Source organism: Euleptes europaea, chromosome 21, assembly GCF_029931775.1.
Source record: "Euleptes europaea isolate rEulEur1 chromosome 21, rEulEur1.hap1, whole genome shotgun sequence".
Classification (NCBI taxonomy): domain Eukaryota; kingdom Metazoa; phylum Chordata; class Lepidosauria; order Squamata; family Sphaerodactylidae; genus Euleptes; species Euleptes europaea.
Window position 1 is genome coordinate 12,843,389 of NC_079332.1, and position 142,120 is coordinate 12,985,508.

The 142,120-nt window shown below is 49.5% G+C and overlaps 3 protein-coding genes across 3 annotated transcripts in view; 2 read left to right on the forward strand and 1 right to left on the reverse strand.

Moving 5' to 3' along the window:
- The first annotated feature begins 45,809 nt into the window (after nucleotides 1-45,809).
- Nucleotides 45,810-97,313, forward strand: BAIAP2L1 (BAR/IMD domain containing adaptor protein 2 like 1). The gene is made up of 14 exons (XM_056866412.1): nucleotides 45,810-45,862; nucleotides 58,874-58,949; nucleotides 62,837-62,923; nucleotides 85,059-85,120; nucleotides 85,216-85,287; nucleotides 86,843-86,980; nucleotides 87,474-87,626; nucleotides 88,581-88,748; nucleotides 89,350-89,500; nucleotides 90,933-91,140; nucleotides 92,290-92,367; nucleotides 93,199-93,379; nucleotides 95,113-95,150; nucleotides 97,238-97,313. The coding sequence occupies exons 1-14, from the start codon at nucleotides 45,812-45,814 to the stop codon at nucleotides 97,311-97,313; spliced, it is 1,539 nt and encodes a 512-aa protein (XP_056722390.1). The 5' UTR covers nucleotides 45,810-45,811.
- Nucleotides 97,314-99,175: 1,862 nt separating this feature from the next.
- Nucleotides 99,176-114,162, reverse strand: BRI3 (brain protein I3). Its single transcript, XM_056866418.1, has 3 exons — nucleotides 114,012-114,162; nucleotides 106,895-107,009; nucleotides 99,176-99,308 (listed from the first exon to the last, which is right to left on the reverse strand). The coding sequence occupies exons 1-3, from the start codon at nucleotides 114,160-114,162 to the stop codon at nucleotides 99,176-99,178; spliced, it is 399 nt and encodes a 132-aa protein (XP_056722396.1).
- Nucleotides 114,163-120,666: 6,504 nt separating this feature from the next.
- TECPR1 (tectonin beta-propeller repeat containing 1) overlaps nucleotides 120,667-142,120 on the forward strand; it is a 25,961-nt gene continuing 4,507 nt past the window's right edge. Inside the window, exons 1-18 of the mRNA XM_056866410.1 lie at nucleotides 120,667-120,897; nucleotides 122,113-122,295; nucleotides 125,381-125,503; nucleotides 126,312-126,437; nucleotides 128,023-128,197; nucleotides 128,283-128,383; nucleotides 129,771-129,872; nucleotides 130,557-130,702; nucleotides 132,332-132,846; nucleotides 133,120-133,265; nucleotides 134,906-135,061; nucleotides 135,763-135,912; nucleotides 137,032-137,189; nucleotides 137,715-137,842; nucleotides 138,852-138,954; nucleotides 140,125-140,221; nucleotides 140,951-141,030; nucleotides 142,038-142,094. Of these exons, the coding sequence (XP_056722388.1) occupies nucleotides 120,667-120,897; nucleotides 122,113-122,295; nucleotides 125,381-125,503; nucleotides 126,312-126,437; nucleotides 128,023-128,197; nucleotides 128,283-128,383; nucleotides 129,771-129,872; nucleotides 130,557-130,702; nucleotides 132,332-132,846; nucleotides 133,120-133,265; nucleotides 134,906-135,061; nucleotides 135,763-135,912; nucleotides 137,032-137,189; nucleotides 137,715-137,842; nucleotides 138,852-138,954; nucleotides 140,125-140,221; nucleotides 140,951-141,030; nucleotides 142,038-142,094 (2,777 nt within the window). The remainder of the gene's footprint in view (nucleotides 120,898-122,112; nucleotides 122,296-125,380; nucleotides 125,504-126,311; nucleotides 126,438-128,022; nucleotides 128,198-128,282; nucleotides 128,384-129,770; nucleotides 129,873-130,556; nucleotides 130,703-132,331; nucleotides 132,847-133,119; nucleotides 133,266-134,905; nucleotides 135,062-135,762; nucleotides 135,913-137,031; nucleotides 137,190-137,714; nucleotides 137,843-138,851; nucleotides 138,955-140,124; nucleotides 140,222-140,950; nucleotides 141,031-142,037; nucleotides 142,095-142,120) is intronic.

The window sequence follows — 142,120 nt, forward strand, 5'->3', positions numbered from 1 at the left end:
GTTTGGGGGAAAATAGAAGATCTTCGAAGATGGACTAGATTACAAATTTCATGGCTGGGCCGTACAGCGGTACTAAAAATGAATGTTATGCCTAGATTAAATTTCCTGTTCCAAACAATTCCAATCTATATAAACTCAACGACTATGTCTAAGTGGGTGCTTATTGTTATGTGCGCATGTGTGCACGTGTGACTGAATCAAGAAGAAAGCTCCGTGTAATTGCATCAGGGGAAACCCTGGGCAGCTTGGAGTTCCCCGAGGCTCCTGAACTATATGCTCCCATTGGTTACTGGGGTTCCCCCAAAATCAAGGTCGTGGGGGGAATGGCCGCAGGTGGCCAGGTGGCCATATAAGCAGGGGTCTGGGCACTGTATTTTAGTTCGGTTCCTGTCCACCTAATAAAGCGGTTGCTGTTGGAACCCCGCCTCCGACCTCGTGTGTCTTCCCCATGCTCACTTAACACTTATGAGTATTTCATTTCATTTCATTAACCTTTATTGGCATGCCAAAAGACAGAGAGAGAAAAAAAAAACAATATACCTCCAAAGGGCAATACATATAAGTTACAAGTCGGGTTAATAAAACTTTTCCTGTTCTTTAAGAACTCCTGTAAGAAATTCAGCCACGGTAGCCGTAATTTTAGGATCATGGTCACTCAAAAGAAATTTGCATTTCACTTCATTACTCCTGTATGTCTTGTACTGGAGCAAAGTAGAACACTTATGAGTATATAAATCTTAATTTTCTGCAAGTAGCATGCATCAATTGTTTATTGGACTGGGGAGGGCGAGGGGGGGAATCCCTAAAAACAAACAGAGCCTTTGACACCCGTCGAAAAGGAGGTGGTAAAAGCACCAGAATTGTCTTCCAGCCCGTTTCATTATTACTTATTTGGGCTGTTTTAATAGCGGCGCCCGACAAGAAAACCAGCCCTTCGCTCGCAATAGGGAAGGGGAGCAGGTTCGTGAAAGCCCGCCATCTATTTCACGATGCAATAAACAGATTCTAAAAAGAGAGTTTTTGTAGAGGCGGTCGAGGGAGGATTTGACAGTTTCCTCCCCCAAAGGGCTGGCTGGCAGATTCCCTGCTTCTCTGGGGTTTTTTTAATTTTTAATTTCAGGCTGACAATTTCGGCTGCCTTCAAAAGGACGCCGCTCTCTTTGGAAGCGGCGTCGGCGGGCGAGGGGATGTCATTTGTCTGTCTCTGATGCACCTTTCATAAGGCCTAGTGCCGGTTCTTAGCCGCACGGCTGTAAAGTTGTGGATGCTCCCCTGATACTATTAGTAAATGTACTAACAACTAGAGCCAGCGGGGTGTAGTGGGTAAGAGCGGTGGTTTGGAGCGGCGGACTTTAATCTGGAGAACTGGATGTGTTTCCCCGCGCCTACACATGAAGCCAGCTGGGTGACCTTGGGCAAGTCACAGCTCTGTTAGAGCTCTCTCAGCCCCACCTACCTCACCGAGTGTTTGTTGTGGGGAAGGGAAGGTGATAGTAAGCCGGTTTGAGTCTCCCTTAAGTGGTAGAGAAAGTTGGCATATAAAAACCAACTCTTCTTCTTAGTTCTACTACCTTCACACTCCTCTACATGAAGCCAGCTGGGTGACCTTGGGCTAGTCACAGCTCTCTCCGAACTCTCTCAGCCCCACCTACCTCACAAAGTGCCTGTTGTGGGGAGAGGAAGGGAAGGGGATTGTTGGATTCTCCTTCAAAGGTGGAGAAAGTCGGCGTATGAAAACCAACTCCCCCCAGTCCCGACCTTGGCTGGCAAGGCATGGCCCAACCAAGTGACATTTATGTCATCTCCGGCCCTTGTAACAAATGAGTTCGACACCCCTGGTTTACAGTCTGTAAACAGACATTTTGAGCAATGCAAAAGGGGAAATGTTAGCAATCTGGTTCTCGCTGGAGTCGAGTCCCTCTCCAGGAAAGAAAGGGGGGGGAACCACTTCTTCACGATTTAAGTCAGGAACATTATTTCCACCACCACCCCTGCAAAGGGCACTTATTTTGCATGAACCACAAGCAATGCTTCATCCTTTACCAAGTATATCTCATTGTTACCACAAAACCAATGTGGCTTTGGGGCCTGAAACCCGGCTTCAGGCCTTGCCGTTCATAATGTACTCATCGAAAAGGGGAGAGATCTCATCTACCATGCACTTGGTTAAGCGTGGTGTAGTGGTGACGAGCGACGGACTCTAATCTGGAGAACCGGGTTCGATTCCCCCCTCCTCCACAGGAGCGGCGGACTCTCATCTGGACAAACGGGTCGGTTTCCCCCCTCCTCCCCATGAAGCCTGCTTGGGTGACTTTGGGCCAGTCACAGTTCTCTTTGAGCTCTCTCAGCCCCACCTACCTCACAAGGTGCGGGGAGGGGAAAGCCATTGTAAGCCGGCAGGATTCGCCTTTAAAAGGTATCCATCTTGGGGGCATGGGGTAGGGGTCACTGGGGTGTGTGGAGGGGAGGTAGTTGTGAAATTCCTGCATTGTGCAGGGGGTTGGACTAGATGACCCTGGCGGTCCCTTCCAACTCTGTGATTCTACGTAGAGGAAATCGGCATATAAAAACCAACACTTCTTGCTTTTCTTAAAAACAGCTATTTTAAAATAATGTTGGACGCCAATCCTGCTGCTACCATGTTTGATCTGGGCCCGAGAAAAGGTTAAAATCTCTACCCAATAGGGAACAGACATCTAACTAAAATAATTTTGTCCAACTCGGGGGGGGGGGGAGTACATCAAAATGGGGTGGGGAGAGAACTTTCCACGGTTGGCTGTTATTTTTCCCAATTTAAGACCTTGCTGTTTCATTCTTGAAATTGTCTTTGGGCAAGGGGAGGGGGAACCCACACACAGAACCACGCAGAACCCCATGCTATTACAAAACAGCGCGTCCGTGGCTTGTTCAGTCTGGACAGGGGTCTAAATGAATTTGTGAGGCGTGCGAAAATATGGCTGATTGTTTGAGCGGCTCTCTGGGAGGCAAGAGAAATCCTGCTTGTTGGTTTTGATTGAAACCCCCAGTTGACTGCCGGAGCCCGCGCCAACCGGGGTGGGGGAGAGAGAAGATGCCAGGCAAGGAAGAGATTCGCTGCCGATATGTCGTGCATTTCATTTGGCTGATGATTTTCACACTTCCCAGGTTTAGCCCAGGCAGCTTCTGGCAAAACCGCGCCCTTTGTCAACAGGATTGTCACAAACCCGTGAAAGCTGGAACGGACATGGGAACACGGGAACGTGGATTTTTAAGGCCCGAGTGTGAAATTTAACTAATAGATAGCTGAGTGTTACAATCTGAAATCCTCACTAAGCCAGCCTGCAATGAACTGGTGGCAGCAGCAGCAGCAGCAGCAGCAGCAGCAGCAGCAACAGAAGAAGAAGAAGAAGAAGAAGAAGAAGAAGAAGAAGAAGAAGAAGAAGGAGGAGAAGAAGAAGGAGGAGGAGGAGGAGGAGGAGGAGGAGGAGGAGGAGGAGGAGGAGATGGTTTTTATATGCCGACTTTCTCTACCACTTAAGGGAGAATCAAACCAGCTCACAGTCACCTTCCCCTCCCCACAACAGACACCCTGTGAGGTAGGCGTGGCTGAGAGAGCTGTGACTAGCCCAAGGTCGCCCAGCTGGCTTCGGGTGTAGGAGTGGGGAAACAAATCCAGTTCTCCAGATTAGAGTCCACTGCTCCAAACCACCGCTCTTAACCACTACGCCACACTGGCAAGCGGCAACCCCCTTCCTTTACAACCCTTGACAGCAGTGGTCTTCTTCTTTTAATCAGACCCAACTAGCACCATCTTCTCTCTTCTGTGTCTAACTGGCCATGGTAGCCCTTCCCTTTAAAAATTACTATATGATGCAATCCCTGACCTGAATGGTCGGATCTGGTCAGATCTCAGAAGCTAAGCAGGGTCAGCCCTGATTAGTTTATAGGATGGGCGGCCACTAAAGAAGTCCAGGGTCACTACGCAGAGGAAGGCAATGGCAAACCACCTTTGTTTGTCTGTGCCCTGATCTGAATGGCCCAGGCTAGCCTGATCTTGTCAGTTCTCAGAAGATAAGCAGGGTCAACCCTGGTTAGTACTTGGATGGGAAACAACCAAGGAAGGCCAGGGTTGCTACTTAGAGACAGGCAATGGCAAACCACCTCTGTTCATCTCTGCCCTGACCTGTTTGGCATGTGCTTTGGGATCTGTCCATGGTGCTGTCCCATGATGTAATTTCAGAGGCCCACCGTCTGTGGACTCCTGACCCGGATGGCCCAGGCCAGCCCGATCTCATCAGATCTGGGAAGCTAAGCAGTTTCAGCCCTCATTGGTACTTGGATGGGAGACCACCAAGGAAGTCCAGGGTGGCTGTGAAGAGGCAGGCAATGGCCAACCACCTCTGTTCATCTCTTTCCATGACTTGGATGGCCTATGCTGGCCCCAGCTCAACAGATCTTGGAAGCTAAGCAAGGTCAGCCGAGGTTAGTACTAGGATGGGAGACCACCAAGGAAGTCCAGAGTCACTATGCAGAGGCAGGCAATGGCCAACCATCTCTGTTTGCCTCTGCCATGACCTAGATGGCCCAGGCTAGCCCAGTCTCATCAGATCTCAGAAGCTAAGCAGGGTCAACCCTGGTTCGTACTTGGATAGGAGACCACCAGGGATGTCCAGGGTCACCACACAGAGGAAGGAAATGGCAAACCACCTCTGATTGCCTGTTGCTTTGACCTGGATTATTTAGGCTAGCTCGATCCTGCCAGATGTCAGAAGCTAATCAGGGTCAGCCATGGTTAATACTTAGATGGGAGACCACCAAGGAAGTCCATGATAGCTACACAGAGAAAGGATGTGGCAAACCAGTTGCCAATCAGAAGCCCTGCTGGGCAAGAGCCCCGCTCGGCCCCACCCGCTCTCTAAACATGCTTGGCGGCACTGTGTTGGGGACCCCTGGGAGAGACGCTGCTCCAGATCAACTCAAAAATGGCTTTCCTCCACCACTGCTCTAAGCTGCTGCTGGACTTTGTTCCTGGGGCCATCCCCAGAAAACTTTCCCTCCAGGCCATGCTCAGGTTGGCCATGGGATGCTTGATTCGAATCGCTGGCGATTTGGTCCACAACGGGCGCAATAAACTGCTTTTGCCACCTGCCTGGGCTTGTCCCCCCAAAAGGGGATTGGTCCAGCACCAGCCAGCGTGGTGTAGTGGTTAAGAGCGGTGGTTTGGAGCAGTGGATTCTGATCTGGAGAACCGGGTTCTTCTTCCTCTTCCTCTTCCTCTTCCTCTTCCTCATCTTCTTGTTCCTCATCTTCTTGTTCCTCATCTTCTTCTTCTTCTTCTTCTTCTTCTTCTTCTTCTTCTTCTCCTTCTCCTTCTGTGAATTAAACCGAGTTGACTTCATGGGCTTGGGCAGATGTCACTCTGCTTTGGACAGCCCTGTTAGCTCTAACAGTGGAGACAACAGAGGAAGGCGTGGGGCAGTTGGCTAGGCATTTGTTCCGTCACGATTGCACGAGCTGCCAGTTCATTGAAGAAGGACGCCCAGTCATTGCTTCCCCCCATTCGTCCCCCTCCAGAATGACAGATCCATCGCTCTGCGTGAATGGAGCACGCTGGACAGAGTAAATAATAAATGCACAGAGCGGAGAGGCACAGCGCTTTCCTGGAGCCGAGCCATCCCTCTGTCTTTCCGATGAATGGCACAGCTGCATCGCCCGGCGTTCCCTGCCAAAATCTGCAAAGGCCAACGTTTATCACCGCTGGTACGCGCAACGGCTTTATTAGCCAAGAAAGGCCCAAACTGCATTTGGCCAAGTTTTGATTCAAAAGTTTCACCAAATGCACGTTTTAATCTCAGCCAGTTGGGTCGGAGGGCTTCCCGAAGCAGTTTTGTGCCGTCAATCTTGGCCTTGAGTAGCGTGGTCGTGAAGAGTGGGGGACTCTAATCTGGAGAACCGGGTTTGATTCCCAACTCCTTCACATGAGCTGCAGACTCTAATCTGCCAGATTAAATATTGTCTATTCAGACTAGTGGGGGCTCTCCAGGGTCCCAGATTGAGGTCTTTCACGTCACTGGAGATGTCGGGGATCGAACCAGGGACTTTCTGCATGCCAAGCAAAGATTGTCCCATGCCGCCAAAGCCCCTCCCCAAAGGGTACACACATGTACTGAATCAGACCCGCTGTCTGTCGAGATCAGTATTGCCTATTCAGACGGGCAGCGGCTCTCCAGGGTCTCAGGCAGAGATCTTTCACTTCACCTATGGTGTGATCCTTTGACTGGAAATGCCAGGGATTGAACCTGGGACCTTTGCCAAGCAGATGCTTGACCCCTGAGCCATGGTCCCTCCCCTAAAGAAAGCATTGATTACTGGACATATGAAGACCTTCTTGCTCTACAGGATCTCATGCCAAGGTCTTTATCATCACCTCCTCCTTTTAACTGGAGATGCTGGGGAACTAACAGAGGACCTTCTGAAGGCCAAGCAAAGGTTGTCCCACAGTGCCGAAGCCCCTCCCCCAAGGGTACACACATGGACTGAATCAGACTGGCTGTCCGTCGAGATCAGTCTAGTCTATTCAGACCGGCAGTGGCTCTCCAGGGTCTCAGGCTGAGGTCTTTCACATCACCAACTTGCCTAGTCCCTTTAAGTGGAGATGCCGGGGATTGAATCTGCTCCATGGCTCTCCAGGGTCTCAGGCTGAGGTCTTTCACACCTACCCCAGGGCCTACAACATATATCACAATGAAACAAGCTGGAATGTGTCCAGAGGAGGGCAACAAAGATGGTGAGGGGTCTGGAGACCAAGTCCTATAAGGAAAGATTGAAGGAACTGGGTATGTTTAGCCTGGAGAGGAGAAGACTGAAAGGTGATATGGTAACCGTCTTCAAGTACTTGAAGAGCTGTCATAGAGAGGATGGTGCCGAGTTCTTTTCTGTTGCCCCAGAAGGTCGGACCAGAACCAATGGGTTGAAATTTAGAGTTCCCGTCTAAAAATTAGGCAGAACTGTGTAACAGAGCGGTTCCTCAGTGGAACAGGCTTCCTCGGGAGGTGGTGAGCCCTCCTCCCTGGAGGTTTTTAAGCAGAGGCTAGATGGCCACCTGTCAGCAATGCTGATTCTGTGACCTTAGGCAGATCATGAGAGGGAGGGCCTCTTGGCCATCTTCTGGGCATGGAGTAGGGGTCACTGGGGATGTGGGGGGAAGGTAATTGTGAATTTCCTGCATTGGGCAGCGGGTTGGACTAGATGACCCTGGTGGTCCCTTCCAACTCTATGATTCTATGAAAGCAAAGAGACCAGAGGAAGAACCATTGAATGTTCAGATTATCTCAACCTGTTGCTAATGAATGATGCCTGCTCATTAGACCCGCCAAACCCATTTCTCAGCAGTTGCTGGTTGAGTCAAATTACCTTTCACTTTACGATGAGCCATATGGATCAAACCTTTCCTTTGTCTCACTCTTGACAATCTCAGAGCGACGTTCAAGTACAGATAAGGCCACGCCACGGCTCCCTTTTCATTAGCAGGAGCCGGAGAAGGGGTCCTGCTGGGCCACAAGCCTAATTAACGGGCCTCGCACTGAATCGGCATTTGGGACGGCCCTCGTCCCTCTTCGCCGTCGCCATCCTCTGCCTTTTTCAAAACCCAGCGCATGAAATAAAGCCGTTGCTACCCCTGGTAAAATGACTCGCCGCAAGGGGGGAAAGAGCCCCACCAAGCAACGTGTGGCTATTTTGGTCTTTGAGGGCGCCCAGATGCTCTTACTAAGAGAACCGTTTCGTTTGGGATTTTGACACCCCGCTGGCGTTGGTTGCTTGCCTCCCCATTTACCGTCTGCCATCTTTCGCCCAACCTCACCTATGGAGAATAGTTCATCTATGTGAGGTGGTGGCTGGAGATCTCCCGCTGTTACAACTGATCGCCAGGAGACAGCGATCAGTTCCCCTCGAGAAAATGGCTGCTTTGGCAGTCGGACTCTATGGCATTGAAGTCCCTCCCTTTCTCCAAACCCCTCCCTCCTCAGGCTCCACCCCAAAACCTCCAGGTATTTCCCAACCCAGAGCTGGCAACCCTAGGTGGTCAGGCTGAAGAGGAGAAGACTGAGAGGGGATGTGATAACCATCTTCAAGTTCATCAAGGGCTGTCATATAGAGGATGGTGCCGAGTTGTTTTCTGTCGCCCCAAAAGTTCAGACCAGAACCAACGGGTTGAAATTAAATTTAAAGAGTTTCCCTCTAGACATTAGGAAAAACTTTCTAACAGTTAGAGCAGTTCCTCAGTGGAACAGGCTTCCTCGGGAGGTGGTGAGCTCTCCTTTCCTGGAGGTTTTGAAGCAGAGGCTAGATGGCCATCTGTCAGCAAGGCTGATTCAATTATCTTAGGCAGTTCATGGGAGGGAGGGTCTCTTGGCCACCTTCTGGGCATGGAGGGGGCGTCACTGGGGTGTGGGGGGCTGGTTGTGAATTTCCTGCACTGTGCAGGGGGTTGGACTAGATGACCCTGGTGGTCCCTTCCAACTCTATGATTCCATGTAGCATAGGGCGTCATCTTATAACTTGTAAATTCAAAATTTTATAAATTTAGGCTGGGATTTGTGGTTTTAAGACTGATATTAGACTGCGTGTTATTTATTGTTGGAAGCCGACCGGCTTTGCTGGGAAAGGTGTGGGACAGAAATAAATAAATAGGGTGGTTTTTTAAAAATGCAAAACGTACCCTCCGTTTCAGCTCCAACTTACGACGAACCAGCTTCTCCATACCTTTAGAGCCCAGTGCCGCAAAGGTTACTTTAGGAAGAATTTTCTAACAGTCAGAGCGGTTCCTTGGTGGAACAGGCTTCCTCGGGAGGTGGTGACTTCTCCTTCCCTGGAGGTTTTGAAGCAGGGGATAGATGGCCATCTGTCAGCAATGCTGATTCTATGACCTTAGGCAGATGATGAGAGGGAGGGCATCTTGGCCATCTATATATATAAAGCGGACACAATGTCCTTCCTCAGTTATTCACATTTTGCCGTGCGCATGTTTCAAATCGCACACATCCTCCTTGCAAACCCATCAGCACCGCATTGTCAACCTCTGGTGACTAAACCCTCCCGCATCGTTCAGCACGCAAGCTCTCAGCGAGAGGAGAAAAAGAGAAAGAAGCGTGGATTCTGGCAACCGCCGTCATTCAATTTCTCTCTTAACTTGTTGCAAGAACTGGCGGGGGGGGGAGGCTGGGATTATTCACTCTCTTTCGTAAGGGGGAGCCGGACAAAAAAACCGGAACGGACAATCAAATACTGGTGGGAGATTATGAGCCAACTGTAGGGCGATAGAACAGGACGAGCTGAAGAACGGGATGTAAATATGTAGGGTTGCCAGCTCTGGGTTGGGAAACGTCTGGATATTTGGGGGTTGTAATCATAGAATCATACAGTTGGAAGGGACCACCAGGGTCATCTAGTCCAACCCTCTGTAAAATGCAGGAAAATCACAACTATCTCCCACACACACACACACAGTGACCCCTACTCCATGCCCAGAAGATGGCCAAGATGCCCTCCCTCTCATGATCAGCCTAAGGTTGTAGAATCAGCATTGCTGACAGATGGCCATCTAGCCTCTGCTTCAAAACCTCCAGGGAAGGAGAGCTTACCACCTCTCGAGGAAGCCTGTTCCACTGAGGAACCGCTCTAACTGTTAGAAAATTCTTCCTAATGTCTAGAGGGAAACTCATTTGATTTAATTTCAACCCGTTGGTTCTGGGGCAACAGAAAACAACTCTGCACCCTCCTCCATATGACAGCCTTACAAGTACTTGAAGATGGTTATCATGTCCCCTCTCAGTCTTCTCCTCTCCAGGCCAAACATACCCAGCTCCTTCAACCTTTTCTCCTAGGACTTGGTCTCCAGACCCCTCACCATCTTTGTTGCCCTCCTCTGGACACGTCCCAGCTCGTCTACATACTTCTTGAATTGCAGTGCCAGAACTGAACACAATACTTTAGGTGAGGTCTAACCAGAGCAGAGTAAAGGGATACCATCACCTTGCGTGACCTGGACACTATACTTCAGTTGATACAGCCCAAGATCACATTTGCCTTTTTAGCTGCCGCATCACACTGCTGACTCATGTTGCCTGAGGAGGGTGGGGTTTGGGGAGGGGCAGGACTTCCATTGGGGTATAATGCCGTAGAGCCTGGTTTCGGCTGGGGAGGGCAGGCTGGAAATATAATAAATGATAAAAATATAATACATAATAATAATAGAGTCCACACTATGACCCTGGTGGTCCCTTCCAACTCTATGATTCTATGATCCCATTAGGAAGTGCCGTTTAAACTTTTGCTAGAGCGCATCAAAGGATTGTTGCTCTCTCGCGAGCAAACTGTACTGACTTGTCCTTGGCTGCCGCACTGGACCGCGGCTTAATATTCCCGTACAAATCACAAAAACAGGTTTTCAAGCGGCCGCCGAGTCCCCTTTTAGTATCAATTATCGTTCGGACTGAAAACGCCGGAGAATGGGTCTTCATCAGAGCACGTCGCTAGGAAAGAGCGAGGCTTCTGGCCCGACGGAGGGCGGCCCGAAACCACGTTTCCTACCGCTGTGGATTTCTTGGAAACTCACCTTTATCATTCAAACGGCAGGTTAATCCAAGGAAGCAGCCGTTGCGATTGCGAACTCAAACAATAGGCAATAGAAATGAAGCCATTCAGTGACTGGCTAGACCTGGGTTATTCTTTCTCTGTACACCCACGCAGCCTCCCGCAAGGGTAGTGTGGGTCGCCAATTGTTGCTTGGGTTATAGAGAAACACCGTGCCTGGCTTTTTCTAGGCAATGGGGTCTCTCTCGCACGAGGAAAAAACAACCGCCCAGTGTATTAGTATATAGCAGTGGTTCCCAACCTTTTTTTGACCAGGGACCACTAGGACTTTTTTGATCGGTGCAGGGACCCCAAGGTTCAAAATAAAAATTCTGAGAATTTGAAAATAAACTTTAATCATAACTGTTAGTTAAACATTAAACTTAGAATAACATCTGAATATATATATTTTATAATAGAGAACTTTTAATTGAAAATATTAATTTATTATGGGTTCATAACTTTGTTTCGCGGACCTTAATTTAGTTCTCGCGGACCCCTGGGGGGTCCCAATGGTGTATAGTGTCCAGATCACGCGAAGTCCTGGTATCACTCTGCTCTGGTTAGACCTCACCTAGAGTACTGTGTTCAGTTTGGGGCACTGCAATTTAAGAAGGACGTAGACAAGCTGGAACGTGTCCAGAGAAGGGAAACAAAGATGGGGAGGGGTCTGGAGACCAAGTCCTATGAGGAAAGGTTGAAGGAGCTGGGGATGTTTAGCCTGAAGAGGAGAAGACCGAGAGGGGATATGATCACCATCTTCAAGGACTTGAAGGGCTATCATAGAGGAGGGTGCCAAGTTGTTTTCTGTTGCTCCAGAAGGTGGGACCACAACCAACGGGTTGAAATTAAATCGAAAGAGTTTCCGTCTAGACATCAGGAAGAATTTTCTAACAGAGCGGTTCCTCGGCGGAACAGGCTTCCTCGGGAGGTGGTGAGCTCTCCTTCCCTGGAGGTTTTGAAGAAGAGGCTCGATGGCCATCTGTCAGCAACGCTGATTCTATGACCTTAGGCAGATGATGAGAGGGAGGGCATCGTGGCCATCTCCTGGGCATGGAGTAGGGGTCACTGGGGGTGTGGGGGGAGGGAGGGAGTTGCAAAATTCCTGCATTGTGCAGGGGATTGGATTAGATGACCCGGTGGTCCCTTCCAACTCTATGATTCTGATTTCAGGGGCCGCACCAAATCATGACTTCATCTACGAACTTGAAAACTGTCTGTGGTTCGTTCAGGCCAGCATTCCTGTAGCAACCAGCCGGGTGCCCCCCCCAAAAAAAATCTATATCACAGGCACAGAGAATAAAGTCTACCTGTCTTGCTGCTATGGTTGCCAACCTCCAGGTGGGGCCCGAAGATCTCCCAGAATTACAACGGAGCGCTAGATGACAGGGATCAGATCCCTGGAGAAATTGGCATCCGTGGAGGGGGGATAGTGTGGCGTTATACCTTCCGAGAAGCTTTTCTCCTTCATAAAATCATAGACCTTTTATGCATGGCTGTTTCCCTCGCGGTCACCTCTCTGACGACATCGGGTCTTTGTGTTGATTATGTACTCTTTGGATTTAATTTCAACCCATTGGTTCTGGTCCGACCTTCTGGAGCAACAGAAAACAACTCGGCACCCTCCTCTCTAGGACAGCCCTTCAAGTACTTTCTGAACGTCAGAGGTCACCTCGCTCTCCCCCTGCCTTTCCCCGCGTTTTGCCCGTGTTTTCAAATTTGAGGTAAAACAGATCCCTGAAAAGATGGGCAAAATGCTGCGAGACGCTGCTGGAGAGCGAGGCAACCTCTGATGGTCAGAAATGGCATGCATAAAAGACCATCGATCATAGTCTTTGTATTAGCCGATCTCCAGTTCCAATGTATTCCAGGTGCCGGTACAGGAAAAAGAAGAAGACGAATTGGATTTTATATGCCAACTTTCTCTACCACTTAAGGAAGAATCAAACCGGCTTGCAATCACCTTCCCTTCCCCACGACAGACACCCTGTGAGGTAGGTGGGGCTGAGAGAGCTCTCGGAGAACTGCGACTGGCCCAAGGTCACCCAGCTTCGTGTGCAGGAGCGGGGAAACCAACCTGGTTACCAGATCAGCCTCCGCCGCTCACGTGGAGGAGTGGGGGATCGAACCCGGTTCTCCAGATCGGAGCCCGCCACTCCAAACCACCGCTCTCCGCCACTACACCACGCTGGCTCTCCATCCTCTTTGCATCAGTTGCTGGAGGACACAAGCTGGAGGATGCTGTTGCAGTTGCTGCATTTGGTGGACCCTTGGCCTGATCCATAGAGTTGCAAGATCCCTCTTTGCCATTGGCGGGAGGTTGTTGGGATGGAGCCTGAGGGTGGGGTTTGGGGAGGGATTTCAACGCCCTAGAGTCCAATTGCCGAAGCGGCCATGTTCTCCAGGTGAACTGATCTCTATCAGCCGGAGGTCAGTTGGAATAGCAGGAGATCTCCAGCTAGTACCTGGAGGTTGGGAACCCTACTGATCCAGCAGGGCTCATCTTATGTTCTTCCGTTCCCAGCACAAAAGCCGGGCCTTGGTTTTGTCCCCACCCCGCAGCACTTCTGTCTCATCTGGATCAAGTTCCAATTTATTCACCCTCCTCCGGGCCTTTATTCTCTCCAGGCGCCGGGCTTAACATTTCCGCTGCCTCTCTGGATTTAGATGGAGAACAGAAAGAGAGTGGGTCTCTGTTGTGCCCTTGCTGTGTATCATCAGCATATAGATGACGCCACGCTCCAAATCTCCGGATCATCCCTCCGAGCGGCTTCAGGCAGCTGTTCGAGGGCCTGCGGGATAAGACCTTGACTGGAGGCCCCGTCTGAAATGAGCCTGTCTGCTAAGAAACATGCCGGAGGTCAAAGACGGGATGGTTTGAATCCCTCGCCCAGCTGTAGAGGAATCATAAGAACGTAAGAACATCCTGCTGGTTCAGACCAAGGCCCATCAAGTCCAGCGGTCTGTTCACACAGTGGCCGACCAGGTGCCTCCAGGAAGCCCACAAGCAAGACGACTAGAGCAGCACCATCCTGCCTGTGTTCCACCGCACCCAAAATAATAGGCATGCTCCTCTGGGACTGTACGGAAGGAAGGAAGGAAGGAAGGAAGGAAGGAAGGAAGGAAGGAAGGAAGGAAGGAAGGAAGGAAGGAAGGAAGGAAGGAAGGAAGGAAGGAAGGAAGGAAGGAAGGAAGGAAGGAAGGATAAGAAAAGCCCTGCTGGATCAGACCAAGGTCCATCAAGTCCAGCAGTCTTTTCACACAGCGGCCAACCAGGTGCCTCCCAGAAGCCCCCAAACAAGGCAACTACAGCAGCATTATCCTGCCTGTGTTCCTCAGCACCTCGTATAACAGGCATGCTCCTCTGAGATGGTAGAGAATAGGTATGCATCATGACTAGTATCTATTTTGACTAGTAGCCATGGATAGCCCTCTCCTCCATGAACATGTCCACTCCCCTCTTCAAGCCTTCCAAGATGGTAGCCATCACCACATAAGAACATAAGAAAGGCCCTGCTGGATCAGACCGAGGTCCATCAAGTCCAGCAGGAGGAGGAGGAGGAGGAGGAGGAGGAGGAAGAGGAGGAGGAGGAGATGGTTTTTATATGCCGACTTTCTCTACCACTTAGGGAAGAATCAAAGCAGCTTACAATCACCTTCCCTTCCCCTCACCACAACAGGCATCCTGTGAGGTAGGTGGGGCTGAGAGAGCTGTGACTAGCCCAAGGTCACCCAGCTGGCTTCATGTGGAGGAGTGGGGGAACCAACCCGGTTCACCCGATTCGCCTCCGACGCTCGTGTGGAGGAGCGGGGAATCAAACCCAGTTCTCCACCGCTCCAAACCACCGCTCTTGACCACGACACCACACGGAAGTGTTGGGGGGGGGGACTGTGCAAGACTTCTGGGGGGAGTCGGTGGTGAGGGGGAACCTGGCCACCCTACATAATCCAAATGTATCCCTTGCGGAGAAAGGATTTCTGTAAGCCCTACGCGGAAAAGCGACTATTTTCTGATTCCACCCCCACCCCCAGAAATGGATCAGAGTTTCATAAAGCTGAAACCGGACCGCAGGGCAAGGGGGGAAACAGAGGGGAGAGGAGGAGTGGAAATCTGGTTAGAATTAATTTAAATTCGAGTATCTGATCTAAATAATGCCACCGCGAGTCCTTTATGCGGCATTACGTAAACGTCTTCCCACTGGTCTGGCAAATCAGATTAAATGTTTTTTAAGCACTTCCCTGATTTGGGGAGGGGGGAGATTATTCCCCCGAGTCAAGCGAATGCTGCATTCCAATAAGTCTTAGGTAATGCCGTGTGGGTGTGAATAAGGGAACGGATTTACTAATGCAGGATTAAAATATTAATGTGGGGACGGGTGGGGATTCCAGGTTTCCAACAACCCCTTGCCGCTAAGCAGGGCTCCACGCCCTCCGGAGTACCTTCAGCCTCAAGGGGATTGTCACGTTTGAGGGTTCACTGCATCCCGGAAGCTGAACCTAAGAAGAGTCCTGCTGGATCAGACCAGGGGTCCACCTGGTTAGGATTCTCAGGTCCCTCTTCGCCCCCAATGGGGTTTTTTTTGGAGCGGAGCTTGAGGAAGGCGGGGTTTGGGGAGGGGAGAGACTTCAATGTCATAGAGTCCAATGGCCAAAGCAGCCATTTTCTCCAGGGGAACTGATCTCTATCAGCTGGAGATCAGGCGTGATAGCAGGAGATCTGCAGCTACTACCTGGAGGTTGGCAACCCTACACCTAGTCCCTACACTGGAAGCTATGGGGTTTAGGATTTGGGTTGTCCATTCTTTTTCACAGTGCTGGTGTTTTTTTTTTTCAGTTGTAAGCTCTGCAGTTCTTCTCCTTCTTCTCCTTCTTTTTTCTTCTTGTAGTGGTGTCGAGATTAAGAGCGGCGGAGTCTAATCTGGAGGACCAGGTTCGATCCCCCACTCCTCCACATGAGCGGCGGACTCTAGACCGGCGGACCAGGTTGGTTTCCCCATTTCTCCACATGAAGCCTGCTGGGTGACCTTGAGCTAGTCACAGTTCTCTCCAAACTCTCTCAGCCCCACCTACCTCACAAGATTTGTGTAGCGGGGAGGGGAAAGGAAGGTGATTGTAAGCCACTTTGAGACTACTTAACGGCAGAGAAAAGTGGGGTCTAAAAACCAATTCTTCTTCTTCCTCCTCTTCTTCTTCTTCTTCTCATGGGCTACCAGGTGTCATTGGGCTGATCAGTAGATTAGCAAAGTAAAGCTTTATTGAATGGCCAATCCAAATCCTAAATCCTGTGGCTTCCAGTGTATGGACTTCCAATGTATGGACTAGATGGACCACTGGTCTGATCCAGCAGGGCTCTTCTGATGTTCTTATCAGGGGCAGGACTCAGTCTCTGTGCCCTGTTGTTGGCCCTCCAGAGAAACTGGTTGGCCACTGTGTGAGACTGGATGCTGGACTAGATGGACCCTCAGTGGTCTGATCCAGCAGGGCTCTTCCTATGTTCTTATCAGGGGAAAGTTTCGGTCTCCATCCCCTGTTATTGGATATCCAGAGGAACTGGTTAACCACTGTGAGAGTCAGGAAGCTGGACTAGATGGACTACTGGTTCTGATCCAGCAGGGCTCTTCTGATGTTCTTATGAAGGCCTCGGTTTCTATCCTCTGCTGTTGGACCTCCAGAGGAACTTATTGGCCACTGTGTGAGACAGGATGCTGGACTAGATGGACCACTGGTCTGATCCAGCAGGGCTCTTCTGATGTTCTTACCAAGGGAAGGCTTCAGCTTCTATCCTCTGTTGTTGGACCTCCAGAGGAACTTATTGGCCACTGTGTGAGACAGGATGCTGGACTAGATGGACCACCGGTCTGATCCAGCAGGGCTCTTCTGATGTTCTCTTTGTGTTCAAGCTAGTAAGTATCTGAGCATACAGTAAGAAGCTGCCGATGCTGAAATTCCTTCTCTGTCTCAACCTCCTAGAAATAACGACGATGAAAAACAGAAAGCTGCTCCTTAGTAGAAGACCTTAATGGAATGACCTTGTCATCTCCAGTGGAAGTCAAAAGTTCTCATGGACTTGGTGATGGGTTCCTCCAAACTTTTAAAAATTAAGCTCCGTTGGCTTCTAAGTGAGCTATTTGTCACTTGATCACCAACCATAATGGGGAAAAAACTTTGCTAACATAACCCTGGTAGTAGCTGGAGAGCTCCTGCAGTTACAACTGATCTCCAACCGATAGAGATCAGTTCACCTGGAGAAAATGGCTGCTTTGGCAATTGGACTCTATAGCATTGAAGTCCCTCTTCTCCTCAAACCCTGCCCTCCTCAGGCTCTGCCCTAAAAATCTCCAGGTATTTCCCAAGCCAGTGCTGGCAACCCTAACTGAGACCGAGTCCATTGCTGATGCATTCGTTTTGCTCAGATTCCCTGTAAGGAACTTGTCCTGGGATGTGTTTATACACCAACTTTCATAAGCAAACATTTCTATCGGCCTTGTCATACCAGATGGCTCCTTATAGCGTTCAAATAAAAGCTGTTTTAATTATCATAATGAGAAGGAGCCGGAGTGAGTCACAGGCTGAAGAATAATGTTACTCATTAAACCTTTCGTGAATAATTAGTTAATGTTTATGAATGTATACGGCTCGTGAAGGGGAGAAACCGGTTTTTGTATTGCCGCTCCCAGGATCGTCTGCAAGGGAAGGGTTTATTGTTCAACAGAGGTTAGAGGAACACCGTTATGCGACTCAGAAACCAAATAGTTTGAAAGGTTTGGTTTTGTATTTTAATTAAGCCAAGGCAATTGCCGGGAAAAGCTCACGAAGCCGTCTTACACTTTATCAAACCATTGGTCCATCAAGGTTAGTATTGCCTACTCAGACTAGCGGTGTCTCTCCAAGGTCTCGGGTGGAGGTCTTTCACATCACCTCCTGCCTGGTCCTTGTGGTCGGAGATGCTGGGGATTGGACCTGGGACCTTCTGCATGTTAAGCAGGTGCTCGTCCGCTGAGCCGCAACCCCTCCCTAAATGAAACTGCCTTCTTCTGGGTCGCACCCTTGGGTGTATCATAAGAACATAAGAACATAAGAAAAGCCATGCTGGGTCAGACCAAAGCCCATCCAGTCCAGCCATTGCGGCCGTGCCCAAGGGTCACGTATGCAACTATTTTGCATGTTTAACTGCTTTCGATTTCTTTGTTAGAAGAGAACGCAGTTGCACACTTTTGCTTCGACTGCTAACCAGGCAGCAGGAGAGGCTCTCCTTTCGCTAAGGATGCCTACTCATAAGTAAGCTTAGGGCCTTGCCAAAGGCTTTTGGCAAGTATAGGAAACATAGAATGTAGACAGGATTATTTGTCTTGTATCCCAGTGATATTTTACCCTACCCTGAGTTCGAGTAAAGATTGTTTAACACAAAGACAAACGCTTTTGTGTCTTTTGTGCGTGTGTGTGATCTCCAGTTCTCTATAGTTCAAGAGGAACGATCCAATCCCTCTGAACTGGCAGCAGAAAGTTAAGTATCGGGGATCCCTTTACAGGAACTGGACCCCAAACTCTAATAATGGCATCGTTCCCCACTGAAATCTCTGCCCCCCAAAGGCTCTGCCCCCAACTCTGCAGGAGTTTCCCAGCCTGGATGTTGCAACCCTGGTTCCTCCAAGTTCAAACTACGCCATGCTGAAAACCTATGGGACTGGCTCTTTTTCTAATCACGGTTTGCCCCATAACTGAAAATAAATCATGCTTGGTTGGAGGATGCTTTGACCCTTAATGTTTCTCTTCCCCCCAGTACGCAGAGTTTCATACTTAGGTACGTTAATATCCTTTCAGTAATGAGATAGACCCCCCCTTCCTTTCCTGAGAGCCAGTGTGGTGTAGTGGTTAAGAGCAATGGTTTAGGGCGGTGGACTCTAATCCGGAGAACCGGGTTCGATTCCCCACTCCTCCACGTGAGCGGCGGAGGCTAATCTGGTGAATTGGGTTGGTTTCCCCGCTCCTCCACACGAAGCCAGCTGGGTGACCTTGGGCTAGTCACAGCTCTCTCAGCCCCACCTACCCCACAGGGTGTCTGTTGTGGGGAGGAGAAGGGAAGGTGATTGGAATCTGGTTTGAGTCTCCCTTAAGTGGTAGAGAAAGTCGGCATATAAAGCCCAACTCTTCTTCTACTTGTTCTGCTTCTTCTTCCTCCTCCTCCTCCTCTACCAGCACCTGTAATATATCGGAACTGGAGATCGGCTAATAAAAAACCTATGACAAACAAGCCCTTGCTTGTTCCAAAAAACCTACAGGACACGGAGTGATTTTCATTGGCACTCCGACGACAAGGCAGTAACTCACACGATCTCCTGCAAGCTTTCCGTTAGGTGGCGGATAATTAATGGCCCTGACAAATCAAAACCGAATCCAGCCCGAGGAACTGTTTGTTTGGTGGTACCAGCCGGGGTGGGGGAGAAAACACGCCACCCCGCAAAAAAACCCCGACAATGCTAATTTCCCGAACAGATATTAAATCGAGCATTTTATGGTCCTGCTCAGATTTATGCTCTCATTACCTCTCGCCCACATGGATGGCGAGAGAGTGGCATCGTAATTCTCCCTCGCCCGCTCCCCCCCGCCACAGGAATTTCATAGCACCGCATTAAAAGGGTGATCGCTTTCCGTGCACGTTTCGAGGCCTGTTTCCCTTTCAGTCGGGTTCTTGTAGGTTATCCGGGCTGTGTAACCGTGTAACTTTCAGCCTGTTGGCATAAAACAGATGGGCGGGATGGGGAGACCCCAGCTCTCTTTGCGCTTCGTTTTCAAGACGGAGGATTGAAACCCCCCCTATTGCAACTGATCTCCAGCTGATAGAGATCCGTCCCCCTGGAGAAAATGGCCGCTTTGGCCATTGGACTCTACGGCGCTGAAGTCCCTCCTCTCTCCAAGCCCCTCCCTCCTCAGGCCCCGCCCCTCAAAATCTCCAGGTAATTCCTAACCCAGAGCTGGCAACCCTATTCCAGGTTGGTTCGTCGCTTTCGACAGCTAAATGAGGCAGCATAGGCTTCCATGAGAAGGTTTTAAAATGCAAATCCAACTTCTTCTCCTTTTTGTTTGTGATCTGTCTTCAAGGCCGATAGTCTCTTGAGTCAACAGAAGCAGCAGAGTTCTCAAAAGCAGGGAGGGGAAAGGGTCCTGACAATCGCCAATCCCATTAATTCGCCCAAGAGCAAAAAAGAAAGAAAAATCTCGTCGGGGAGAGAAATAAACTGAATAGCTTCGGCTGTAATCAGAAATCTTTGAAGCCCCTCTTTTCATTCTCCGTATGCCTTGAATCTGAAACGGGGCCTTGGAAATGGCAGTGGAGGGCTTCCTTTCATCTTACCCTTGCTCAGGTTTGTAAGGGCCTTCCCGGAATATAAATCACTTATTTTTAGAGACTTCAGCACTCACTTTCTCTGCTTCTGCCTCTCTCTGTCAGCATTGCTGACAGATGGCCATCTAACCTCCAGGGAAGGAGTGCTTACCACCTCCCGAGGAAGCCTGTTCCACTGAGTAACCGCTCTACCTGTTAGAAAATTCTTCCTAATGTCTAGACGGAAACTCTTTTGATTTAATTTCAACCCGTTGGTTCTGGTCTGACCTCCTTGGGCAACAGAAAACAACTCGGCACCATCCTCAATATGACAGCCCCTCAAGTACTTGAAGATGGTTATCATATCCCCTCTCAGTCTCCTCCTCTTCAGGCTAAACATCCCCAGCTCCTTCAACCTTTCCTCATAGGACTTGGACATAGGCGACTGTAATCGACCCTGCTTATCTTCCAAGAACCCGCCCTGACCCTGGCCTCGGCCAGGGAGAGCAGGTTATAAAATAAATAAATAAAGATAAAACTGGGCCATCCAGGTCAGGGCAGCAGATTAACAGCGGGGGTTGCCCATTGAGCTCCTCTGCATAGCAACCCTGGTATGGCTCGGTGGTCTCCCATCCAAATGCTAACCAGGGCTGGCCCTGCTTCGCTTCCGAGATCTGATGAGATCAAGCTAGCCTGGGCCATCCAGGGGATGGCAAGGGATGGACAGAGGTGGTTTGCCAGTGCCTGCCTCTGTGTAGCAACCCTGGATTTCCTTGGCGGCCTGCCATCCAAATGCTAAGCAGGGCTGGCCCTGCTTCGCTTCCGAGATCTGACGCGATCGGGCTATACCATGCTGCCTTCCCTCCAGCCTGGGCTATTACGGCTGCTCTAAAGACATAAAAACATTACCTGCTCAAGTAAGCGCGACCCCTACACTTCTCTCTGTCTGGAGAGGTAGGGAGACTGCATATTCATTTGCATTTTTTACAAAATGGTAAAATGTAAAAAAAAACCCACAAAAACACTTTTGTTCCAAAAGTTAAAGGAAGCCCTTTTATCTCTTTAAATGAGCGATTTCGGGAGGGGGGATATTAACAGTTGCTTTATCATCAGCCTCCTACATTCATCTGTTTTTCCCCCCTTGATCATCAAGTTTTGCGGGGAGAGAAGTGTTCCTGTCTTTAATTTGTGGGCTGCGAAGGCTGACAGGTTTGTCAAAGCTGGGGTTTTTTGTTTTTGTTCCTGCGAATCTCTCCCGACAGGGTTCCACACCTCTCGTTCCTTTCTCTCGCTTTCCGCTATTTCGAGATCCGGAGCCTGTCCCGGAACGCGGGCTCTCGCTCAACGGTCCGAATCGACCGGGTCCAAACGACATTCGTACGGCGAATCTCCTGCGTGCTTCGCAGGATCTTTTCGCGGGTCCCCCTTGGGCCGAAACGAGGCTGTTGGGCCCACCGTCTTAATGGTGGTTTCCCACGAAACTCTGATTTGAATTTCAGCAGGCTGAAATAGCTCCAGAAATCCCCCCCACCCGGAGTTGGCAACCCTAGCCCCAGCTGCCATTTGGCCCAGGTTCAGCCAGTGTGAAAGGACTCATTCCATAGCCCGTACCATGCTTAACCTATCAGATGACTTTCCTTATATAATTGAACTACAGAAACCAGTTTCTCAGCTTTCGGATCTGGTTTCTTGGCTTCAACTGACTCCACCCTCCTCATTTTTTCACCGCCAAGGAATTTATAATCCTTCCCCAGGGCAACTGTAGAAAGGCAGGGTATTCTACTAAAACTATTATTGTTGTTGTTGTTGTTGTTGTTGTTACTGTTACTGTTATTACTATTATCACTATTATTATCACTATTATTACTAAATTAAATAATTAAATTTTATTTATTAGTTATTAATTAAATTATTGATTAAATTTTAATTATTAATTGAAAATTATTATCGTTAAATTATTAAATTATTATCATTATTAAAGTATTGCTATTAATAATAATAATATACATTATCATTATATATTATATATATTATTATATTATATATTATAGTAATCTATTATATTATATACTATTATAATATAATAACTTATTAAATAATAATAATAATAATAATAATAATAATAATAATAATAATAATAATAATAATAATAATAATAATAATAATAATATCCTGCCCTCTCCTGGAAAAACTGGGCTCTTCCTCCCTCCACTCCGCATGTGGCCCATGGAATATATACAAGGAACGTTGTAAATTTTAGGCCTTGGTTATCAAGGATTCTGAACTCCCTCCCCCCAGTAATTTTACCACATGCTCGGTACTTGGATGGGAAAGAGGTTTGCCGCTCTCCAGGTACTAGCTGGAGATCTCCCATTACCACTGATCTCCAGCTGATAGAGATCAGTTCCCCTGGAGAAAATGGCTGCTTGGGCAATTGGACTCTAAGGTACTGAAGTCCCTCCCTTCCCCAAAGCCCGCCCTCCTCAGGCTCCGTCCCAAAAACCTACTAGTAAAAATGGATACTAGTCATGATGCATACCTCTTCTTTCCAGGATCAGATCAGCATGCCTATTATATTAGGTGCTGTGGAAGACAGGCAGGATGGTGCTGCTGTAGTCGTCTTGCTTGTGGGCTTCCTAGAAGCGCCTGGTTGGCCACTGTGTGAACAGACTGCTGGACATCATGGACCTTGGTCTGATCCAGCAGGGCCTTTCTTCTGTTCAATCAATCAAGTTTTATTTTGACCCAATATCAGCTCTGAATAAAATCTTATGTTCTTACGCTATGTTCTCTCACCGGTGGCGAAGAGGAACCTGGCAACCCTAATGGGAAACCACGGAGGTGGTACAGGGTCGCTATGCAGAGGCAGGAAATCACAAACCATCTCTGTTTGTCTCTGCACTGACCTGGATGGCCTTAGGTGAGCCTGATCTTCTCAGATCTCAGAAGCTAAGCAGGATCGGCCATGAGTGGTACTTGGATGGGAAACCACCAAGGAGGTCCAGGGTCATTATGCAGAGGTAGGCAATGGCAAACCACCTCTGTTTGTCTCTCGCCTTGAAAACCCCATGAGGGTTTGCCATAAGACAGCTACAACTTGATGTCACTTTCCGCCACTAGGCAGGGTTGGGGAACTATGACATAGTTTTCATCTCTCTGAGAGCAGGGGGTTCAAACCTTGGTAAACAATAATGTATAGTTCCAGGTCGGGGATTTACAAGTTCTAATTTGGAACTATTTATATATTGTATATATTGTTAAGATCGGTATTTCTATTGTTATTTTAAAATGAAGAAAGCCGCCCTGAATTTGCAGAACCGGAGAATATGGCTGGACAGATAATGAAGATGGCATTTTAACATTTGGAAAGTAAAGTACAGAAGATCGGGATAATTCCAGTATTGATCTATGCACGTAGGATTGCCAACCTCCAGGTAGCTGGAGATCTAGACATTAGGAAGCATTTCCTAACAGTTAGAGCGGTTCCTCAGTGGAACAGGCTTCCTTGGGAGATGGTAAGTGCTCCTTCCCTGGAGGTTTTTAAGCCGAGGCTAGATGGCCATCTGTCAGCAATGCTGACTCTATGACCTTAGGCAGTTCATGAGAGGGAGGGCATCTTGGCCGTCTTCTGGGCATGGAGCAGGGATCACTGGGTGAATGGGAGAAAGGCAGTTGTGAATTTCCTGCACTGTGCAGGGGGTTGGACTAGATGACCCTGGTGGTCCCTTCCAACTCTATAATTCTATGATCTCCTGCTATTACAACTGATCTCCAGCTGATATAGATCAGTTTACCTGGAGAAAATGGCCACTTGGGCATTGAAGTCCCTCCCCAAACCCCGCCCTTCTCAGCCTCCGCCCCAGATATCTCCCTCCGGTGGCGAAGAGGGGTCTGGAAACCCTTTTTATTCCCCCATACACTGGCAGAGACCAGAGCTCAGGCAGCCGGCTTCCACGTGACACTTACATAAACTCAATCTTGTAACGGCTGTGTCGGATATTCCCCCCGACAGTTTTTATATTTCAGCATTTATATTTCAGTTGTTTTTTTCAGCATTTACATTTCCCATCAAGAGCTTTCAAATAAATAAATGGCATCCGAGGCCCGACGGAAAGGGGTGCTCCCCTCCCGCAAGAGCAAACGAGAAATCAAAGGGAATACAGAAGCAACCGTCTGCTTTAAAAAAAAAATCATCATCACCCTCATCATAATGAGCTGCTACAGCATCATTACTCGCGCTTCTCTACGTGAAGACGTTCGCGTTTATCGACCCTTCAATGTGCCCAGAACAGATTAAAGGCAGGGGACAGACGCACGGAGAATTTACTGAACCACGCACAAATAGCCGGATCCGAAGCAGGGCTCCGTCCATTCTGAATGCCAGGCAGGCAGACGCCGGAGGCTGCCGCGGCCAAAAATGAGAAGAGGGTCTCGGGGCGCCTCAAAAGATGAAAGGATTTATGGTGGCATCAGGCTTTCAGAGCCGACTTCGTCATCGGCGAGGGACGGAGCGGACTCTGGCTCCCGAAACCTTCCGCCCGTATAATGTATGTCTTTAAAGCGCCGCCAGATTCCCTGGTTATCAAAGGAACACATGAAGCTGCCTTCTACTGAACCAGACCCTGGGTCCATCAATGTCAGTATTGTCCACTCAGACCGGCAGCGGCTCTCCAGGGTCTCAGGCAGGGGTCTTTCACATCACCTACTTGCCTGGTCCCTTTAACTGGAGATGCTGGGGATTGAGCCTGGGACCTTCTGCATGCCAAGCAGATGCTCTGCCACTGAGCCACAGCCCCGTCCCCTGTATAGTCCACCGTATGCAGGGAGACGCTGAATGCCAAAAGGGTTGGACGCTTGGAACCACGGGCGGGGGGGCTTCTCCCAGCGAACGTCAAATACAGAAACAGGCAGATGTCAATGTGAATGTGCGGTACGCAACTCCAGGCCCTGGGATTGGGAGGCAGAGAGAAGCCTGGGGATTGGCCAGTACTGCCGTGTACGCTTGCAAACTGGTCTCCCGTTGCTGCCTGGAGAAACTTATGCATAACCTGGGCCCGTTACCCCACCTTGGCCTTCTGGACTGAATTTATAACCAAAGATAGGTTTCTTGAATGTGCAAAGTGGGTAACTTGCATACACATTGATGTTTTTGTTATAACTACAGTAGTGAATATATTTGTAATTATCAGTGGCTGTGTACTGAGTATCATTTCCTTTAGGATTGCATACCTTATATCAGTACACATCGTGTTTATTGAACCTCCAGGTACTAGCTGGAGATCTCCTGCTATTACAACTGATCTCCAGCCGATAGAGATCAGTTCCCCTGGAGGAAAATGGCCCAAATTTGGCCATTGGACTCTACGGCATTGAAGTCCCTCCCTTCCCCGAACCCTGCCCTCCTCAGGCTCCAACCCAAAAACCTCCCACCGGTGGCAAAGAGGGACCTGGCAACGCTACCCCACAGCATAATGAGGATTCAGAATATCCCATGGAATATCCCACCTATCACCAAAAAGTAATCGGGGACATGGGGACATTTTCGTCCACTGAATGGTTTTGGGGCTTAGATAGGAGGTCATGGGGTGCCAATTTTCTGTTTTGAATCAGCCTAATAAGCGGCGGCCAGCTGGGGGGGGGCGGTATACGTCCGAGCCCACCTAGATAACCGAGGCGACCTTCAACCCCCCACTGGATCCCGCGTTTTCCCAGGGAGCCCTTTTTGTGCCAAAGCCAGATTGAAAGTCGGAATGTGTCATCCAATTCCCCTTTCATCTCTCAGCCCAATAGACTTCAAAACGAGCCCGTAGGTTAAGGAGACGGGGATCTGTGCCGCGTCAATCCCTCTGATCATCCTGACGGGCGCTTTCTGGAGGACTCGTAATGACTTTCTGAAAAGACTTCCGCCGGCGCAATTGTCCCGCCACAACTCGGCGGTGACTATTCCCGGCCCATAGTCACGGCAGACGTTTTCCCATCGTCTGTATTAAATGACGCACGGCATTTGTGCGAGAGGAGCATTGTTCTTACCCTTGCGCCCACCTCAATTCAACCAACCCAAGGAAACTTTCCAGGCGAATGTCATAACAGACCCAGGGATTATTGCAGATGTTGTTTGCCAGCGTGGTGTGGTGGTTAAGAGTGGTGGTTTGGACCGGCGGACTCTGATGTGGAGAACCGGTTTCGATTCCCCACTCTTCCACATGAGCGGCGGATGCTAATCTGGTGAACCGAGTTGATTTCCCCACTCCTCCACATGAAGCCAGCTGGGTGACCTTGGGCTAGTCACCGCTCTCTTTGAGCTCTCTCAGCCCCACCTACCTCACAGGATGTCTGTTGTGGGGAGGGGAAGGGAAGGTGATTGTAAGCCGCTTTGAGACTACTTAAAGGTAGAGAAAGGTGGGGTGCTAGAGAAAGTCAGCATATGAAAACCACCTCCTCCCCCTCCTCCCCCTCTTCTTCTTCTTCTTCTTCCCCCGTGTCAGTCTGCAGTAGAAAAGTTAGATTTGAGTCCACTCGCACCGTAGAGACCAATATTTTTGGGGGTATAAGCCCTCTTTGTCAGGTATGTATTGATTTGGATAAGGTATATGGACTTCCTTTTCACCCAAACACGTCGGATAAAAGGAAGCATTTCTTCATGTAACGCATAGCTCAGTTGGGGAACTCCCTGCCCCAGGATGTGGTGATGGCTGCCAACTTGGAAGGCTTTAAGAAGGGAGTGGACATGTTCATGGAAGAGAGGGTTATCCATGGCTACTAGTCGAAATGGATACTAGTCATGATGCATACCTATTCTCTCCAGTGTCAGAGAAGCATGCCTACTATGTTAAAGGTAAAGGTCCCCTGTGCAAGCACCGGGTCATTTGTGATCCATAGGGTGACGTCACATCCCGACGTTTACTAGGCAGACTTTGTTTTACAGGGTGGTTTGCCAGTGCCTTCCCCAGTCGTCTTCTTTTTACCCCCTGCAAGCTGGGTGCTCATTTGACCGACCTCGGAAGGATGGAAGGCTGAGTTGACCTTGAGCCGGCTGCCTGAAACCCACTTCCGTCGGGATCGAATTCAGGTCGTGAGCAGAGCTTGGACTGCGATACTGCAGCTTACCACTCTGCACCACGGGGCCTACTATGTTAGGTGCAGGATAATGCTGCTGCAGTCATCTTGTTTGTGGGCTTCCTAGAGGCACCTGGTTGGCCACTGTGTGATCAGACTGGTGGACTGTGTCTGTTCTTATGGAGGATGGGGCTATCCATTGCTACTAGTTGAATTGGATACAAGTCACGATGCACACCTATTCTTTCCAGGATCAGAGGAGCATGCCTGTTAAATTATGTGCACTGGAACACAGGCAGGATGGTGCTGCTGCGGTCGTCTTCCTTGTGGGCTTCCTGGAGGCACCTGGTCGGCCCCTGTGTGAACAGACTGCTGGACTGGATGGGCCTCGGCCTGATCCAGCAGGGCTTTTCTTATGTTCTTGTAAAAAGTCATGATTCCGTCAGCGATGCTGAGTGTTCCACTTGTATAAGTCAAGCTGTACCATCCTCATGAAAATATGTGGCAAGCCTCTCGCCAGGGCTCTTCTTGCAAAAATATCAGTAAACACTTCAGCCCCAAGGCGCGCGGCTAGCCACCACCCTTGCGAACGACCAAAAAAAAGAGAGAGAGAGAGAGAGAGGAAGATTCATTTACAGAGTCGTCGGGCCTGGAAACAAATTGCATCCGAGTGGCGCGGCGTCTTCTTTAAATGCGCTACGCCTTCCTAGGGCGAGAGTATTCGCAATTCAGAGGCAACCTCTGAGTACAGTTGCGTGTAAATAAAAAGGCTCGTCTCCGCCGTATCCATTTGACAGCCTGGAAAAGACAAAATAGTTCAAGATAAATGCTGGGAGAAACGGTACTCACCCACAGCTCAAAGGATTCAGAAATAAAAGGCAATCATCCTTAATGGTGCGCTAAAACTATAAGTGAATCCATCAACAAAACTAGGACTGGGGTTGTTGTTTTTTTATCCCATTGCAGGTGAACTGGGTTGCTGGAGATCTCCCGCTTTTACAACTGATCTCCAGGGGACAGAGATCAGTTCCCCTCAAGCAAATGGATTGGCCGCCTTGAAAGAGGGACTCTATGGCATTATACAGGGTTGGGAAATACCTGGAGATTTGGGGGCGGAGCCTGATGAGGGCAGGGTTTGGAGAGGAGAGGGACTTCAATGCCATAGAGTCCAATTGCTAAAGCGGCCGTTTTCTCCAGGGGAACTGGTCTCTATGGGCTGGAGATCAGTTGTAATAGGGGGAGATCCTCAGCCACTGAAGGGGAATTCTGACATTGAAGCCTGGCCATACCCAGAATGCTCTGCATGAACCAAAGTAGTCAGAAACAGCAATAAGCGCTTGAACCCTATAACACATCTTAGTTCTGTGATAACATCCTTGTATGAAAAACAACATCTGGATATAGCGAACTTTCCCTCTTACAGTGATTTGCCAAAGGGTCGACATCTATAGGGCAAAAACGCATGGTCGCTTAATCCTCCTTTAATCCCTGTTTTAGCCAGGATCGAACGCACATTAGGCGAAATGCATGCGTTCGATCCTGGCTGAAACAGGGATTAAAGAAGCATAAAGTGTCCGTGCGTTTTCACTGTCTCTGACCAACTATGTTTCAAGGGTTTTTTTACAACATTGGAATGTTGTTTACATTAATCTATATAATGCTAAGTTGTCTACTACTGAGTTGAGAGAGACATCACCTCTCTCCCATTTGCAAACGTATCTCTATTTGTCTTTCTATCTGCTGCTGCCGTTTGATATTAAACATACATACCTTCGTTCCAAGGTATCTCTGAGTCTGTTTCTTAAAATCCAGCTCATTAAACCTGGAGTTCCCCCACGCCACTACCTGGAGGTTGGCAACCCTAGCATTATACCATGGTGAGGCCCCTCCCCTCCCCAAACCCTGCCCTCCACAGGCTCCACCCCCAAAATCTCCAGATGTTTCCCAACCCAGAACTGGCAACCCAATTCGAGGAGAAGGAGAAGGAGAAGGAGAAGGAGAAGGAGAAGGAGAAGGAGAAGGAGAAGGAGAAGGAGAAGGAGATGGAGATGGAGATGGAGATGGAGATGGAGATGGAGATGGAGATGGAGTAGTAGTGCTGGTTTTTATATGCCAACTTTCTCTACCACTTAAGGGAGAATCAAACCAGCTTACATTTACCTTCCCTCCCCCTCCCCACAACAGACACCCTGTGAGGTAGGTGGGGCGGAGAGAGCTCTTAATAGAACGGTGACTAGCCCAAGGTCACCCAGCTGGCTTCATGTGGAGGAGCGGGGAATCAAACCCGGTTCTCCAGATCAGACTCCACTGCTCCAAACCAACGCTCTTAACCACTACACCACCCTGGCTCTCAGGAGTAGGGTTATTATTAATGAGAAATTAATCACTTTTAACAAATAGTCTACCAATGTATACAGGTCCTTCACAACAGCTTTTAACTCCCTAGCGCCAAGCTCTATAAAAGGGAGTGTCTCTAAATTCTTTCTATCACACCAGAAGCCTCTAAATAAATACAGCGGTCAGGACCGCGATCGGAAACAAGTATCCGCGTGCCTCTTTGCCATCACTTCTAAATATCTTTGTTACGGGATCTTAAACGTTGACATCACCTTCTCGAAGCGCAAGAAAGGGTCACACGTTCAGCAAAATCACGGGATTTCTTTTGCCTGGAGAAAATGGCTTTTGATAGGACTCGGCAGCCATATTTTAGAGCGCTTTCCTGCGACATTTTTCTTCAGCGGGACATTTCCATTCACACCTCTCCCTGCGGGCCGAAATGCTAATTAACGCTGGATTTCTCTGACCCTCCCCAAACCCCACCGACTGTGCGAAGGTGAGAAATTTGGGGAACGGGGAAACGGACTGGGATGACGCAGAAAGAGCTTTAAAGATGAGCAAAGCCTATTAGTTTCTCACACTCGGCGCTGATCTGCTAAATTGATTCTCGCTGTGAAGCCGAAAAAAGTGGAGGATCTGTTCAAAATCTCTATTAGGCAGAGGCGCCGGGCAGAAGGAAGTGTGAATCAACAGTCTGCTGAAACTTAAATCTATTTATCGTTTCTCTTTGCGGGCGAAGGCATGAAAATCCAGCTTCCCTGGGAGAAAATGGCTGCATTGGAGGATAGGGTCTATGGTGCCGCCGGACCTCTGTTTCCTTTTGCTATGATAAGACGAATGCAGCAAACGTTCCAGCCCTATTCTCAAACTCACAGTCGATAGGGGTGCCAAATCCAGGTTGGAAAATGCCTGGAGGTTTGGGGGGTGGCGCCTGGGGAGGGTTTGGGGTGGGGAGGGAACTCAGTGGGGATATGATTCCATGGAGTCTGCCCTCCAAAGCAGTCATTTTCTCAGGGGGGGGGGCTGATCCCTGAGAATCCGGTCTGGAGGATCCGGTCTCGGTTATAATGCCGGGAGGCTTCCAGGCCTTACTGGGAAGTCAGCTACCCTGGCCACAAGTGAGATATTGTTTGTAACATACCATGTTATATAGAACACATGAACACAAGAGGCTGCCTTATACTGAATCAGACCCTGGGTCGATCAAAGTCAGTATTGTCTACTCAGACCAGCAGCGGCTCTCCAGGGTCTCTTTCACATCAACTACTTGCCTAGTCCTCTTAACTGGAGATTCTGGGGATTGAACCTGGGACCTGCTGCATGCCAGGCAAATGCTCTACCGCTGAGCCACGGCCCCTCCTCTAACCATGCTACACTGGAGGATTCACGCCCTAGAAAGACTGAATCGGGGACCTACCACTGAACCACAGCTCCTCCCCCGGACATAAGTAAAGCCATGAACTCCTGAAGCTGCCTTATACTGAATCAGACCCCTGGTCCATCAAAGTCAGTATTGTCTACTCAGACCGGCAGCAGCTCTCCAGGGTCTCAGGCAGGGGTCTTTCACATCACCCTACTTGCCTAGTTCATTTAACTGGAGATTCTGGGGATTGAACCTGGGACCTGCTGCAAGCCAAGTAAATGTTCTACCACTGAGCCATGGCCCCTCCTCTAACCATGCCACATGGGAGGATTCACTCCCTAGAAAGTTTTTTCACACCTAAAACCTTTTGCACATGGAAGGAAACACAAAACTACCCCCCCCAACTCCTGGGGGACGATATGCGAGATGAAGTGTTCGTTGCGGCTTTTACCATTTGCCAAATGGCACGAAAATGTGTCACACTTTATTATTAAACACATTTTACAATTATAGAAATTAGCCTCGGTTCTCCACTCGGCGACCGAGTTTCAAGTCTCACCCCCTGCTTAACAAGGCGCCCCAGGCGAACCAAATGCCAATGTTCGCATTGTTACCGATGCATCAGCCAATGGGGAAGGTTTCCAGATGGGAGGATTGCTCGAACAATCCATGGCCGGTTGCCCACCTCCTCCAAGGGCCTTCCTAGCATCTGGGATTGGCCAGAAAGCAAGAACCCCAGCCAAGCCGAGTCTCCCGGAAGGACCGGCCCATATGTCAGACGCTCCATAATGCAAAGTCTGGTTTTATGGCATAGCTAGCTTTCTGTTACAGCTCGGCACCGTTTCCAAAATGGGCGCGTTCACCGTTACGTACGAGAAACCACTCGTCGAGTGTTTCGTACCGCCGGGACGAGGGCCCCCGAATTTGTTACGAGACAGGAGAGCAAACTGGCAAAGAGATGAATGGCATTGCCTGCAAGCACCCCGTCGACACTGGCCACGTCCAGCTAGCTCAATCGCGTTGGAAATGCTGGACGCTCGCCAACAGGGGGTGAGACGGATAGAACAAACACAGCTCTTCTTGGAAGGAAAGCAGCAACCACCGCGGCCGGTTTCAGCTCTCGGCCAAGAAAGCTCAAAGAACTTGGCGGTTCCACAGCCCTTCCTCGCTCGTTCTAATCTTGGCAACAGCTGGGAACCACTGATCTCGAACGAGAGGATTCCCCGTTGTGAACGTTCGCCCAAAGATACGGATTGTTAAAAGCCCTTCTCTGTGTTCTCCCTTTGCCTACATTTACCATTCTGTTTCTTCTCGCTATTTGCTAAATTTGGGCGCCACCTGGCCATTCACCACTCGTTCCGCTGGCCCCTGAATGGGATTTTTTTATCCTCTCTCCTCTCATGGAAATCTAATATTCAGGCCGAACATCAACAGATTTATTTTCAGATGCGAGGAATATTAATCTTAACACACGCATTCCCAAATCCCTTCCTTGTCTGCCCGCTTTTGTTACTGAAATAGTATTCACGCAATAAAAGGGGGCAAACAGATGTCAGGTGCTGAGAGCCGAAGGCCGGTGGCTAATGAAGTCTGCTGGCTAAGGCCGGATAAGCTTTAACGTCACAAATGCATGACAGCCGTTCATTCACTCTAGCAATCGAGCGAGGAGATATGCATGTGCGAATGAGCCATTACGGTTCTTCATCTCCCAGGAAAAGAGCAACCAACATGATCAGAGGACTACAACAACTGCCCTACGAGGAGTGGTTGAAACGCTTAGGGCTGTTTAGCTTGGAAAGGAGGTGGTTAAGGGGAGACATGATCGAGGTCTATAAAATTATGCATGGTATGGAGAGAGTGGACAGGGAGAAGCTTTTCACCTTCTCTCATAATACTAGAACGCGGGGTCATCTGCTGAAGCTGGAAGGTGAGAGATTCAAAACTGATAAAAGAAGTATTTCTTCGCACAACGCAAAGTCAGCTCTACCGCTGACCAACACAGCCGCCCCCCTGAAACTATCAGTGTGGGTTGCTCGCCTGTTATTTAATACATCTGCTGCCCACTGTTCAATTTTTTAAAAAAAAGATATTCATGAATTACAAAATGGAAGCGTATCTTAACATTGGTTTAACATCGCTACGGTTAATAGCTTCATCTGGAACGAGTGCCTTTTAAACAATTACAGAGAGCACCACCTTCTGGACAGTTTTGGAAGGACGGAGGGCTCGGGGGTTGATTGGAAGTATTTCTAATCCTACATTTCTCCTGACACAATTCAGACTCAACGCAGGTAACAAGGTTCTTAAAAAAATCAATATAACATTTAAAACTAGAATGTCACAACAATATACCAAACCAGTCAAATCTAACCAGTCAAACCGGTCAAATCTAAGGATGCCAGGCCGCTGGGAACTTGGGGATATTACCATAGAGTTTCCAAAGAATTGTCCGACTCTCTGATGCCACAGCTGGGTTTTTGGCCAACTGTGACATGGCCATGTCGTGCGATGTCATTTCCGCCATTTCCGCAGTCTATTGTTCTCGTGATATATTCCACAGTCTTCTCGCTCCCAGCTTTTGCTGAAAAACGACAATGCCGCCCCTTTTCGTTGTGGCATTATAAGGGGAAGGAGGCAGTGCAAGCATTTCCCATCAGGTGAACCTGCAAGCTGTTAAACGGGAAGGGGAGGCCACACTGTCAAAGGCCCCTTTATCCAAGGGGGCCCCTGGCTGTCTCCTTGGCGGCACCAAGTGAAATATTGGGCTGTCAAACCATCAGGAAGCCCACGCTTCCACCTGCAATCTCCTCCAGGGCCGCAGGTGGAACACCTGGCTGAGTCAGATGTCATATGCGGCAAAGTACTTTTATTCTCTCTCTTTTTGCAATTGTCCCTTTATTATATGAACATTTCATAGAAAGCCCACTTGAGTATTTTTTTTTCTCTGTTCTCTGTGTAAGAGTGTGTTAAAGTGGACCAAAATAAAGACTGGATACCGGCAACCCTGAACGCTTGTGAAGTTCAGGTAGAAATTTGAATTTCAGGGCCATCCATCTTTGCTTTGTAAGGTTTTTCATTTCCCTTTTTAAAGAAGAAAACCCTTTTAGTTGCTAGGAAACATTAGAATGGCGACGACGCAGACGGAGAACAATCCTTGGGACTCTCCGTGATCTCAACTGAGGGGGGGAAAAGAAAAGACGAGAAAATGCAACCGGACTTGAGACTAATGGAAAATGACTTTTTTCGACGGAATCCCATCTAGAACAGCCGAATTGACTTATCGCGGCTCAATAGAGGAGGGAAATGCAAAAAGTCCAACACCGGTGTGTTGACATTTTCAGAACAAGCAGGGGGAAGGAACTAACGCAGCCGATGTTCCCGCTACCCTTTTGTGTTAGCGCATGTCGGAGAACTTTCTGAAAATGAAGCTACCAAGGGACATTCAAACTGGAAGCAGGTTAGAAGCGGCCGGAGGTACGGAACAGTTTGGCAGGGGAGATGCTAGCCCTGTTTAGGAAGGTAGCAATATTGCGCATGTGCAGAGATATCCATTAATTCACCCATGCGCACGAGATTTCCCCTACCGAAAAGCCCACAGATAAGCATGGCTCCTTAAAAAAAAGAAAAGGAAATCTTTTTAGGTTTATCAGGAGGAGGAGGAGGAGGAGGAGGAGGAGAAGGAGAAGGAGAAGGAGAAGGAGAAGGAGAAGGAGAAGGAGAAGGAGAAGGAGAAGGAGAAGGAGAAGGAGAAGGAGAAGAAGAAGAAGAAGAAGAAGAAGAAGAAGAAGAAGAAGAAGAAGAAGAAGAAGAAGAAGAAGAAGAAAGAGCTGGTATTTAAAGGCTGACTTTCTGTACCACTTAAGGCAGAATCACACTGGCTTACAATCACCTTCCCTTCCCCTCCCCACAACAAACACCCTGTGAGGTAGGTGGGGCTGAGAGAGTGTTACTAGCCCAAGGTGTAGTGGTTAGCAGTGGTGGTTTGAAGCAGTGGACTCTGAGCTGGAGAACCGGGTTTGATTCCCCACCCCTCCACACGAAGCCAGCTGGGTGACCTTGGGCTAGTCACAGCTCTCTTAGAGCTCTGTCAGCCCCACCTACCTCATAAGAACATAACATAAGAACATAAGAAAGGCCACACTGGATCAGACCCAGGCCCATCAAGTCCAGCAGTCTGTTCACACAGTGGCCAACCAGGAGCCTCTAGGAAGCCCACAAGCAAGACGGCTGCAGCAGCATTTATCCTGCCTGTGTTCCACCGCACCCAAAATAATAGGCATGCTCCTCTGATACTAGAGAGAATAGGTATGCAGCATGACTAGTATCCATTCTAACTAATAGCCATGAATACCCCTCTCCTCCAGTAATATGTCCACTCCCCTCTTAAAGCCCTCCAAGCTGGCAGCCATCACCACATCCTGGGGCAGGGAGTTCCACAATTTAACTATGCGTTGTGTGAAAAAATACTTCCTTTTATCTGTTTTGAATCTCTCGCCCTCCAGCTTTAGCAGATGACCCCGCATTCTGGTATTATGGGAGAGGGAGAAAAACCTCTCCCTGTCCACTCTCTCCAAACAATGCATAATTTTATAGACCTCTATCATGTCTCCCCTTAGCCGCCTTCTTTCCAAGCTAAACAGCCTGAGCGTCCTAACCCCTCCCCATAGGACAGTTGCTCTAGTCCCCTAATCATTTTGGTTGCTCTTTTCTGCACCTTCTCAAGCTCTGTAATATCCTTTTTTAGACACCTCACAGGGCGTCTGTTGTGGGGAAGGGAAGGTGATTGTAAGCCTATTTGATTCTCCCTTAAGGGGTAGAGAAAGTCGAAATAAAAACCAACTCTTCTTCTTCTTCATGTGGAGGAGTGGGGAATCAAACCCAGTTCTCCAGATCAGAGTCCACCGCTCCAAACCACTGCGCTTAACCACTACACCATGTTGGAAGGGTAGGGGGGATGCTGAAACAACCAATATGTGGTGGGAATAGCGGGCAAAGGTTTTTATGGGATTAAAGAGATTCTTGCCCTGGCCTGGATGGCCCAGGCTCGCCCAATCTTATCATCTTAGAAGCTAAGCAGAGTTGAGAGTACTTGGATGGGAGACCACCAAGGAAGTCCAGGGTCGCTCCGCAGAGGCAGGCAATGGCAAACCACCTCTGTTCATCTCTTGCCTTGAAAACCCTACAGGGTTGCCGTAAGTCGGCTATGGCTTGATGGCCCTTCCCACCACCAGAGAAGCTCTCAGAGATGCTTTTTAGAAAGGAAAACGGCACAGGCGAGCGGTTGCCGGGAATCCAAGTGCATGCGCAGATTCATGCCATTGAGCTCCACCTTCAAAATCTCCCCCCCCCCAAAAAAAAAAATCTCCTGGTATTTCCCAACCTAGAGCTGGCGACCCTGTAAGGCGGAGACTTTATGGACCAAGAGAGTTAGAACCACAGAAGCAATGTGCTTTAGTGCTCTTGCGCATAGCTTGCTTGCCATCTAGCGGTTGTTGCAGATAACAGCATTCCAGGGAAATCTGGATATGAACACATGAAGCTGCCTTCTACTGAATCAGACCCTGGGTCCATCAGAGCCAGTATTGTCTACTCGGGCCGGCAGCGGCTCTCCGGGGTCTCAGGCAGGGGTCTTTCCCATCACCTACTTGCCTGGTCCCTTTAACTGGAGGTGCTGGGGATCGAACCTGGGAACTTCTGCACGCCAAGCAGAGGCTCTACCACTGAGCCACCACCGCCCCGTGGTTTGTCTCTTCTTAATGTACCTCTCTTGGAAGTCCCACGTGCGGTCTACGTACATGCTTTCCCTCCTTCTGATGTTATAAACTTTTTAAAAAGTTAACCTCTCGCTTTCCTATTTATAGTCTTAAAAGAGTAGCCATCGCTGGTAAGAAGTACTGATCTCTTCCGTTCCATGTATTCCAGTTATTTCTCAATTTTGGGGGGTACTTGGGTCTACATGCAGATAGCCAAACAGGGGAAGCCCAGAAGATTGGCTTCTCTCACAGCCAATCACGAAGCAGTGTGTAAGGAGGCAGGGATTCAAGTGCTTCCTGCTACCTTGGAGCTCTTTCTGAGCAAAAGAAAGGCTTTTTAAAAATGAGGCTTGGATTTCTCTCCCCCCTTTTTTTTTCAGATTGCGCCGTTTTTTGTTTTTTTGTTCTTAAAATGCTTTTTTATGCGGCAGTCGGGTCTGGGGGGGGAGAAAATCTTCTCTCAGGGTGAGTACTGCGAAGCCAGCCAATTACGGAGCAGCATTTAAAGGGGTGGGGCTTGATTTGAACTTGGGAGACTGCTTTTCTGTATTCACGGCTCCATTAGCGCACAGTTTCGTCCCTAATGCATACAGTTTCCCCCAACCCGGGTTACTTTGATCCTGGCTGAAACGGGGAATAAAGGAGGTTAAAGCGACCTTGCAGAAATGACCTACCTCACAGGGCTGACGTTGTCGACTGAATGAAACGGAAAAGGGGAGGAGGGTGTTGCAAACTACTTTGGAGGCGGAAAATCAGGGTATAAGTCTTCAAGGCAGAAAGAAATGAGGCTATGTGCGGCTGGTTCCCCCAGAACGTAACCCAACAATGTACACTCAATACATGACAAAGCTTAGCACAATGTGTCAAGCTATATATCTTGATGAATTCAGAGCATGTTGATGCCTGGGGTTATGCCCAGATTAAATTGTCTTCCAATTAATCTCAAGTCATTAGCCTGAGCCAGGAATCCCTTCTGAGGTTTCGCCCCAACCCGTTTTTCAAACTCATTGGTTTGACACACCAACCTAGAAGGATCCGGACCATTTTGCTCCGCCGGCATGTCACTCATTCCCCTCCCGCTCCCAATGCAAGAAGGCTGTCAAATCCCCGATGATCCAATTCCATTTAAATCACTCAGAGGTGGCAACCCTACATACGGATATAGTATGTAGACTGAAGTATAGTGTCCAGATCATGTGAAGTGATGGTATCGCTTTACTCTCCTCTGGTTAGACCTCACCTAGAGTACTGTGTTTAGTTTCGGGCACTTCAATTTAAGAAGGATGTAGACAAGCTGGAACGTGTCCAGAGGAGGGCAACAAAGATGGTGAGGGGTCTGGAGACCAAGTCCTATGAGGAAAGGTTGAAGGAGATGGGTATGTTTAGCCTGGAGAGGAGAAGACTGAGGGGTGATATGGTAACTGTCTTCAAGTACTTGAAGGGCTGTCCTATGGAGCATGGTGCCGAGTTGTTTTCTGTTGCCCCAGAAGGTCAGACCAGAACCAACAGGTTGAAATTAAATCAAAAGAGTTTCCATGTAGACATTAGGAAGAATTTTCTAACAGTTAGAGCAGTTCCTCGGTGGAACAGGCTTCCTCGGGAGGTGGTAAGGTCTCCTTCCCTGGAGGGTTTTAAGAAGAGGTTAGATGGCCATCTGTCAGCAATGCTGATTCTATGGCCTTAAGCAGATGATGAGAGGGAGGGCATCTTGGGCATCTTCTGGGTATGGAGTAGGGGTCACTGGGGTGTGGGGAGGGGGAGGTAGTTGTGAATTTCCTGCATTGTGCAGGGGGTTGGACTAGATGGCCCTGGTGGTCCCTTCCAACTCTATGATTCTGTTATCCTTTTCCAATTTTGCTTGGCCGTGCTTTGAGGCTTCGACGAATCGAAAGACGGGGTGTAAATAAATAGTTAAGCGCACTCAATAAGAGAAAGTTCTTAAAGGGTATGGTGGGTCTATGAACGCAAGACGGGGGGCGTACTTACACGTGACGCGTGAAGACAGGCTTTAGGACATCTCGATCTCTGTCTCTGTCCTCTGGCGTACGGACAAGTTCGTCCACTTCGTTCTCCTTTGAGTGAGCCTGACGGGGAAGAGAAGGACGTGTTAGACGCCCCACTGCAAGTTGGTTCCAGCCAGCCTAGCGGAACATTTGTCGATTATTTTTATCGAGGAGGCCGGCGGCCTCAGCGGAAGTCCTCCACCCATGAAAAAGGACTGAATGGAACATTTGCTTGCATGGGTAGTCGGATGATAAGGAGGGAAGGAAGGGGAAATGAAGAGGAGAGGCCGGACTGCTGAGAAAAGAGAGGAGGAGGAGGAGAAGGAGAAGGAGAAGGAGAAGGAGAAGAAGAGTTGGTTGTCATAGGCCGACGTTCTCTACCACTTAAAGGTGAATCGGCTTACAATCACCTTCCCTTCCACACAACAGATACCCTGTGGGGTAGGTGGGGCTGAGAGAACTCTGACTGGCCCAAGGTCACCCAGCTGGCTTCGTGTGTAGGAGTGGGGAAACCAATCCAGTTCGGCAGATTAGTCTCCGCTGCTCATGTGGAGGAGCGGGGAATCAACCCCGGTTCTCCAGATCAGACTCCGCCGCTCCAAACCACCGCTCTTGACCACTACACCACGCTGGCACCACGCATGGAAGCCATGCGGGGGTCCCAAAGTAAAATCTGGAAAGCCGGAACACAATCTACAAAATGCCTTTTGTTGGTGGTGGAAACTGGATTGCCAACCTCCAGGTGGGGGCTGGAGATCTGGAATTACAACTGATCTCCAGAAGACATAAATCGCTTGTTTGTTTCTTTAAAACAGTCATTCCACTTCTCCCAAAGCAAATGTCTGGTTTGGAAGGGGGACTGCGTGGCATTATACTCTGCCAAGGTCCCTCCCCTCCCGAAACGCCACTCTCCCAGGCTCCAACCTCAAATCTCCAAGTATTTCTGAACCCAGAGTTGGCAGGCAACCCTAGGTGGAAAGCGTTGCCAAGTCGCAGCGAAGTAGGGCGACCCCGTAGGGTTTTCAAAGCAAGACACTAACCAGGGTGGTTTGCCATTGCCTGCTTCCACATAACAACCCTGGACTTCCTTGGTGGTCTCCCATCCAAGTACTAACCAGGGCCGACCCTGCTTAGCAGCCAAGATCTGGCGAGATCGGGTTAGTCCAACCAAACGATGCACGTTTAGTCTGGAGGAGAGGAGGTTGAGGGGGGACAGGATTGCTCTCTTTAAGTATTTGAAGGGCTGTCGCTTAGAAGAGGGCAGGGAGCTGATCCTGTTGGCAACGGAGGATAGAACTCAGAATAATGGGTGCAAATTGTGGGTGGAAAGGTAGTGGCTGGTTACAACAGTAAGAGTTGTTTGACAGTGGAATCAGCTACCTCGGGAGGTGGTGAGCTCCCCCTCGCTGGCAGTCTTTAAGCAGAGGCTGGACAAGCACTTGTCAGGGATGCTCGAGGCTGATCCTGCATTGAGCAGGGGGTTGGACTAGATGGCCTCCATGGCCCCTTCCAACTCTACGATTCTATCACAGTGTGTGAGCTTTTGAGTTTGCCAGGACTCTTTGTCAGGCTACAGTTTACCAAAAACAAATTTTGGGGGGACTGCAGCTGAAAATCTTGGCTCCTGAAGGACTGGAGGTTGTTGCACTAAGATTATAAATGTCCAAAGGGCTGGATTTGTTACCTTCAGAGGCCGGTAGCAAGGGCTTTCCAGATTTCACATGTTTGCTTCATCATAAGACAGGAGGAAATAGATGGTTGGTTCAGATTCTCCCCCCACCCAATGGAATTTGCAGGTCTCAGTTTTGTTTATTTAAAAATCACATCCTGCACTTTCTCCCACAAGAAGGCTGAAGGCCGGTCACCAAATACCAAGAGTATCAAATCAAAACAAATGAAGAAGAAGAAGAGTTGGTTTTTATATGCCAACTTTCTCTACCACTTAAGAATCAAGCCGGCTTACAATCCCCTTCCCTTCCCCTCCCCACAACAGACACCCTGGGAGGTAGGTGGGGCTGAGAGAGCTGTGACGAGCCCAAGGTCACCCAGCTGGCTTCGCGTGGAGGAGTGGGGAAACCAATCCAGTTCACCCGATCAGCCTCCGCCGTTCATGTGGAGGAGTGGGGAACCAAACCGGTTCTCCAGCTCAGAGTCCACCGCTCCAAACCACCGCTCTTAACCACTACACTCCGCTGGGCATTTATTGTATTAACTAATACATGTGACTGAGTCAAAGATGAATTGTGCTCGGTTTATTGGGCAGCAAAGTTAAGAATAAATAACTAGTGAATTGTCTCCCGGGGGGCGGGGAATGCCTGTTCTAAGACTGTGTTTGCTGTGACATGGGGTCTACTGTGTAAATTAACCTACCTCACAGGGTTGGCGTGAGGATAAAATGGAGGAGAGGAGAATGGTGTTCTCCCGATTGGGGAGAAAGGTGGGATAGAAGTAAAGTAAATGAAATACAATAAAATAACCAAAGGAGCAATATTAAGTAGGTCTACTCAGAGCCCTACTCAGGTCTATTTAATGGGGCTAACTCCCAGGAAAGCATTCTAAGGAATGCACTGAACGTATGTCTTTTCAGAGGGGTAGAAGTTAGGGTTGCCAGCTCTGGGTTGGGAAATACCTGGAAATGTTTGGGGTGGAGCCTAAGGAGGGTGGGCTTTGGGGAGGGACTTCAGTGGGGTGTAATGTCATAGAGTCCAACTTCGAAAGCGGCCATCTTCTCCAGGGGAACTGATCTCTGTCACCTGGAGATCAGTTGTAATCCCAGGAGATCGCCATCCACCACCTGGAGGTTGGCAACCCTACTAGCCATGTTGGTCTGCAGTGGAACATCTAGATTCGAGTCCAGCTGCATCTTAGAGACCAACAAGATTTTGGGGGGTATGAGCTTGCGAGAGTCAGAGCTCCCTTCAACTGGTACAAATCACCGCTTGGCTTCCCCGGCCCTTTCTTACATGCCCAGGATAATGCCGATTGCCACTTTGGGGTCAAGAAGCAATTTTCCTCCAGGCGAGATGGGCCAGGGATCCTGGAGGATTTCCGCCACCTTCTGGGCATGGGGTAGGGGTCACTGGGGGTGTGGGGGGGGAGGTAGTTGTGAATTTCCTGCACTGTGCAGGGGGTTGGACTAGATGACCCCGGAGATCCCTTCCAACTCGATGTTTCTATGATTCTGTGTCAGAACGGAGATTTTTGAGTTCTTATATCCCAGTCAGAAGGTTGGAGGGTTGTTTCAAAGAAGGGCGTCTAGTTGCAAAGGTACAATGCACCTTGTAATCAGCTTGACTATTGCCGAGGAGAAAAGTATGTCATTTTCTTCAGAAGTATGTCCCATGCGTATTAATTAAAACTCGTCACACGAAGCTGCCTTATACTGAATCTGTCAGATGGGGCTTCTAACAGCTCCGTCCCCAAACAAGACGGTTTCCCCACGAACAAGACGGAGTTCTCCGTGCACTCCTCCCCCCCCCCCATTTTGCACACAAGCTCCGGCCAGGGATTTACAATTGTATTGGGATCCGCCCGTGTAAATCTCCGATCTGATATCGGGTCCCGCGCCCAAAGCCGAGAGCCCGGCCATCTCCTCCACTGATTGCTCACAATTGTTTCTGTTTCAGTTATACTTATGTCGTTACCGGCAGGAAACGACTACATTGTCTCTTTGTTCTTGTAACCCTATTGTATCAGCCCTATATATGTATCCATACTCCCCCAGTCATGTATTCCAGCCTTGCTCGTCTCTCTACTGCAATCACTGACTTTCGGAATAAATCCTTGAATCGCTGCTCTGTCTGGATTTGAGTTCTGTTGCCTGAAACGCCGTGCATTTGCTGAAGCCTGACAGAATCAGACCCCTGGGTCCATCAAAGTCATAGTCTACTCAGACCGGCAGCGGCTCTCCAGGGTCTCAGCCTAGATGTCTTTCACATCACCTACTTGCCTAGCTAGTCCCTTTAACTGGAGATGCCGGGGATTGAACCTGGGACCCTTCTGCATGCCAAGCAGATGCTCTACCACTGAGCCACAGCCCCTCCCCAGAACATAAGTAAATCCATGAACACATGAAGCTGCCTAATACTGAATCAGACCCCTGGTCCATCAAAGTCAGTCTTGTCTACTCAGACCGGCAGCGGCTCTCCAGGGTCTCAGCCTAGAGGTCTTTCACATCACCTTCTTGCCTAACTGGAGATGCCGGGGATTGAAACTGGGATTTTCTGCATGCCAAGCAAAGGCTCTACCACTGAGCCACGGCCCCTCTCCATGGCTCTCCAGGGTCTCAGGCAGAGGTCTTTCCCATCATCTCCTTGCTTAGTCCCTCTAACTGGAGATGCTGGGGATTGAACCTGGGACCTTCTGCATGCTAAGCGGGGGCTTTACCACTGAGCCACGGCCCCTCCCTTATGATATGATACTCATATCATTCGGCAGCTGTCTGGGCGTCACACCCTTCCAAACCCATTAACTTCAATGGAACTAGAAGAATGCAAGTGATATGATACGATACTCATATCATTCAACATTTGTTCAATCAGGTGACAATCCTAGAGAAGCCACCAGGAAAGCGCGCATATCATTATGATTTTGCCCTCAAGGGAAATGCACAGAACATGAGTCACCCAGGACATTAGGCCCAGCCCAAGGTATTGCAAATCAATTCTCTGCCGCTTAATATGACGCCCATCTAGTTCCTCGGGCGACCCGCAGTTGCCCCGATCACAAAACACACGAGGAGATAAATTCAAAAGCGGCGATAAGAGCATCCTTTCAGCTCCGAAGCGCTGCAATAAAACAACACACAAAAAGCAAACTGCGAAATTCCTCGCTGCATTCCTCCCTGGATCGATTCCTCTGTTAGAGTATGGATTCCCGCCCTTCCTCTTGCTAATGTATAGGAGATGCCCGGTGTAGCCCTAACAAAGACTTGCATTCTTCTAGTTCCATTGAAGTTAATGGGCTTAGAAGGGTGTGACGCCCAGACAGCTGCCGAAGCAATAGGTCAGAGGTCACATCTGGGATTACCAACTGGTGGGGCCAATTGTGGGGGGGGTGGGATTTCAAGGTGTTTTTTTAAAAAATACATTTTTTTTATTTTTCTAATCTATTAAACACATTATTTCAGCAAATACAAATAAATAAACATCAGAATAGATTAAAAAAAACATTCGCCAAGATTGTTACATTCAATCTTAAGTTAACTTCCCCTACACCCTCCTCCATCTCAAAATCTATTTGTATAGTCTTTTGCATAGCGTTTCTAATCCTAATATTTATTTCCATTATTTATCTATCCCTTACTATAACAAAAAAGAAAAGAAAAAGAAACAAGAAAAAAGGTTTAGTAATTAATTCTATCTTCAAGGTGTTAAGCAAGTTAACCCCCTACTCCTACGGCCGGGCCGGATTGGCCCTCCCAGGGGAGCTTTTCGGTGCCCAAGCACACATCTCGAGTTCGAATCAGGCCAGACTGGCCATTAAAGTCACTGGGAGATTGAATGAAGCGTGGGTAATTGCGGGAAAGGAGACAGTGGCTCAGGTGTGGATAGGGAAAAGAAAAGGATGCAGGAAGAGGGAAAGGGAGGCAGGAAAGTGGGGAAGACAGTATCTCAGGTGAGGAAGGAAGGGGAAGAAAAGGGCTCCATATTCCTCAGTATGGAGGAACCTGGGGGGTTGAGTGTCTCAGGTGAGGGGAGAAGCAGGAAGGGGGATGCTCAGGAGGAGGGAAAGTGGGGCAGGAAAGTGGGGAGACAGTGGCTCAGGTGACCTGCTCAGGTGAGGAAAGAAAAGGTGGCAGGAGGAGGAAAAGGCGGCAGGGAAGGGGGGGAGTCAGTGGCTCAGGTAGAGAGAAAGTGGGGCAGGAAAGGGTGGGGAAGACAGTGGCTCAGGTGAGCTGCTGAGGTGAGGAAAGAAGGGAAAGAAAGGGGCTCAGGTGGAGAGAAAGGAAAGGAGGGGGAAGACAGTGGCTCAGGTAAGCTGCTCGGGTGAGGAAGGAAGAGAAAGAAAAGGGCTCAGGTGAAAGAAAAAGGAAGCAGGAAAGAAGACAGTGGCTCAGGGGAGGAAAGGGGGAAGAAAAGGGTGCAGGAGGAGGGAAAGTGGGCAGAGAGTGGCTCAGGTGAGCTGCCCAAGTGAGGAAAGAAAGGGGCGTAGGAGGAGGAAAAGTGGGGCTAGAAAGGGGGGAAGACGGTGGCTCAGGTGAGCTGCCCAGGTGAGGAAAGAAAAGGGTGCAGAAGGAGGGAAAGCGGGGCAGGAAAGGAGAGGGGAGACAGTGGCTCAGGTGAGCTGCCCAGGTGAAGGGAAAGACAGGAGGAGAAAGGGGCTGCTCGGGTGGAGCAGGAAGGGGAGAGACAGTGGCTCAGGAGAGAAAAGAAGGGAAAGGAAAGGGCTCGGTATGGAGGAAATGGGAGAGAGCGGCGCAGGTGAGCGGCTCAGGTGAGGAAGGAAGAAAAGGGCTCAGGTGGAAGGAAAGGACGCAGGAAAGAAGACAGTGGCTCCGGGGAGGGAAAGGGGAAAGAAAAGGGCGCCGGAGGAGGAAACGGGGGGCAGGAAAGGAGGGGGAGACAGTGGCTCAGGTGAGCTGCCCAGGTGAGGAAAGAAAGGGGCGGCGGAGGAAAAGTGGGGCTAGAAAGGGGGGAAGACGGTGGCTCAGGTGAGCTGCCCAGGTGAGGAAAGAAAAGGGTGCAGAAGGAGGGAAAGCGGGGCAGGAAAGGAGGGGGAGACAGTGGCTCAGGTGAGCTGCCCAGGTGAAGGGAAAGACAGGAGGAGGAAGGGGCTGCTCGGGCGGAGGGAAAGTGGGGCAGGAAGGGGAGAGACAGTGGCTCAGGTGAGGAAAGAAGGGAAAGGAAAGGGCTCGGTATGGAGGAAATGGGAGAGAGGGGCGCAGGTGAGCGGCTCAGGTGAGGCAGAAAAGGGCTCAGGTGGAAGGGAAGAAGACCTTAACGGCTCCGGGGAGGGAAAGGGGGACGGCAAGGGCGCCGGAGGAGGGGACGCGGGGCAGAGAGGGGCTCAGGTGAGCCCCCAGGTGAGGGGGAGCGGGGCAGGTAAGGAGGCGCAGGGGAAAGGGGGAGGGCGGGAGGGACGGAGCCGCCCCTGGGCCGGCTCTCCCACCCCGGGCTCCACCCCGGGCTCCACCCCGGGGGTTGGGTCGCCGCGCTGGCCGGTTCCGCGGCTTTTGACACCGGGGCGGGGAAGGGCGGCCGCGGCAGGGTCGCTCCCCTTGGACGCCGCCCGCAGGCGCTGGGCACAAAGGACCCCCTTCTCCTCTCGCTCCGGGGGACGCCCGTCCCTATTACTTTGCTTTGGGGGGGTCCTATCACTTTGTTGGGGGGGGTCCTTCCTCCCTGCCTCCTCCCCCCGCCCCAACATGTCCCGGGATCCAGAAGAAGTGAACAAATTGACCGAAAACACCTATAAAGTAAGTTTTTTTTGGGGGGGGGAAGAGCCCTGGGGGGGGGAGAGGGGGTCCCGGTGTTGTGTATGTATTTAGTAGGGTCACTCCCAGTGGGTAGCCGTGTTAGTCTGTCTGCAGGAGTAGAAAAGTGCTACTGGACTCTTCCCCTTACTTTAGTGGGGTAGAAGGCAAGGGGGGATTTAGGAGCTTGAGCTCCGCGAGAAGGATCCGAAACCCTGCTCGCCCTGTTGGCTAAGCCAACGAGGGGGCTTTAGGGGGGGATACCCTCTCGGTGACCAATGGGACATGCTGGCTTAGGGCCAAGGGGATCCGTTTGCTTGGCCAATAGGGCGAGCAGGGTTTCGGATCCTTCGTGGGGAACTCAAGCTCCTCAATCTCCCCTTGCTTACTACCCTACTAAATGCATATGCAACACTGTGGGGTGGGTGGGGGGTCCGGAAGGGAATATTCTGATTTTTCTATTTGCTAAAGCGTGCCCCTCGCCTTTCTGCCCTGCTTGGGGAGGGGGGGGCTGGCCTGTTTTAAAAGGGTCGTTCTTGTGACGGTTGTTGGGTCTTTAACAACCCCAAACCCCAAACCTAAATCCATCAGGAAACAGCCCTGATGTTTTGGGGTCAGGAGTGACTGTCCCCATGATTTATTTTCTTTTTGGTTTGGGGAAGGCTCGATTCGGATCAAGCGACCGGGCATGGCTTTTTTTGAAACCTCTCTCCCCCCCTTCCCTGCAAAAATTCTGTTTGCAGGGAAGGGGGGAGAGGGAGCTCTGGGTTGGGAAAGGCAGGAAATAGCTCCGGAAAAAGTCCAAAAGTATTTCTTAAAAAAAAAAAAATAGGACCCAACCAACCAAACAACCCCCCCCCCCCCAACCACCACTCCTTTTTGGCAATGGATCAAAAAGACTGGGTTTACATTGCTTCTGATTCTCCATTGTTTAAGGCATATATTGAAATAGGTGTTGGGTTTAAAACAAGCGGTCGTGCTTTTTTTGTTCAGACCAAAGCACCTCCCCTATTATGAGTGGTGGGTTTTTTTTTGGGGGGGGGTGAATGTTCTTGGCTCTAACAGAAGGTCTGGTGTGGATTTGGTCTTTGGGGCTGTTCCCCACCCCACCCCGTAACTTAAGATGGCTACTTGCAAACTCTCCCTCGCAAGTGTTTGTTGTGGTTCCCTTTCTTGTCAAGCAAGCCACCAAATTCTCATGGGATGCTTTTTCCTAGGTACCTTTTTTTTTACTAATCTGGAGCGTTTCGGCTGGAAGGGTTGGAAATAGCTAGTTCAGAGCCCCAAAATAAAAGAGGTGTGGTTCTCCCCCCCCCCCACAAAAGAAAACCCCTTTAAAAAATACTTTTAAAACATATGTTAATATATTATTTGGTCCTAATAAAGGGATCTAACATGATTTGGGGGGTGGAGCCTGAGGAAGGCAGGGTTTGAGGAGGGGAGGGACTTTGGTGGGTATAATGCCATAGAGTCCAATAACCAAACTGGCCATTTTTCTCCAGGGGGGGCTGATCTCTGTAGCCTGGAGTTCAGTTGGGATAGCGGGAGATCTCCGGGCGCCAGCTGGAGGTTGGCAACCCTAATTCTACCCCTGTGTTGCATTCATTCAGGAGCTTCCATGGCTGGGCTTACTGGTCATTAGCATGCATTGAATCTGTTGTTAAAAATAATGTTTAAATGCATGTTCAGGGAAAAAGATGGATTCACTCTTCATCCTTTCCTCTTACCAGCTTGACTGTGCTATTTCAGGGCTGAGGCTAATAGGATCGCCCACCCCACCCCACACACACACACAAATGGGCTTGCCCCATGAGTCAGCATGTCGAGCCTGCCTGCTAGAAATGACTTACATTGCCCTGGCTGGCTGAACACAAATGGGGCGACTTGTGTGTAAAAATATGTTTGTAATGACCCTTTTTGGAGTGTTGCCCATGGGGTTCCGACAGATTGGTCGGAAAGCTGTGCCTATAGTTGCTCGGAAACCCCATAAGGAAGTTGATAAAAGGGTGGACCTCTGATGTGCAACTGATAGGCCCGGATTCTCTGATAATAGCCACGGGGGTAGAGTGCAAAGGATGGGATTTATTCCCAACGAAAGTGGAAGGGAAAGGGCACGGGTTCAAGATCCCTTCGTATAAATTGAGATCCTTTTGAGTGTGGTGCGGTGGTTAGCCTGTCGGCCTACGATCTGGGCAGGCCGGGTTTGAATGCCCCACTCTGCCACGGAAGGGTGACCTTGGGCCGGTCGCACGCTCTCAAACCCGTCCTACCCCGCAGGGTTGCTGTGAGGATAAAAAACGGAGGAGAGGAGAAGGGTGATAAAGAGGGAGGTAAATGAAGTCAATAAATAATGTCACCCGTTGTACGTACAGAAACATGGTGTGTGGGTCCCCTTAAGGGTATGCTTCTGGGAGCGAGTTCGGATACTAATCTGTGTTCTATACTGCGAGTCTCGAACTAGGTGGCCGTTGTGATCCTGAATTAATTAAGGAGGAATGCACAGGAGTTTTATGTTCGTGTGTCCGAAAAAGTCTCTCTCCTCTCTTGCTTCATTTAGTCAGAGTAGAAATGCCCTCTCTTGACACGGATTCCAGTTGAGGGCTTGACTCCAGCGTAAGAGATAGCCTCACGATAGGGAGGGGAGGCTCTGGGAGCAATCTTAAGCTGGTTGACTCAGAAATCCCAGGCGATTCATTGGGGCTGACTCACTGCAAAGCATCTGTAAGACTTGCTGCCTATATGGCACTACCAGCTATTACTGGTAGGAATCGCAAGTGGGCTACAAACCTTCCTCTCCCTAGATTGAACAGCCACTGGCGATCCATCGACCGCTTCCCACTCTAAAAAGGGGAGATGAAATTTAATTTTTCCTTGACGCTATAAGGAGAAAAGTCGCCGCATCTCTCACGCAATTGACTGATCTGTTTGGCAGCAGATAACGCAGTATCCGCCTCTCAGAAAGCGTCTTTAGCTGTTTTATCCAGGGAGGGATATATTTATTTCTTGCCAATATTATTTTGTGGACGTCCTAAAACAATGTGGGCTAGGGGGTCTGCTTGATCCGGGCAAAATGGGCCTTTTATTGTATCGCCCTGAGTCTAGGGCATTCCCTCTCGCCCATGAGAAAGCTCGTCTGCACTTACGAATTTCTAACCGGCGGAAATAGTCTGGCAAGGAGAAAGTTCTGTCGAAGGGTATCTGGAGGAAGCGAGGTGAACATTTACGATTTGCATCCTTAAACGCTAAATCAAGTGTTAAATCGAGTTGGCCAGTAGGCCTCTTCCAATATTGCAGAGATGCTGTCTTTAACCGAGAAGATTTCCAGGGTATGGAATGTGTCTGGGGGGGGGGGGCATAAGCTGTATAGTTTTGCAGGGGTAAGACTTTTAGTACTTAGAGCACACGGTCGTAATTCCTGGACGGAGGAGGCGCCGCTTCATGTATAACCTATTTATGAGATTCGGAGGTGCCAGGCAGCCGGAATACCCCACAGTTTGAAAACTGCATGCCGGCTGCTTCCGGGGTAATTAGCATTCAAGGACACACACGAAGCTGCTTTGCATTGAATCAGACCCTCGATCCATCGCGGCCGGTCTCCTCTGCTCCCCTTGGCGGTGGCTCCCCGGGTCCAGATCGCGCGAAGTGATGGTACAGCTTTTCTCTGCTCTAGTTAGACCTCACCTAAAGTATTGTGTTCAGTTCTGGCCACCGCAATTTAAGAGGGATGTAGAGAAGCTGGGACGTGTCCAGAGAAGGGCAACCAAGATGGTGAGGGGTGTGGAGACCAAGTCCTATGAGGAAAGGCTGAAGGAGCCGGGTATGTTTAGCCTGGAGAGGAGAAGACTGAGAGGGGATATGGTAACCATCTTCAAGGACTTGAACGGCTGTCATAGAGAGGAGGGTGCCGAGTTGTTTTCTGTTGCCCCAAAAGATCAGACCAGAACCAACAGGTTAAAATTAAATCAGAAGAATTTCCGTCTAGACATTAGGAAGAATTTTCTAACAGTTAGAGCGGTTCCTCAGTGGTACAGGCTTTCTTGGGAGGTGGTGAGCTCTCCTTCCCTGGAAATTTTTAAGCAGAGGCTAGGTAGCCATCTGTCAGCAATGCTGATTCTATGACCTTAGGCAGATCATGAGAGGGGGGGCATCTTGGCCATCTTCTGGACATGGAGTAGGGGTCACTGGGAGTGTGGGGGGAGGTAGTTGTGAATTTCCTGCATTGTGCAGGAGGTTGGACTAGATGACCCTGGTGGTCCCTTCCAACTCTATGATTCTATGGTCTCAGGAAGCGGTCTTTCAAATTGCTTGCCCCTCTGGGCCTCTTAGCTGGAGATGCCGGTGGTGGACTCTGGGACCTAACAACCCTCTCATCTAAATACAGGGCATTTGTATAGTATTTATGTGGAGTTTCTGTACTGAAAGCAAACCTGTTTCCCCATTCCTCTGGGGAGAATCCTCTGGGGAGAATCCATGGAGGAGGGAGGGAGGGAGGAAGAAGAGGAGGAAGAGGAGTCGATTTTTAGATGCCAACTTTCTTTGTCACTTAAGGAAGAATCAAACCGGCTTACAATCACCTTCCCTTCCCCACAACAGACACCCTGTGAGGTAGGTGGCACTGAGAGAGCTCTAAGAGAGCTGTGACTAGCCCAAGGTCACTCACTTGGCTTCACGTGGAGGAGTGGGGAAACCAACCGGTTCTCCGGATTAGAGTGCGCCGCTCCAAACCACCGCTCTTAACCACTAGACCACACCGGCACTAGGCAACCCGAGCAGCTGAACCTGGGCCCTAGCAACCCTGTCATCTAAACACGGGGCATTTGCATAGTATTTATACAAGGTTGCTATATTAAAAACAAACCTGTTTCCCCATTGCTTTCCCCATGGATGAGGAAGTTAACCCCAGTGTAGGTAGAAGCTCTGCTTTATTGCAGAATGGCCTTTTATGTTACGAACAATTATGGCGTGTATACTTCAGTCAGCTGCCAGTCAGCGCCGCCATATACTATTGCAATTAATGATTAAGTCTATTTATATTGGCCATCGGCCACCCCAAGATAACATGCATAGCTGCAGACAATAGAAAACACCTACAGCTGTATGAAAACAAAGTACGGCTTTCCCATACGTTCTGAGCTCTCTCTCGGGACAGCCGGCGAGCACGTAACACGCGGCCCATGACGGACAGGCGCCAATCAGTTGCGTGAATGCTAAAAACGGCTTTTGTCGGCAAGTGCCGGAACGGGGACGGCCGCGCCGCGCGTCACGCCCTTCTTATCTTGGGCTAATGCTCCCTTTTCTGTGGGACGGCGGCTGCGCTGTGTGTGGCAAGAGGAAAGGGGCTGAACCCTGAGCCGAGGAAAAGGGACTCTCTCCGGGATCAGAGGAGCATGCCTATTATATTAGGTGCTGTGGGACACAGGCAGGAATACTGCTGCTGCAGTCATCTAGTTTGTAGGTCTCCTAGAGGCCCCTGGTTGGCCACTGTATGAACAGACTGCTGGACTTGATGGACCCTGGTCTGATCCAGCACGGCTTTTCTTATGTTCTCTCCAGTGATACTCCTTTCATGCCTACTATATTAGGTGCTGTGTAGCACAGGCAGGATAATGCTGCTGCAGTCGTCTTGCTTGTGGACTTCCTAGAGGCACCTGGTTGGCCACTGTGTGAACAGACTGCTGGACTTGATGGGCCTTGGTCTGGTCCAACAGGGCTTTTCTGATGTTCTCTCCAGTATCAGAGCAGTATGCCTATTATATTGGGTGCGGTGGAACACAGGTAGGATAATGCTCCAGTCATCTTGTTTGTGGGCTTCCTAGAGGCACCTGGTTGGTCGCTGTGTGAAGAGACTGCTGGACTTGATGGGCCTTGGTCTGATCCAGCATGGCCTTTCTTACGTTGTTACGTGGTGATGGCTACCATCTTGGAAGGCTCGAAGAGGGGAGTGGACATGTTCATGGCTATTCATGGCTACTGGTCAGAATGGATACTAGTCATGATGCATCCCTATTCTCTCCAGGATCAGAGGAGCAGGCCTATTATATCAGGTGCTGTGGAGCACAGGCAGGACAATGCTGCAGTTGTCTGGCTTGTGGGCTTCCTAGAGGCACCTGGTTGGCCACCGTGTGAACAGACTGCTGGACTTGATGGACCGTGATTTGATCCAGCGTGGCTTTTCCTATGTTCTTACCTTCTTATGACTTTATTCGCCCTCCTAGAGAAGATACATAGCTGTAACAAGGTCTCTTGACGTCTCTTGACGTTGCCGCTTGGCCTATTTTCTTCAAATTTGCCTTTTTGCCCTCGAGGCATAGGATAGCACATCTCTGCCCTCCGCACAATAGAGCGTTTGCAACAATCCTATTTGCATGTTGCTTGAAAGCGACGGAGATCTTTCGTGCCTTGAGAAACCTGTTTACTAAACACTCTCCCGTGTGATTAGTTGGGTGGGTGGGTGTTGCAGAGGAAAGCTTTGTAAAATACTATGTCAACTCAAGAGGGTTTCTGATTCTATTTAGTACACACACAAAAATATTTTGTGTGATGGCTGTTGTTTTTTCCTACTTTGGAATTAACGTTAAGATGGTTGCTGTTTTGGGGAGGGGCCATAATAAAAAAAGAAAAGCCATGCATTTCCCATGACTAGGGTTGCCAATTCTAGGTTGGGAAATACCTGGAGATTTTGGGGGTGGAGCCCGAGGAGGGCGGGGTTTGGGGAAGGGAGGGACTTCAATGCCATAGAGTCCTTGAAGAGGGGTATGGGCATGTCCATGGAGTAGAGGGCTATCCATGTCTACTAGTCAAAGTGGATAATACTAGTCATGATGCATACCTATTCTCCAGAATCAGAGGAGCATGCCTATGATATTGGGTGCTGTGGAAGACAGGCAGGATGGTGCTGCTGCAGTTGTCTTGTTTGTGGGGTTCCTAGAGGCACCCGGTTGGCCACTGTGTGAACAGACGGCTGGACTTGATGGGCCTTGGCCTGATCCAGCAGGGCTCTTCTTATGTTTTTATGATAATGTGAGGAAACCATCACATAAGCTGACCAACATGGTAGGCAAACATCTGCCGTCACTGTTAGGGCTTGGCTTGAAAAGAAGGTTGGCATTCCCAGCGTATGCGTGGGAACTCTGGGCACGGGCGGTGCTCAACGCCCAGAAACGTGACTTGTCTTACCATTACGGCAGCGTGGGTTTTGATGCCGTGCTCAGCTCCATCTGCCTACGAGGCCGTGTGGGGATTCACCCTTCCAAGTTGGCACTTGCAACAGGGTTGCCAGGTCCCTCTTTGCCACCAGCGGGAGGTTTTTGGGGCAGAGCCTGATTCAGGTGGGGTTTGGGAGGGGAGGGACTTCAATGCCATAGAGTCCAATGGCCAACACGACCATTTTCTCCGGGGGAACTGATCTCTATCGGCTGGAGGTCAGTGGTAATAGCGGGAGATCGCCAGCTAGTCCTTGGAGGTTGGCAACCCTAGCTTGCAAACACTTGTGGCTCAGAACTCTCTTGTTGGGGCTCCGCGTGAGTTGGACCGGTCTTTTCTGGGACTGGTTGCGTATGCGGTTGCCCAAACTGTAATTAACAATCTAACTCATCAATGATTTTACATATTATGTCATCGAAGATGTCCGCCCACTTTGTTTTCCATGCTGTCAACTCCCCAAAAGAGACAGCTAGGGGTAAAGAAGGATGCAGACCAAGTTATTATGGCTATGGGACGCCTAGGATTTTTTTTTCTGGCCGTCAAGTCAAAGCTGACTGATGGCACCCCTGTAGGGTTTTCAGGGCAAGAGACGTTCAGAGGTGGTTTGCCACTGCTTGCCTCCACGTTACGTAGGGTTTCCAGCCTCCAGGTACTAGCTGGAGATCTTGAAGGGCTGTCATAGAGAGGAGGGTGCCGAGTTGTTTTCTGTTGCCCCAGAAGGTCGGAGCAGAACCAACGGGTTGAAATTAAACCAAAAGAGTTTCCAGCTAAACTTTGGGAAGAATTTTCTAACAGAGCGGTTCCTCGGTGGAGCAGGCTTCCTCGGGAGGTGGTGAGCTCTCCTTCTCTGGAGGTTTTGAAGCAGAGGCTAGATGGCCATCTGTCAGCAATGCTGATTCTATGACCTTAAACAGACGATGAGAGGGAGGGCATCTTGGCCATCTTCTGGGCATGGAGTAGGGGTCGCTGGGGGTGTGTGGGGGGAGGTAGTTGTGAAATCCCTGCATTGTGCAGGGGTTGGACTAGATGACCCTGGTGGTCCCTTCCAACTCTGTGATTCTATGATCTCCTATTACAACTGATCTCCACTGGAGAAAAGGGCCGCTTTGGCAATTGGACTCCATGGCACGGAAGTCCCTCCCTTCCCCAAACCCCGCCCTCCTCAGGCTCCGCCCCAAAAACCTCCCGCCGGAGGGGAAGAGGGACCAGGCAACCCGAAGCCTAGCCCGTTGGTTATTTCAGGCCGTGCAGAAGCCTCTCGCAAACCTGCCAAAGAGTAAAACTTAAAAGGATGCCTGCCTGCCTGCAATAAATCAAATTCCACGGCTCGGCCCGATTCTTCCCCTCATGCAATTAGCTTTTCAGCAATGCAGGTTTTTCCACCCCATAAAGTGAGCTCTGTACGCAGCCACCGATCACAAGGAGAATGGGCTGCAGTGGTCGCTCCGAGCCCGGGATATCACTGCATAAATCAGAGGATATCAATCTAAAGCTGTTCTCGTTTCTCGACTGGCTACCTGTGAAGGGCTGATAAAATCCTCGGTTCTCAGTGGTCCAAAGCCCTGGAGAATTTAAATAGCATTTCAGCTCTGTAAACATGTATATATAACATTGCTACATCTGTTCCTTTTGCAGTAGAGGCAGAGGAGGGCTGTTTAGCTTGGAAAGGAGGTGGTTAAGGGGAGACATGGTTGTGTGTTATGTGTTAAGTGCCGTCAAGTCCCTTCCGACTCCTGGTGACCCTATGAATCAACGTCTTCCAAAATGTCCTACCTTTAACAGCCTTGCTCAGATCTTGCAAATTGAGGGCTGTGGCTTCCTTTACTGAGTCCCTCCATCTCTTGTTGGGCCTTCCTCTTTTCCTGCTGCCTTCAACTTTTCCTAGCATGAGTGTTTTTTCCAGTGACTCTTGTCTTCTCGTAATGTGACCAAAATATGATAGCCTCAGGTCACGATAGCTTCCAAGGTCAGTTCAGGCCTTAAAGCTCTGTAAACTTATGCATGGTATGGAGAGAGTGGACAGGGAGACGCTTTTCTCCCTCTCGTAATACCAGAATGCAGGTATTCAGCAGAATCTGCTGAAGCTGGACGGTGAGAGATTCAAAGCAGGTAAAAGGAAGTATTTCTTCACACGACGCAGAGTTAAATTGCGGAACTCCCTGCCCCAGGATGTGGTGATGGCTGCCAGCTTGGGAGAGGGGAGTGGATGTGTTCATGGAGGATAGGACTATCCACGGCTACTAGTTTAAATGGATACGAGTCATGATGCATACCTATTCTCTCCAGGATCAGAGGAGCAGGCCTATCATATTCAGTGCTGTGGAAGATGGGCAGGATGCTGCTGCGGTCGTCTTGCTTGTGGGCTTCCTAGAGGCACCTGGTTGGCCACTGTGTGAACAGACTGCTGGACTTGATGGGCTTTGATCTGATCCAGCAGGGCTTTTTGTATGTTCTTGTGTGGTGATGGCTACCATCTTGGAAGGCTTTAAGAGGGGAGTGGACATGTTCTTGGAGGAGAGGGCTATCCATGGCTACTAGTCATGATGCATACCTGTTCTCTCCAGGATCAGAGGAGCGTGGAAGACAGGCAGGACAATACTGCTGCAGTTGCCTTGTTTGTGGGCTTCCTAGAGGCACCTGCTTGTGTGAACAGACTGCTGGGCTTGATGGGCCTGGGTCTGATCCAGCAGGGCTTTTCTTATGTTCTCTCCAGTATGAGAAGAGCAGGCATATTATATTAGGTGCTGTGGAAGACAGGCAGGATAATGCTGCTGCAGCCGTCTTGCTTTTGGGCTTCCTAGATGCACCTGGTTGGCCACGGTGTGAACAGACTGCTGGACTTGATGGGCCTGGGTCTGATCCAGCAGGGCCTTTCTTATGCTCTTATGGCCTGTATGGCCCCTTCCAGCTCCACGATCCTACCGAGTCGGAAGCAAATTGACCGCACTTTACAGACACTCTCTACGTCTCCCTATGACTTTCCCCTCCCGTCGCTCTGATGAAAATTCCCCCGCAGAGCTCGGCTTTCAAGTTCAGATTCACCCCTGGCAAGTGCCTCCGCTTTCTCCTTGGCCGCGCCTTCTTTTGTTTTATAGTGCTGATTCTGGGCTAGAAGACGGGCGCAGTGGCCAACCCTGAACCAACAGAAGTTGGTCCAATAAAAGGTATCGGCTTACGCCTTTCCTGCTCCCGAACGCTGTGCCAAACCAATCTGTCCTCCTCTGACAAACTGCCTTGAAATCTGTACTGACTCGGAGAGAACAGTGGAGCGTTGTGAGAAAAATGAGACGTACCCCTTGTCGCCCTTCGTACTCGTCAATCAAATGTCCCATTTTTGAAATTGGCATGTAGACGCCATGAATATTGCTCATCCCCGCCAGAAAAAGATACAGGCTGAGCCTGAAGAGGAGACGACTGAGTGGTGATATTGATAACCATCTTCAAGTACTTGAAGAGCTGTCATATAGAGGAGGGTGCCGAGTTGTTTTCTGTTGCCCCAGAAGGTCAGACCAGAACCAACGGGTTGAAATTAAATCAGAAGAGTTTCCATCTAGACATTAGGAAGGATTTTCTAACAGTTAGAGCAGTTCCTCAGTGGAAGAGGCTTCCTTGGGAGGTGGTGAGCTCTCCTTCCCTGGAGGTTTTGAAGCAGAGGCTAGATGGCCATCTGTCAGCAATGCTGATTCTGTGACTTAGGCAGTTCATGGGAAGGAGGGCATCTTGGCCATCTTCTGGGCAAGGAGTAGGGGTCACTGGGGTGTGTGGCTGGGAGGTAGCTGTGAATTTCCTGCATTGTGCAGGGGGTTGGAATAGTCCCTTCCAACTCTATGATTCTATGAGCATCCCTTATCTGGACTGCTTGGGACCAGAAGTATTTCAGATCGTTCAGTATCTTGGAATTTTTTGGAATTTTTACGTATACATAATGAGATGACAATGAGGAAATTGATATTGTTGAAGACTTTCTATTTTGGGGGGACGGGGCATGAGGAGGGCAGGGTTTGGAGAGGGGAGGGACTTTAGTTCTCTGATCTGGAGAACCAGGTTTGATTCCCAACTCCTCCACATGAGCGGCGGAGGCTGATCTGGTGACCTGGATTTGTTTCCCCACTCCTGCAAATGAAGCCAACTGGGTGACCTTGGGCTATTCACAGCTCTCTCAGCCCCACCTACCTCCCAGGGTGTCTGTTGTGAGGCTGAGAGCGCTTGAAGAGAGCTGTGACTAGCCCAAGGTCACCCAGCTGGCTTCATGTGCAGGAGTGGGAAAACCAACCCGGTTCGCCAGATTAGCCTCCGCCGCTCATGTGGAGGAGCGGGGAATCGAACCCGGTTCTCCAGATGAGAGTCCGCTGCTCCAGAGCACCGCTCTTAAACACTATACCACGCTGTCTACTAGGAAAGGCTGAGGGACTCAGGAATATTCATTCTGGAGAAGAGGAGGCCGAGGGGGGACATGAAATATTTGAAGGGCTGTCGCTTAGAGGAGGGCAGGGAGCTGCTCCCGTTGGCAGCAGAGGAGAGGACTCGCAAGAATGGGTATACATTACAGGTGGAAAGGGACCGGCTAGATATTAGGATTTTTTCCCCCCTCTGGCTGTGATTCAATAACCTGTGTGTCAATTGCTACTAACATTTCCAAGGGCACGGATGGGAACTTCTTCCCCGACCGGTAATTTGCTCGTCCGGCGAATGTACTGTTCCAGAAGCAGGATGTAAACTGGCAGGATGCAACCCTGAAGCTATACGGGGACTTCATGCATGGTTGATCTGTGTCAATACCTGCGGAGCGATTGTGTTGCAAAGAGGCGTGGCGTGCGCCGCAGCTCCGAGCCGAACATTGCCAGGAAAGGCCTTCCCAGCAGTTGCTTTCGTTTGACATAGGAAGTTTTGTTAATACTCCCAGGAGCCGGAAGACTGGGCGCCTTTATTACACACGTATCCAAAAGACCAACGTTTTTGCATCTGCGGAACATCTGCTCTGGAGGACTTATACCACTACTTATTTGTTTTTATTATTATTATTATTATTATTATTATTATTATTATTATTTATAATACATTTTTATTGTTTTCTTCATTTCATTAACATATATGAAAAACATCAATTACTTAAAATCTAACAAGGAAATAAAAAGAAAATAATTATGACAACTAAAACATAAAATGACTTCCCCCTCACTCTCTTCCATCCTAGCTTAAATTTCCCAACCCGGAGCTGGCAATCCTATCACTAAATGGAGAGTTCTTGTTTCAAGTCAAGAAAGACCCTATATTTCCTAGAAAGCCAGCAAGGTGTAGGGGTTAAGGTGTCAGACTAGGGTCTGGGGAACCCGGGTTCGAATCTCCATTCTGCCATGGAAGCTTGCTGGGTGATAGGGTTCCACCACACCTAATATCATAGGCACGCTCCTCCGATACTGGAGAGAACAGGAATGCTTCATGACTAGTCTCCATTTTGACTAGTAGCCATGAATACCCTTTCCTCCATGAACATGTCCACTCCCCTCTTCAAGCCTTCCAAGTTGGCAGCCCTCACCACATCCTGGGGCAGGGAGTTCCACCATTGAACTCTGCGTTGTGTGAAGAAAGACTTCCTTTTGTCTGTTTTGAATCTCTCCCCCTCCAGCTTCAGCCGATGACCCCGCGTCCCGGTCTTATCCGAGAGGGAGAATTTTTTAGATGTGTTGGCTTCATATTTGTTTGGACTCTCGGTCTTCCGTCGGGGCGGCTGGTTTTGTCTCCGTTTGTGTGGCCGTCCTCGGGAAGTTCTCTGCCTAACGTGGTTGCCGCCGTGTGCTTTGTCCCCCCCAGAATGTGATGGAGCAATTCAACCCGGGGCTGCGGAATTTAATAAACCTGGGGAAGAACTATGAAAAAACCGTGAACGGTAAGCCTCCCTTCTTGCTACATTCATGCACCCGGTGGCGGACTTGCATTTTTGGGATCCTGAAGCTTGAACTGTTATGGGGGCCCCTTCGCAACCAGCAGCAGTAGGGCAAAGGAGTGGAGCAAGGGTGCCCTCGAGGCCCAAATGGCAGAGAACAGGGTTCACAAGGTGGGAAGAGACCACAAGGGCCATCCAGTCCAACCCCCCGCCATGCAGGATCCCACAATCAAAGCGCTCCCAACAGATGGCCATCCAGCCTCTGCTTGAAGACCTCCAAAGACGGGGACTCCACCACCCTCCGAGGCAGCGCCTTCCACCGTCGAACCGCCCTCACCGTCCGGAAGTTCTTCCTAATGTTTAGGCGGAATCGCTTTTCTCGATGGGAAATGGGAAACAGACCCCCCAAAAAAATCCCACACTAAGAGTAGAATACCCTTGAGTTCCTTTAGGAGTTTAACACAAAAAGGATCCTGGATTTGGCTTCAGTTGCGTCTCATTTCCCATGGAGAGCTTGCACACCTTTCCTACAAAGAGTTTGGGAAATTCGGCTTGTCTTTAATCTTTATTTTTAAGGACTGCTCTTCAGCGTACAAAGTACTGGACAGTCTTTGGCCATTTATTCATCGGAGGTTTTGCCTTGGATTTGCCGCTCTCTAGATGCACATTTTCCCGATCTAAATCCTCAAAACTCTGCATGGGGGCTTATTGTTAAGTTCTGAGAATCTGGATGGGGAAAATGTGTGTCTAGAGAGTGGCAAATCCAAGGCGAAACCTCCCCTGAATAAATGGCCTTTGTCGGTATGATGAATATGAAGTGGTTTTTGTGTGAGAGAGAGCTTATACCCCAGAAGCCTTGTGGTGCAGTGGTTAGGAGCGGTGGACTCTAACCTGGCGAACCGGGTTCGATTCCCCCGCTCCTCCACATGAGCCGCAGACTCTCATCTGGAGAAATGGGATGGTTTTCCCCACTCCTCCACGTGAAGCCAGCTGGGGGACCTTGGGCCAGTCACAGCTCTCTTAGAGCTCTCTCAGCCCCACCTACCTCCCAAGGTGTCTGTTGTCAGGAGGGGAAGGGAAGGCGATTGTAAGCCAGTTTGCTTCTCCTTGAAAGGTAGAGAAAGTTGACATATAAAAACCAGCTCTTCTTCTAATTCTTCTGTTTCTCCTTCTAATTCTTGTTCAAGATGAGATAAAACGGGACTCATGAACCCAAAGCCGTGGAATTCCAGACTGTAATTCCCCCCCCCCAACTGGGTAGCCTTTTTTTAAAATAATTTTTTATTGTTTTCTCATTTTATCCATCATAAATCATTTTCCATTAATACTTAACAATATAAAATTGAATCCATGGAAATTTCTAATCTAGAAAATAACAAAACATAAGTGACTTCCCCTTCACTCTCTTCTGTCCATAATTAAATTGTATATACTTTTGCTAACAGTATAATCCCCCCTCTCAGTTACTATATACGTATCTTATTCTATCTAGTTAATATATCTGTAATCATCCAATATTTTCACTATACCAAATAAATGTGAGGGATTAAATAAAAGAGTATCCAACTGGGTAGCCTTTTGACTCCCGTTTGACCCTAAGCGCTTGCTCTGTCTTGCCCGGCCTGAAGGGCCTGACAGCATCCTGACGCAATCCCGATTCTTCCCGATGTCATGCAGGATGATAAATAGTGAGTCAGCGCCGTCTCCGGGCGTGAAACCCGAAAGTCGGTCTCCGGTGTCTTCCAGCCCAGAAATGACTCGCCTAGGTATGTCCAGGCTGGCAGACAGCCTTGCGGACATTTTCGTGAGCCTGATAACCTTGGGCTTGGTTTGCGCCCAGGACTTAGCGTGGTGTAGTGGTTAAGAGCGGTGGCTTGGAGCGGTGGGCTCCGATTTGGAGAGCCGGGCTTGATTCCCCGCTCCTCCACATGAGCAGCGGACGCGAATCTGGGAAACAGGGTTCAATTCCACGCTCCTCCACATGAAGCCAACTGGGGGACCTTGGGCTAGTCGCACCCTCTCAGCCCCACCTACCCCACAGGGTGTCTGTTGCGATTAGGGTAAGGGGAAGTGATTGAAAGTTGGTTTGACTCTTCCTTAAGTGGTAGCGAAAGTCAGCGTATAAAAACCAACTCTTCTTCTTCTTCTGATATTAGAAGAACAAAATCAGTATGGAAAGGGAGGCTGAAAATCTAACGCGGGGGTGTCAAACTCAATTGTTATGAGGGCCAGATACGACATAAATGTCACTCGGTGGGGCTGGATCATGCCTTTCCAGCCCAGATTGAGAATTTGGGGGGAAGTCTGCCTCGGCGGGCTTCCGGGCCAGATAAGAGCTCTCAAGGGGCCGGATCCGGCTTGCGGGCCTTACGTTTGACACCCCCAATCTAACGCCCACGCGGTGCTCAGCTTAAACACAGGCTCTGATTAGGGCACTGGTTCCCAACCAGGGGTCCGTGGACCCCCGGGGGGCTCCGCGAGAACTAAATTAAGGTCCGCGAAACAAAGTTATAAACCCATAATAAATTAATATTTTCAATTAAAAGTTCTCTATTATAAAAATATATATTCAAATATCATTCTAAGTTTAATGTTTAACTGTTATGATTAAAGTTTATTTTCAAATTCTCTGAATTTTTATTTTGAACCTTGGGGTCCCTGCACCGAACAAAAAAGTCCTAGTGGTCCCTGGTCAAAAAAATGTTGGGAACCACTCGTTTAGGGAATAGGCCTGGGCGAATCTGCTCAGCGGTTAACTTCCATTTTCTCCAGTGGGGCTTACTCCCAGGAAAGTACACTTCGGTTTGCAGCCTCGGCTAGGGTTGCCAACCTCCTGGTACTAGCTGGAGATACTCCTGCTATTGCAACCGACCTCCAGCCGACTGCGATCGGTTCCCCTGGAGAAAAGGGCCATTGGGCTCTATGGCATCGAAGTCCCTCCCCTCCAAACCCCGCCCTCCTCCGGGTCTGCCATAAAACACTCCCGCTGGTGGCGAAGAGGGACCTGGCGACCTTAGCCTCAGCGCAGCAGCGCCGCTACTAAAACAAAGATCTGTTTGGTTCCTTTCACTTTATTTGCGGATGCTGTTTTCGTCGTCGAGAAGATGGCCTTGTTTGGGATATGTGTGAGTTCAGATCACAGGGGGTTTTTTTTTCCCCCATGGTGCAACCCAGAGCTCGAAGACGCTCATCACCAAAAAATAAAAATAAAATAAAAACACATGTGGCTTCCCTCTAAATGAGCCTCTGGGACATATTTTTTTCCCCACTCGCAATCCTCTTTCGGAAACTGCTAAAATTAAAACACGATGGGAGACAGATGAGAGACTCTGATTCGTCTCAAACATCCATTTCTATTCCATTAACTTTGCTCCTTTTTTTTTCCTAACCGCACGCTGCGCTCTTGAAAGAGGACAAAAATGGAACGTATGATGTAAACGGTTCTCCATGTTGCCTTCTAAGTGAGCTGGTTTGGGAGCGTTGGCCTGCAGCAGAACGGCGAGATTCGAATCCAGGAGCACCAGACCGAGAAAAAGAAGAAGAGTTGTTTTTTATATGCCCATGTTCTCTACCTTTTTAAGGAGAATCCGAACGGCTTGCCGTCTCCTCCCCTTCCTCTCCCCACAACAGACACCTTGCGAGGTAGAGTTCGGAGAGAACTGTGAGCAGCCCAGGGTCACCCAGCAGGCTTCATGTGGAGGAGCGGGGAATCGAACCCGGGCCACCAGATTAGAGTCCTTCGCTCCTGTGGAGCAAAACTTATCAATGGTACACCGTTTGGGTCATGAAGAATCCCCTCTTGAGTCATAGTTTTTTTTAACCTGTCTTTATTTGTTGAGGTTAAATTGTTATTTTATTCTGTTTTCCCCTCCCCAAATCTCTTTTTCTAGCCATGATTCTTGCTGGGAGAGCTTACTACGACGGCGTTGCAAAAATAGGAGACATAGCGGTCGCGTCGCCCGTGTCTAAAGAATTGGGTAAGTTAAGCTTTGGAGTTCTTCTCGGCTGGCGATGCGCGCAACGAAATTGGAGCGTCTCGGTTTCATTGCTAACCTCGCATGTGCCGGTTTACTAGACGTTCGCCTGGATGGAGACCGTACGGTCTACTAGCATCTTTTGATAAGGATGGTCTCGCAACCACTGGCAGATGGGGGAGGTGGGGACTTACGCTGGAGGGGTGTCCCCCGGTACAATGACATGTGGCATCACCGCGTGGAGGGCGATACCCTAGGGTTCGCCCAACACTTTGTGATTTAAGCATAGAGCTTTGGGCGAATGCCCAATGGGATGGGTCACTTCTGAGTTGTGCTGGAAGTGACATTGAATGCATGGAGCTGCCGTATATTGAGTATGACCCTGGGTCCATCAATCAGACCATTTGGTCCATCGAGGTCCGTATTGTCTACTCAGACTGGCAGCCGCTCTCCAGAGCGCTAGGTCGAGGTCTTTGACATTGCCTCCTCCCTGATCTTTTAACTGCCGCCATGCATACCGAGGGTACGGCTTGCCTTTTCCAAAGGGAATGGCCTCATTTGAACTGGCAGGTTCTTTCGATGAGCAAAGGGTGTACGCGTGCAATGCATTTGCATATGTCATATAACCCATTTGCATTTGTCATATAACCCAACTACATTTGCATTTGTCATATAACCCAACTATCAGAAGTTTTTAATCGGCACTGCAGAGAGAGCCAGTGTGGTGTAGTGCTTAGGGGTGGTGGACTCTAATCTGGAAGATTCCCCACTCCTCCACATGAAACCTGCTGGGTGACCTTGGGCCAGTCACAGTTCTCTCTGAGCTCTCTCAGCCCCACCTATCTCACAAGTTGCCCATGCTAGGGAGAGGAAGGGAAGGAGGTCTTAAAAAGATAAAGTAGACCTATAAAAACTGACTCTTTCTTCTTCAACATATGAACACATGAAGAACACATGAAGCTGCCTTCTAGTGAATCAGACCCTTGGTCCATCAAAGTCAGTATTGTCTACTCAGACCGGCAGTGGCTCTCCAGGGTCTCAGGCAGAGGTCTTTCACAAAACCTGCTTGCCTGGTCCCTTTAACTGGGGATGCTGGGGATTGAACCTGGGACCTTCTGCATGCCAAGCAGATGCTCTACCACTGAGCCACGGCCCCTCCTCCTCCTTGTCTTCTTCTTCATCATCATCTTCTTCTTAGTTCAAAATGTAGTCAGACAGAAAATAAAGCGTTCGGTTGTTGGCATAAAAAGAATTGGCAGGGGAAATTAGCGACACTCGCCTCCTTGTGTTGGTTCTTTTGGTTTTGATGACAGCCCGAATGGGGTGATTCAAAAATAATTTCCCTCCTATTCCAGAGCTCACTCGCTCTGACCGACCCGTTTGTCGGTTTAAAATAGTTTAACTTGGAAGGAGGGGTTGAAGAAAAACAAGCTTTTGCATGCAAGGAATACAGAACGCTATTGTGTGTATGTCATCGGCGTCTGGTTCAGACTTGGACGCTAGGGATTTGGTCAGGACTCCCCAACCTTTTTGAGCCAGCAGGCACCTTTGGAATTCTGGCCATTTCCTCCCAGTGAACTGATCTCTATCGGCCGGAGATCGGTTGTAATAGCGGGAGATCTCCAGCTACTACCTGGAGGTTGTGTTCTAGCAAAAACCACCTATTATAGTGTAAATCAAGTTGCAAAATCCAAGTTGCAAGTGGTTACTACCCTCCTGGACGAACCTAAGGAGGAAAAAAACCTCCGTTCCCAACCTTGATTGTATAACATTGAGTTAGTTCATGTTTAGCATTATAGTTGTAGTAAGAGCACATAGCGTAGGAATATCATTAAATGTGCAACCTTGATATGAAAACCTGGTAAAGATTATAATAGGTTGTTTTTGTTATAATACAAGCCCTGGAGGTTGGCAGCCACGGAATTTCAGTCTAGAGAAGCCCTTGAGATTGGCAAACACTCTTTCCTCCAGGCCATTCCTGGAGGGTGGCAACAGAGAATCTTTTCTCCAGGCCAGTCCTGGAGGTTAGGAACTGAGGTTTTTGGCCTCCTTAGGTTCGTCCAGGAGGGTAGTCACCACAAAACTTGCAACTTAGATTTTGCAACTTGATTTACACTATAATCGGTTGTTCTTGCTAGAACACTATCGTTCTAACAACCTAGGTTCTTCTTTTTTGCGGTGACTACCTGGAGGTTGGCAACCCTAGCAGTTGGGAATGTTCAATTGGTCTCTATGATATTTCTTTTTGGGCAAGCTGGTCTTTGACCGTAATACACAAATGATGATGATGACGACAATTGGTCTCCGGGCGTCAGAGATGGCCGCTTTGGCGATTGGACTCTTTGGCGTCAAAGTCCCTCCCTAACCCCGCCCTCCTCAGGCTCCGCCCCAAAAATCTCCCGCCGCTGGTGAAGCGGGACCTGGCAATCCTAGCCACGATGTAAGGGGAAACTCTACCCTTGTCTCCTAGTCTCTGATGAGTCAGAAACTCCACAGGTGTGGTTTTTCTTGGAAGTCATGGAGTGGTGTAGTCCCAGGACCAGCTGAGCTGTCTGGGCGAGAGATAAATAGGGGTTAACTGGAGCCTTGACTCATGCTTGGCCCGCTGCTTACCTTGCTCAGTTCCCGTGGTGTGGCTCTCTTCGCGTTCTGTATTGAATCTTAGGGAGTGGCAGGCAAGCAAACAGCGAAAAGCAAATAAGTCGTAAGCCGGGTCACCTTTGGCGCTTTGCGAGTTATTTTAGGAGAGATTGGCTGGACACGATTTTTTTGGGTTTCCCAGTGCATGTTGTGTTCGCTCTACACTGTAGTCTATTAAGTGTGCAATAGCATTACGTCTAAAAAAAACAACCCAATGTACTGTAATGATAATGAAAAAGTTTGAAATGTTGTGAGAATTACCAAAATGTGACTCAGAGTTACAAAGTGAGCACACGCGGTTGGGAAAATGGGGCCGATAGACTTGAGCATCGCGGATATTGCATTTTTGAGCAATAAAACTGCAATACAGGGAGATGTGCTTGTACCCTGCTGAGGTCCCTCCCCAGGCTCTACCCCCAAATTTCCAGGGATTTCCCAACCCAGAGTTGGCCATTCTGAAGAGTATCCGGTTGCTGATTATTCTCCTTATGGCCTCAGTGGTGGGAGTTCTTACCTGAGAGGAGAGGAAAGCTGTCAGCTGGAGATTTTCAGAATTGTATGTAATTGGAATATTGAGGGGAGGCATATTGAGGGCATATTGAGGGGAGGCATATTGAGGGCATATTGAGGGGAGGCATATTGAGGGGAGGGCAGACTTTTGCATCTTTTATTTATTTAATTATATTTGGACTTCCAGCCCGCCCTCCATCTCCGGCCAAGGTGGGGCTCAGAGCGGGTTACATCAATTGAAAACAACAGTACATGCAATAAAATCGCCAAATCCAGTCTTATTAAAATTGCTTCTCTTAGTTCAGCCGCTATCCTGTTCAAAACGTGCGACTCACACTTGGACCTTGCCGTGCCGTCTTCGAACAAAGGACTCTTCAAACGCCATAGAAGTTCCAGCGTGGCATTTTTTAGGGGCATTGGAAAGATGGATTTGGCCTCTCTCCAGTTAATTCTCAGATAAAGCGCTTGCTGTACAAACGCAAAAGGTCAGAGAACTCTAGACGCAGGGCTGTAATATTTTTAGGCAACTGCAGAAACTGTCTTGAATGTTTTTAATGCAACCCTTGAAAGTCTGCACTGCTGGAGCATGGAATAGATTAAGCATTCTGAGTAACTCTTTGCAACAGTGCCTTAATTTGCAATTCCAAGAGGCGGAGTATAATGTGTTTTCATTGTCTGCAAATTAAAGGGCATGAATGATGAACAGAGAGGCCTGTACAAGCCAAAATTATTCTGTACCGTCTGTGCGAATCCGTTACGGTTTCAGAGACTAGAGTTGCCATCTTTGAGTTAGGAAACTCCTAGGGATTTGGGGACTTCTGGTGGGGTTTGGGAAGGGGATGGACCTCAGCAGGGTTATGACACCGTCAAGCCCGCCCTCCAGAGCAACCAGTTTCTCCAGGGGAGTGGATAGGGTGGTAGCCGAAGATCTCCTGGGATTATAACTGACCTCCAGGCAACTGAGATCAGTTCGCCTAGAGAAAATGGCCGCTTTGGAAGGGGGACTCCATGGCTTTATACCCCACTGAAGTCCCTCCCCTCCCCAAACCTCACCCTCCTCATGTTCCACCCCCAAAATCTCCAAGTATTTCCCAACCCGGAGCTGGCAACCCTAGGAGCGGATCTCTGTTGACGGGAGATCAGTTGTAATTCTGGCCAACCTCCAGGCCCCACCTGGAGTTTGACAACGAGGGTTGCCAACCTCCAGGTGGTAGCTGGAGATCTCCTGCTACAACAGCTGGTCTCCAGGTGACAGAGATCGGTTCCCCCGGAGAAAAGGGCTGGTTTGGCCATTGGACTCTATGGCATTGAAGTCCCTTCTCCCCTAAACCCCGCCCTCCGTAGGCTCCACCCCCAAATCTCCAGGGATTTCCCAGCCTGGAGCAGGCTGGGAAATATGGAAATATTTCCATAAACAGGGCCATATTTACTTCCAAGTTGGGTCAGGAAGACCAAAGACATCACACTAGAGTTGCCAACCTCCAGGTAGTAAGCAGTCAAAAATCAACACCTCTGCACCATTACCTAAGGTTAGAAAATTAGTACAGAAACAGGCTGATAACAATGTGTAATGACAAAAGTATATTGAATGTAATAATGTGCTACCAAGCCAATTGCATATATACAACAAAATATTTCCCAGTTCTGGGTGTATAACAACGTGCTAACAATCCAATTGCATATGTACAAGAAAGTATTTCTCAGTCCTGGTACAGTAACCATCAATCCGAGGTCGATGTCTTCAAGTGAAGAAGGGTAGAAAGGGATGCGATCGTTTCGGTTCTTCCTCAGTCCCGTTTATATCCCATTTGGGAACGTGGAAGCTGTAAATGTGTCTGTGCAACCTTGTTTCAATGGATATCCTGATGTCGGAATAGATCAGCTAAAAAATGCACATTTTGACCCTAAAAGGGTGATGCTTAAAAGTCTGAGGATTTTGAAGCTACAGAAGCTTCTATTGAAATGAGTACATTTTGAAATCAATATATGAACGGGACTGAGGAAGAATTGAAACAACCGCATCCCTTTCTACCCTTCTTCCCTTGAAGACCTTGACCTCGGATTGATTGTTACTGTACCAGGACTGTGAAAGACTTTGTTATATATATGCAACTGGTTTGTTAGCACGTTGTTATATACCCAGGACTGAGAAATACTTTGTTGTATATAAAATTATATTAATTGTTGTATATAAAATTGTATATAAAATTATGCACGGCTTGGTAGCACATTGTTACATTCAATATACTTTTGTCCTTACATATTGTTATCAGCCTGTTTCTGTACTAACCTCCAGGTAGTGGCTGGAAATCTCCTGCTATTACAGCTGATCTCCAGGAGACAGAGGTCAGTTCCCCTGGATGAAATGGCTGCTTTGGAAGATGGACTCTAAGGCATTATACCCTATTGAAGTCCCTCCCCTCTCCAAACCCCACCTTCCTTAAGCTCCACCCCTCCAGGTATTTCCCAACCCAGGGCTGGCAACCCTATCGGCAACCCTAGAGACATTTTGAGCCCAAAGTTTGTGCCTGCAATGGCAGAGAGGCCATCCCCGAAAGCAATCTTGTTAGATACGATCATAATTTGAATAATATGATGATCAGGCACCCTTCAGTCAGAGGAATGAACTCTTTAAAGAGTTTCTCCATAGGGCAGCTTTCTGACTGCACAAGCGTAGGGTTGCCAGGGCTTTGCCACCGGCGGGAGGTTTTTGGGCGGAGCCTGAGGAGGGTAGGGTTTGGGGAGGGACTTCCACGCCATAGAGTCCAATGGCCACAGCGGCCGTTTTCTCCGGGGGAACTGATCTCTGTCGGCTGGAGATCAGTTGTAGTAGCGGGAGATCTCCAGCTGGTGCCTGGAGGCTGGCAACCCTACGCATGCGCCTCTTCTGTAGGTTTCCCTAGGGAAGGAAGGCCGCTCTGTGCTAAATTCGGGGACTAGAGCAACTGCCCTAAGAGGGGCGGTTAAAACGCTTAGGGCTGTTTAGCTTGGAAAGGAGGCGGTTGAGGTGAGACGTGATAGACGTCTATGAAATTATGCACGGTTTGGAGAGAGTGGACGGGGAGAAGCTTTTCTCCCTCTCTCATGATACCAGAACGTGGGGTCATCTGCTGAAGCTGGAGGGCGAGAGATTCAAAACAGAGAAAAGGACGTCTTTCTTCACACGACGCAGAGTTGAATGGTGGAACTCCCTGCCCCAGGATGTGGTGATGGCTGCCAACTTGGAAGGCTTGAAGAGGGTAGTGGACATGTTCATGGAGGAAAAGGGTATTCATGGCTACTAGTTAAAATGGATACTGGTCATGATGCATACCTGTTCTCTCCAGGATCAGAGGAGCAGGCCTATGATACAAGGTGCTGTGGAGCACAGGCAGGATAAATGCTGCTGCAGTCGTCTTGTTTGGGGGCTTCCTAGAGGCACCCGGTTGGCCGCTGCATGAACAGACTGCTGGACTTGATGGGCCTTGGTCTGACCCAGCAGGGCTTTTCAGATGTTCTTGAATCACCTTGCCCATTGTCTCTGTTTAGGAATTCGTTTCTCAGAAGTTGCCACGGCTCAGATTAAAGGCGAAGCGGCCTGTGCAGACAAGTTTTTAGAACACTTTTTTCTTTTTTACGCGGCCTGGCTGCAAGGGGAACACAACCTGTCGGGCCAAGTTTTCCCAGAGGCCTCCGGCGTTCGGTGTGTTTTAATTTTCACTTTGAAGTCGACGCAGCTATGTAGCTTAATTCCTTGTTGCTTGTGGACTATCACAGAATGAGGGCAAGCGAGCTCCCGGCAAAACGCTGGCATTTGCGTGGGAAGAGGACTCTGGGCGACTCAGCCAGCCTACCCTATCACCTGGTATCTTGATCTCTTTTTTATTATTATTTGTATTTTTTTGCTGGCAAGTCACAGCTGACTTACAGCGGCCCTGTAGGGTTTTCGAGGCAAGAGAGCAGCGGTCCATCCAGTCCAGCATCCCGTCTCACACAGTGGCCAACCAGTTCCTCTGGAGGTCCAGCAACAGGACATAGAGGGCAAGGCCTTCCCTTGAGAAGAACATCAGAAGAACCCTGCTGGATCAGACCAGAGGTCCATCTAGTCCAGCTTCACAGTGGCCAACACCAGGGCATAGAGGCTGAGGCCTTCAGAAGAACTTCAGAAGAACCCTGCTGGATCAGACCAGAGGTCCATCTAGTCCAGCTTCACAGTGGCCAACACCAGGGCATAGAGGCTGAGGCCTTCATAAGAACTTCAGAAGAACCCTGCTGGATCAGACCAGAGGTCCATCTAGTCCAGCTTCACAGTGGCCAACACCAGGGCATAGAGGCTGAGGCCTTCAGAAGAACTTCAGAGGAACCCTGCTGGATCAGACCAGTGGTCCATCCAGTCCAGCATCCCGTCTCAAACAGTGGTCAACCAGTTCCCCTGGAGAGCCAACGCCAGGGCACAGAGGCTGAGGCCTTCCCCTGAGAAGAACATCAGAAGAGCCTTGCTGGATTAGACTAGTGGTCCATGTAGTCCAGCATCCTGTCTCACACAGTGGTCAACCAGTTCCTTTGGAGAGCCAACAACAGGACACAGAGACAAAGGCCTTCCCCTGATGTTGCCTCCTGGCACTGGTATTCAGAAGTTGACTGCCTCTGAATGTGGAGGTTCCCTTTACTCACCACGGCTTGCCACCACTGATAGACTTCTCCTTAGGGTTTCCAGGTCCATCCTGGCAACCGGCGGGAGCTTTGTGAGGGTGGGGCCGGGGCAGCGATCTGCGCTCCTGGCGCGGTGGTGCCACTTCCGGGTTTACCCAGAAGCGCCGCCATCGCACAGGGACGCTCTAGCACTCTCCTCCGAAAACTCTGTGCTGTTGTGAGCCGGGTTCAAGTCGCCCGGGGCGGCTTATCACGACAGGGAGCCTGTTCCGAAAACTGCCGGTTTTCACTCTGCCGGTCGATAGACTGTACCACCAGGTGCGACCGAATCCAGAGAGCAACTAAGACTGATGTATCAAATCATGTAGATCAAGCTGATGGGGTGTGTGTGTGTGTGTGTGTGTGTGTGTGTGTGTGTGTGTGTTAAGTGCTGTCAAGTCGCTTCCGACTCATGGCGACCTTATGAATGAAAGTCCTCCAAAATGTCCTATCTTTGACAGCCTTGCTCAGATCTTGCAAATTGAAGGCTGTGGCTTCCTTTATTGAGTCCATCCATCTCTTGTTGGGTCTTCCTCTTTTCCTGCCGCCCTCCACTTTTCCAAGCATGACTGTCTTTTCCAGTGACTCTTGTCGTCTCCTGACATGACCAAAATACGATAGCCGCAGTTTAGTCATTTTATCTTCTAGGGTCAGTTCAGGCTTGGTTTGATCTATAACCCACTGATTTGTTTTTTGGCAGTCCACGGTCTCCGTAACCCTCTCCTCCAACACCACATTTCGAAGGAATCTATTTTCTTCCTATCAGCTTTCTTCACTGTCCAGCTTTCACACCCATGCATAGTAATAGGGAGTACGATGGCATGAATTAATCTAGTTTTGGTGGCCAGTGACACATCCTTACAATTCAAAATTATTTTTAGCTCCTTCATGGCTGCCCTTCCCAGTCTCAACCTCCTTCTGATTTCTTGGCTGCAGTCTCCCTTTTGGTTGATGGTGGAGCCAAGGAATAGAAAGTCTTGAACAATTTCAATTTCCTCATTGTCAACCTTAAGGTTGTGTAATTCTCCTGTAGTCATTACTTTTGCTTTCTTGATGTTCAGCTGTAGTCCTGCTGTAGTCCTGAAGTCCAAGCTGATGATAGTAAGATCAAATGGTTGTTATCCTCCCGAGATTCTGAGACTACTGAATCTGTGGCTAAATGTTTTGATGAAATTGTTAAGAGGCGGAGGTTAAATGACGTTTAGAGGGTTGGTTTTATTTGATCGACTGCTCAATGGTATGCCAATAAAGGTATTGAAATTTGAACTAAGACCGATGTTAAGAAGCTTGGGAAAATGGCAGGACCGCTTTATCGGCTCCGGTTTTGAGAGCGAGGGCGAGGTCTGCCAGCGTCGTTTCCGCGCTGCGAATCGGGTAGCCGGACTTGTAATTCTGCAATGCTGGTTTGAAATGGGGAGCAGGTAATCCAGCCGCCGTTCCTCCGAGCGGCTTAGGTTTCTCGCGCAACCGGTTTTGAGGCTTAAGATTCCCATCTGAATCTCCGAGACGTAATATGCGTAAACGCCGAGGGCTGGGGGGCGGGGGGAGATGGGAACTTAATTGAGCATGTGAGTTGTCATGAGCATATGCGATGCTCGCCCCGGTGGGGGGGAAAAACCCAGAATCGCTCGCAGCGAGCGGTTCTGCAAGAATACTCAGTAATTGAACCTGACTTTCTGGCATATTTGCATTCACGAAGATCTAGTCTTCAGCAATGTTTTCTTAAGCCTATGATCCATTTTCCTGCTCAGGTATGAAATATGATTACAGCTTCCTGGTTGGTTCTCTATTGAGCGCTGTGAGAGAGTTCAAGTTTCTAGTACATTAAGACGGAGGTGCATATTTGTTTACATTGGCGTTTGAAATGTAGTTACCGCATAGCTAGGGGTAGGGTTGCCAGGTGGGAAGTTTTTGGGGTAGAGCCGGAGGAGGGCGGGGTTTGGGGAGGGGAGGGACTTCAATGCCATAGAGTCCAATGGCCAAAGCGGCCATGTTCTCCCGGCGAACTGATCTCGGTCGCCTGGAGACCAGTTGTGAGGGCAGGAGACCTCCAGCTAATACCTGGAGGTTGCTAAGAAGAACCAGTACGAAGCCAGTGTATACTCAATAGAATTCAATGAACAACAATTTGTATATTTCAACAACTATACGGCAATACAAACATTGTAACAGTAATGTGAATGTGCAAACAAAACAACATGAGCAAAGACCACGTAAAACAACAACACGAAACAACAGCAGTCCACAAGGGAGGACGGAGAAGTCCACTAGCAAGGGGCTTGTAAGCCTCAAACAATGAACAGTCTCAATTGGACAACAGATTGCAAATCCACGTATCAGACGTTTGAAATATGCAATATCGTGGCACAAAGTGCCTGGCGAAGCTCAGAGCAGAGCCCGGGAACGCCTTCCGGATGTATCGCGTTTTCGCCAATATACATTGGCTTCGTCAGCCAGCATTAAATCTCTTTGGCAGTCACAGCAGAACCAGCAAAATTCATGTAGCTGAAAATAGCTCAGTCTTGAACTATTGTCGAAGGCTTTCAGTCAGAGTTCATTGGTTCTTGTAGGTTATCCGGGCTGTGTAACCATGGTCTTGGTATTTTCTTTCCTGACGTTTCGCCAGCAGCTGTGGCAGGCATCTTCAGAGGAGTAACACTGAAGGACAGTGTCTGGTCCCTTGAACTGGAGATGCCGGGGATTGAACCTGGGACCCTTCTGCATGCCAAGCAGATGCTCTACCACTGAGCCACAGCCCGTCCCCCAAAACGATCTTGAACACAAGAACACATAGAGCTGCCTTATATTGAATCAGACCCTCGATTCATCAAAGTCAGCACGGTCTATCAGACCAGCAGCGGCTCTCCAGGGTCTCTGGCAGAGGTCTTTCCCATCACCTACTGGCCTAGTCCCTTTAACTGGAGATGCCCGGGATTGAACCTGGGACCTTCTGCATGCCAAGCAGAGGCTCTACCACTGAGCCATGGCCCCTGAACTCCGGACAAAACTGGGAGGGCGAGAGAAAACACCCCTGAAGTGTCAGGCTTTCCGTCAGCGCTGGAAATGCATAATAGAGCAATGTCTCAGCGTTAGGATTGACGCTGCGTGTTTCTGGCAGGGCGGAGCCGTCAAGCAAAGCAGTGCTAGGGAATATGCAAACCGGGGCGTGACGGCTAGATACCGTGTGGCCCTTCTTTGTTGGTTTTCTTCAACAACCCACACACACACACACACACACACACGGCACTGCAAGTTGGCAATGTACCCGGAGCTGCACGTGTCCCCAGAGAGCGCGCCTGCGGTCGTAGGTGTGGCGATGCCCCCGATGGAGGATCGAGAGCATGGGACACCCGCAGAGCGTCCCATCCTGGTCTTAGAGCCAGCGTGGTGTAGTGGTTAAGAGCGGTGGACTCTGATCTGGAGAACCGGGTTTGATTCCCCCGCCCCTCCACGCGAGCGGCGGAGGCTAATCTGGCGAACTGGATTTGTTTCCCCGCTCCTACACATGAAGCCAGCTGGGTGGCCTTGGGCTAGTCGCAGTTCTCTGGGAGCGCTCTCAGCCCCACCTACCTCCCAGGGTGTCTGTCGTGGGGAGGGGAAGGGAAGGTGATTGTAAGCCGGTTTGATTCTCCCTTAAGCGGTAGAGAAAGTCGGTGTATAAAAACCAACTCCTCTTCCTCTTCTTCTTCCTCCTCCTCCTCCTTCTTCTTCTTAATTTATAGGGTTTTTTATTTTTGTTTTTTTGCTTCATTCCTGTCTCCTCAAGTTGGCATTTGGGTGCAAGCGGTGGACCTCTTGGCTGGACCTCGCGGCCCAAGCTGTCCCGTTCTGCACCCAATGACTTCTTGGAATACCGGGACGGGTCCTGCCAGGGCACATCTCCCTTGGAGGAGGAGATTGGGGCAGATCGATGCCAGCTCATCCCCGCCAGCCAGGTTGCCTGGATGGCTTTCATCTCTCTTGACGTCCCCGCCTACACGGAGGCTTTCCTTCTTATTAATAAGCTGAGGGCCTACGGTGTTGACTCAATAAATAAAAATGCAACTTTACCTCTTGGGTGTCCTGGGACGGGAGTGTAAGTTATTGGCCTCGTGGAGGATTCTGGACCCAGAGAATCCACACCGGGGAGCGCCGATCTCCCCATTTTCTCACCGCCGGGCAGGGTTGCCAGGCCACTCTTTGCCACCAGTGGGAGTAGGGTTGCCAGCCTCCAGGTACTACCTGGAGATCTCCTGCTATTCCAACTGATCTCCAGCTGATAGAGATCACTTCGCCTGGAGAAAATGGCTGCTTTGGCCATTGGACTCTATGGCATTGGAGTCCCTCTCCTCCCCAAACCCCACCCTCCTTGGGCTCCACCCCAAAAACCTCCCACCGGTGGCAAAGAGGGACCTGGCAATCCTAAGCGGGAGGTTTTGGGGGCGGAGCCTGAGGAGGGTGGGGTTTGGGGAGGGACTTCAATTCCCAAAGCGGCCATTTTATCCAGGTGAACTGGTCTCTATCTGCTGGCAATCAGTTGTAATAGCACGGAGATCTCCAGCTTGTACCTGGAAGTTGGCAACCCTATGAGAGGGAGGGCATCTTGGACATCTGGGGATGGAGTAGGATTCACTGGGGGGGTGAGAGAGGTAGTTGTGAATTTCCTGCATTGTGCAGGGGGTTGGACTAGATGACCCTGGTGGTCCCTTCTATGATTCTAGGGGAGGGGCTGTGGCTCAGTGGTAGAGCATCTGCTTGGCATACAGAAGGTCCCAGGTTCAATCCCCGGGATTTCCAGTTAAATGGACTAGGCAGGTAGGTTATGTGAAAGACCCCTGCCTGAGACCCTGGTGAGCCGCTGCCGGTCTGAGTAGACAATACTGACTTTGATGGACCAGGGGTCTGATTCAGTATGAGGCAGCTTCATGTGTTCACGCCTTAGGGCCCCCCCATTTATATGTGATTGGGGCAGGTCTGGATTTGAAGAAGAGGCTCTGCCCTGCCTGCATCTTGTCTGGTTCGATCCTCGGGAAGCGAAGCCGAGAGTTATTTGAAAGCAAGCCGCTTCTGCAGATGTTCGTAATTATTTTCCCACACATTTCTGGGCTGTTTTCCTCTTTCCCCCGGGGCGGAGATGCCAAGTTCTCAACGTTTCTAGAAAGTTTTAATTCTCCAGATATTGCTTGGAGTTTTTTTTTTTTTTTTTTTTTTTTGGCTTTTTTTGGAGCTGGATGTATCTGTCCTGACATCAGACTGGTGCTATCTAGGCACAGATTTCAGTGTCTCTAAGTTTGTGGTCCTTTAGCAACTGTGCCATGGTGGTCTTTGCCCAGTCTGAATGAGCCGGTCTTTTTCATTGGTTCTCATTTCAAACTGTCCTCTCTTTGTAAAGTCTCTTCCCCCCTCAAACATGCAGAAACATCCCCACGTAACTTTCTATTGAGGATGTAAAAGCATCGCTCTAGTGCATCGGATGAAGTTTATGCTAGAAATTCTTCGGGATGCCAGCCTCCAGGTGCGACCTGGGGATCCCCCGGAGTTACAGCTCATCTCCAGACTGCAACCATCAGTCCCCCTTGAGATAATGGATGCGTTGACTCTATGGCATTGTACCCTGCTAGGGTTGCCAGCTCCAGGTTGGGAAATACCCAAATGGGGTTTTCTTGACACTATAAAGAGAAACGTTGCCGCCGCTCTCGTGCAGTTCACCGATCTACCTGACAGCTGAGAAGCAGTATCCGCTTCTCAGAAAGGGTCATTAGTTGTTTTATCCAGGAAGTAATAGATTTGTTTCATGCAGTATTATTTTGTCGACATGTTAAGACTGTTCCCTCTGTACGCTGCTTCCTCTTCCGAAACAATGCTTCGTCTATGCATAGGCGAGATAGCTCTCCCGTTGCCAACCAAACACCGCAAACAGCTCTGCTAAGTGATGGGTGCCAGCTCCAGGTTGGCAAATACCTGGAGATATACTGGGAAATACCTGGAAATACTGGGGCGGAGCCCGGGGAGGGCGGGGTTTGAAGAGGGGAGGGACTTCAATGCCATAGAGTCCAATTGTCAAAGTGGCCATTTTCTCCAGGGGGACTGACCTCTGTCGCCTGGAGATCAGAGATCCAGCCACCACCTGGAAGTTACTATAATTATAAAGTGTACTGAAATAAGACTGTGGAAAATTCCTATACAGGAAAATTAATTATCAGTACACAGCCACCAATCACTCTGAAGATACTTTTTCAGGAATGTATTATCCTTTTAACATACCAACATAGAATAAGCAGTTACAAATGTCATAAATCATACAACGCTGAATGAACAACGGACCATATATCTAACGTATAAGTACATGGGAAAAAGTCCATATAGAATATACATCCATCCAGAGTATTAACTCTATTGTAACTAGTTGGAACACCAGAGAAAATAATATAATTTTTCCAGCTGGAAAAACTTTAGTGCCGAGATCGAAAGATGCACTTGGTTCCGTGGTCAGCTGATTTCTGCTGGAATTTGTTACTGCCGTGTTAGCTAGAGTTGAAGATTTATAGCTGCTGTCTCCAGGGGGACTGATCTCTGTCGCCTGGAGATCAGTTGTAATAGCGGGAGATCTCCAGCCACCACCTGGAGGTTGGCAATCCTGTACCCCACTGAGGTCCCTATCCTCCCCAAGCGCCGCTTCCAAATCTCCAGGAGTGTTACAACCTGGATCTGGCACGCTGACCACCCCCCCAGTCCCCCACTCCTGATGGGAGGGTAGGGCTGCTAGGTCCCCCTCAAGGAGTCACGCGCAACGACGGCGCTTCCGGTTTTACTTTTTGGAAGTGCCGCGTCGCAGCTGTCCATTTAACACTCAGGCCCCCCCCCATTTTGGGGGGGGTCATTTTTTTACGGTGCGGCTGGGCTCCCGTTTTTATTCAGCCGCAAGTCCCATTGCTGCTCCCTTGCCGCCCGGCCGAGGCGTCAAGGCGCGTGATATTTGCCACTGACTTAACAGATCGTCCGTTGCAAACACTTCAGAGCCGGAGGCCGTCCCTGGGATTCCTGTAATTAGGTCGTTGCGGGTTTTCCCCCAGCTCGCAGAGACTTCAGGGCACAAGCCGAGACCCGTCCGGGCGATCTTCTCTTGCCCAACCTGCTTTGACAATGCAGGGCCTTTCAGCGAGCTCAGGCCTGCGGCTGGGCAGGAATTGGGTGTTCCTTGTTCTGGAGGTCTGCGTAGGGTTGCCAACCTCCAGGTACTAAAGGTATAAACATAGAAAGTAGTGCCTATAATGTATGTGTATGTAATCATCGATACAAGACGAAAAGAGGGGAATGAAACCCAATCTAGAAAACAGAACCTGGGTACCCGAGGTTGCCATGCGTGGAGCCAGCGTGGTGTAGTGGTTAAGAGCAGTGGTTTGGAGCAGTGGAGTCTGATCTGGAGAACCGGGTTGGATTCCCCACTCCTCCACATGAGCGGCGGAGGCTAATCTGGTGACCTGGATTTGTTTCCCCACTCCTACACACGAAGCCAGCTGGGTGACCTTGGGCTAGTCACAGCTCTCTCTGCCTCACCTACCTCCCAGGGTGTCTGTTGTGGGGAGGGGAAGGGAAGGTGATTCCAAGCCGGCTTGATTCTGCCTTAAGTGGTAGAGAAAGTCGGCATATAAAAACCAATTCTTCTTCTGCTTCTTCCTTCCTCCTTCTTCCTTCTTCTTTCTTCCTTCTTCTTTCTTCTTCTTCTTCTTTCTTCTTCTTCTTCCATTTGAATAAATGAGGTATACTCCTCGTGTTTGGATAAAGCACCCGATCAGCTGGTAGTTTTTGGAGTGTTTTCCTGTTGTTTGAGAAGGAATTCGGAATTAAAGGTTTTATGGAGTTGTCTCTTGAAGTGTCATATAGATGGCATTCCAGGAGTACGTGGGACAGGGAATCGGGACATCGTGCACCACATCTACAGACTCTATCTGCATACGGTATTTTTAAGAATCTGCCACGACGAATCGTGTGTTGGTGAAGAGGGCAGTGTGTTGGTTCTGGCTTGCGTAAAAGCTTTCCTGAGCTTGGGATTGTCAAGGTGTTCCAGGTATTTTGGACCGAGGTTTGGTGGACTTCCCGAAATGTTGAGATGAGCAGATTGGAGGAGTTAGAGGGAATTTGCTCTGACGTTCGTGGTCAGTTAATCTTTGTTTTATTTGGTTATTCTTTTGTATATTCTTTTAAACACATTATGCCAATAAAAGTATTTGTATTAGATAAAGCACCTTAGAATCATAGAATCATAGAGTTGGAAGGGACCCTCAGGGTCATCTAGTCCAACCCCCTGCACAGTGCAGGAAATTAACAACTACCTCCCCCCCACATCCCCAGTGACCCCAACCCTCCCCCGCCATGCAGGATCCCACAATATAGAATATTGCGGCCACCCAATACTGCAGCCACCCAAGGATTTCTTGGATTGATGAAGCCTGTATAGATGAAACGGGTATAAATACGGGAAGCCCATCTTCTTATGGGATCCAGTGGCATCAATAGTTCAAAGAGCAAATATATGTATAAGTGAAGATTGATACTATTGTATATCTTATTAAGGAATTGGGCTTTCAATTGTCATTTCTGCATCCAACGTTGTTGTACTGATCCAGTTAAAGCAACAGTGTTATATAAAAACACTCGTTTGAAAAATTACTATTTAGACCAAAAAAATTCTTTATTGAACCTTATATAGCTGGTATGTTGGAATATCAGCATACTGGGCAGTGGGCTTATGCAGAGGAAGTACTGGTTGCCAGGTCCCTCCTGGCTGTTGGTGGGGGGTAGGGTTGCCATCTCTAGGCTAGGGGGCTCCTGGAGATTTGGGGGTGGAGCCTGGGGAGGACAAGGACCTCAGGGGGGGTACAACGCCGTCGAATCCATCCTCCAAAGCAGCCATTTTCTGTAGGGGAACTGATCTCTGTAGTCTGGAGATCCGTCGTATGGAGGTTGGCAGCTTGAACGTGCCAGTTGGAAGGGACATGTGTGTGTGTGTGGTGCATAATGAATAATGCACCTGTTCCCTTTTGAATCCCAAAATTACTCACTGCGATACAGCGATCCTTTTAAAATAAGTTCAAGAAATATTTTTCTGCGGTGTTAGTTTACATTTCCTTGATGCAGCAGTAAGGATAAACTGTTTATGCCCTTGAATTTATTATTTATTAGTTTTTGGTCTGATCCGGTGCAGAATTGCTGAATGCATGAACAGGGGCTTAACATTCTCCGAATGTTGTTCTGACGCCTGCTGTTGATGTGGGGAGATGAAAGGCCTTTGTAATCTCACGCCTAACGGCCCTTCAGCTTAGAACATTATTGATTCATTCTTAATCAGCTTATGGAACTAGTAGGGCAGCCCAGGAGGTGCTGGGAATTTACTCCCAGGTAAGGAGGGGCTGCCTGCTGGCAACCGATATGACCGCGCCAGTCTTTTCTGGGTGGGGAAATTTTAAAAATTAAAATAAAACCATTGCGTGCAATTTAAAAACTCACTGGCGTTGCCTGTTTGATGATGTCACTCTCGAGGAACATCTGGGAGCCAGGGAGGTAGCTCTAGGAATTTCTGGAAACTCTATGGTTTCGCCGCAGCGACTCCTAGAGCTGGCCCCGTTGCTTTCGGGTATTCCCTGGAAGTGATCATCGGCGGGAGACACTGCCCCCGACACTATGTCCCTGCCCCCCACCCTCCCGCCAGTGTACCCCCCAGATTTTTTCCCGGTTCTCCCCCCCTCCCCAATGCCTTCACGTCTCTATTTCTCATGTGTCAACTCTGGAGAGCCAGCCTGGTGTAGTTGTTAAGAGCGGTGGTCTCTAATCTGGAGAACCGGGTTCGATTCCCCACTCCTCCACATGAGCAGCAGTATCTAATCTGGTGAACCAGGTTGGTTTTCCCACTCCTACGCACGAAGCCAGCAGGGTGACCTTGGGCTAGTCACCGCTCTCTTAGAGCTCTCTCAGCCCCACCTACCTCACAGGGTGTCTGTTGTGGAAGGGGATTGTAAACCGGTTCTTCCTTAAGTGGTAGAGAAAGTCAGAATATAAAAACCAACTCTTCTTCTTCCTCTCCTCTTGCACAAGCAAAATCTTTTTTTTAAAATTAGGTTCACTTTTCTCACTCAAACCCCCTTGTTCCAAATGTGAAACAGCATTTCCATAAATGGGCAGTATCTTCTGCATATATATCTTCTGCATTTATATCTATCTATCTATTCTATATCTATCTATCTATCTATCTATCTATCTATATCTATTTATCTCTCTCTCTGTGTGTGTGTGTGATAAATACACACACACACATACACACACACACACACACACACACACACACACACACACACACACATATATATATATATATATATATATATATATATATATATATAATCTGCATTTTGCCTACAGAATCACTAGTTGCCAGGTCCTTCGCCACCAGCAGGAGGTTGGGGCGGAGCCTGAGGAGGGTGGGGTTTGGGGAGGGGAGGGACTTCAATGCCATAGAGTCCAATTGCCAACGTGGCCATTTTCTCCAGGGGATCTGTTGTAACAGCAGGAGATCTCCAGCTAGTACCTGGAGGCTGGCCTCCCTAGGAATCCCACCCACGCCCAATTAGTCAAAATAGCCAAGGAGACCAACACATTCCACCAAGCAGAGAAAAGTCATAGGATCCAAATTAGTATCCTTTTTTAAAAAGGGGGGGGGGCAATCGTTGGCATAGACAATGCCAATGTGAGGCCAATATATAATCTTTTAATTTCAGGCTTCGTTTGCCGCCGTGGGAACGGTGACACTTCGTGTTTTGAATAAAATATGGATCCGACTTGCACGCTGGAGGCTTTTAATACAATATTTGCCGAGCAATTATCTTAAGGGCCTTCCCGCAGAGAAGGGGACGTTTAGCATATTCGAGTAGGATTTGTAAGGTGTTCCCCGAAACGTGTTACAGGCAGAGGAAGATTAAAAAAGAGAAAGAAAGAATCCCTTTAATCTTTCAGGTACATAGTCGTTTATCTAAATTACCGTAGTTAACGCAGAGGGAAGTGGCAGGTTGGGCCCCTGGTTTAAAAAGAGAAGCATAATGAAGCAAAAGCTATAAAATGATTAAGTCTCCTGGCATGATTTGATTCAGGTTTGGCGGATGGCGTTCTCCTTAAGCATTCATCAAATATTGAGATGCTTCTTATTAAAGAACAAAACTTGCCTCTGATGAGGTCTTATCAGCCACACGGTTGGACTTTCTAATCAGGTTGCTGCTGGATGATGAAGAAGGAGGAGGAGGAGGAGGTTGTTATATGCCTACTTTCTCTACCACTTAAGGGAGAATCAAACCGGCTTACAATCACCTGCCCTCCCCCTCCCCACAACAGACACCCTGGGAGGTAGGTGGGGCTGAGAGAGTGTGACTTGCCCAAGGTCACCCAGCTGGCTTTGCGTGGAGGAGTGGGGAAACCAATCCAGTTCACCAGATTGGCCTCCGCCGCTCGGGCGAAGGAGTGGGGAATCGGACCCGGTTCTCCAGATCGGACTCCACCGCTCCAAACCACCGCTCTTGACCACTACGCCACTATGCTGGCCCCCTTGTTCTTAACCCACCCTTTTGTGTGGGAATGAGACATTGGTGTCTCTAGCTCTGCTTCTCTGGCGTTAAAATAACTGTGTGTCCATTCCCTGCCTCTTAAACCGACGCCGTGTCGAGCTATTACAGCTTTATAAGACAGTGGTTCCCAACCTTTTTTTGACCAGGGACCACTAGGACTTTTTTGTTCGGTGCAGGGACCCCAAGGTCCAAAATAAAAATTCCGAGAATTTGAAAATAAACTTTAATCATCACTGTTAGTTAAACATTAAGCTTAGAATAATATTTGAATATATATTTTTATAATAGAGAACTTTTAATTGGAAATATTGATTTATTATGGGTTTATAACTTTGTTTCACGGACCTTAATTTAGTTCTCGCGGACCCCTGGGGGTCCACGGACCCATGGTTGGGAACCAGTGTTATAAGATGTAATTAATCACATGCCGTTGCAAATAAAATTTCTTTGGGGGCCTCTGCCGGGCTCGATCCACCATTCGAGCTGTCCTCTGCCACGCGGCTAGCACGTTTTTGCATAAATATGGTAGGCATTCAGATTCTACACTGGTTTGGGAGCATGTCTGAAGTACGTCGGGAGCTGGTGTGGTCAAGAGCGGTGGTTTGGAGCGGCGGACTCTGATCTGGAGAAGCAGGTTGGTTTCCCCACTCCTCCACATGAAGCCAGCTGGGCGACCTTGGGCTAGTCACAGCTCTCTTGGAGCGCTCTCATCCTCACCTACCTCTCAGGGTGTCCGTTGTGGGAAGGAAAAGGGAAGGTGGCTTTAAGCCGGTTTGATTCTTCCTTAAGTGGTAGAGAAAGTCGGCATATAAAAACTTCGTCTTCTTCCCTTCTAAGTCCATCGAAGTCCATGGGCTCAGAAGGGTGCAACCCTGCCCAAGATTGTTCATTTTCCAACAGATGTTCATTTTCCAACAGATGTTCATTTTCCAACAGATGCAATGCATTCAAAATAAAAAAACCCACAGCCTAGCCGAAGCCTGTCTGTCTCCCTACTTTATGGTATTTACGATAGATACTTCCCGTCTGGCCTCTCGCAGAGGAACCGAAGCATACTTCCCGACCCTGTTCCGTCTCCTAGTAAAACTTACTTTACAGGGGAAAAAATCCCCCCATCTGCCATCAATGGTACTACTTGACATTTATGCAAAAAGAAATCCGGTTTGCTCTCGCTGTTTGCACGCCGCGGGATCGCTATGGTTTCGGTGTCAAAATATTGACTGGAAACATGAGGAGGAAATAGGCGAGGCGGCAGGTTGTGGGACGGCTGTGTTCTCAGGTGAAGGGAAACAGAGCTTGTGTAGGAACTGCCAAGACCTAAACCTTTGCTTGCCTTTCCCGGCCCAGTGACGGCCCCGTAAAATGGTTTATATACATAATTTATTAAAATTTACAATAATGCAACAGTTTAAAAAAGCCTTCTTAACAAATTAACGCCGACCAGTACTTATGAAACCCATAAAACATATAACTTTCTTTTTTTATATAAATCTTTATTAATTTTTGCATAAACAATATAACAAATTATAAATCACGTAAATAAATAACTAAAAAAAAATACAAAAAGAGCACTTATACTACAGTTTTACATCTTCTATTATGATATTATAGAATAGACAGTGCCCAAATAACCACCACCCACCTTAAATGTGTATCCTACCACCACTAGACCTCCGGAGAAGTGTTCTGACAGTGTTTACAATTACCTTATACTATTATCATATAAACTACATTACACTTTATCTATAATTCATTAACTATACTTGTAAAATTCCTTTTTGCCAGTTCATCCCAAAATGCGATAGCTTCCTAAATAACCGCTCTCTTTATGGACCAGCAACAACAGAATCTAGACTTTTAAGTGTGTTCTCCATCCTGGATATAGTGGGATCCCATATTCTGTCCAAATCCTCTATGTTTTTTTGTTATTTTGATAGTAAGTTAATAAATCTCTCCTACTTTGTCGCACCCAGCTATTTAAGCTTGGAGAGTTCGTTCCTTTCTAGCATCCTTTTATAGAAAGGACTGTAAAATGGTTTTGAGGTGGGGGGGTTGCTTTTTGGGAACGGCTCTCCCTCGCAGGGCATGTACCTAGGGGGTTGCCAACTCCAGGCTGGTAAAATCCTGGACATTTGGGGGTGGAGTCTGAGGAGGCCAGGATTTGGGGAGAGCCCTCAGTGGGGTATAATCAGGGCTGCCAGCTCTGGGTTGGGAAATACCTTGAGATTTTGGGGGTGGAGCCTGAGGAGGATGGGGTTTGGAGAGGGGAGGGATTTCAATGCCATAGAGTCCAATTGCCAAAGTGGCAATTTTCTCCAGGGGAACTGATCTCTGTTGCCTGGAGATCAGGCATGCAGAAAAATATGGCTTTGTCGATTCACAACTCATAGAATCCTAGAGTTGGAAGGGACCACCAGGGTCATCTAGTCCAACCCCCTGCACAATGCAGGAAATTCACAACTACCTCCCCCCTCCACACCCCCAGTGAGCAGAAGATGGCCAAGATGCCCTCACTTTCGTAAACTGCCTAAGGTCATAGAATCAGCATTGATGACAGATGGCCATCGAGCCTCTTCTTAAAAACCTCCAGGGAAGGAGAGCTTACCACCTCCCGAGGAAGCCTGTTCCACTGAGGAACCGCTCTAACTGTTAGAAAACTCTTCCTAAAGTCTAGACGGAAACTCTTTTGATTTAACTCACATCGGATGTGTTTGCGTGTGCGCCAACAGGTCACGTCCTCATCGAAATCTCCATCGCCCAGAAGAAACTCAACGACAGCCTGGACGAAAGCGTAAGTGGGGCGTTCTTGCAATATTTGGGGGGCTCGTGCGTGCCTGCGGAACCCTTTGACCCTATTGTCTCCTGTCTCTCCCCCCCCCCCCAAAGTTCAAGAAATTCCACAAGGAGATTATATCTGAGCTGGAGAAGAAAACGGAACTGGATGTCAAATACATGAACGTAAGTAGGTTGGTTTGCAACGCTCTGGGTTGGGAAACGTGGAGATTGTGGGGGTGGAGCCTGAGGAGGGCGGGTTTCGGGGAGGGGCGTCAATGGGGGTATAATGCCATAGAATCCAGCTTGGCGTGGCGGTTAAGAGCGGTAGACTCTGATCTGGAGAACGGGGTTGGATTCCCCGCTCCTCCACAAGAGCGGTGGGCTCTAATCTGGTGAGCCGGGTGGGTTTCCCCAATCCTCTGCATGAAGCCTTGCTGGGTGACCCTGGGCCAGTCACAGTTCTCTCCGAATCTCTCAGCCCCACCTACCTCACAGGGTGTCCGTTGTGGGGAAGGGAAGGCGATTGTAAGCTGGTTTGAGAGTCCTTCAAAGGTAGAGAAAGTTGGCATATAAAAACCAACTCTTCTTCTGCCTCTTCTTCTTCTGCTTCTTCTTGCAAAGTGGCCGCTTCCTCCAGGGGAACTGATCTCTGTCGCCTGGAGTTCAGTTGTACTCCCAGGAGATTTCCAGCCACCACCTGGAGGTTACGATCGTTTCGGAGCACAAGGCTCAGTTCTTCTTCAGTCCTTCAAAAAATGCAATGCATGCAATCATATATCACCATCCATGTTACCAGGTTTCAAAGAATAACCTTTTCCAGAATAAAGTGCATAATGCTTCCCCAGAAGGGCAAGATGCTGAGTTCCTTCCACTCCTGGTAAGGACTCAAGTGGCGTTCACTTTATGCACTTTATTCTGGAAAAGGTTATTCTTTGAAACCTGGTAACATGGATGGTGATATATGATTGCATGCATTGCATTTTTTGAAGGACTGAAGCAGAACTGAGCCTTGTGCTCCGAAACGATCGTATTCTCCTTGACTGTTCATCTTGCAGCATCTGTTTTGAGAAAAGACCAAGGTAGTTAATTCAAAGGACTTATTTAATACTTACCTGATAGGATTTGTATTTCAAATTAATTGTGGAATTTTGTACATCCTCTGTTGTACTGAATGTATGTGTCGTTGGTGGTTTCATTGTCACATACTGTAAAGTGTATATGTAGCTATAATATATTAGCATTGTTATCAGCATTGCTCCTGTACTGGTTTTCTCATCCTCCTGATAATAGTACAGAGGTGTCTTTTTTTTCTCCACCACCTGGAGGTTGGCAAACCTAGTGTGAATGCCACTAAAAGGGCTACTCAGCAGTCTTCAAATCTGTGAAAAGTATTTTGTTTGTTCCCTGATCATGAACGCTTCGTCTGCGTAGCGGTATCTCTCCCCTGAAACAGACAAGGCAGCCTTTGGAAGCTTGGGCGGTTGATGCCCTGTGGATAGTGTGGAAACACCCAACATTTTCTTCATAGCAAATTTCTGATCCAGCTATTGAGTTCAGGGGTAGTTTTAAGGGCCACTTTTGAGGCTCCTACGGTAGATTTGACCGCTTAATGATTTTGCAGGCCTGCGTTGCATGGGTCTTGAATAACCGTGCCAGTAATGGAGTGGTGTCTTGATTTGGAAACGGAATCACTAAGTTGGATTTGTGACATGCTTGAACTCTGCAATTTTTTTTGCAGGCTACTTTGAAGAGATACCAAAACGAACACCGGAGCAAGCTGGATTCTTTGGAAAAATCGGAGGCAGAGCTGAAGAAGATCCGAAGGAAAAGTCAAGGGGGGAGAAACGCCACAAAATACGAGCATAAAGAAACAGAGGTGAGGGCTCTCTTTCAGATCCTTCCCCCCCACCCCCCCATGTCCAAGAATGGGGGAGCGTTAGCTTGACATTTCTCCACGATCAGTTGGAAAACGAATTTTAAAAAGCAAGCGTGCAGACTCCTTCTGTGGTTTGGCCCCAGTTTCCGCCCCCCAGGTGAACCATTGGTGGGCAAGGGCCTCAACTATCTGGAGGTCTTCTGCCATAAACTGGCAAACAGAACAATATGGACTGATCACGAGCTAATTATTAGTCTCCATCAACCAATACTTTTTTAAGCATTCCCTTGAGCCAGACGACACGTAGCCCCTACTGGAATGTCTTGAATTAGATTGGGGGGTAGGCAACTTCATTTCTTAAGTCTTGGTCAAGAATGAAGGATTATTCTCGAATATAAGGTGCCGCGGTTGCCATTAGATACAAGTTGGGTAGGAAGAATTAAATGCATCAAGACCCCCCCCCTCTAATCTCTTATTTCATATTCCTATTTAGTATTTGGAAACGGTGAGTTCCCGCCAGAGCGATATTCAACGATTTATTGCCGAAGGTTGCAGGGAAGCTCTCCTTGAAGAGAAGAAAAGATTTTGTTTCCTGGTGGACAAGCACTGCAGTTTTGCACAGCACATGAAGTATTACCACGTGGAGGTGAGTGCGAGACGGAGGCAGGAAGCTGCCGGAGAAGCCGAGGGCCTAGTTTTGGGGGGACGTTGCGGTTTCCCAGGACATAGGCTGCATTCTGACACTGAATGCTCGTTCAACTCCGATCGAGCGGTCTGCACTGTCCGTCACCGTGTTTGCGAGGGTCCCCCTGCTCCTCCCTTCGCGCGGGGAGGACTCGCCTGCCAAATACAGTTCCCGTTCACCGCGACGTCCGAATTGCAGGGCCCAGGCTGAATTGCTGCTTGTTTTGCTGCAAGCAAGCCGGGACGCTGTACATTGGTTTGGTCCCGGTTTAGAATCCCAAATTGTGTGGAGGAAAACAAGCCTCGATTCAGCACGGCACCTGCGTTTGGACGCCACTGTGAATCGGCGCTTGAGCGTCCCCGGGAAAGTCTTCTCTGTGTCCAAAGAGAGGAGGAAGGACACATGCGCTCGTGCCTGTTCAGAATTTAATTGGCGTTTTCAATGGGGCTTGTCGTGGCGTGTGAATGCAGCCATAGACGGCGTTGTGAAAAGACCGCATTTTGGGCTCCGATGATTGAAATTCACAACACGAAACGCTTTGAAAACTCGAATGACCCGGCCGACGAGCGAACCTTTGAGCGACCACGTTACACCATTGCAGCTAATTGCCCCTGGTGACTTTTTAAATGTCGATGTGACATTTTTTTTCTCACTGTATGGAGGTGGCGGTGTTTCCATACAACACTGGATTTCTGCGATTGTGTTTCTCAAGTATACGTCCTCGAACAATGTGCTAGATGCCACCAGATGTCATTTTTTCCTGCCAGCAGGATACGTTGAGCATCTCTGCCTTGATCCTTCCATGTCCGCACTGATGTAACAAAGTCCACAATTTAGCCTGCTGCTCTCTTTAAAAAAAAAGATTGAATCTAAAAACATGTATACCCTTCCTAACTCGATTTGTATGCTTGATAGTGTACGGATTTACTGAACTCCAAGTTGCCCGGGTGGTTGGAGACCTGCAGCGATGCCACCAAAGTGCCGGAGAAGGTTATGACCATATTAGAAGAGATAAAGACGCCAGTCTCCACTCCAATCTCGGGAACTCCCATGCCTTCACCGATGATCGAGAGAAACAACATGGTGAGGGGGAGCAATCCCTGCTCATTCCCGGTTTTCTTTTGGGTGGGGCAAAGAATGGTTAATTTAGAGAGTTGCTCGTGGCATTGATATTCGCCGTATCACAGTTCAGCCCCACCTACCTCACAAGGTGGCTGTTGTGGGGAGGGGAAGGGAAGGAGGTTGTAAGCCGATTTGATTCTCCTTAAAGGGTAGAGAAAATCGGCATATAAAAAAACAACTCTTCCTTTTTCTTTTCCCTCATTTTGCCATCTAGAAATTCTTTTCCCTCCCCTTCCCTTGTGTCTGCTGGGTGACCCTGGGCCAGTCACAGTTCTAGCAGAACTCTCTCAGCCCACACGGAGGCAGGCAATGGCAAACCACCTCCCAACATCTCTTGCCTTGAAAACCCTACGGGGGTCGCCATGACTCAGCTACGATTTGGCGGCACTTTACACCGCCAAAGTTCAAAAACTCAGCTGTTGTCCTTGTTCAAATGGGTGAGAAAATGTTATTTAATAGGCTGCTGTTTGCATATGGGAAGAGAATTGTCGAATCTGTTGCCCTGAAGTATCTTTCCGTTGCACCGATGCTTGAGGATTTGTTTTTGTGTGTGTGTCGGTAGGTGGGAAAGGATTACGACTCGCTACGTAGGAATTCTGCCCAAGTGCCCCCCGCTCCTACCGTCAGAGCCTATACGAGTCCCTTAGTTGATATGTTTAACAACCCAGCAGCGGTTCCAAAGGCAACATCGGAGAGCTTAAATAATTCAACAAGTAAGGCTTTGTTTCTGCGTGAGGGGGACGTATCTTGAAAGCGTAAATATTTTAATCGACTCCGCTTGTAATGGGCAAAAATCTTGCGCGCTCACGATAACACTGTTGAATCTGCTGGAATCTTCAAGACCGTTCTCATTGACTAAAGGTCTTTGGGGTTCCAGAAGCCGGGACAAAGGGGGGCATTCATTCCAAAGCATCTGTGGCATTTACTAGTCGAAACTTAATTACCGCTTTTGGTATAGAAAGGGAAAACAGTTTGTGCCGAGAGCACGTGCCCGGGAGGCTGTCTTGTTCCGGATTTTGCTCATGCTCTGCCAATGGGATGCTAATTAGCTGGGGTTTGAAGGGGGGCTTCCGAACGCCATTTGAGCCGGCCCGATTCTCTTCCTTCTGAATGAGCGTTTGAACTCTTGCCGACTTTGGCTCCGTTCTCCAAAATGACGTCTGAGAGGATGGGAAATCTGTGTGTGGACTGCGCCGCTTCCGGACTGCAGGGGTCGCCTGACCAAAGGTCTGTCTAAACCCCGCCACCAAATCCCTGCGCATAGAAAACTTGCCTGTTAGGTTTTCCTGGCGCCTAGTTTTCTACATGCAGGGATTCGTTTTTCTCGGGAGCAGTCCAGACACAGACCACTGCTCGCAAGAACTACAGCTTCAGCATCCCTAATCCGAAATGCTCCAAAATCCTAAACCTCTTGAGTGCCGTCATGACGCCAGAAGTGGAAAATTCCACACCTGACCTCATGTGGTTCCATATACACAAGCTTTGTTTTCATGCGCAAAATTATTAAAATATTGTATAAAATTACCTTCAGACAATGTGTATAAGGTGTCTATAAAACGTAAACAAATTTCATGTTTAGACTCTGGTCCTATCCCCAAGATATCTCATTATGTATTTGCAAACTTTCCAAAATCCAAAAAAATCCAAAACACTTCTAGTCCCAAGCATTTCAGATAAGGGATACTCAACCCGTATATATTTTTATTGTTTCGGTGGGTAACTGTGTTAGTCTGCAATAGAAGAGTTAGATTCGAGTCCTGTAGGACCTTCGAGAACAAGAAGATTTTCAAGGGGGGGGTGAGCTTTTCAGAGTCAGAGTTCTGTTCATCCATCTGAAAATCTGGCTGGTCTCTAAGGTGCTACTGGGCTAGACACTTTGATGGTGTGTGTATGCATTTGAGATGGAAACAGCAGTTGCTCATATGCCGAGTTACGCCCGTCTAAACCCATTGATTTAGAAGGATATAACTCCGTCGACATTGACGCTGCAAATTGCTTGGCAAACTAAAACGGGGGGAAATCAAGACGGCGACTCATTTTTTCATCTCCTTAATATTCGGTTCCGTTTCCCGTTATTATCCTCTGCCCCGACGCTGTGTCGCTGTGTATGTGTGCATACCTGTGTTTATTTACTTCTTAAATCAGATCACGCGGACGATTCCAGCTTATCACGCTCCACGTCTGTTGCCACAGGACTCAACATAATGAAGAGGCAGAAAGTTAAAACCATCTTCCCCCACACCGCCGGGAGCAACAAAACCCTGCTGAGCTTTGCGCAGGGCGATACCATCACGCTGCTGGTGTCGGAGGAAAGGGACGGCTGGCTGTATGGGGAGCACGACGTTACTAAAGTGTGAGTGGATGGAGACGTCCCCCGATTCCAAGATTAAAACGGGAGGATGAAAGGACTGGGTTGTCTTCGGACTACCGTGACGTCTTAATAGATCGTTCGCGTTTGTTGCTTACGCTTACGCGTTGCATCTCTGCATCTCCTGCCTGTCTTCCCCTCATGGATAGGGGTGCCAGCTCCTGGTTGGGAAATGCCTGGAGATGTTGGGGGTGGAGCCTGAGGAGGGTGGGGTTTGGGGAGGAGAGGGACTTCCGCAGGGTATAAAACCATAGAGTCCACCTTCCAAAGCGGCCATTTTCTCCAGGGGAACTGATCTCGAGAGCCAGCGTGGTGTAGTGGTTAAGAGCGGTGGTTTGGAGCGGTGGGCTCCGATCTGGAGAACCGGGTTTGAGTCCCCCACTCCTCCACATGAGCGACGGAGGCTAATCTGGTGAACCGGGTTGGTTTCCCCACTCCTACACACGAAGCCTGTTGGGTGACCTTGGGCTAGTCACACTCTCACAGCCCCACCTACCTCACAGGGTGTTGGTTTTGGGGAAGGGAAGGTGATTGTAAGCCGGTTCTTCCTTAAGTGATAGAGAAAGTTGGCATATAAAAACCAACTCTTCTTCTCTGTCACCCGGAGATCGGTTGTAATAGCACCCAATCTTCAGGACTTCCATAGTGCCCATGAGATTAATTTTGGGTAGCTGTATCACACCCCCACCAGGCTCTTAGGGTGTCGTTCATAGGCACTCTGGGAGGAGTTGAGGGGCATTGAAACGTCACACTGAGGCAGATTTGCAATTTAGAATTAATTGTCCAGAATATTCAAGTCCCAAACTTCAGTAAATGTCTTAGCCAGCCCTTGTCATGCTACTTCATGCAGAGTGGCCTCTACCAAGCATTACAAGGTTGTCAGCCAGCTTGGTGTTAGTGGGTAGTGTGCTGGACTGGGATCTGGGTTCGAATCCCCACTCTTCTGCCCTGGAAGCTTGTCGGGGTGATCATTGGCCCACATGCTTGATCAGCCTAGCCTACCTTACAGGGTGGTTGTGAGGATAAAAAAGAGGAAGAACAATGTCGTAAGCTGCTTTGGGTCTCCACCAGGGAGATAGCAGGGTATAAATATCTCAACAAATCAACCTTTTTGTTAACTATTTCCTGTTCTAGAAAAGGTTGGTTCCCTTCATCTTATACAAAGCCCTTCGAAGAACCGGTCGAAGAGACAGCTCGTGCTCCTGTACCAAGGTAACATTATTTCAGTTGAGACGGGTGCAAAACCTTTACATTTTCAAGATGGGGGGGTTGAAAATGAAAGCTTAAAATCTGATTGGCTTCCCTAGAGATAGTCTATAAACTGTCAGTGCTGCCTCAGTAGTACAATGTTATCGGCCAGGGATCCTGTAGGATTTGGGGGGGGGGCCTCATCTGGGCATGGCATCAGAGTCACTGGGGGGAGGTGATTGTGTATTTTCTGCATTGTGCAGGGGGTTGGACTAGATGACCTTGGTGGTCCCTTCCAACTCTGAGATTCTATGATTCTAAGCTCTGCTCATGACCTGAGTTCAATCCCGATGGAAGTCGGTTTCAGGTAGCCGGCTCAAGATTGACTCATCCTTCCTTCCTTCCGAGGTCGGTGAAATGAGTACCCAGCTTGCTGGGGGGTAAAGGGAAGATGACTGGGGAAGGCACTGGCAAACCACCCCATAAGCACAGTCTGCCTAGTCAACGTCGGGATGTAACGTCACCCCATGGGTCAGGAATGACCTGGTGCTTGCACAGGGGACTACCTTTAAGCATTATTAATATTTAAAAAATCAATTAAAAAATTAAAAATGTTAGAATAGGATCTGGGAGGCCCAGGTTTAAATCTCCTCTCTGCCATGGAAGCTCGCTGGCTGACCTTGGGCCAGTCACACACTCTCAGCTGAACCCACCTCACAGGGTCGTTGTGAAGATAAAATGGAGAAGAGAACGACGTAAGCCCATTGTGGAGAAAGGTGGGGTTTAACTGAAGGCAACAAACTGTGAACTGAGTTCTCCCCTTGGTAGATCCATAACAATTTCCCTCCTTTCCAGTACTGCGCCTGTCCGAAGCATCAGCTCAGTTAACCTGACGGACAGAGGTGGGGTTGTCCTTCCCCCACCAGATTACGGGGTACCGTGGCAAACAGGAGCAAATTCTGAGTCAAGACTGGAGGCTTCTAAGACGACAGCTGCACTTAAAGCGCCAGTGACCAAACCAGAGAGCTCAGCTCCCGTAAGTAGAACTCCTGCTCGAACGCCGCCTTCTAAAGTCCTGCTTCACACTATTCGCTTGTGTGCGTGAGCGCTGAATCAGCAAGGAAAGACCCCCGCGAAAGATCAGATGATGCCCACCTTTTTGCTGTGGTGTTTTTGGCTGCGTAACAGGTGGCGTAAATAATCTATTTCTCCAGAACATCCGAGAGATAGGGCGCATGGCGGCGCCTCCAACATGCAAAGACAGGGTGCAGTGTGGGTTTCTCAGCCGGGCATTATCACGGCGATAACCTCATGACGAGATATTGTCGGTTTCCTCCTACGAAAGGCTACGTTTTAAAAAAATGTTGCGATAGCCTTATTTTCGAGAAGGAAGCTTTTATGTTCTGGGTTCTGGGGCCAAGCCGTTTTCAAAACAATTATGTTGTCAGCACCTATATTTTGCCCTGCTTTGCAGGTTCCGTTTTGGGTTTTTTTAAAAAATAAATGCATCCTAACTCGTTGTACAATGTCAGAATTATAAATTGATCCATTTAGTCTGCAGCCAACTGGTGAGGCCTATTAGATTATCATTATGGAAGCAAAAGTTTTCGAGATTTATGAGCTGGGCGGAAGGCGCTGAGCGAAGCAGCGCGCGGAGTCCTTTGTGGTGCGGAGAGGCGACTTCTCGGTGTTGTACGACTCGAGCGTCGTCACGACTGTATTTCATCCAGTTAAATTTACCCTGCTCAATTCGGGAGGGGGCTCCCGATATAGAGAATGCTTTCGGCAACTCTGACCGGCGCCTCGCTACAAAGGTCACCCCGATGTCCGTCGTTGTTAACTCGGGCACGAATTGGGCACCTGCCGTTCCTTGCGAGAACGGAGGATTTATGATCCTCGAGAAACAAGAGCCAGCCGTCGGGCATGTGAGTTTAAAGGTACTGACGGCTTTCAGCAAAACGGGCCCACTCCTTCACTAGGGTTGCTCCTTCACTAAACCCTTTCACTATTCGTGCAGTGTGGGGGGAATACATTTTTATATGTGTGTGTAAAGTGCCGTCAAGTTGCAGTCGACTTATGGCTACCCCTTTTTGGGGGGGTTTCATAGCAAGAGACTAGCAGAGGTGGTTTGCCAGTGCCTTCCTCTGCACAGCAACCCTGGACTTCCTTGGTGGTCTCCCATCCAAATACCAACCAGGGCTGACCCTGCTTAGCTTCTGAGATTAGACGAGATCTGGCTAGCCTGGGCCTAGACCCAGCCTTACAGTGCCACCTTCTGGGCACCGAGAGTTACCGCAGTTACCTGCCAGCAAAGGTGAAGAATGAATTTGGCAGTATGGAAGATAACCTGTCCGTTTGAAGGAATGTTTGCGTTTCCATAAAATAGGGAAGAATTCCATCTGGAAGAACAGAAGGCTGATTAATCTGTATTCAGCCACCGTTCTATCTAGCATAGAATGGGACATGGAGCCGTTTGGGTTTTTTTTATGTCGCCCGGCTTCGACCGCTACTAAACAGATCTTTCCACAAGCACTGTGGTTTTAAAAAAGCATGGTGGGTGAAAGATTTTGATAGCAGCTCCGTAGGGGGCTGCTTCCATCTTCCTTGGTTAGCATTATTCCTACTATCGTTCATCTGGAAACGGTAGCAGCGTACCCTTCAGTAGGAAATGGTGCAGGCATAAATGTACCGTGTATCATAGGACCGCAACTCGCGCCTTTTACTAAATTGGATCATTACGGCTTTTCTTGCTTTTCCTTTTTTCAGAAGCCTGACGTGAACGGGATTAGGAAGCCACCTTTCCTTAGGTAAGCTTTTCAATTTCCCAACATCGTTGACAAATCTGAACAGTTATTCTTCCTGGCACTGGAGGACTGGGAGTTGTGATTTTTTGACCCCCCCCCCAATATTGGCTCTGGGGAGTAATGGGAATGACCCCTTTTTTTGAAACTTTTGGACATGGGTTGCAACAATCTAGGTCAGGGATTCCCAACCTTTTTTTTTTAGTCCGCAGGCACTTTTCATAGAGTTGGAAGGGACCACCAAGGTTATCTAGTCCAACCCCCTGCAAAATGCAGGAAATTCACAACTACCTCCCCCCACCACACCCCCAGTGACCCCGACTCCATGCCCAGAAGATGGCCACGATGCCCTCCCTCTCATCATCTGCTTAAGGTCAAAGAATCAGCATGCTATGGAAGCGTGGTGGGCACAGCTACAAAATGGCTGCTGCAGGAGGCGGAGCCAGACACAAAATGGCCACCACAGCTGACCTGTTTAAAAATGGACTAAGCCCATCCAATCTCCAGTGGCCAATCGGAGGGCTTGCTGGGCAAAAGCCCCTCCGGGCCCTGCCGACTCTCTAAAAACACTCGGCGGGTGCCAAGAAGGGTGTCAGCAAGGGGTACGGCACCCATGGGCACCTTGGTTGGTATTCCACAGCGTAGCCGGTCTGTCCGTTCCACACACACACACACCACTGGATTCTCGGTGGTGAGACGTCATTTGCCCTAGCCACTGAGATTTTGCTGAGTCATATCTTTATGAGAGTCAGCGTGGTGTCGTGGTTAAGGTGTTGGACTAGGATCCGGGAAACCCAGGTTCGAATCCCCGCTCCGCCACGGAAATTTGCTGGGTGACCTCGGGCCAGTCACACACATTCAGCCTCGACCCTGGCAAATATTGGGATGGGAGACCTCCCAGGAATACCAGGGGCGTGACGCGGAGGCAGGCAATGGCAAAACACCTCTGACTGTCTCTTGCCTTTAAAACCCAACAGGATCGCCATAAGTCAGCTGGGACTTGATAGCAAAAAAAAAATCTTCTTGTTGGATAAGTGTGCTGGGGGGTAGGCGGAAAACACTGAGACACCATTGGAAGAAATTAAACACATTCCACTTGGGGTACATGTGCCGGGGTGCCCTCATTCTATATGAACAATCCTTCCTATCAACCCATTGAGCTATGAGAAAATATCATTAGGTAGCACTGTACAATCTTGATTTTGATGCTTCAAATGAGCATTTCTGAATAAGGAGCATGTTTCACATACCAATTGTGAAGATGGATTAGGTTGTCTCTTTCTCTTTTCCTTTCGATGAGTAAAAAAACTAGTTGGAAACTAGTTGAAAAAAGCATTTTTCCCAGACTCAGACTCTCGTCTCGAGTTTTCCAAAGCATAGGAGGAGGCGCTGTGGCTCAGTGGCAGGGCATCCGCTTGGCATGCAGAAGTCCCAGGTTCAATCCCCGGCATCTCCAGTTAAAGGGACTAGGCAAGCAGGTGATGGGAAAGACCTCCGCCTGAGTCCCTGGAGAGCTGCTGCCGGTCTGAGTAGACAATACTGACTTTGATGGGCCAAAGGTCTGATTCAGTATAAGGCAGCTTCGTGTGTTCATGTGTACATTTATATTCCACTTTACATGAATACAAAGGTTTAAGGGAGGGGCTGTGGCTCAGTGGTAGAGCATCTGCTTGGCATGCAGAAGGCCCCAGGTTCAATCCCAGGCATCTCCAGTTGAAAGAGACTAGGCAAGCAGATGATGTGAAAGACCTCTGCCTTTGACCCTGGAGAGCTGCTGCCGGTCTGAGTAGACAATACTGACTTCGATGGGCCAAGGTATAAGGCAGCTTCATGTGTTTATTCAAGGCCAGCAAAATCTGGATTCTTGAACGGCTCATGAGATGATACCGGGTTCCAATAGACTTTATTGCCTTCCGTGGGAACATGCGCTTAAAATGGCGCCTTTCGGCGCCCCTCCGGGCCCTCCTCAATTGAACGCTTTCCCATACAAAGGTATTTACTCACGCCGTGTCATTAAAAAAATAATAATAGCCTTGCTGCTTGCATGTTCATACCAAGTCACGTAGTGATTGCTCTCCTCTTACCTTTCGCAGCGGAGAAAATCCATTTGCGATCGTGAAACTTCGACCCACGGTAACCAACGACCGATCGGCACCGATACTTCGATGAACGACGTTAGCTGAGATTTTTTTTACCCCCCCCAGTGAATGCTGTTTTCAGCAATATGTTCCCCCCCCCCAGAGGCTGTCTAAAAGTTTTAAAAACTTTATTTAAGTGTCCTTAAATGGGCACGGTTAGCCAAAAGTCGCCAAGGACTCGTCCGACTCGCAAAAAGGTGTTTTCTTTCCCGCTTCCTTATAATCCGCTAAATATTGCCTTGGGTTAAGCTGCTTGAAAATTGTCTTGATTTTTACAGCGTGCCTGGGTTAGGAAGACAGAATTGTGAAAAATACATGGGACTCTCATTACCGCCATAATTAATCGCTGAAAAAAATATTCCTCTAGGCCCGTTGTATGGTTAATTCTAATTATGGGTAAGTTCTAATTATTTCAGTTTGCTTGCACCATTTACTTAGATACCTGAGTCCGCTGCAGCTGATTCTTTTCAACTGAGATGTCAGCTAGGGATTGCTTTAACCATTCACAAATAGAATATTGTGTAAAGTAATAAAGTTTCATAGCTGTTGAGTCATATTCCTGTTCGCCACCGGTACAGAGGTCTTAGGATGGAATAAAATAAAATATTTATCTTCCGAAGGTTCACATCTGTGTAATATGTTTCCAAGACGGTCTTTCAAGAGCCGGTGTGGCCTGCTGGATAAGAGTGGCGGTCGAGGACACTGCATTCAAATCCCCGCTTTTATCATGGAAGCTCACTGCGTGATAGGGTTGACAACCTCCAGGTACTAGCTGGCGATCTCCTGCTATTACAACTGATCTCCAGCCGATAGAGATCAGTCCCCCCGGAGAAAATGGCCGCTTTGGCAATTGGACTCTATGGCGTTGAAGTCCCTCCCTTCCCCAAACCCTGCCATCCTCGGGCTCTGACCCAAAAACCTCCCGCCGGTGGCGAAGCGGGACCTGGCAACCCTACTGCGTGACTTTTGACCCATCTCAAATTCCCAGCCTGGCCTACCTGACAGGATTGTTGTGAGAAAATGGAGGAGGGCAGAATAATATCCTCAGCGGCTTTGAATCCCAACTGCAGGGAGAAAGATGGGATATAAATAAATGCAAAAATAAATGGCTAGAGGACCTCTGTAAAGAAGAGAAATCACCGTCATGAACGGCAGACTCTAATTTGGGGGAACGGGTTGGTCTCCCCACTTCTCCGCAAGAAGCCAGCTGGGTGACCTTGGGCTAGTCACAGTTCTCTCAGTCCTACCTACCTCACAGGGTGCCTGTTGCCGGGAGGGGAAGGGAAGGGGATTGTGAACCGGTCTGATTCTCCTTAAAAGGTAGTGGAAGCTGGCCAATAAAAACCAACTCTTCTCGTTCTTCTCCTCCAGATTAGAGTCTGTCGCTCTTAACCACTACTACACCACGCTGCCTCTCACAAAAAAACGGATTATATAGTTCATCGGACTGATAAGTGTGCTCCAATTTTGGAGGGTGTTTTTAACAGCTGCAAAAGACGGAACTTAAGTTCGGCAGCCGGTTAAAATATAGGGGCAGCCTGCTAAGCTGCACATTCGCTGAAGTTCGACAGCCCCCCACCCTTTTAAGTAACCCAGCCATAACTGTACTGAAGCACAATTCCCCCCCCCAAAAGGAACGCCTGTTATTGTGAAGATGCAAAAAAAAAGAGAGCTATTTTTATTTCGATTTTCAAAAGGTGCATTTAAACAGGTAGGATCCGTGCCCTGCGACAGCTTGACATGCAAGAGAGACTCCACGCTCGTACAAAAATCAGCTCCGAAGGGTCGGCGTGATTGTACACGACATTGACATTAGGAGGTGGGGGGGTCGGTTCTACGAGATGGGGACGGCTCCCCAAAGCCCTCCGTGCGCTCCGCACCTCGGCGGATCCCTTAACCGAACGTCGCCCCGCAGTTGGGACATCTCCGTTGCCTCAACGCGAGGCAGAAAAGAATGCCGATGGGGAAAAATACGATAGCACACAGGACGCCGAGGCAGGTGAAAGTGTCTTCCAGGACTCCAACTCTGTAAGATAAGAAGGGGGGGGGGTTATGAGATCACTACAGCCAGGTTCGGACATCTTCGCGGAGGTTGGGGGGGGAGAAATTGGACAAGCTGCAGCTGTCTCATAATACTAGAGCAGTGGTTCCCAACCTTTTTTTGACCAGGGACCACTAGGACTTTTTTGTTCAGTGCAGGGACCCCAAGGTTCAAAATAAAAATTCTGAGAATTTGAAAATAAACTTTAATCATAACTGTTAGTTAAACATTAAACTTAGAATGATATTTGAATATATATTTTTATAATAGAGAACTTTTAATTGAAAATATTAATTTATTATGGGTTTATAACTTTGTTTCGCGGACCTTAATTTAGTTCTTGCGGACCCCTGGGGGTCCCGGACCCCCGGTTGGGAACCAGTGTACTAGAGAGACACGGGGTCATCTGCTGAAGCTGGAGGGTGATGGGTTCAAAACCGATAACAGGAAGTATTTCTTTACACAACGCACAGTTCAATTGTGGAACTCCCTGCCCCAGGATGTGGGGATGGCTGCCAACTTGGAAGGCTCGTAGAGGGGAGTGGACACTTTTACGGAGGAGAGGAGAAAGCGGCTGTCTTCTCCAGGGGAACTGATTTCTATCACCTGGAGATCAGTTGTAATAGCGGGAGATCTCCAGCCACCACCTGGAGGTTGGTAACCCTAGACCGGGGAGTTCCTTTCCAGCAAACACTCACATTCCAGAGGTAAGCAGGGTTGCCAACCTCCAGGTAGTAACTGGAGATCCCCTGCTATTGCAATGGATCACCAGCCAATAGAGATCAGTTCCCCTGGCGAAAACGGCTGCTTTGGCAATTGGACTCTATGGCATTGAAGTCCCTCCCCTCCTCAAACCCCACCCTCCTCCGGCTCTGCCCCCAAAACCTCCAGGTGTTTCCCAACCCAGAGCTGGCAACCCTAACTAAAGGTAATTCAGTCACAGACAATCAGGCTACTAAGGTTTACTGCAGGGGGAAGCGTTCAAAGACAACTGCCCTATGAGGAGCGGTTAAAACGCGTAGGGCTTGTTTAGCTTGGAAAGAAGGCGGTTAAGGGGGGACATGATAGAGGTCTATAAAATGATGCATGGTGTGGAGAGAGTGGGCAGGGAGAAGCTTTTCTCCCTCTCTCATCATACTAGCACACAGGGTCATCTGCTGAAGCTGGAGGATGACAGATTCAAACAACAGATAAAAAGGGAGTATTTCTTCACACAACACATAGTTGAATGGTGGAACTCCCTGCCCCAGGATGTGGTGATGGCTGCCAACTTGGAAGGCTTGAAGAGGGGAGTGGACATGGGCCTTGGAGGAGAGGGGCATTCATGGCTACTAGTCATTATGCATACCCATTCTCTCCAGAGGATTAGAGGAGCATGCCTATTATTATTAATAAATGGTAAAGGTCCCCTGTGCAAGCACCGGGTCATTCCTGACCCATAGGGTGACGTCACATCCTGATGTTTCCTAGGCAGACTTTGTTTACGGGGTGGTTTGCCAGTGCCTTCCCCAGTCATCTTCCCTTTACCCCCAGCAAGCTGGGTACTTGTTTTACCGACCTCATAAGGGTGGAAGGCTGAGTCAGGGATCGAACTCGGGTCGTGAGCAGAGCTTGGATTGCACTACTGCAGCTTACCCCTCTGCGCCACGGGGCTCTATTATTATTACGTGCTGCGAAACACAGGCAGGATAAATGCTGCTGCAGTCGTCTTGTTTGTGGGCTTCCTAGAGGCACCTGGTTGGCCACTGCGAGAACACACTGCTGGACTTGATGGGCCTGGGTCTGATCCAGCAGGGCCTTTCTTATGGCATGGAAACCGCCGAGCAGCAGATCACAGAAGACCCGCGCCAAGCCGCGAGTGCAACGAAGACGGCAGACGGCTTTAGCTCTTTGGGCTTCCTGCCCAGGAAGGCTTCGTCACTCCACTTCCCGCCCTAAGAAAGCATCCCCAAAGCCGGCCTTGATGCCAAGGGAGAGATGTCTTCGGAGAGGGAGGACCGGAAGAGTACTTGTCCATTTAATCGCTCTCCATGGAAACGACAAGCCCTGAGCAATTTTGCCTCCAGCAACTGGATTTTTTTCCCCCCAGCGGAGCCAGAGAGATGTCATTCCCCAGATCTAACCAAAAACCGCAGCTCTGTGTTGAGAGTCGCTAGTTTTCTTCTAAGTTCACTTAACAGCGCGGCCGTGTTTGCTTAACAGAGGGCTTGTTCTGGCAGCTGCCGGCATGGGGGGAAGGGGAGAAGCCAAAAAAGGAAAGGAACTGGAATGACCTCGAAATGCAAGCTCAGAATGTGCTCCGGCAGGCCGATCCTCAACCGATAAAGAGGAAGCGAGAGGGGAACCAGTCCGGCAAAATTAAATTAACGCCACAAGCCGAGTGGAAAAGATCGAGAGAGGATCCGTCGGAGAAGTATTTCTTTCTGCCGTCGAAGAGACCACATCCCACTAAACCGAAAGCGTCTGCAATCGGGGCGTCTGGCAGACGCCTGTTCTGGGAACGGGCCTGTGTTCGAGTCTTGCCTTTGCCGCCACCACCCCCGACGCTCGTCAAAAGGGGGAGGGAAAGTATATCATAGGCAAGCCCACATCAAGATGGAAGCCGTTTAATTCATGGGAAAAGCTAGCGCAGGGGTATCAAACATACGGCCCGCGGGCCGGATTCGGGCCCCTTGAGAGCTCTTATCCAACTCTAGGGTTGCCAGTTCCCTCTTTGCCCCCGGTGGGAGGTTTTGGGGTGGGGGCTGAGGAGGGTGGGGTTTGTGCAGAGGAGGGACTTCAATGCCATACAGACCAATTGCCGACGCACCCATTTTCTCCAGGGGAACTGATCTCTGTCGGCTGGAGATCAGTTGTAGTAGCAGATCTCCTGGAGGCTGGCAACCCTACGATGGGGGTCTGAATGGGCTGAGATGGGGATTGAAAGAGGCTGGGAAATATTTGGAGATTTTTTTGGGGGGTGGAGCCTAAGGAGGGGAGGGACTTCAGTGGGGTGTAACATCCTAGAGCCCAACTTCCAAAGCGGCAACCCTGCCGCGAGCCATTCTCGAAAAGGGCTGGCGAGACATGGCTCGGCCAAGTGGCATTTGTGTCATATCCGGCCCTCGTAGCAATGGAGTTTGCCACCCCCGAGCTAGCGGGTTCTGTTACCGCTTACCCCCAACCACGTATACTCTCATACTGGGAAACACCCAAAGGGCTTCAGCTTTTACTGGACTCGGGCACCGCCACGGTGCCAAGCACACACGTTGCTTGACGGATTTGCTGACGAACGAGCGCCGCGGCTAGCTACCAAGCAAATACAGTTGGCCCAGCTGTTCGACAGCCACTGGTACATTCATACACCCTAATTATAGACAGAGTTCCCTACACCGTCACAGCCTTTTCTTAGCTCACCGCAATACGTAGGGCCAACCATTCCTACTTTCCTTTTTTTTAATAATGTTTTTATTATTTTCCAAAATTATTAATCAAAAGATTTAACAATAACATATATATAAAAAATGAACTTCCCCTGCTTCTCCCTCCATCCTGCAATAAACTTATAATCTCTTTTACATAAATTTCTAATCCTAATACCATTGTTAATATTCATTAATCACTTTAATATTATATTGTCTATACCAGGACTATAAAGGAAAAAAAGATTTAATTAATAATATCACATAAAGAGGAGAGAGGGGGGGAAAGAAAGAGATAGAAAAGGGAAAAAAATATTAAATCTCCCTACTAAAAAATGGATTAGTATAGGGCATATAGTTATTTCTATTGAAAATTAATTAATTTGTAAATCCTCCGATTCTCCCTAACACTCATTTAATACATAACGTTTCTAATAAATTGATGTTATCATTTCTACTTTCCAAAGTTACCAAGGACTGCTAAATATATCGTTCTCTTTATTGACACGGCCCCTCGGATCAGCTACCGAGGCACGGGGCAGTGGGGGGGGGAAGAGTTGCGATATCCCCCATTTAAAGACCTGCTAATCTGAGCCGCCAAACAGAAGCCGGCCCGGGGAAACCTAATCAGCTTGCCTCTGATGTAAGGCCAAGCCACTCCTAGATGGCCTAAAAATAGAGAACGCGTATTTATACCACAAGCCAAGGGTTCGTGTTTGAACCACAGCTGCGTGGAGACCAGTTTAGACTAAGACACCCATCACTGCGGTTGCCAACCTCCAGGTGGTGGCTGGAGATCTCCTGGGATTACAACTGATCTCCAGGCGACAGAGGTCAATTCCCCTGGAGAGAATGGCCACTTTGGAAGGTGGACCCTACAGCATTATACCCCATTGAAATCCCTCCCCAAACCCCAAATCTTCAGGCTTTACCCCCAAAATCTACAAGTATTTCCCTACCCGGAGCTGGCAACCCTACCCGTCACCTGTCGAGCACTGTAGTGTTCGATGTCTTTGCGGCTTACAAAGTGTTCCTTGGGGCTCCTGTTGGCAGCCCTTTCCTGCTGAGCGTTTGACCGATACCATGGGTCTAGGGTTGCCAACCTCCAGGTACTAGCTGGAGATCTCCCACTTTTACAACTGATCTCCCACCAATAGAGATCAGCTCCCCTGGAGAAAACGGCCGCTTTGGCCATTGGACTCTATGGCACTGAAGTCCCTCCCCTCCCCAAACCCCGCCCTCCTCAGGCTCCGCCCCCAAAAACCTCCAGGTATTTCCCAACCTCGAACTGGCAACTCTGCATAGGTCACCTCTTCGCCACTGGCGGGAGGTTTTTGGGGCAGAGCCTGAGGAGGGCAGGGTTTGGGGAGGGGAGGGACTTCAATGCCATAGAGTCCAATTGCCGAAGTGGCCATTTTCTCCCAGTGAAGTTATTTATATCGGCTGGAGATCAGTTGTAATAGCAGGAGATCTCCAGCTAGTACCTGGAGGTTGGCAACCCTAGAGGCAGACAAAACCTAGTCCAAGCTCAAAATCTGAGTCAGAGGTACGGCAGAGAGGGAAACGAGGGATTGAACCTTCAAAAGCGGCAAAGTTTACATCTGCAATTGTACCAAGTTCAGCTGCCGCAGGTCCGAACACGAAGGCAATCTGCTTTGTGGGACTGAAAAGCGTGCCAGTTAAGCCGGCCATTTCTCAGAGGGAGCAGCTACCCTGCCGGCAGCGCGGCATGAGACACCAAACAGGTTTCCTTGGCTGGTCTGGACTTGAAAGCGAGGCGCGCATCTCGAACCCGGAGACAATGCGGCATTGTTTGTATCCTGCGGGGAGACATCTGGCGACCGGCAAATGAGCTGCCGAAACCATCTCCCCAACCGGCTTTTCTGGCCAGCTCAGCCATCCGAGATGATGATGATGATGATGAAGAAGAAGATGAAGAAGAAGAAGAAGAGTTGGTTTTCATATGCCGGCTTTTTCTCCCTTTTTAAAAGGAGAATCCAACCGGCTTCCAATCGCCTTCCCTTCCCCTCCCCACCACAGACACCTTGTGAGGTCGGTGGGGCTGAGAGCGTTCGGGGAGAACTGTGACTAGTCCAAGGTCACCCAGCTGGCTTCATGTATAGGAGCGGGGATACCAACCCGGTTCACCAGATTAGAGTCCGCCGCTCATGTGGAGGAGTGGACGTTTTGGAGGGCATTCATTCATAAGGCCGCCATAAATCGGAAGCGACTTGACTACACAACACTCACGCACAACTTTCCAGCACAGCCCCAAGGCAAACTGAGGCTGCACAACCACACAGTCTGTATTCTCTTTTACTTACTTCATTTACAAACCACCTTTCTTTTGAATACTCAAAAGCAGATAACAAATAAGGTTGCTGACTTGCAGGTACTAGCTGGAGATCTCCTGCTATTACAACTGATCTCCAGCCGGTAGAGATCCGTTTCCCTGGAGAAACTGGACTGTTTGCCCATTGGACTCTATGGCATTGAAGCCCCTCCCCAAACCCCACATTGCTCTGCCCCCCAAAACCTCCCACTAGTGGCGAAGAGGGACCTGGCAACCCTAGTTACAAAAAATAATATTCAGACGGCATAAGTAGGGTTGCCAACCTCCAGGTGGTGGCTGGAGACCTCCCGCTTTTCCAACTGCTCTCCAGGCGACAGAGCTCAGTTCCCCTGGAGAAAAAGGCCGCTTTGGCCTTGATGGCATGGAAGTCCCTCCCCAGGTCCCCACCCCCAAAACCTCCAGGTGTTTCCCCACCCAGAGCTGGCAACCCTAGGCATAAGAGGTCTAAGAAACAATGCAGAAGGAGTACAGACTTGGAAAGGAACGCTGACAAATGAACAAAAACCGATCTCAGGCATGACATAATGCCGAAAGTGGATTACAAAGGCAGAGAACGTGGTAGTAAGAGAAAGGCAATGCGATCCTGTCGTACTTGATTGACACGCTGCGTAATCCACCTTGAGTCTCAACCTTTGGCTATAAATAACTAAATTATAAAACAAGAGCAAACATTGCGGCAGACGAAAATGACACAGGAACATAAACAGAGGCTGCTGAAAAAGAGCTGTGTTTAGGGTGGCCAACAGGGTTGCCAGCTTCCAGGTGGTGGCTGGAGATCTCCTGGGATTACAACTGCTCTCCAGGCAACAGAGACCGGTTCCCCTGGAGAAAATGGCCACTATGTAGCATTATACACCACTGAAGTCCTTCCCCACACCCTGCCCTATCAGGCTCCACCCACCCCCCAATCGCCAGGTGTTTCCCAACCTGGAGCTGGGAACCTTAGTGCTTTACAGATAAACGTTCATCAATTGCCACAAAAGATATTCTCCCGATAGATAACGCTTTGGTGAAACGGGAGTCATACCGGGTCCCCATCTCGGGACTTCGGGAATTAACAAGCTTTCTCACCACTCCGGGATGTTGAAAGGCAGCTCCCGGCTGAGGGATTTTGTGCTTCTTTACACGCAAGGAGCATTGCTCTTGCCGGGCTGACGGGATTCGCGCCCGGATCAAGCTCACTCCTGCGAGAGGAACTGCGAGTCATTAATGTGGCAGCCCTAGGATGGGTTTTCCCCCCATTATTTTGGCACTTTACAGCAACAATGTTGGATGTATGATATTGTGAATTTTGGTTTATATATTATTGTAGCATATTGCAATGTAGGAAATTAATAGATAATTCTGGTTTGCTTTAGCCATCAGGGTTTTTTTCTCTTTTATGATAACCTCCAGGTGGTGGTTGGAGATCTGCTGCTATTGCAACTGGTCTCCAGGCGACAGAGATCAGTTTCCCCAGAGAAAATGGCCCCTTTGGAAGGTGGACTCTAGGACATTACAGCCCACGAAAGTCCCTCCCCTCCTTAAACCCCGCCCTCCTCAGGCTCCACCCCCAAAATCTCCAGGTAACCCCCAGCCAATATCAGACCCCCATCGTAGGGTTGCCAACCTCCAGGTACTAGCTGGAGATCTGCTGTTACAACAGATCTCCAGCCGACAGAGATCAGTCCCCCCTGGAGAAAATGGCCGCTTTGGCCATTGGACTCTATGGCATTGAAGTCCCTCCCCTCCCCAAACCCTGCCCTCCTCAGGCTCTGCCCCAAAAACCTCCCGCCGTGGTTTTTGAGAGAGAGAGATAGATAGATAGATGACCATACCTGCAAGCAGGGCAGCCGCCAACTACGACAACCGAGGCGGTGGGAGGTTGCTGGATTATTGTGTACGTGGTGTTGGGGTAGTTATGCGGAGGAGGACCTGGAGGGACCGCGTAGGCTGGAAAACAATCAGACATACCAAGAGGTCTGTGAGAAGTTACTCGAAAAGATGACCTTCCTTGTTCAATGACATTAACAAGAACACGTGGAGTTATGCAAAGCACTGAACGCTAGGGTTGCCAACCTCCAGGTGGTGGCTGGACATCTCCCACTATTACAACTGTTCTCCTTCCCCAACTTTGCAAACAGTCACTCGACGACAGATACAGAGGTAAAGGTCCCCTGTGTAAGCACCGGGTCATTCCTGACCCATGGGGTGACGTCACATCCCGGCATTTACTAGGCAGACTTTGTTTGCGGGGTGGTTTGCCATCGCCTTTCCTGGTCGTCTCCACTTTACCCCCAGCAAGCTGGGTACTCGTTTCACCGACCTTGGAAGGATGGAAGGCTGAGTCAACCTTGAGCCGGCGACCTGAAACCGACTTCCGTCGGGATCGAACTCAGGCCGTGAGCAGAGCTTGGACTGCAGTACTGCAGCTTACCACTCTGTGCCACATCCCCTTAAACTTATGTCAAACAGCTGCCCAGGAATGTCTTGGACACCGTGCGAAACAGGATGCTGGACTAGAGGGACCACCGGTCTGATCCAGCACGGCTCTTCGGATGTTATGTTCAGGGGAAGTCGTCGGCCTCTATGCCTTGTTGGCCCTCCAAAGGAACCCGGTTGGCCGCTGTGTGAGACAGAACGCTGGACTAGATGGACCACTGGTCTGATCCAACAGGACTCTTCCGACGTTCTTATGTTTTAAAGCACCATCCGTAGGGCAGGACTGCATTCCCCCACCCTCCCCCAACAAATCAAGGTGCTCTGATTCAGGAAGCTAAGGGATTACTCTCTTTTTTTGTTTAAGTCCTGGCACAAATCTCAGCCCAGAGCTGGCAACCCTTAGGAGCAAAACGCCACACTTCTCTGCATGCCTTTTGTGTGACACAATGCCAGCTGCGCAAGTCACAAGAGAGCCCATTGTGAAATTCAGGAGTTTCCGCTTGCGAGGATTCCAAGAAAGGCCACTTGGAGATGAAGGTCACACAATCCGGTGTGCAAGCGAGGAGTGCGAACTTTCCACCTGCGAGGGGGGCTGTTACCAACCTCCAGGTGGGGTTGCCAACCTCCAGGTGGCGGCTGGAGAACTCCCACTATTACAACTGATCTCCAGCTGACAGGGATCAGTTCCCCTGGAGAAAATGGCCGGGTTGGCAATTGGACGCTATGGCATTGGAGCCCCTCCCCTCTCCAAACCCCGCCCTCCCCAGGCTCCGCCCCCAAAATCTCCAGGTATTTCCCATCCCGGAGCTGGCAACCCTAGTTACCTGGCACCAGTGGTTCATCTTGAGATGGGAGGCGTGGTCCAGCAGCTAACAGCAGCTGCCGTGAACTGCAGCTCAACTCTATTATAAGTTAGTATGCCTTATGCAAAGCACTCTTTTCCAGGTGCGCACCCCCCCCAAAAAAAAAATCTGCGACATGGAGGAAACGCTGGCCTACCTCACAGGGCTGTTGCAGAGATCAGGGGAAACAACCTGTTAACATTAGGCTGTCAGCCTCCAGGTGGTGGCTGGAGATCTCCCACTATTACAACTCCTCTCCAGGCGACAGAGAGCAGTCCCCCTGGAGGACATGGCTGCTTTGGCGATTGGACTCTATGGCATTGAAGTCCCTCCCCTCTCTAAACCCCGCCCACTCAGGCTCCACCCCCCACACACATATCTCCAGGTATTTCCCAACTCGGAGCTGGCAACCCTAGTTAACGTTTTTCTTTTTTATTGCTGTGAACAGACTTAGAATAATAATTATTATTATTATTAATAATTAATAATGATATAATTATTATTATTATTAGTTATTATTATTATTAATTAATTAATATTATTATGGAAAACAGGGCACATTTTATGTAGATACTCCTAAATGGCTCCAAAATATAACATGATTTCACATGAACCTGACTGCTACTGAATCACAGAACCATAGAGTTGGAAGGGACCACCAAGGTCATCTAGTCCAACCCCCTGCACAATGCAGGAAATTCACAACTACCTCCCCCCCCCACATCCCCAGTGAACCCAACCCTTCCCCCACCATGCAGGATCCCACAATCAAAGCGGTCCCAACAGATGGCCATCTAGCCTCTGCTTAAAGACCTCCAAAGACGGGGACTCCACCCTTCCCCCCGTCCGAGGCAGCTCATTCCACCGTCAGAACCCAACTCCCTAAGTCTCTCCTCATAAGGCATGGATTCCCTGGGTCAGTATTGTCTACTCAAACCGGCAGCGGCTCTCCAGGGTCTCACATCACCTACTTGCCTAGTCCCGTTAACTGGAGATGCCCGGGATTGAGTTATTTACCTTCTTAAAGCATCGATTTTTATTGACCCTGATCAGGACGCACGGCTGCTGTCGCACTACAAAAAAAACCCGTCAAAAGTGTTCTTCCGACTTCGATTCTGTCCCAGCGGGGAGACCTATGGCCACACACGGGGCCAATCATTAACCTATGCAGGCTTATTTGGACACCGCTGGGACTGCAAACGCCAACCAAGCGTGGCAAAGCCAAACAAGGCTCACTTGTCCCTGGCAGAGAAGTCTGCTTAGGGGACCATTGCATCGGGGCAACAGCTGAGGTTTCGGGAAAGCCTAGGGATGGGGAGGGTTTCCAACCTCCAGGCGGCGGCTGGAGATCTCCCGCTATTCCAACTGATCTCTGGGCGACAGAGATCCGTTCCCCTGGAGAAAATGGCCGCTGTGGAAGGCGGACTCTATGGCCTAACACCTCACTGAAGTCCCTCCCCGAACCCCGACCTCCTCAGGCTCCACACCCCAAATCTCCAGGTAGTTCCCATACTGGACCTCGCAACCCTAGAGATGGGAGGCCGCTCAGTGGGGTGCGATTAGGGTTGCCAGGTCCCTCTTCACCACTGGCAGGAGATTTTTGGGGCGGAGCCTGAGGTGGGCGGGCTTTAGGGTTGGGTGGGACTTCAATGCCATAGAGTCCAATTGCCAAAGTGGCCATTTTCTCCAGGGGAACTGATTTATAGCAGCTGGAGATCAGTTGTAATAGCAGGAGATCTCAGGCTACTGCCTGGAGGTTGGCAACCTTAAGCGGAATGGTTCTTTGAAGTCTGGAGATGGGTGAGAATTCTGGGAGATTGCCAGGCCACACCTGGAGATTGGCAACAGCTGTAGATTCACCCAAGACTTTCCAGAATGCTATTCCTAATGGGCTCAGCTGCTTGAGGTCGGACCTGCCAACTCTGGGGTGGGAAATCCCTGGAGACCTGTGGGTTGAGGTTGCGGAGGGCAGAGTCTGGGGAGGGCAGGGACCTCAACAGGGTATAAGGCCATACAATCCACCCTCCAAAGCAGCCTTTTTCTCCAGGAAGGGGGCAGATCTCTGTAATCCAGAGACCAGTTGTAATTCTGGGCGGACTCCAGGCCCCATCGGGAGGTTGGCAGCCCTAGCCTCTCCACGGGGTCAACAAATCTAGGCAGCTTTCTTTTTAGAGAATGGTGCAAAATCAAGGACATCGGTCTGTTATCAGTTGCCGTGTTGGCCTCCTGTGGACTCCTGGCCACAACTGCAAACAATAAAAATCGGCCAGAGAGAAAAGGAAAAATAGTCTTTTTTTGCTCCAGCACAGCTCATCAGGGAGCCAAGCAGCAACTCGTGCCAATCATAGCTACGGCTTCCCTCACTGGCTGGGATAATTGGCGGGCGGGAGCAGGCCTGTTTCCACACAGAACGACTGAAGAAGAAGAAGAGTTGGTTTTTATACGCCGACTTTCTCCACCACTTAAGAAAGAATCAAACCGGCTTACAACCCCCTTCCCTTCCCCTCCCCGCAACAGACACCCTGGGAGGTAGGTGGGGCTGAGAGAGCTCGACGAGAGCTGTGACTAGCCCAAGGTCACCCAGCTGGCTTCATGTGCAGGAGTGGGGAAACCAATCCGGTTCGCCAGATCGGCGTCCACCGCTCCAAACCACCGCTCTTAACCACTACGCCACTATACCCCGCTGGCTCTCAGAATGCTGCCCCCACATTCCAGGAGAGATCCCTGACAGGTTGGCTCACCGGGTCAGTCCTGTTTTATTGAGAGCGCTTTCCACCCCCCACACACCACCCCCTTGCGTGTGCAGGTCTTTTTGGTGGGCTCTGACCCAACGTATCGCCCCTGCTCCCAGCGAGCATATGAAATATTTGTGTGCCAGTTATCGGAGGCTCCTCTGAGACGCTCTCCTGTCTGCATCCTTTTTGTGTGTACCTGCGAGAACTTATTTACACCCCACAAACACACAGCCCTGACCTGGCTGGCCTGGGCTACCCTGATCTTGAAGCGAAGGAGGGTCAGCTCTGGTTAATAATTGGATGGGAGACCACTAAGGACGCCTGGGGTTGCTACGCAGAGGCAGGCAAGGGCAAACCGCTTCTGACAGTCTCTTGTCCTGACCTGGATGGCCCAGGCTAGCCTGATCTCGTCAGCTCCTGGAAGCCAAGCAGGGTTGGCCCTGGTTAGTACTGGGATGGGAGACCACTAAGGAATGCGAGACCACTAAGGAATGCCAGGGTTGCTACGCAGAGGCAGGCAAGGGCAAACCGCCTCTGACAGTCTCTTGTCCTGACCTGGATGGCCCAGGCTAGCTTGATCTCGTCAGTTCCTGGAAGCCAAGCAGGGTCGGCCCTGGTTAGTACTGGGATGGGAGACCACTAAGGAATGTGAGACCACTAAGGAATGCCAGGGTTGCTACGCAGAGGCAGGCAAGGGCAAACCGCCTCTGACAGTCTCTTGTCCTGACCTGGATGGCCCAGGCTAGCCTGATCTCGTCAGCTCCTGGAAGCCAAGCAGGGTCGGCCCTGGTTAGTACTGGGATGGGAGACCACTAAGGAATGCGAGACCACTAAGGAATGGCAGGGTTGCTACGCAGAGGCAGGCAAGGGCAAACCGCCTCTGACAGTCTCTTGTCCTGACCTGGATGGCCCAGGCTAGCCTGATCTCGTCAGCTCCTGGAAGCCAAGCAGGGTCAGCCCTGGTTAGTACTGGGATGGGAGACCACTAAGGAATGCCAGGGTTGTTGCGCAGAGGCAGGCAATGGCAAACTGCCTCTGAAAGTCCCTTGCCTTGAAAACCCTACGGAGTCGCCATAAAGTCGGCAGCGACTCGCCAGCACTTTCCACCTCTGCCAGAAGTTTTAACGCTTAGGGAATCTCTGGGATTCTGAGAAAGGAAGCGACGTCACGCAAACAGCTTCGCAGTTGGCCAAAAGTCTCTCCCACCCACCCCCCTCTTCCCAGGAGAGGCCGTCTGCCAGGAACACTGGTTTTCTGCCCAAAATGAGCAGACCGGACAAGCGTTCCTTCCCCTCCCCAAACAAAGGCCAGCCTCGAGAAAGAGAGGGCCTTCTCTTCTCCACTTCCTCTCTTTCCAAAAGACAGGGGAAGCAAAGGCAAGGCCCTGGATGGGGCCGGTTTTAGACCCTTTGCGAAACACGGAGCCGGGACGCCTCCTGACTCATCCGCACGCCCCGTGGAAGAAAACCAAAGTCCGGCCGGACCTTAAAAGACCTTAAAAGACCAAACCACCCTTTTTCCGGCATGAGCTCCTATCAGGCAACACTCGCTTCTTCAAAAGCAACAGCAAGCAAAGCAGGAAGAAACGAGGTACAGGAGTTCCTTTCTCGCCATCGTATCTGAAGAAGTGAGCTCCCCCTCATACTGGAATGAATATATATATATATATATATATATATATATAAAATAACATTTGTATCCTACCATTTTCCCGGCAGTGGCTAACGAGATAATACCACATTCATGAAAACACCAGCATAAAAACGCCCAAAATTCATTAGCATTGAAAAACGCCCAAAATTCATTAGCATTGAAAATAACTTATTAGTAAATAATTAAAACTGGTCAGCCTTTAAAGCTCATTTGTACCCTGCCTCTCGTCCCAATGGGGATACCCAGCAGCCTACATTGGCCTGCTCCTCCTCCTTTATCTTCACGACAACCCTGCGAGGCGGGCTAGGCTGAGAGCCTGTGACTAGCCCAAGGTTCCCCCACTTTCCTGCCAGAGCGGGGATTCGAACCCAGGTCTCCCAGTCCAGCCTTCTAACCACTATGCCGCCCTTGCCGCTCGGCTTCTATTTTATTTCGCTGTATTAAGCGGTAATGGCGACCCAGCTGGAATCCACACACACAATTTCCCCCTTCCTCATGACAGTCTCTTACACAATAACAAAAATGTTAGTAGTAGGTTGAATCAAGCCCACCCCACACCAGCTGACCCACCTTTTCCCCCCCCCTTAAATTATTGAAAGTGCGTTCACGCTGCCCCCGCCCCGTGATCCCTTCGAAGGGCACTCCGCACATGCTCAAGAGACCCCTCGGAGCACCAAAAACGACCCTCCAGATTCTAGGAGGCCAGAAAAGAAGAGAGAGCGGGGCGCATATCGGACCGTGATTGGACAGCGCTGGGTTCGAAACCCTACGCTTGGCTGTGACATTCATGGATCGCGCACACTGCCTAACCTGCCTCACAGGGCTGTTGTGAGGCTAAAATGAAGGACCCCTAACCTCCTTGAAGAAAGGGCAGGACAAAAATGCCATGGACAGATTGGTGTCTTTTTAGCTGACTGTTGGAAGGCCTACAATGAAGGAGGGGCACAAGCATAACTCCTGGATGAAAGTCGTTCCAACACCCAAGGGCCCACACCGAGAAGGTCCCCACCTAAAGCTTACCTGGTAGCCACAAGGGGCCAGCTGCTTTGAGCCCAACCCACCTCACAGGGTTGTCGTGAATGCAAAACGGAGAAGCAGAGAGCCACGTACACTGCCTAGGGTTGAGCCGAACCCACCTCACAGGGTTGTTGTGAATGCAAAACTGAGAAGCAGAGAGCCACGTACACTACCCTGAGTTTCTTGGCAAGTGGCCCCAAATTGCGCTGAATCCCAGCCTGCGACGTTTCCCACCCCCTCCCCGGGGGCTCCCCCCCAAGGCTTACCTGCAGCAGAACCGGTGGGGTACCCGTAGGGCGGAGGCGGCTGGAAGCCCGGTTGGGGAGCGGGGATGGTCCCGTAGCCCCCCTGCCCGTACTCGTGGGCGGCCGGGCTGTAAGCCGGGGGTCTGTCTTGCAGGAGGGGCTTGCTGTCCATCCTCAGGCCGGGCGAGGCGAGAGACCCCCTCTCCCCACCCTTCCCACCGGAGAGTCGGCAACCCGCTTGCAAAGCGCCCAACTTTCTTTTCCGACAACCGGAGGAAGGAAAGTGGGGGTGGGTGGGGGTTGTCCAGAGAGCAGCTCTGGAGCTCGAGAGGGGCCCCCAGAAAAAGACCCTGCCCGCCCAAGGGGTGGAGGGGCTGGAAAGACCCTCCCCGCGCCCCCCCCCAACACAACCCAACCCAACCCAACCAACCCAACCCAACCCAACACACGCCCAGCCCAGGCAATGTGCTTTGCGCTCCGGCCAGTCACAAGACTGGCGGTCACGTGACGCCGCCGCACGGCGGAGATTCTCTAGCAGGAACAGAGAGGGGGAGAGGAGGGAGGAGGGAGGAGGGAGGGGGGAGAGGCTCTTAAAGGGGACGCGCTCGCATTTTTTTTATAGTTTTTTTTTCATATATATATAATGGGGCTATGGCTGGGGCTTGCTTTCTGCCAACGCAGCTCCTTGGCCAGGGCTGCTGAGGCTCCGGTGGGGCAGGAGGAAATCGCCCCTCGATCATGCCCACGAAGCCTCCTTCTACTGAATCAGACCCTTGGTGTTGTCTACTCAGGCCGGCAGCGGCTCTCCAGGGTCTCGGGCAGGGGTCTTTCACATCACCCTACTTGCCTGGTCCCTTTAAACTGGAGGTGCCAGGGACTGAAGCTGGGACCTTCTGCATGCCGAGCAGATGCTCTGCCGCTGAGCCACAGCCCTTCCCCTAGAATCATAGAAGGGACCACCGGGGTCATCTAGCCCAACCCCCTGCACAATGCAGGAAATTCACCACTACCTCTCACACACACCCAGTGATCCCTACTCCATGCCCAGAAGATGTCCAAGATGCCCTCCCTCTCATCATATCCCTAAGGTCATAGAATCAGCCTTGCTGACAGATGGCCATCTAGCCTCTTCTTCAAAACCTCCAGGGAAGGAGAGCTCACCACCTCCCGAGGAAGCCTGTTCCACTGAGGAACCGCTCTAACTATTAGAAAATTCTTCCTAATGTCTAGACGGAAACTCTTTTGATTTAATTTCAACCCGTTGGTTCTGGTCCAACCTTCTGGAGCAACAGAAAACAACTCAGCATCCTCTTCTCTATGACAGCCCTTCAAGTCCTTGGAGATGGTGATCATATCCCCTCTCAGTCTTCTCCTCTTCAGGCTAAACATACCCAGCTCCTTCAACCTTTCCTCATAGGACTTGGTCTCCAGACCCCTCACAAGATCTCCGCCCTCTGTTGAGGCGGAGGGTTGCCAGTCTCCAGGTGGGGGCTGGAGATCTCCCGGAATGACAACCAGCCTCCAGGTTACCGAGATCAGGAGAAAAAGGGCTGCTTTGGATGGTGAACTCTATGGCTACGGTCCCTCCCCTTCCCAAACCTGGCCCTCCCCAGGTTCTACCCCCCTCCCCAATTTCCCAACCTACAGCTGGCAACCCGAGCTCGCCAAGGGCTTTGCCAGGAAAGGGCGAGGTTCAAAGCCAATCAAATAAATTAAAATAAATAAATCGGTTGTCTGGAGATCGGTTGTCATTCCGGGAGATCTCCAGCCACCACCTGGAGGCCGGCAACCCTAGGATGTGATGGTTCTTTATTATTACAGTCCACGGCCAGTAGGTATATTAATTACATTAATTACAGAAAGAATAAAAATAAAATTTATATACAAATGATCTTGATAAACACAATATAGACCTAATAGATACCAGCTAAAACTAGGGGCTGTAGCTCAGTGGGCAGAGCATCTGCGTGGCATGCAGAAGGTCCCAGGTTCAATCCCCGGCATCTCCAGTTAAAGGGACTAGGCAGGTAGGCGATGGGAAAGACCTCTGCCTGAGACCCTGGAGAGCAGCTGCCGGTCTGAGTAGACAATACAGACTTTGATGGACCAAGGATCCATTTCAGTATAAGGCAGCTTCATGTGTACACGTATCTGTTAACAATTTAACCCTTTGACATTCTCCTGGGCAAACACTAGAGATCAAGTCATTTCAGGAACTAAAATCTCTGCCCCTGGGATGTGATGCCAAATCTGTTGTCCGGAGATCAGTTGTAATTCCGGGCGATCTGCAGCCCCCGCCCGGAGGCTGGCAACCTTAGGATGCCGTGCAATAAAGCCCACCCTCCAAAGCAGCCAATTTTCTCCAGGGGAACAGATCTCCGCCAGCTGGGAACCCGTCGCGATTCCGGGAGACGTCCCGCCTGGAGGTTGGCATCCATCCCTCCCCCGGCCTGCCCTCGCCCATCTGCTTCCAGCCGAGGAGGCGGGCGGGGGAGGATGGAACGCCGCGTCTCCCGGGGAGTCCCGGCCCAGCCAATGGCAGCCCGGCGGGGCGCGCGCCCCAGCCAATCGGAGAAGGGCCCCGCTCGGGTCCCGGACTTCCTCGTGCGCGTGCCGCTGGCGGACAGAGGCAGCAGCTGTTTGCAGCCGCCGCGGCAGCTGCGGTTGTCGTGCAAGAGGAGGGGAAGGCGGCCTTGCAGGAGGAGGAGCAGGTAAAAAGGGGGGAATTGCTTAAAGGGGGGTTGCTAAAGGAGGGGGAGCAACTGGCTTTGGGGGGGCACAAAGAGGAGGCTTTCCTTTTCCCAAGGGGGGGGGGAGGAAGGGTGGTTCCCCTCCCCCCAAGCCCACGCACTTGCCCTTCTTCCTTGGCCATCGTTGCATGCGATGCTGATCGGGTGCGTGTCCTTCACCAACCTGGGTCTCGGCCCCCCTGGAGGAAATGCTTAGCAAAAAGAAGCACCTAATACTAAATAGACCAGCTCCTTACCTCCGAAGGACTTTCCAGGTTGAAACTAACCATCTGTATGAGTAGCTTGTCAGCGACACTTTATCCTTGTGTATGTTTTGTTGCATGTATCTCCATTTTTGTTGGCTTCTTGCATTTGTACAGAAAAACAGAAAAACAGAACCTTTATTGGCATTTACAGTAACAAAACAAACATGTAAAGCAGCTAGATATGGATCTAAAAAAGAATGAATACACAGTTCATCAGTAAATGTTATAATAAACAATTAAATGAGGGTTCCCCTCCTTCTTTCTCTCTCCTTTAGGACCTTGGCCAGGAGCATTTGTACATAATAATATCGCACTTTTGCATAATTGGTGTGAGCTGAATACTATTTTTTCACACCCCTGGAGGAAATGGTGGCTCTGGAGGGTGGGATCTAGGTTATCCTTTTAAAAAAAAATGAACTGGGTTTCTGGTTGCTTGGACAGGTGCCGCTCTTCGGGAGGGATGCCAGCCTCCAGGTGGGACCTGGGGATCCCCTGGAATTACAGCTCATCTCCAGACCACAGAGACCCCCTCGAGAAAAATTGATGCTTAGGAGGGGGGACTCTATGGCATTGCACCCCACTGAGGTCCCTGCCCTCCCCAGGCTCCATCCCCAAATATCCAGGAGTTTCCCTGCCTGGATCTGGCAACCCTACGCCCCCATCCTCCGCAGGTGGCCAGGGGGGACCTGGCAATCCGAGGATCATAGAGTGGGAAGGGACCACCAGGGCCATCTAGTCCAATCCCACTGCACAATGCAGGAAATTCACAATTACCCCCAGTGATCCCTACTCCATGCCCAGAAGATGGCCAAGATGCCCTCCCTCTCGTGATCTGCCTAAGGTCACAGAATCAGCATTGCTGACAGATGGCCACCTAGCCTCTGCTTCAAAACCTCCAGGGAAGGAGAGCCCACCACCTCCCGAGGAAGCCTGTTCCACCGAGGAACCGCTTGAACGGTTAGAAAATTCTTCCTAATGCCTAGCCCCTCCTTTGTCCAGTCTCCATCCTCCCATGCCCAAATCTCTAGGAATTTGCCATCTCAGAGTTGGCAACCCTATGAGTTGAGGTCCCCTTCTTCTATGTCCTGGTTACCCGCTGGCATCCCCATCTCTCTGCTCATGCTTTCCTGCCCGTTTTTCCTCCATTTCTGAAGTCCGCTTTATTATTAATAATTATTTATCACAGCGGCGTGAGGTGTATGACTTCTTCCAGAGCAGCCTGGGTGGAAATAAGCAGGTCTTCCCCTCCGGAGGGATTGCCAACCTCCAGGCTGGGGTCAGGAGGTCTCCCAGAATGACCACTGATCTCCAGAGATCTCCAGAGATCAGTTCCCCGGGATAGAGGGTTGTCAGTTGCAGCTTGGGAAACTGATACTGCGATTGTATCGTTCTGTTTGTTGTTTTGAGTGTTTTGCTGTGGCCTAATGCACACAAACTAGTTTTGACACAGTGCCAAACTGGGGTTTATTGCAAGTATGGGTTGCTTGCGGAAGCGCGCGAACGGCTCTGGAAATCTTGATTTGCCTCGACGGCTGCCCGCTTCCTTTGCCCTGGTGCCAGGGAACAAACCAGGATCCAGCCAGGGTGTTTGCATTGGCACATCCTACGAAACCACCAGCCGCAACTAAGAAACTGATTTCAAACCACGGTTTGAGATCCTTGTCTGATGGGGCCTGACAACCGTGGTTAGCGGGAGGACTCCCGCTCAGACAATCGCGCTGTCAGCGGTGATTTTGCACAACGCTGTGATTTTGCCCACGTACGCAAACTGCTTCCCACTCTGAAAGTGAGGCATCCTTATTGACTTGTGCATTAAGCCAGGAGCTCCCAACGTGGAGTCTACGGGCCCCACGGTACCCGCTGACACCTTTCTTGGGGCCCACCGAAATGTTTTTACAAAGTGGGTGGAGCCAGATGGGGCTTTCACCCAGGAGGGCTTCCGATTGGCTGTCGGAGATCTGATATTTTACAAGGCCTCCGGTTGAACAGAGCTTCTGCCTGAAGTTTCGAAGGGTTACTATTAGTTATGCAAAACATTTTGTGGTTGTACCCACCAGCCTGTGTCAGAACTCCAAATAGGGTTGCCAGCCTCCAGGGACTAAAGCAAAAACAAGGGCACCTCCGTGCCTGTACCAAATGGTTTGGAAATTAGCACGGGAGACTGGTACACAAATGCACATAGACAGGTTGCAAAAAAGCAAGTATATAATAAGTGGTAAAGCTAGACAAGACAAGACAGGTGTACAACATGAAAACTTAACAACTAAGTGGCTCGATATATACAAAATTACAGGTCAGTATGAAATAGTCTTTTGGTGGATATCTGGAGGCAAAAGTCCGCTTCTGAATTTTCAAAGATAATCAGTTCCACAGGATATCCAATTGCAGGTATAAATCCAAAAAATGGGGGACGGCCGTTTCACATTAGTTTCTTCAGCCCCATAATATATCATCCATTTTGTAGTAAGTCAGTTACACAGAAAAATAGTCCATTTCAAGTCAACATTCTGCAGCAGTAATGTCAACAAGTTCCCAGTGGTATATATTGAGCCACTTAGTTGTTAAGTTTTCATGTTGTACACCTGTCTTGTCTTTTCTAGCTTTACCACTTATTATATACTTGCTTTTTTGCAACCTGCCTATGTGCATTTGTGAACCAATGTCCCATGCTAGCCTCCAGGGACTAGCTGGAGATCTCCTGCCGTTACAACTGATCTCCAGCCGATAGAGATCAGTCCACCTGGAGAAAATGGCCGCTTTGGCCATTGGACTCTATGGCATTGAAGTCCCTCCCCTCCACAAACCCCGCCCTCCTCAGGCTCCGGGGTTCAACTGTCTTGAGAAAGCAGAGCAAACTAGTTCTCAATAAATCCACGCATTGTGTCCCTGTCCTGATCTTGTCTGGATAGATAATGGTCATCTGCCCACAACAAAATGGGAGGGGAAAAACGTAACCCTAAAAACTGAAGAATTAAGTACCCTAAGGTCAAGAAACCGCATACAGAATGAATGAATACTAAGTATAATGAATACTAAGTATACTAAATGAATACTAAGTATAATGAATACTAAGTATAAATGATCTTATGAAACTGTATCTAATATATTTATTACAATAAAAATCCCCAACTTGTTTAAGGCCCTAATGTAGCCACTATATTTCTGTTGCACATATGAACATATAACACAAATAGACACAAAATAACAACCAAACGTTTAGACCAAAAAGTGCGACCATACGCGTTTCGGCCATGTTATCATAAGTTTATTTATACTCAGTATTCATTTTGGTCCTTTTGTATGAGGTTAGATAATGGTCATGTGAACACATGAAGCTGCCTTCTACTGAATCAGACCCTTGGTCCATCAAAGTCAGTATTGTCTACTAAGACCAACAGCGGCTCTCCAGGATCTCAAGCAGAGGTCTTTCCCATCACCTACTCACCTGGTCCCTTTAACTGGAGATGCTGGGGTTTGAACCTGGGACCTTCTGCATGCCAAGCAGATGCTCTGCCACTGAGCCACGGCCCCTCTCTTCATCCATCCTTCTTTTTCCTCCTAGATCCTTTTTAAAAAGTCTAATCACCACCCTTGGCTTGAGCTGGCACCGGAAAGCAAACAGCCATTCTAGGGACGGGATTCGACCCCGGGCCGGCGCCCGCCCCCCCCCGCCTTCCAGCCATGACGTCGTCCGGTTCCCTCCTGTGGGCCGTCGACATCTTCGGCAGGGTCTACACCCTCTCGACGGCGGGCCAGTACTGGGAGCTCTGCAAAAACGGGCAGCTGGAGTTCAAGAGGGTGTCCGCCGTCAAGGAATGCTGCTGGGGGATCGCGTGCGACCATCAGGTGCACGTCTATGTCCACTCCGGCGACGTCCCGATCAGGTACCAGGAAGAAACCTACGAGAACCAGGTACGGAAAACCACGAGACGAATGATCAAATCTTTAGGTTCGTAAGAGGAGGTTGAGGGGGGACACGGTTGCTCTCTTGAAGTATTCGAAGGGCTGTCACTTAGAGGAGGGCAGGGAGCTGTTCCTGTTGGCAGCAGAGGAGAGGACTCACAAGAATGGGTTTAAATTGCGGGAGGAAAGGATATTAGGGAAAAAAATTTTACAGTAAGAGTTGTTCGACAGTGGAATCAGCTACCTAGGGAGGTGGGTGAGCTCCCCCTCACTGGCAGTCTTGAAGCAGCGGCTGGACAAATACTTGTCAGGGATTTTCTAGGCTGATCCTGCATTGAGCAGGGGGTTGGACTAGATGGCCTCCAGGGACCCTTCCAGCCCTATGATTCTATCCGATTTAAGCTGTCTTGGCGGAGCGTAGGCAGAGAGGTGGTCCAAGACTGCTTTGGGTGTGATAGCAGGAGCTTAAATTGAACCCGGTAACTGATGGAGTGACTGCAGAATGGGAGTAATATGCGTGCTCCATTAAAAAGGTAACTGTCCCCTGTGCAAGCACCAGGTCATTCCTGACCCATGGGGTGACATCACATCCCGACGTTTACTAGGCAGACTTTGTTTGCGGGGTGGTTTGCCAGTGCCTTCCCCAGTCATCTCCCCTTTACCCCCAGCAAGCTGGGTACTCGTTTCACCGACCTCGGAAGGATGGAAGGCTGAGTCAACCTTGAGCCGACGACCTGGAACCGACTTCCGTCGGGATCAAACCCAGGTAGTGAGCAGAGCTTGGGCTGCAGTACTGCAGCTTACCACTCTGCGCCACGGGGCTGCGTGCTCCATTAAACGCCCGATAATAGCCGAGTCACAATTCCCTCCGAACTCTCTCAGCCCCACCTACCTCTCAAAGTGTCTGTTGTGGGGAGAGGAAGGGAAGGAGATTGTAAGCCGGTATGATTCTCCTTAAAAGGTACAGGAAGTCAGCATCTAAAAACCAACTGTTCTTCTTCCATCTGACTCCTGATAATAGCCAAGCTGCGGCATTCTGCACCAGCTGAACTGATTTTGAGGGGAGGCCCATGAGCTATGCATTACAGTAGTCTAGTCTTGATGTCTCCGTGGCGTGGATCCAGGTAGCCAGATCAGCTGTATAGCTATAACGGTGTCTAGCTTAGCCCCTGTGTTGGTGTGATGCGACGGGTGACCTTGTTCCCCCCTCCGGTTCCCCGATAGCGCTGGAACCCCGTGATCGGCTTCTGCGAGAAACTCCTGCCGAGCGACCGCTGGCAATGGAGCGACGTGAGCGGCCTGAAGCACCAGAAGCTCGACAGCTTCGCGCTGCCATCCCCCCATTGGGAGTGGGAGTCTGACTGGTACGTGGATGAGAATTTTGGAGGGGAGCCCACAGAGAAAGGGGTAGGTGAACAATACCGCCAAGGGGTCTACGTCCTCGGGATGGGGAGGGGGGAGGGCGACTTTGAAGGGCGGGGGGCGGGAAGCGGGGGTCGGCAGGCATTGGTCCTGCTAGGTCCTGGGGTGTCCGGGGCAGAAGAGAAGGGGGCAGGCGTTGATGTAGGGTCGATCCCGAACAAGATAGTGCGGATAGGGTTCAAAGAGTGTTGGGTTGCGGATCCAAGAAGGTCTCACTGCCAGGGATAGACTGGCCGTTATGGCCACTGGGGTTTTTCCTGAGTGGGGCGGTGTGTCCCCCAACCTGGGCTGAGCCAGCCCAGTTGCAAAAGGGTAGCCCCTGGCCTAGCTGAGCCTTGCACGGCCTACCTAGCAGGCAGGCAGCTTCTTCCTCCTTCCTTGAGGTGCCCCCCTTCTTTGTAGGACTGTTTCCTCCTCCTGGTCCTCCATTCACCGCTAATGAGCCACTGTTTGTCCTACTCCGTCACGCCTCTTGAGATTAGGTGGGGAAAGGTGCCAGGTCAAAGGGGGTGTGACTCCTAGGCAAGGGAGATTTTTTCATCTGGCAGGAAAAGAATACAAAGGTATGTTTGAACACATGAAGCTGCCTTATACCGGATCAGACCCAGGGTCCGTCAAAGTCAGTATTTACTCAGACCGGCAGCGGCTCTCCGGGGTCTCAGGCGGAGGTCTTTCCCATCACCTACTCACCTGGTCCCTTTAACTGGAGATGCGGGGATTGAACCTGGGACCTTCTGCATGCCAAACAGATGCTCTACCACTGAGCCACAGCTCCTCCCCGGAGGGGACTGGGTGATATAGTAAGGTTTTTTTCTCCTGTAGAGGCCATTTGCAGCATTCGCATTGCTTCCGGGATGAGTTATTGCAGATTTCAGCGCATCCCTGGCTCTTTATGCCTACATCTTGTATCCTAGTATTGTTTCGTTGCAGCATATTGTTTATATTTGATGACCACTGAAGAAGAGGGGGTCAAAACACGTCTGGCCATGCATTTCTGATTTGTTTTGATGTTTAATGTATACAGAGATATTTTCTTGGTCACGTATTTCTGATTTGTCTCGGTATTTTATGCAGATAGAGATATTTTGTATTTCCTTTTGATGACAGATAGATAGATAGATAGATAGATAGATAGATAGATAGATAGATAGATAGATAGATAGATAGATAGATAGATAGATAGATAGATTTATTTCTGCCTTTGGTCCACTGCTTGAGAGGGTACAAGCAAAATTTCTTAGAAAATTTTTAGGGCTTCCGACTTGCGTACCCTATGCGACTATATGCATGGAATTGAAACAGAGACGATTAATAACTAAGGCTTGGATGACAAAGATTAAATTCTGGTTACATCTTCATTTTAGGTGTGACGCTAACAGCCTGATTTCTTTCATGCTTGCCGAGCACCATAGATCCGAATGGCTGGCTAATATTGATAAGAAAATTTCAGCCATTGGCCTTAATATAAACGACTTGGCCTTGCTTTCTGAAAATAGTGCCTTTGCGCTGATTAAACAGCTCTTTGGGGCTTTTTTCCCGAGCCTTCTCTTCCGAAATATTTTTTCTGCTTGACCGAACCACCTCTCCGTAGGGCATTTATGTTGGTTCGTTTTAATGTCCCTCCTTCCAAGGTGTTATATGGAAGATTTGAGAAAATCCCTTATACTGAGAGATTGTGTCCTTTTGGATGAACAAAATTGAGGATAATGAGCATGTTTTGCTCCATTGTAAATTCTATGAGGACCTTCGCACTATTTATTTACAGTCTAGCTTGCAATTGCTCGAGGGGCAATCGGATTGTGGTAAAACCCGTAAACTTATTGTAACAAAGAATAGGATTATTATTGACTCGGTTGCGAACTTTCTTTATTATGCTACTAGGAGGAGATTTGCCTTTGACCACTGACCCTTATGTAATTTATGAGGTTTATGCCAATAAAGGTGTTTCAGATAGATAGATAGATAGATAGATAGATAGATAGGGAGATAGATAGATAGATAGGGAGATAGATAGGGAGATAGATAGATAGATAGATAGATAGATAGATAGATAGATAGATAGATAGATAGATAGGGAGATAGATAGATAGATAGGGAGATAGATAGGGAGATAGATAGGGAGATAGATAGGGAGATAGATAGGGAGATAGATAGATAGATAGGGAGATAGATAGGGAGATAGATAGATAGATAGATAGATAGATAGATAGATAGATAGATAGATAGATAGATAGATAGATAGATAGATAGATAGATAGATAGATAGGGAGATTGATAGGGAGATTGATAGGGAGATTGATAGGGAGATAGGGAGATTGATAGGGAGATAGATAGATAGGGAGATAGAGAGATAGAGAGATAGGGAGAGAGATAGGGAGAGAGATAGGGAGAGAGATAGATAGGGAGAGAGATAGGGAGAGAGATAGAGAGATAGGGAGATAGATAGGGAGATAGATAGAGATAGGGAGATAGATAGAGAGATAGATAGAGTGATAGAGAGATAGGGAGAGAGATAGAGAGATAGGGAGAGAGATAGAGAGATAGGGAGAGAGATAGAGAGAGAGAGAGAGAGAGAGAGAGAGAGAGAGAGAGGGAGAGGGAGAGAGGGAGATAGAGAGAGGAGATAGAGAGAGAAGATAGATAAGATAGATTCCCCGCAACTCCTTATTCGTTGAGAAAGTAAGGAGGTCCAGGCCGGTACGAAGTCCCAGTAAGGAAGCGGCCACAGTAGGGTTTTCTGCTTTGGGCCCCCGAAGAGAGTCAGCACTAGTAAGAAATGTTCCAGTACTTTTGTCCCCTGAATTTGAACCATGGTCATTCACGTTTTGCAAACAACATATTTCAGGAAGCCCCATGAAGGCTAATGGTGTGTCTTGCGGGGTTTCCTTTACTGGACAAATAACAACATCTGTCAATCTACGGATTCAAAGCCCCACGATTCCGGCTTCTAACTTTTGCATTACGTCAGGGGTTGTGACTTGTGCCCTGAAGTATTCCGAGCTCTGTTGAGCATCCTCGCGGATCTTTAAGGAAAGGAACCTTTTATTTTCCGGGGCTCTCTCCTTTCCAGGGCTGGACATACGCCATCGACTTCCCTGCCACCTACATGAAAGACAAGAAGTGGAATTCCTGCGTGCGGCGCAGGAGGTGGATTCGGTACCGGAGATACAAATCGCGAGATTGCTGGGCAAAGGTCCCTTCTCTTCTTAAACTTGTATATACATATCACTCAGCAGCAGAGAGGGTATCCTGTGACTTTCTGCTATAACCAAGCAGGCTGAGAGGGTATAACCCTAGGCCGTTCAGCAATGTAGCAACTGGGCGTGATTTCAAATCCTCGCAGTCGATCCTTTTAATACATTTATATAGCTCTTTTGCATCTTCCGGGACAGCCACATACGTTATCTTGTAATCCGTACAACAGTCCCGTAAAGTCTGCTGGCATTATTATTTTCATATTACAGATAGGATGGCTGAGAGAAAGAGAAACAGGGACAGAGCGATTTGCCTACAGCAGGGGTGTCGAAATCAATTGTTACGTGGGCCGGATATGACATAAATGCCACTTGGTTAAGCCAGGCCATGCCTCGCCAGCTCTGAGAGCGTGTGGGGTGGGGGCTGCCTTGGCTGGCTCGCGGACCGGATAAGAGCTCTCAAGGGGCCGGAGCTGACCCGGGGGGCGTATGTTTAACACCCCTCGCTTACAGACCCCTAATATCTTTGCGGCACCGGTGACTTATGAATTCAAAGCTTACTTTTGTAGCCACTAGCAAGCGTGCAATATCGGCTCAAGAAAAATAACAAGGGTTTTCAGAAGGCAGTAAAAAGGGAGGCATTGCTAGGATGTTTGAGTAGGCGATTCCCGGCATGCGGGCAGAGTTGTTTAAGGGAGGTACAGACCTTCAGGGGACTGAGGGTCTTCCGCTTTGAGGCCTATTCTACGGCATGAAGTTTCCAACACGAGAATCTCATCCTGCTTCGCCCCACCTTGTCCTCTTTAGATTCCGTCACAGGAGGATCCCAGACAGCTGCCGGATCCTTTCAATGATCTCTCGGTTGGCGGATGGGAGATCACAGACGAACCCGCAGGGCGGTTGTCTGTCTGGGCCGTCAGTTTGCAAGGAAAGGTGAGGCCGTTTCGCTGCTGGCTTTCTTGTTTGCCGCTCACTTGTCAAGGATCTTGTGTCGGTCTGGATCTCAGAGGGTGGGCGGAAGGTCGCCAACAAGGGCAGAGGTGTGGGGTGGAAATTTGTGTGGATTGACGGGAAGGAATTCCTCCAGTGGGCAGGGAACACTGACTTGGCTGACTCCGAGACCCCTAAAATCGGTATCAGCTCTGTGCATTTTAAAGTTCGTATTTTAAAGATCTGTTCACCATAAAATACATTTTTTCTTCTTCTTCCGTGGGTTGGAACGCGGTTGATTAAGAACATAAACAGAGCCCTGCTGGATTAGACCATTGGTCCATCCAGCCCAGCATCCTGCCTCATACAGAGACCAACCAGTTGCCTTCGACGGTCAGCAAACATGGTATAGAGGCCAAGGCCTTCCCCTGATGCTACTTCCCAGCACTGAGATTCACAGGTTGACTGCCTCTGGACATGGAGGCTTCCTTAAGTCACCATGGTCGGAAGCCATCGATGGATCTCTCCTCCATGAATCTGTCTAACCCCCTTTGAAAGCTATCTCTGCTCACAGCCAACCCTGCCTCCACTGGCAGGGAATTTCACCGTTGAACTACTCGTCGAGTAAAGAAGTTCTTTTGCCAACAGTTTCATTGGGCGGCCCCTGAGTTTTAGTAATATGGGAGAGGAAGAAAAGCCTCTATCTCGACTCCACAATATCACACCACTCATATAATACCAACACAGCCCTCAACCATAATATTGTCTTGCAGGGCCCTGCGGAACTGAGCTAAATCCCGCAGGGCACGGGTCTCACTAGGCAGAGTCCCACCAGGCCCTTTTAACTGGGATGGCAGAAACGGAGCTGGCCTGTGTCTCGTCCTAAGTCAGGGGTGGGGAACCATTTTTCTGCCAAGGGCCATTTGGATATTTATAACATCATTCGCGGGCCATACAAAATTATCAACTTAAAAATTAGCCTACTTATATTTGGTCAAACATTTAGCCAAGAGGCATGGCCAGAGACGGCTCCAAGTGTCTGCCACACAGAGCGACTCACTTTTGAGCTCTGCCTGTCCCTAGCTGGGCCCAAGAGATTCAGGCAGGGCAGCATCCTTCATGAAGGGCCAGATCAAATGATTTCGCTGGCCTTATACGGCCCCCGGGCCTGACGTTCCCCACCCGTCCTAAGTGATGGCTCCCTCCTGTTGCCCCCTTTGAGCCTCCCTGCGAGTGGTCTCTGAATGCTGCCTTCTCTCTCTTCAGCGTGGTGTAGTGGTTAAGAGCGGGGGACTCTAATCCGGAGAACCAGGTTTGATTCCCCACTCCTCCACCTGAGCGGCAGACTCTAATCTGGAGAACTAGGTTGGTTTCCCCACTCCTGCGTATGAAACCTGCTGGGTGACCTTGGGCTAGTCACAGTTCTCTCTGAACTCTCTCAGCCTCACAGGGTGTCTGTTGTGGGGAGGGAAGGTGATTGCAAGCCTGTTTGATTCTCCTTAAAAGGTAGAGAAAGTCGGCATATAAAAACCAACTTTTCTTATTCTTTTCCTTCTCCTCCTCCTTCTCCTTCTTCGTTTCTCTGAAGGTCTGGTACAGAGAGAACGTCTGCCACCAAAATCCCGAAGGCTCTTCATGGTTGTCAGTAGGAACCCCCGGGGAAGTCGTTCAGATCAGCTGCGGGCCGTACGATCTCCTCTGGGCGACTCTTTGGGAAGGGCAGGCGATCGTGAGGGAAGGGGTCGACAGGAGCAACCCTCGAGGTCAGTCCCATTCGGCGTCCGCTTCGCAGGGCTGTGTGGAACCCCGGGGGAGCGTTTTTCAGATTGCCGGCTTTGCCTTCGACAGGGGTCTCATGGACAATTGTGGAGCCGCCAGTCGCCGAGAACGGCATTTCGCATGTCTCCGTGGGCGTGAATGTGGTGTGGGCAGTTACCAAAGACAATAAAGTAAGTGGCTTTGAGCAACGGGGCTGGTCGACTTAACCCCTCCGCCACCATCACCCTGGTCATTTGGCACCTGAGGTTTCTAGTCCTCATGGTTGCGGAGAGGGGGGGGGATTTAAAATGGGGAGGGGCATGGTTCAGGGGTAGAGCATCTGCTTTGCATGCTGAAGGTCCCAAATTCAATCCCTGGCATCCCTAGTGAAAAGGGTCAGGGGACAGGGGATGCAAAAGATCTCTCCCTGAGACCCTGGAGAGCGGCTTCCAGTCCGAGTAGACAATAATCACCTTGATGGACCCAGGCTCTGATTCAGGACAAGGCATCTTCATGTGGCATAAGGTCCTGGCGATGCTACTGGTCTCTTCCCTGTGGCGCCAGATGGTATCTCTCTGCCCTCTCAAGATCGGGTGCCCACCCTGTGCCCTCTTACGCTTCACCCTTCCACGAGCGCCAGTCCTTCTCTCAAAATCCTGACGAGCGGAGCGCAGAAATGTCGACAAACAAAATTCACTTGTAGAAATCTATCCTCTAAAGATGGGCAGCCATGAAGGAGCTAGAAAATATTTTGACGTGTAAGGATGTGTCACTGGCCACCAAGACTAGATTAATTCATGCCATCGTATTCCCTATTACTATGGGTGGGTGTGAAAGCTGGACAGTGGAGAAAGCTGATAGGAAGAAAGTAGATTCCTTTGAAATGTGGTGTTGGAGGAGAGGGTTACGGATCCCGTGGACTGCCAAAAAACCAAATCAGTGGGTTATAGATCAAATCAAGCCTGAACGGACTCTAGGAGCTAAAATGACTAAACTGAGGCTATCGTATTTTGGTCACGTCATGAGACGACAAGAGTCACTGGAAAAGACAGTCATGCTAGGAAAAGTTGAGGGCAGCAGGAGAAGAGGAAGACCCAACAAGAGATGGATGGACTCAATAAAGGAAGCCACAGCCTTCAATTTGCAAGATCTGAGCAAGGCTGTCAAAGATAGGACATTTTGGAGGACTTTCATTCATAGGGTCGCCATGAGTCGGAAGCGACTTGACGGCACTTAACACGCACAAAGATGGGTCAATCGCCACCTCAGACGGCTTTTCGACACAGTTTGGACAATAGGTCTGTCCTTGGATATTAGCCGTAAAAAAATGTACAGGCAGTAATTCTATCGATTATCCTTTGCCTGGGCAAACAATAGGCTTGGGGCTATCCTCATCACATCCTGCTTGCGATTCCCACAAGGGCAGTTTGATTATCTGGGTATTTTTTTTTCCTTATGCAATTTTCAAAACTCTGCTCGAAAGAAACGCTGTATGAACATTCAGGCTGGGAGATGCCGCCAATTTGCCGTAGTCTGAAAAGAGAGACCACCGGTGCTGACCCGTGCGCTCTCTCGTAGGTCTGGTTCAGAAGAGGGGTCAATTCGCACAACCCCTGCGGCACCAGTTGGATCGAGATGGTTGGGGAGATGATGACGGTGAACGTGGGTTTGAATGACCAGGTGAGCGTCCCCGAGGAGCTGTAGGAAGTGGCATAAAAGCCGAGCTGGGGGAATGTAGAACCATAAACGGCCTCCTAACACACCTGGATAGCCCAGGATAGCCCAATCTCGTCTCAGAAGGTAAGTAGGGTTGGCCCTGGTTAGTACTTGGATGGGAGACCACCAAAGGAACTCCAGGACTACTCCGCAGAGGAAGGCAATGGCAAAACCACCTCTGTTCATCTCTTGCCCTGAGCTGGATGACCCAGGCTAGACTGATCTCATCGAAACTCAGAAGCTAAGCAGTGTCAACCCTGGTTAGTACTAGGATGGGGGAAACACCAAGGATGTGCAGGGTTGCAACACAGGGTCGGGCGATGGCCAACCACCTCTGAACATCTCTTGCCTAGAAAACCTGTATGGGGTTGCCATAAGTCAGCTGTGAAATCGGGGTGATGGGCGTGATTCTCCCTTCCTCTCTTCTTGTGGGTTAGTGGTCTTCCTATTTCTTGCTGGAGGCAGATATCCCAAGCGGGGTCTCGGAAGATAAGGGTCCAAGTGACAATGTTCCTACGAAAGAATCCCCTCCACGTTGGAAATCAGCACGTTGTGAGAACTGGCTGCTTAACCCTTGCGGCAGCTGGCCTTTTTGCGTGAGAGGAGCTTAGCGTTCCGGTCAGCCCTTTGTCTCTTTCCCTCGCTTAGGTGTGGGGGATCAGCTGCGAGGACCGGGCGGTTTATTTCCGGCAAGGAGTCACCCCGAGCGAGCTGAGCGGGAAAGCCTGGAAGGCGATTGTTTGCGGCCGAGACACCGATCGCTCTCAGACCGGGAGTTCGACGAGTCTCCTCAGGTACCTGCAAAACGACGGCGAGCAAAGGGTCGCGAGGAGAGCACGTTGGGAAGGATCTGTGTCGCTCGAGAATAGTGGAAAAACCACGACTGTAGTGGTGTGGTGGTCTAGAACCCCCCTGCTATCTTTTGAGGGGGAGTAAGCCAGTACACATGTGTTAGGTGCAAAGACTCTACGCCTCTTTTCCTTCTGCATTCATTCCCAGGGCTCAGTCAATACATGTTGTGTCTCGTTGACTTTTCTGGTGTGTTTGGATCGACTGGCGCTTTCTCCTTAAGTACTTGAAGGGCTGTCATCCAGAGGAGGGTGCCGAGTTGTTTTCTGTTGCCCCAGAATGTCGGACCAGAACCAACGGGTTGAAATTAAATCAGAAGAGTTTCCATCTAGACATTAGGAAGAATTTTCTAACAGTCAGAGCGGTTCCTCGGTGGAACAGGCTTCCTCGGGAGGTGGTGAGCTCTCCTCCCCTGGAGGTTTTTAAGCAGAGGCTAGATGGCCATCTGTCAGCAGTGCTGATTCTGTGACCTTAGGCAGTTCATGAGAGGGAGGGCATCTTGGCCATCTTCAGGGCATAGAGAAAGGGTCACTGGGGGTGTGTTGGGGAGGTAGTTGTGAATTTCCTGCATTGGGCAGGGGGTTGGACTAGATGACCCTGGTGGTCCCTTCCAACTCTATGATTCTATCCTTTCTGCTGCTGTCCTTTTCTAGTTGACAGTTGAGGGTTCCTCTTGTATGATTTCTCTCTCCCGTCTCCCGTCACGCTGACCTTTTGCTTCCCTCGGAGCAGCTGTGCCATTAGTCAGCTTTCTCGGTCGCCTTCCACAGGTTGGAATGTTTGCGAACGTTCCCTGACTCAAAAAAGGGAAAAGGAAGAATAGGCATCTCCATCAAATCCTGTTAGGAACTGGTGCTAGGTCCTAGAAGGGCATAGTGTGCAGCAGTTTTGCTGAAGCTAAGCGGAATGAGTACCCAGCTCGCTGGGGGTAAAGGGAAGATGACTGGGGAAGGTACTGGCAAACCACCCCGCAAACAAAGTCTGCCTAGAAAACGTCGGGATGTGACGTCGCCCCATGGGTCAGGAATGACCCGGTGCTTGCACAGGGGACCTTTACCTTTACCTTTAAGCAGATTCAATTCTCATCCCTGCCTGGTTAAGACCTCCTAGGAATCCTACATAAGCCACCTTGAATTCTAGCATAGAAGGAAGGCCGACTATAAATGTAACTATAAATGTAAGAAGAAGAAGAGGAGGAGGAAGAGGAGTTGGTTTTTATATGCAGACTTTCTCTACCACTTAAGGGAGACTCAAACCGGCTTACAATCCCCTTCCCCTCCCCACAACAGACACCCTGTGAGGTAGGTGGGGCTGAGAGAGTTCGGAGAGAGCTGTGACTTGCCCAAGGTCGGCCAGCTGGCTTCGTGTGCAGGAGCGGGGAAACCAATCCAGTTCTCCAGATTAGCCTCCGCCGCTCATGTGGAGGAGCTGGGAATCGAACCCGGTTCTCCAGATCAGAGTCCGCCGCTCCAAACCACCGCTCTTAACCACCACGCCGCTCTGGCTCTTCCCAGAATCACAGTGGCCTAGAGTCAATATAAGGGTTTCCTTCTTTTTTTCCCCCATCCTTCAAGTGCTGGCTGCTTTTTCACGGATGATATCAAGGAGCAAGGGGGATCTTCCTTCCGGAATGACGGAGATCTTCCGTCCGACACGGAGGCACCCTTGGCCATCGCCAACACTTGCATTCCCGGCCTCGCTGGCAGCGGTGACGGAAACAACGAGGACAGCCAGGCGGCAGACTCCCAGGAAACCCCGGCTGCGGATCCCGCGCCCACCCCTCCTGAAGAAGCCGGCCCCGCTTCAGAAGAAAGCCTCGCAGCCGACCCGGAGGAACCCCCCTCGGATCCGGATTCCCGCCCGGCGGAGTTACAGTGGACCAACATCGACTTGAAGGAAGCCGGCAAGGCCCCCGCGCTGTCCGCCGGCGCCTTGGCGGAGACGTCCAGCCTGTCCTCCTTCGGCACGCTGCCGCCCGGCGTGGAGGATCGTTACGGGACCGACGAGCATCCGCTGTGGGCCTGGGTCTCCGGCGGAGGCTGCCTGGCGGACTCGCACACCTCCCTGAAGTGGTTCGCGATACAGTCAGGTACATGACGATGGCTGTTTAAATTTTCCACTCTGGTTCCGTTTTTCGTTCCATCCCATGCTCTGTCCGGCCTACTTCGCAGGGGGGTTGTGGGGATAAAACGGGCAGGGGAGGAGATCGCGTCCGCCGTCCTGATTTCCGGTGGGATTCCACTCAATAAATAACAGCTTTTTGTCCTAATCGGCGGCTGCTTGCATTTCCACAACTCCTCCAGACGGTTTTGCCACGTTACTTGAATTTTTACCCGCGCGCTCCTCTTTTTCGGCTCTCTAGGCTTATCCTCCGTGGGGCAGTCCCTCTGCCTGTCCATCACCCCAGCGCAAACCGCGGTGTGGCGCAAGCAGATCTTCCAGCAGCTCGCCGAAAGAACCCGGCGGGAATTGGAGAGCTTCCGACACTACGAACAGGCCGTCGAGCAGGTGAAGTGGAGAGGCGGTGCTTTTCTTTTCCGGCTCCCAAAAAAAAGATTGTCTGTCTACATTATATTTCTCTCTCCCTCCCTCCAACGCGGTCATGTAAGGTACATCCCCTTCTCAAGTCGATTTTGCAATTGTAACTCTGGGGACCTAGATACCGTTTGGCACTTTTTCATCGTTTGTAAGAAATGCAAAATGGCCCGCCAGAAATGGATCTGTAGGTATAAGAACATAAGAAAGGCCCTGCTGGATCAGACCAAGGCCCAGCAAGTCCAGCAGTCTGTTCACACAGGGGCTAACCTGGTGCCTCTAGGAAGCCCACAAACACGACGACTGCAGCAGCATTATCCTGCCTGTGCTCCACAGCACCTAATATAATAGGCATGCTCCTCTGATACTAGAGAGAATAGGCATGCAGCATGACTAGTATCCATTCTAACTAATAGCCCTGAATACCCCTCTCCTTCATGAATATGTCCACTCCCCTCTTAAATTCCTCCAAGCTGGCAGCCATCACCACATCCTGGGGCAGGGAGTTCCACAATTTAACTCTGCGTTGTGTGAAAAAATACTTCCTTTTATCTGTTTTGAATCTCTCGCCCTCCAGCTTTAGCAGATGACCCCGTGTTCTAGTATTATGGGAGAGGGAGAAAAGCTTCTCCCTGCCCACTCTCTCCAAACCATGCATAATTTTATAGACCTCTCTCATGTCTCCCCTAAGCCATCTTCTTTCCAAGCTAAACAGCCCTAAGCGTCTTAACCACTCCCCATAGGACAGTTATATAGGGGTATATTCAAAAATGGAGCCCTGATACAAAGCAAGAGCTTGTTAGGTAAGTTGCTAGCAGACGTTGATCCAAATGTGTCCTTGGCGGTTGCAAAATTCTTGTCTGTGGCACTATCTGGTATTACCTTTTTTTAAAAAAATAAATAACTTGTATTCTCATATAGTTAAAATGAGAAATTTGAAAAGAAACGGATTAAAATTAAATCAAAAGAGTTTCCATCTAGACATCAGGAAGAATTTTCTTCAGTGGAACAGGCTTCCTCGGGAGGCGGTGGGCTCTCCTTCCCTGGAGGTTTTTAAGAAGAGGCTAGATGGCCATCTGTCAGCAATGCTGATTCTATGACCTTTGGCAGATCATGAGAGAGAGGGCATCTTGGCCCTCTTCTGGGAATGGAGTAGGAGTCACTGGGGGTGTGTGGGGGAGGTAGTTGTGAAATTCCTGCATTGTGCAGGGGGTTGGACTAGATGACCCTGGTGGTCCCTTCCAACTCTATGATTCTATGATATGATTTTTTTTATTTAGTTGTGAATATGCATACTATTTTTCTTTTTGCTTGTGACCTGTTGGCCTTTGAGCAGTAAATGAAATGAATGAAAGGTGAGGTGGGTCAGACTAAAAGGGATGTTGCCTCCAATCGCATCTGTTCTGTGTCCGAATTCCAAAGGTGCTCGCAGGCTCAAAAAGATTGGGGATGCCTGCATTAGGGATATAACCTTGGGCCCGGATTCTCATGTGTGGCATGGGAAAGAGAGATTGCCCAGAGCCCGAGAACGAGGCTGCTTTCCCCTTTCATGGCTGCTCCGTCTAAAATCCTGTATTGTTTTGTCCTGTTTTTCCTCTTTCCTGCCTCTGTAGTCGGTATGGGTCAAAACGGGCACCCTGCAATGGTGGAGAACCTGGAAGCCGTACAAGTGGATCGACGTCCGGGTGGCCCTGGAGCAGTTCACGGGGAGCGACGGGACCCGCGACAGCATCCTTTTCATCTATTACGTGCAGATGGAGGAGAAGAAAGTATGTTCCTAGGATAGCGCTGCCTCCAGAGACCTTGTGTTGAATTTTCTGCATTGGGATTGTACTATATTTTCTGGGCTTTAGGTGGTTAGTTCTTGTGTGTTCTTCTTTGCTTCAGTGATTCCCCCCCCCCTCGGTTGATCTCGCCCAAGTTTTTAAACAGGGGAATAGAATAGAATAGAATAGAATAGAATAGAATAGAATAGAATAGAATAGAAACAGGGGAAATTGTGGATAATTAAATTGTGGAACTCCCTGCCCCAGGATGTGGTGATGGCTGCCAGCTTGGAGGGCTTTAAGAGGGGAGTGGACATATTCATGGAGGAGAGGGGTATTCATGGCTATTAGTTAGAATGGATACTAGTCATGCTGCATACCTATTCTCTCTAGTATCAGAGGAGCAGGCCTATTATTTTGGGTGCGGTAAAAAATAATTAAACAATACGAATAAATCAACAGCTGTAAAAACACATAAAAGGGGACAATTTTAAAACAGTCCCGCAGATACCCAGCCCCGAGCCATGTAGGGCTTGAAAGGACAAAAACAGACCTGAATTAGGCTTGGGAGTGGCTCAATAGCCAGTGCAATTGCTGTTGTATCGGGGTCTTTGCTCCCGGTAGCTGGCCCCGGTAGATACACCCAGGTTCCATTTTTTTTCTTAATGACCCGATCAGACAGCCCGTGCCCTGTCTTTCCGCAGTATCTCCACGTGTTCCTCAACGAAGTCACCATCTTGGTCCCGATCCTGAACGAGGCCAAGCATTCCTTCGCCCTCTACACCCCGGAAAGGACTAAGCAACGCTGGCCGATCCGACTCGCGGCTGCCACCGAACAGGAAATGCACGATTGGGTGAGTCGCCACATGTCCAGAATTCATCTTTCTATATTGTTTTTTTGCAGGGGAGCGGAGAGGTTAACAGCACCGACTATCCTGTAGGAAAAGATTTTTGTCTTCATTGGGGATTAAAAATCTAAAAAAATTGTTTAATGGAAAAAAATGTTTAATGGAAAAATTGTTTAATGGAAACCTCTTCATTGGGGATTAAAATCTTTAAAAAATTGTTTAATGGAAACCTTTTTGGTGCCAAGTTGGCTTTCCTTGGTGCGGGACTACCGCAGTCCATTGTGGGAGACAGCATGCTTGGGGGACGGTGTATCCTATTTAGCTGACCATAGGTAAATTTCCACAGGGGTAGCTGACTTTTTGTGTTAAGGGCAGTCGGCGGCGTAGCTGTTCTTTCCGCATTTTGGTTAAAACGCATTACATGACAAAACCCACACGTACACACAGAAGCCGTTGGGAAGAATCAGAACTTTGTGCACCTTCGGGCAAATAACGTACATATGAAACCTTTTGGATATAATCTGAGCACGTTGCCAAACGGTTGGCGGTAAGGAAATGCACTGAGACGAGACCCATTTGGGAGCTGCGAGTGAATCTCGTCTCCCCGCCTTGTCTTCGAAGATCAGGAAATCATAGAATCATAGAGTTGGAAGGGACCACCAGGGTCATCTAGTCCACCCCCCTGCACAATGCAGGAAATTCACAACTACCTCCCCCACACACACCCCCAGTGACCCCTACTCCATGCCCTGAAGATGGCCAAGATGCCCTCCCTTCTCATGAACTGCCTAAGATCATAGAATCAGCATTGCTGACAGATGGCCATCTAGCCTCCACTTCAAAACCTCCAGGGAAGGAGAGCTCACCACCTCCCGAGGAAGCCTGTTCCACCGAGGAACCGCTCTAATGGTTAGAAAGTTCTTCCTAATGTCTAGACGGAAACTCTTTGGATTTAATTTCAACCTGTTGGTTCTGGTCCGACCTTCTGGGGCAACAGAAAACAACTCGGCACCTGCCTTTACATGACAGCCCTTCAGGTAGTTGACGATGGTTATCATATCCCCTCTCCCCCTCCCTCGTTTCTAAACCTCTCCTCGATTTGTGTGTGTGTCCCCCCCCCCCCAGCTGGCTCTACTGAGCATATCCTGTTGTGAAAGCCGGCGGATCCAGGGCCCTCCGTCTCCTCAAGCCATTTGGTCGGTGACCTGCAAGGGAGACCTGTTCGTCAGCGAGCCGACGCCCGACCTGGAGTCCACGGCACAGCCATTGCCGTGCGACCAGATGTAAGAAGCCTGCCCTGTTCTTTCTCCCTTTGTTTCGAGGGTCTCCGTATGGCACGAAATGGCGGCAGAATAGCATACGTTATGCCAATTTTCGGCGTGGCTATCCAAGGAGGGAGGATTCATCCCTTTCAGGGGCTCCAGGGGCTGTGGCTCAGAGGAAGAGCCTCTGCTTTGCATGCAGAAAGTCCCAGGCTCAATCCCCGGCATCTCCAGTTAAAAGGACTAGGCAAGTAGGTGATGGGAAAGACCCCTGCCTGAGACCCTGGAGAGCCGCTGCCGGTCTGAGTAGACAATACTGACCTTGATGCAGCAATGGTTTGATTCAGGATAAGAAGAGCCCTGCCAACCTGCAGTTTTTATATTAAGAACTATTCTCTGTATTTTTCTGAAGAAGCGCCTTATTCTACATGGGCACTTCCGTTGCTTGTTGAAAAGCCTTAAGGCAATTAATCTGACATATCGAATGTTTTGGCCGTTGGCTTTGTCTCCCGGGGGAATGTTTAGCCGATTCTCTTCTCTCCGTAGGTTCTGGCGGCAGATCGGAGGACATCTCCGTGTGATTGAATCCAACAGCCATGGAATAGTGTGGGGCGTGGGGTACGACCACACAGCCTGGGTCTATACCGGAGGATACGGCGGTGGTTTCTTTTCAGGTTACTGATTTTATTTCCCCCCGGTGCTAGAAGAAGAAGAGTTGTTTTTTATATGCCGACTTTCTTTACCACTTAAGGGAGACTCAAACCGGCTTACAATCACCTTCCCTTCCCCTCCCCACAACAGACACCCTGTGAGGTCGGTGGGGCTGAGAGAGTGTGACTAGCGCAAGGTCACCCAGCTGGCTTCGTGTGGAGGAGTGGGGAAACAAATCCAGTTCACCAGATTAGCCTCCGCCACTCACGTGGGAATCAAACTTGGTTCTCCAGATCAGAGTCCACCACTCCAAACCACCACTCGTAACCACTACACCCCCTGGCCATTGAGCATTCTGGTTGCTTTGCGGTGACAAAATCTAGTGGCTCCCAAAAGTGCTTAAAGTGGGACCTCCTGATAAATTTACTGTACCTTTCATGAGCCAGCGGCTCAAATATCCCAGCTTAGCCTGAGCTCGTCAGATCTCAGAAGCTAAGCAGGGTCGGTCCTGGGTAGTCCTTGGATGGGGGACCACCAAGGAAGTCCAGGGTCGCTACGCAGAGGCAGGCAATGGCCAAACCACCTCTGTTTGTCTCTTGCCTTGACCTGGATGGCCCAGACTAGCCCAATCTTGTCAGATCTTAGAACAGGGCTGCACTAAAATTGAAATTATTCAGGAGGATGCTACGGCGCTGTTTACTGTTGGCTTTACTGCGTTATTTTCTAATTTCCCCAATCCGGGTTTTGCATTTCTTACATCTTGCCCTGTGGCCGTCGCATCATTTCCTAACTTTGGAAACCCGTCTTATTACAACTTTTATCATATGCCTTCCTCTGTTCCTGTTTTATTGCGAAATGGTTCAATCCGCCCCCAGTCTCGGCGAGAAAGGCGGGCGATAAATAAAACGCTTTACCGGTGGCCAATGGACAGCCTGGGGGAGGAAAACCAAAGGAGCGAAATAATTTAAAACTTCCCACAAAGTCGGCAATGGTGTAGGGAAGACAGATGAATGAGCGGTTTGGGTTTTGCAGGCTTGGCAGACGGCGGTGATAACGTTCACGCCCAGTCGGATGCGAAGAACGTCTATATTTACGAGAACCAGCGATGGAATCCCGTTACGGGGTACAGCAGCAGGTGAGAGATGCTGGGAGACAAAAATCAAATTTATTAACATGGTCAACTGACCAACCGCATGCCAACACATCAAAATTTCCAGACTCAGTAGTTTTGCACCGCAGAATCACAGGCTGCCCGTACAAATAAAGGTGTACGATCAATGAAGACAACCTCCTGGTTAAAATTATCACCTTAAAATTGACAAAATTGTAAAATATTTTAACCATCATTCTCTAATAAAGTTCTGCGTATTTGAATAGGAACAGCGCAGAACTTGGCAGTTTGGAGCGTAAGCGGAGGGTCTTCTCCTAATAGGAGCTTCTTTGCCAATAGCTCAACTGACTTCAGGGAATTTACCAAGCAGGGGGGAAATAAGCTGTGAACTTACTTCGTGGTAGAATGGGCAACGTATCAGCGCGTGTTCAATGGTTTCAGTGTCCCCTGTCCCACACGGACATAACCTCTCTGATCTAGGGATCTTCTTGTATTTCCCTTCTAAAACAGCCAATGGTAGGGCCTGGCATCTGGCAAGGGTAAAGGCCTTCCTATAATTAATACATTAATTATAATGTATTATATATGTATTATAATTAAGACAGTCATGCTAGGAAAAGTGGAGGGCAGCAGGAAAAGAGGAAGACCCAACAAGAGATGGATTGACTCAATAAAGGAAGCCACAGCCTTCAATTTGCAAGATCTGAGCAAGGCTGTCAAAGATAGGACATTTTGGAGGACTTTCATTCATAGGGTCGCCATGAGTTGGAAGCAACTTGACGGCACTTAACACACACAAATCTCCCCAACGAGAGATAACACTGACATAAAACTTTGAACACAAGACAGTGAAGAAAAGCGATTTACGAAATTCCGTTTGAGGGACAGCAAAGCCGATTCACACATGTTTTTCCCAGGTGTACCCTTCCAGTTTTTTAATGGACACCTAAAAATGTCACCCGCCAACAACCCACGGACGTTAGCAAACCTGAATTGTACGGGTACACAGAGAGAAGCTCCGAGATCAAGCGTAGAGCCCTGGACGAGTGCAAAGTTGCGCAGGGAAATATTCTTTGCTTCGCCCGGGGTCCCGTTTTAAACCTCGCTCGAGTCCAGCTAGCGGGAACGGCGCTGCCGTTTTCAGCGGCCGTGTCTCAGACAGCTCTGAGGGTCTTACAATCTGCCGGTTTTCAGGGGGCTGCCGACCGATCGGTACATGTGGAGCGACGCGTCCGGCCTGCAGGAGTGCACGAAGGCGAACACCAAGCCCCCGTCGCCGCAGTGGTCGTGGGTAAGTTGACCCCCATCTCGATGGAAGTTTCTCTTGTTGCAAGGGCACCTTTGACACCTTCTGGTTAGCTGGGCTAAGATTCCCCCGCTGGCTTTTGGCTGAGTGATTTTTAGCGATCCTCTTCGGGTGTCACACCTCAGGTGTCGTACAGCAAAGAATAAGAATATGTCCTCTGCTTTGGTTGTCAGCGGGCTAGCGTTATTTCCGTTCATCACCTCTACAGACGTATGTCTCAGTAGTCCCTTTTTCGGATATCATCTACAGTCCGCAAAGGGAACAGCCTGGATGGCCTCCCCCTTGCGTTCGAGACCTCTGGGAATCCACCCAAATCTGAGCGAGTGTTTTCTATAGGCGAGAATCGATGATATTTGGTGGGATGTTTGGTGGTCGCCGATCTCCGGAGAGGCAGCCTCCTTCTTTGGAGGTTTGTAAGTAGAGGCTAGATGGCCATCTGACAGCGAGGTGGGGGCCGTCTAAGGGGTGCCCCACCAGATGTCCTTGGCCCTGGCAGCTGCCTCGCCTTACCGTATGCTGGCGCTGGCCCTGCGATACAGGTCACCGTTTCTAACTGAATGGGAATTATGATAACATCAGAGGTGTGGTTTTTCAGTATGGCTGAAGGAATGTTCTGTTGGGTGCCATCCAGCGCCCTGGGTGATGTACACGAGAAGAAACAAAGCCCTATTCTCTCTCCCTCTCCTAAAAAATGCATTCCTTTCTACAATCCAGGTATCCGACTGGTCCATCGATTTTAGCGTTTCGGGAGGCACTGATCGTGAAGGCTGGCAGTACGCGGCCGACTTTCCGGCGTAAGAACTCCCCCTTTTGATCCTTTTAGCGGCCCGGGTGGCACAGTTCACCCCTCTCTGGGTCCGGAATGAAGGGTGACCTGTTACTCTCAAGTGACCCAACCCGAGTACAGCCTGTTAGGAATGACCCCAGCATGTGTGCATGTAAAGTGCCGTCAAGTCGCAGCCGAATTATGGTGACCCCTTTTGGGGTTTTCATGGCAAGAGATGGTTTGCCAGTGCCTTCCTCTCCATAGCAACCCTGGTATTCCTAGGTGGCCTCCCATCCAAATACTAACCAGGACTGACCCTGCTTAGCTTCTGAGATCTGACGAGATCAGGCTAGCCTGGGACATCCAGGTCAGGGCTGACCGCAGCATAGTGAAGGCTCATTCAAAGCACCGGAGTGTCTTCTTATCAGGAAAGGCGAAAGAGTTTGGGACTTTGCAGTTTAGAACAAAAGGGGGGCCGTGAGAGAAGCCTATAAAATACATGCATGGTGCAGAGGAGATGTGGAAAGAGACGCGCTCCATCCCAGATTGCCTTGATAGGTTATTTTCTAACCCATGGGTCCCCAACGTGGTACCCGCAGGTGCCACAATGCCCACCAACACCTTTTCTGGGCAGGGCCAGGTGGGCCTTTTGCCTAGCATGGCTTCTGATTGGCCATGGGAGATTTGACTGGCTGTGCGCATTTTTTTCAAAAAATTGCTTCAGCAGTAGCTGCCTCCACAGCACAAGACTATTCACTATCTAGTTCATCCTAGTTCAAGCCCCCTTGGTCTACATTCCTTCCGGCAATTAGACATCATTACTGTGTTTTAAATAGTAACAAATAGCAGCAGATCCAATCCTGGGAACTGGAATCCGGCAACCTACTGGTTGAACCACAATTAAACCAACTCACCCTTTGACATAGAGGGGCAAGAAAGCCGCGTGGGTTGACAGTGAGTGGTGTTGCCATAGGATCGTTCAGGAATTTCCTTGAAAGGGAGCGTCTTAAAACTCATGTCTCCCTTCCTGGGCAGGTCTTACCATGGACACAAAACGATGAAGGACTTTGTGCGGCGGAGGCGATGGGCCAGGTAAAAGCTCGCGGCGTTTCAGAACG

Excerpts from the sequence above, each read along its gene's own strand:
- BRI3 (XM_056866418.1), bottom strand. The coding sequence starts at position 114,162 with ATGGACAGCAAGCCCCTCCTGCAAGACAGACCCCCGGCTTACAGCCCG. Across the intron at positions 107,010-114,011 it reads CCCCACCGGTTCTGCTGCAG|CCTACGCGGTCCCTCCAGGT; the intron begins GTAAGCCTTGGG and ends ATTGTTTTCCAG. Across the intron at positions 99,309-106,894 it reads GGCGGCTGCCCTGCTTGCAG|AGTTGGAGTCCTGGAAGACA; the intron begins GTATGGTCATCT and ends CTTATCTTACAG.
- BAIAP2L1 (XM_056866412.1), top strand. The coding sequence starts at position 45,812 with ATGTCCCGGGATCCAGAAGAAGTGAACAAATTGACCGAAAACACCTAT. Across the intron at positions 85,288-86,842 it reads TGGATGTCAAATACATGAAC|GCTACTTTGAAGAGATACCA; the intron begins GTAAGTAGGTTG and ends TTTTTTTTGCAG. Across the intron at positions 88,749-89,349 it reads TGATCGAGAGAAACAACATG|GTGGGAAAGGATTACGACTC; the intron begins GTGAGGGGGAGC and ends GTGTGTCGGTAG.